This window comes from Pelobates fuscus, chromosome 6 (genome assembly GCF_036172605.1).
Source record: "Pelobates fuscus isolate aPelFus1 chromosome 6, aPelFus1.pri, whole genome shotgun sequence".
NCBI lineage: Eukaryota > Metazoa > Chordata > Amphibia > Anura > Pelobatidae > Pelobates > Pelobates fuscus.
Window position 1 is genome coordinate 118,729,139 of NC_086322.1, and position 144,179 is coordinate 118,873,317.

The 144,179-nt window shown below is 40.0% G+C and overlaps 2 protein-coding genes across 2 annotated transcripts in view; one reads left to right on the forward strand and one right to left on the reverse strand.

Annotated features, from left to right (window-relative positions):
* Positions 1-8,938, forward strand: part of LOC134614424 (probable ATP-dependent RNA helicase DDX60) — a 157,556-nt gene extending 148,618 nt beyond the window's left edge. The window contains exons 32-37 of the mRNA XM_063458195.1: positions 347-456; positions 1,494-1,641; positions 2,039-2,181; positions 4,310-4,461; positions 6,942-7,004; positions 8,675-8,938. Of these exons, the coding sequence (XP_063314265.1) occupies positions 347-456; positions 1,494-1,641; positions 2,039-2,181; positions 4,310-4,461; positions 6,942-7,004; positions 8,675-8,774 (716 nt within the window). The 3' untranslated portion in view covers positions 8,775-8,938. The remainder of the gene's footprint in view (positions 1-346; positions 457-1,493; positions 1,642-2,038; positions 2,182-4,309; positions 4,462-6,941; positions 7,005-8,674) is intronic.
* A 10,733-nt stretch (positions 8,939-19,671) lies between these two features.
* On the reverse strand, positions 19,672-77,444 carry ANXA10 (annexin A10). Its single transcript, XM_063460022.1, has 12 exons — positions 77,311-77,444; positions 68,186-68,270; positions 60,298-60,392; positions 50,409-50,522; positions 43,532-43,622; positions 43,118-43,197; positions 41,576-41,629; positions 40,075-40,168; positions 36,839-36,934; positions 30,514-30,572; positions 28,993-29,115; positions 19,672-19,888 (listed from the first exon to the last, which is right to left on the reverse strand). The coding sequence occupies exons 1-12, from the start codon at positions 77,326-77,328 to the stop codon at positions 19,820-19,822; spliced, it is 978 nt and encodes a 325-aa protein (XP_063316092.1). The 5' UTR covers positions 77,329-77,444; the 3' UTR covers positions 19,672-19,819.
* Between the last annotated feature and the right edge of the window lie 66,735 nt (positions 77,445-144,179).

Consider the following 144,179-nt stretch of genomic DNA (forward strand, 5'->3'; position numbering starts at 1 on the left):
AAACAAATCTAAAGATGTTGAATTCTCACTTTAGTGATTAATCCTGCAAATGTAGTTAATTAGCTCAGTTGGTATGTAAACTGGAAATAACGAACATGCACTAAAGTCAGACTGGAATTCAAAATAAATTTCAAATTTAAGGCCAAGGCAGCTGGTGGGAATTATTATACAATTCAACTGTCCTTCCAGTTAGGCAACTCTGATGGTAACTTTGAAATTTACTTTGAATTCACTCTGAATTAATGACAATTCTTACTTTAGTATATAATCCTTATGGTTTTCTTTTTCTTTTTCTATTTTTTTTTTTTTTCATGTAGTAGTTATTTCAAATTATTTTCTCACACAGACCCAAAACAATTTCCAAGCAGCGTTATGGAAAAGCTTGTGCTGATTTTGGCAAATCTGTTTGGCAGATCATACTTTCTTCAACGTCCTGTCAAAGCTCACCATTCAAAGGTAAGAAATGGATTTTAGGGCTTTCACACTCTTCCCAGCTAATTGTTAACTTCATTGTAAAACAGAATTTACCTAAATAAATAATTACCCAATGTATTATTCAATGTGAGAAGCATGCATTCTATTATTTTATATATCTTTAAGCTCATCAGCCCTTGCAGACCATCCCTTCAGACTTTTTAATGTAAACACTACCATGTCAGAGGCATTGCTGCTTAAGAACATCTATAGTGGAAGACATTCGGCACTTGTGACAACGTATCGGGTTATACTATTCTTGAATGCGCCCATGGGCTTCCTTGCACCATAACAACTTGTTAGATGACGTTGTTATGGTGATTGGAGTGTCCCTTTAAGCCGAGAAACCACTTGACATCGCATAACTCCTTCAGGACATTTTTGAAGGACGTAATTTCATCCCAAACTTTGGGAACAAATTCGATGCAGAATATAGTCATTAAAATCTAATTTAGAGCAACTCCACACAATGCTATTATTTCAAGATTGAATAAATTATTCCTGAGACATTTTACTGAATTTTATACAACCGATAAGTAGAGTGATTTATATCCAGGTTTGTGTAATATCTGTATGCATAAACTTTTGTTTAAAATATCTTGTATCAAATTAGGATTACTGGATGAGCAGTGGCACTTATAGACACTAATGTTATTGCGATCACCCAGTATTTAAGCATATCTCCAGTGCTAGAATTTGTTGCCATTTTTTCTCTGCAATTAAAATCAAAAAAAGTGTGTCCAACAAGTTATTCTGTGGTAATACTTGAGTTAGTGCGGTATCATATCTTTGTATAAAACATTCACGTTTATTCCTGAGCTGTGGCTCACTCAATCCATCATTATGACTGGACAACCAACAGGGATCATTGACTAATAAAATATGAGGGAAAAGAGCCTGTTATGCATTGCACCTTATTTTTCTATGCATCTAGATATGATTATATAAACATGTGAATATTTGGTCTAAAACATCTATGTATTTAGGTTACTCACCCAGTATTGTTCATATTGTTACAGGTGTTTCTTGACAACCTCCCAGACACATTTTCTTTAGCCCTCGCAGAGCGCAATATGAAAGTTGCAGAAGTATTTGGATGCTGTCTTCTAGCCGCAGCAAAACTGGCTGACATGACAAAGGAATATCAGCTTCCCCTTTCCCAAATCAGTAAGTCACGTCTGGTTTGTCACCATTTTATGATTCTACAAATAGGCCTATTGAATTTCTAAAAGTGGGACTAAAAGCAATATTTGGAATGCCCCTGTTTAGGAATGAATTGACCGGGCACTTCCACGCGCCTAGAGACTGCCATCAACTTTGCCTCATGGATAATGCAGAATTTAACAATGAACTTTTAGTATTCATTTTAAAATGTTATTTCTTTCCAGCTTGGGCAGCTGTGATTGGCTTAGACTGCTTAAGCGTGTTAACTTTGTCTATCTCAGTGCTGTTCAGTTTTGACAGAATGACGGTGGTATTTCAGAAGTGCTAACATGGTGTGATACAATGATAATGTGTCAATATAATATTAATTTGTTTAATTTGTGTGTAATATATGCTTCAGACTTCTCAGGTCAAGAGTGTAAAGATTCCCACCTGCTCGATCACTTGATTGATAGCAGTGTAGAAAGAAATGGAATCTCTCCCTTTGCGTGCCTGTCCGGAAAAAGTAATCATGATTTGATTGCCATGGAAAATGCCAACAGTGTAAGTATATTTGTTTATGTTTAGAGCATGGGTATTCAATACAAAACCCCTAGCTGTTTTTGAACTGTATTGTGCACAAAACATTGCCAGATATCCACAATGCAAGTGGCTGTTATTTGCAAACCTGATTTTGACAATTCAATAAAAGTGTGATCATTTTAAAGTAACAGATGTTTATGAAAATGATCAAGACTTGTATTTTGAACCTTTCTGGAGCTTAGAATACATTTAACGGTAATAATGGGTGACTAGTAATATAGTGAGCTTATCAGTTTTAAATGATTGCACTGTATTTGTTCCTATTGAACTGTATTTAATAGTATGCTATAGCCAATCTTATTCTAGCTTTATTAATAAATTATTCTAGTATAGCTTAATTATGTTCCTGGAGAGCAAAAACAAGTCGCAATAGAGTGCTGGGAACCCGCTCAGTTCTCAAGCTGACCAAAAGGGCAGAACAGATCCAGGCCGGCTCTCTGCCCAAGAGATACAGCAACCCCAGACGATCATTTCAGTCTTGTTAAGCATAATCAGTGAGGTATAGCCAATATCAGTCTAGGCACTGTGAGAAAGGGGTCCATGTCTGGATTACCCTTTGAACTTAAGGAGAGCAAAAACAATTGGCAAGAGGGTGCTGTGAATGGACAACAGCTCAAGCGGGGGGACCCACCAAAGGGCAGGCTAATTGGGCTGTTATCCGTTCTCACCTCTCTTGCTACTTGTTTTTTCTCTCCTTAATTATGTTCCTATTCATGTCTGCAAGATTACTTGAATTATCAGATGAGTTTTCCTTCTCGCACACTCATGTAAGGGTGAGTTTTAGGCTTTACTCCTGCAATCTCACAACCAGGAAGGGGATGCTAGGAAGGAAAGTGCAAAGTCAATCAGTCAATCAAACCAGTACAGATTATGTTTTAGGTGCTATTTTATCCTGCAAACACCTGTATAGTAGAATCTAACAAAAATTGTATTATTGATTATGGTTATTAAGCACACATACAGATATTCCAGTTACATTGCATTTTTATGAAGTTTTATTGCTATAAATACCACCATGTTTCTTAATACTTAATGTTTAATACTTAATGTTTCTTAATAAGATAAGGCCAGGGACTAATGAAAGTATTTGGAAAATTGGGCAGACACATTTTTTTTTTTTTTTTTTTTAATATCTATGCTGTGCTAATATTTTAGTGATGTTTAGTAGTGAAGAGGTCCATGTGCTTACTGATGTGCAAACCCTAATACATGTAAAGTGTCTCGGATAAGGGTGCTATAATACAAATGTAAAAAAATATAGAATTACAAATTTTATAAATTTATTCTAAAAGATCACTCCAAACACAATAACCACTAATTGTGAAAAGTAATTGTGTAAATAGGCAAAACATTTTATAATGATTTAGATTCTTACCTGGGGTCCACCAGGCTCTGATCCCAGCCTCAACCTCGACCCATCCTGTGTAGAGCTGGAAACTGAGTTAGTCCTTCACTGCCAGGCTCAGATTAAAAGTACCCTGCAGTCACCAGAACCACTACAGCTTAATGTGGTTCTGGTGTCTACAGTCTGTCCCTTCAGACTTCTTAATGTAAACTCTGCCATTTCAGAGGAATTTCGGCTTAAGAACATCTATAGTGGAAGTCTTTCAGATGGCCACTAGAGGTGCTTCTTAGCCCAATGCTGCACAGTGGGAAGCAGTGGAGTTCAGCATCTCCACACTCTGCATGAAGACGCTGTATGTTCCCCATAGGGATGCATTGACTCAATTTTGCCGCTCATGCACAATGGCCTCCCAATGCTTTCCAATACTTTCTAATAAGAGAGAACTGCGCTACTCTTCAGTTGATTCTGTAAAATCCTGATCTCAAAATTGGCTGAGATTAGGATTTTACAGAATCAACTGAAGAGTAGCGCAGTTATCTCTTATTTACTTAAGCAGATATGTCAGCCTAATTTTAACTCCTCTGCATATATGAAAATAACCCTAACACTAGCAATATATGGGGAAGATTCCTGTTGCAAAATGTAATGAATTACAAATAAGTATGATTAAAATTGTTTCATCATGCATTTAAACTCTTGCTGTGTTTTGTGAATATTATGTGATATTAAAATGTATTCCTACAGCTTATGTTGCAAACCGCTCAAATTCCTGACAAGTACATTCCAATACTAAATCTGGAGAAAACAGATGGTTCTGGGAGAAAAATGTTACTCAATGCCTATGCACTAGATTTCTTCAAACATGGTTCCCTAATGGCAATTGTAAAAGACAATGGGTATGTTTAATTTCCTAAGTGTCCCAATAATATTGCAATACAGTGCGGTCTTCATGCTAGATAAAAATGTTTTAATGACAATAGTGGTAAGCGACTCGTAGTTGACTGATTAACAAAAAAATAAAGAAATAGCATAAGCAAATGGTATTTATTACATAGACTAAGAAACATTACATGTGGAAACTCGGTACATTTAGGCCAATATTTCTACGCCTGTCCAAGGCAGGTGAAGAAATGGCGTATCTCAATATGTCATTATTTTTTACCCGCCAGCCATTATTTGCTAAAATACCGGTCACTACTTTTAGCAAGTAGATGTTTGATGGTCAATTTCAGAAACGGTGACAGAGTTACAGGCATCTGCTTATAAAAAGTCACTATCAATTCCCATTATTCTCGAAGAAAAGAACCTATTGATTTATTCCAACTATATTGCTTTTATTAGGTGTCACTAAGCCTTCAAATTGATTATTTGATGAAGTGTGCAATCTCGCTGTTAGTTAAGAAGCTATGGGGGACTTTCAGTTTCCCATTGATGAAGGGTTAAGAGAGGAGTTAAGAGGCACACAAGGGGGACGAGAGGGATTAAGAGATGCAGAAAGGTGTAGGGAGTAATATACACACAAGAGGTAAGGGGATTTGGGGAGAGACTCAATAGAGTAAGAGGGATTAGGAGGACAACACAAAAGGTGCAGACACACAACACTCCCGAAATTGTAAAAACAAAAAATTTGAGGGGTGCTGCAAAAAGCTTATTAAGCAGTTTATCAACAGATTATCATGCTTGAGAAACAAGAAATGTAATTGTATTGAGTGGAGGGAATAAATGGACATTATGGAGGTGAGACATGAGATGGCAGTGGTAAAAAAATACAGTTTGTAGCAGATTGCTTTAAGGCTGTTTTAAGACCGACATGGAAAAATGATTCGTGAGCAACCCCGGACATCCTCAAGCCGATCCGTGGAGGATCAGACTTTGTATGCGAGCTTGTGGGCAAGGGGGAGCAGTGTAGTGGATTGCATTAAGGCTGTCCTCAAAATGTGTGTGTTTTAATATGCTTTAGTGTATTGCTTATTCTATGTATTCACATTGTATGCAGCATTCGTCTGATTGTTCGGTAAATCACTCAGTTTATTGTACAAGTGAAACTACCGAGCACTCAGACCACTCCAGGGATAAGTGTGCCTCTCATTACCGTTCGCAACAATGTTGAAAACTGATCATTGGCAATTGGTACTTTGTTCTATGGGTGGCCGCCATTCGGGATACGAACATGTGGTGGCGGCCATCTTAACTCCCGAACAGCGGTGTTTGGTCGCCAAGTGGTCGTCCGAACCAAAATCGGACACTTGACTAAGCAAACACCGCTGAGACATCCAGACTTCCATATCTTCGTGCTGAAACAACCGAACGAGCCGCCGTTCAGTAAAAACTCATCCGAACAAGGGTATTCACATGCAGGCAAGCAACAGCCATTTAATTCGGTATTTTCATCCATTTATACCCACGAGCTGAGACCGACCGCAAGGCCAAAATTTATGGAACTATTTTCGACTACTGTTACCTGTGCGGTCGGTCAAAACTTTACTCTTCCATAACTCCCGAACCCCTGGTCCGATCTGGGGCTATGAGGGGATCCACTATTTAGGAGTGTACCCTATGTATTTGGGGTACATCCAGGAACTGGGGGAATAATGTACATGGATTATGTGTCATGCTGTGGGGAGGAGATGTGTGGGAGGTAACATGTATTTTATTGGTTACTGTAATAATTACTGTGGGTGACTCCCTTGCATGGGAGAATTGCTTAAAAGCAGGGATGTGAAATTAAACCTCAGTTCAGTTCTGCTCCTAATTCTGTGTGTCGTCCAGTCATTGGGAAACGTGTGGGATACTTTTGGATTACTTTACTAGTCGTGGATATTATCCTCTTTGGTTTTATTACTTGTTCCTGAGCCTTATTTGGATTACCAGCAGGGATAATCTGTGAAAGACCAGAACTCCGCTTCAGTTGTATATAAAACTCAGAAATGTACCCTGCATTCAAACATTTCCAGTGTCAGAACTAATTTAGAAGGGGCCTTAGTGGAAGATTTTTTTATTTTTATTTTTTGTGCTCCTACTTTCGCAAGGGTAGCCAAAAAGTAGGTCCCCCATCTGTACAACTCCCACAGTGCTTTTCCAGCTGGGGATCTAACAATTTTCCTATTCTTGCAGGGACCACAGCATCTGAGCGGCCCCTGCTGACTCGTGCCTACTGGGTGGCCTTAAGTGCAGGGGCCTCCAGATGGACTCCTTTAGTGAATGGGTCCAGGTGCAGCAGCACTGCATATCCAACACTTATGTTGCCTACAAGCTGATTCAGGGCATCCTGGGATCACGGTTTGATCTTTTCATGAGAGAGCAGAAGCGAGAGATATAGAGATGTACAGATGGACGATTTAGGAGAAACTAATTATGTATTTATTTCTTGCTGTAGGTTTAATGAAGGTGATGCCTACTACAAATTAAAAGATTTTACACTTTCTATTTCTGCTATAAGGTGGGTATAACATGATGAAGAAATACAATTATTAAATTTTTAGTTGCAGTGGTCATTTTCAATAAACACATCGAAGGTTTAGATGTTACTTGAAAGCTCCACCAAATAGATCCAAAATATAAAGGTCAATTCTCCATTTCTTCTCCCTGCTTTTATTTAAATGTCATAGTTTTTATATCTTATTTTATTTTTCTGCCTTTTTTTGTACATTTAATTGTTTATTAACACTAATAAATCCAATTTACTTACATGAATGTCAGATTGAGGTAGAGTACAGAGTATAATTCTTCATTATTTTTTTCTTCATCTTTTTCTTGCTATGTAGGCTATTCTATTTATCTATATGTGCATTCAAATCCAGACACCAGACCGCGTTATCACAGCCTGTCATTATATAAATGAGACCCTTGTCGTACAGCTTAGCCTTCTGGCAGACATCCTAACATTGATTGACTACCGCAGATAATCTGTATAACCTAAAGTGTTACTCACAATCTCCACCTTTGCCTGGCCTTGTAGAGCTCCACTGTGTGTGATATGGAATGTTGGTGACCCAGTCTTTGACAAAATCTATTCAGTTAACAATTTTTTTTTTTTTGTTTGGCACAACTGTCATTTGACTATATATTCCTATATTTTTATGGATTTGTTATGATTTTATGGAGCACAATCCCATTTAAGTAAAATTATGTGCATTTGTAGTTACGTTAAATGTCGTGAATAAAAAAGCTCACACAAATGGGGTATGCAATACTCTGTCTACAGTGTATTGTCATAAATATATTTATGTAAACATTTTGTCACTTTTAGGTTTTCTCTGTGCTGTTACAAGATTATGGAAACATGTTATTGTCTGCAAAATTTTGGAATGCATATCCTGTTTCTTTTTGCATCACAACTTCTATAGTGTAGTTAGATCAGTGACCAACTAAAGCAGCAGAGTTATTCATCTTAATTTCTTTGCACCCTCCTCTGCATTAAAGAGAGGAGATATGCCCAACCAAATGAGAAGCACTGCAGTTTCAGATACTCACAGAATCGGAGCATGGGAGTTGGCTCTGGCCAAAAAGATGCTATCTACTCAGGCTACTCAGGGAGAAGAGGCAATGACATTTCTGTCCGTAGTCAGGACACAGGATATAAGTAACTTAACTCTGTGCTTAGCCTGGTAGGCTGCCTTAATTTAGTTTTTCTAGTTGGTTTGTGAATACCTATTCTTATTGTGAAACTTGGCAACTGGTCTGTAAGAGGAATAAAAGGAATGTGCACATGGGTTCTGCTGTTTACTTATTCTAAATTATTCTAGTTTTGAATTTATTTTGAATTATTTTTTAATAATACTCTTAGACAAATGATTATGTTCAACCCCTTTTTTCCTCCTAGATGTATCTGTATTTTTTAATTGTTGTTAACCACAACTTTCTCCATTAATTTACTATTACCCTCCTCTCAACTATAAAACTATAGAAGTGACCGCCTGGTGAAGACCCTTAAAAGAACTACTGATTACATAACTGTTTTTTTTTTTTTTTTGTCTTCTGATAGTTTGCCCAATCACAAGTATGTTGTACTATTTCATGAAATGTTTTGCGTTTACTTTTTGAAACGGACACATGTGTTAAAAATTAAAAAAACAATAGGTGCATTTTAATGACTTTATTTTTTTTCAGTGTTTCCTTGAGAGAAATGTGTAAAGATGAAAATGACCCGGTTGTCTTGGCTTTTGAACAACTTCAAAGAGAATACAGGGAAAAACTAGATGCCGTCTAAGAAAGGTGCATGGAGTGCATCCAGCACAATTCATTTTGGATAAAGCTTTCCAATCCTTCAAAAATGTATTTTTCTAATGAATGTATGATCGGGTACCAGCTTTTTTTCTGTGTATAAGAACATGTCTAATCTGAGCACATTAAAGCAGTAAATATCTGTTAATACTTGTCTTTGTGTCTATTTTTCTGAAATATGCTTATGTTGTTATATTTAAACTTTTCAGGTTGCCTAAAGTTTTTACATGATTGCTAGTATTTTAGATTTATATTATACTTGTATTTGTTGCATGACAAAAATATCAATGTAATTTAAAAAAAATCACAAAGCGTTTTTTTCCCCATTAAAATGAATAAGAATAAATGTCGTTTTTTTTTTGTTTTTTTGTTTTATTCATGGGGTGTTTCAGTGTATAAATAGCATCTCAACCATTGATCTATGTGCTGTATGTATGTTATTGTGTATTTAAATAGTTTTAATAATAAAGATGATATAATAATGGTACTTGGATTTGCACATGCTTAATCGTTTTATTATTTTTTTAAATTAAAATGACTTATTATTTTATTTATATAGCACCATCAAATTTCATAGCGCTGTAAAATGGGTGGACTAACAGACACGTAATTGTAACCAGAGAAGTTGGACGCATAGAAATAGAGGAGTTGAGGGCTTTGCTCAATGCTTACATGCTAGTGGGAGTGGGATATAGTGACACAAAGGGTAAAAATTAGAGTTAGTGAAGTACACAAGAAGGGTGAAGAGTCAGCGCTAGATAACAAACTGAGGGGCAGCAACCCCAAAAAGGAATCTCTCAAGACCCTTAATAAAACATGATAAAAAAAAAACGAGGATGTAAGGGTTGCACCCAGGACTAGTAACAGTAGTATACAACAATAAGTAGACCAAATGGTCTAGATAGTAGTACAACAACAAGTAGGCCTATGCAAATAAAGAAAATGGTAGAGGATAAAAAGTCTCACTAAAATAACAGAATAAAATAGGGGTGTGATCCTCAATTTATGCATAGGTGTAGGAATTGGCTTTTCGGAGCACTATCAAGCTAGGGCTTATAGTGGCAACTTGATTAATCAATAGCTGTATTGACAGACTTTTTTGAAAAACATTGTGTGTAGTTGCCAATTTTTAATAAATGTTTAGATCTAAAAAATGGATTTTGTACTAAATTTGTATGCTAAAATGATACCTCTGTTATTGGTGTTAAGATTATTAATAAAATAAATTAGGCTTTCTTCAGATCATCCCAAATAAAAAAGAGGTCATCAATATATCTAAAATATGAGAGCAGGTTTGCCCTCCAAGCATGAGCATAAAAAATAGCTTTGGACTCAACCATGAATAAACTGGTATAACTGGGGGCAAACCTAGTACCCATAGCATTCCCTATTTTCTGAAGATAAAAAGAATTGAGGAACCAAAAGTAGTTATTTTAAAAATATTTAAACCCTCTAATATAAAATCTATCTGTGCATTGGAGATTCTATTTTCTTTAGTTAAAATATCTTGAATTGCTTTGCATCCTATGTCATGAGGTATAATGGTGTAGAGGGATTGTATGTCACAGGTAACCAGTATAAAATTTGGATTCCAATTAAAATTATTAAAAAAAATTAAAAATGACTTGTAGGTACGACTTCATTTGTTTGACAGAGGGTTGGAGAAGGGAATCTATATATTGGGAAAGATTATAGAGAAGGAGCCTATGCCTGACACTATTGGTCTACCTGTGGGTTTATTTTTGTTTTTATGTATTTTGGGAAGAAAATAAATAACTGGGATGATGGAGAATTTCTTATTCAGGAAGTTAAACTCATGTTTATTTAAAATTTGTAAATCTAAACCCCAAGTTATTAAGTTGCCGGTGTGCTTCTTTTATATACATAGTGCTGGGTAACATAACCAACCCTCCCCCTTTGTCAGCTGGTTTTATCACTATGTCAGTATCGTCTTGCAGTTCTTTAAGTGCTTTTTTTCTGCATTAGTAAGGTTATGTGGGTCATATTTATTGGTCTGTATTTTATCAAGGTCTTTTGTGGCTAGTCTTTCGAACACTGTGAGTGGAGCTGATTTCATATAAGAAGGATAAAATTTAGATTTTTCTTTTAATGTGTATTACTGATATGATTGTCAGAAAGTAAGGAAGGGGGCAGAGTGGGGGTTTCTTTTTTTTTTTTTTATAAAAAATCACTTAGGAGTGGCTTTGCGTACAAATTTATTATCAATAAAAGCTTCAAAAGATTTAAAAGGGTTGGGGCAAATTTAAGACCTTTTCTTTAAAACTAATATTTGTGCAATAGTTAAGTTTTCTTTTTTTTGCTAAATATTAAAAATGGCACTGCATTGGTCATTTAGGGTAGTTATTGTCTTTCTAATCTTTCTCTCTTGCTCATGTCTGCCACTTCTTCTTCCTCAAAACTTAAAATTCGTTTTTGTGATCGTGATGCATGACGGGTTTGGACTAGTGTTTGGGTGGGTGTGGATCTCTAAAAAATTATCATCTTTTTCAAATTCGGAATCGATTTGATAGTAGTTAACTATTGTGGTGATGAGCAATATTATGTGATTTGGGGTATTTATGGTCATTTATATATCGTGATCTTTGTGGTTTGGGTGAAAAGTGTTTATTATTGGTACTGATTGGGTGGGGAAATGTTCTAGGTTGTGGAGAGTGTGGGTTTCTGTGATTGTGTTATGATGGTGCATGGTATGAGTGAGTATTGGATTGGCAGGATTTATGTGATCTACAGCAATATAGATTGTCTTGGACTCTATGTGGTCGCATAGTTGGTGGTGAATGGTGGGGTTTCCTTGTTACATAATTTGTGTCTCATTATTGGTGTATCTTCTTGGTTCGGGATGTGTCTGTTCTTACATAGTTGTTTTTGTTGTAAGAGTGATCATTTTGAGTATGATTGTGTGCAGTGTATCTTTTGTTTAAATGATGGGTTCTAACTTGTTTGTTTGAGTAGTCTGTTTTATCTCTGATGTATTTCCTAATTTTGATGTTTCATGTCTATTTCTACTTTCTCAATCTTACTTTGGATCAATATAGATTTTTGTTTATATGCTTTGGTCTCAGTGAAGGGTAGTAGTTTTTCTCTGAGTTTGATTTCTGAGTCCAAAATTGCTCGTTTTTTACTCTTTAACTATTAACGTTTCCATTAGGCCAAAGTTACAGACTATCAAACCCCAAGGTTTAAATGAAGACTTTGACCTTTAATTTCTTGTAAAAATGTAGACACTTATACTTCTATACCTTTCTATTAAGTGTTATTTCATGTTTGTTCTATTCTGCATTTACAATTACATATATTTATATAGATTAGATACCTATACTTTTATATTGATTTTGTTTTATTCCATGTATATTCTGTAAGTATTATAATACTTATTTATATATTGTTACATCTTTACATGTACATGTTCCTCTAATTTTATGTTTGCATAAATGGTCCCTATCACCCCTTCCCCCTATATATCTTCTTGGTTCTTAGGTCTAATTTTCCCTTCCCCTCCCAATATGGTCACAGTATCTTTCAGGATATTCTCTATTTTCTTTATCTCCTTATTTTCGTTTACCTCCCAATATGGTCTCCATTGCTACCTAGCAGGCACGAATATCACTGTGCCGCCATAATTTTTAACTCTGTGGCTAAAGCACTTTGCTCTCCACAACCCACCTCCCTCATAACCCCTCCCTCCTTATGACGTGCCGCCGTCAATCACTCGACCGTCAATCACACGGCTTAAGCAACATGCTCTCCACAACTTACTCTCCTCACAACTCCTCCTTCTATACGTTGCCCAATCACGTCCCTCTCACGCCGGCAGACGCTTATGCGCAAAACTAAATTTCCCATGGAGCTTAGCTCCAAATCATGCCAGTCATGTGATTTTATCTTTTCACTTATTTCTTCCTCATTAACCCTCGTTTTGAATATATATTTATGACTATGCTTACAAATGTCCACTTTATTGAGCAATGTTGGTTTTATGTAATTTTAACATGTCACATTATGTTTTTGCAGTATGTCTTTTGATAGACTGACTGGATTTTTTGGTGCCAATTTAAATTTTACCTATCTTTATTTAAACTTCCTATGCCACGTATGATGTTCTTTACCATTTTGAAGAAGCCTTGTTAGGTGAAACGCGTTAATGGTTTTTAATTGTGCATTTTAGCAATGAAAGTTTTTTGGTTAAAGGAACACTATAGTCACCTAAATTATTAAATTAGTAATTACTAAATTACTAATTAGCTAAATAAAGCAGTTCTAGTGTATAGATCATTCCCCTGCAATTTCACTGCTCAATTCACTGTCATTTAGGAGTTAAATCACTTTGTTTCTGTTTATGCAGCCCTAGCCACACCTCCCCTGGCTTTGATTGACAGAGCCTGCATGAAAAAAAAAAACTAGTTTAACTTTCAAACAGATGTAATTTACCTTAAATAATTGTATCTCAATCTCTAAATTGAACTTTAATCACATACAGGAGGCTCTTGCAGGGTCTAGTAAGCTATTAACATAGCAGGGGATACGAAAATCTTAATTAAACAGAACTTGCAATAAAAGCCTAAATAGGGCCATCTTTACAGGAAGTGTTTATGGAAGGCTGTGCAAGTCACATGCAGGGAGGTGTGACTAGGGTTCATAAACAAAGGGATTTAACTCCTAAATGGCAGAGGATTTAGCAGTGAGGCTGCAGGGGCATGTTCTATACACCAAAACTGCTTCATTAAGCTAAAGTTGTTCAGGTGACTATAGTGTCCCTTTAATTTTAACTGTACAGCACTATTGCTATTTTTTTTATATATATCTTGGCGTATTGAAAATTCATACCGGATTGACGGATGCACCTTTCCACTATATTATCTAGGGGGGATTATACAGCTATACACCCTTCACTCCAGAGCTGGTTAGAGCTCTCACAAATGTGAGTTTATTACCTTCTTATCTATTTTACCCTTGGATTTTCGCTTTATTACACTATCGGCTGTCTGTCGTATTTCACCTTAATCTCTCCACATATACGGATATTTTAACCATCTGGACGGATCAACTCCTGAGGGTCATACTCCTACCTTATCCTGGTATATTAATGAGACTTTTATATGAATATTTTATAATCCGGACGGATCAACTCCTGAGAATCACACCCCTATTTTATTCTGTTGTTTTAGTGAGACTTTTTAACCTTTACCATTTTCTTTATTTGCGTAGGCCTACTTGTTGTTGTACTACTATCTAGACCAGGGGTAGGCAACCTTTTAGTAGCACTGTGCCAATATAGGATTGTGATGTCCCGTAGCGTGCCGGTCCTATTTTTTTTAATTGAGGTGTGTATGCTGCCGTATTCTGCTTGTTATTTTTACTGTAATTGCTTTGTATCGTTGTATTTGTGCGTAATATGCAGGGCCGTCTTTAATATTGACTGGACCTTGAGCAAAGCATTTGTCCCCCCTCCCCATGCGTGCAATCACGTCCTCCACCTCAACGCAGTGGCAGACCTAAAGTAGAGAGGCGCAAGAATTTTATTGGGCCTCCCTGTTGCACGGGTGATTAAAAGGTAGATCCCCATCTGTCGTGCAACTCCAGAAATGCATTGACAGCTGGGGCTCTACCATTAACCCATGTTTCCAGGTCTGTATTTAGCACTAAGCAGTTTTTGTGTGTTTGAATGTAAACAGGTTTTTGTATGGAATATGTTTGTGTGTGTTGGCATGATTGCAATCATGTATTTGTGTAGTGTTGGTTTTTGAATGCAGGGGTGTATTTACATATGATTTTGGTGTGTAACACAGACCTGTTTGTACGTAGTGTTGAAATTTGAATGCAGGGGTGTATTTGTGTGTAGTGTTAGTTTGTGAATGCTGAGATGTATGCACATATACACGCACACAGAGATATATACGCACTAAAACACACACACACACACACACAGACATACTGATACACACACACACAGATTTACTGACAGACACACACACACACACACACAGACATACTGACACACATACACACAGATATACTGACACACAAACATACTGACACACACAGATATACTGACACACACACACACACACACAGACATACTAACACACACTGACAGACATACACACACACACACACACACACACACACACACAGACTAACACACACTGACAGACATACACACACACACACACAGATATACTGACACACACAAAATGTACACTTTAAAAACCTGCTGGTGGCAGAAGGTGTTGGGAGTTGGGGTCTGGCTCTCTCGGCCAGCTCCCCTCCACTCTGCCTACTCTTCTTTCCCGTGCGCTCCTCTCTTTGTGGGTGGAAGTGATGCGTGTCCGTCACTTCCTCCCAGCCTGCTGCCAAAAAGCAAGGGACCCGCTCGCGACCGGGCTCCTGCTGACAGAAGCCCACCGGGTGGCCCTTTGTGCACGGGCCATCCGGTGGGCCTCCTTAGTGTGCGGATTACCAGACAGGTGTTAGAAATGGTTGAGGCCAGCGGGGCTCACTGTGCAGCTGCCCAGTTTGCCCCGCGTTAAAGACGGCCCTGCGTATATTAGCTATTATATTGTATATGTTCATGAGTAGTTTATGGTATTGTGTATGATACATATGAATGCGAGTTGTGTATGGGGGCTGCTTGTGGAATTGTGTGTGTGAATGGATATGTCACATTGTGTGTTTGGTAGTGTGTGTGGGGGCAGTTTGAGGTGCTGCATGTGGGGTTGTGTGCATGTATGTGGATTGTTAGTGGTGTTGCATTTGTGCGGATTATGTGTATGTTTGTGTGTGGGCTGTCCGTATTATTTGTATGAGGGGAGGGTTATTCTGCATTTCTGTGTATATCTACCAGTGTGGGTGGCTTCCCTGGGGTCCAGTGGGGACCAGGCCGGCCAGGTACATGTCAAGGACAGGAGGTGCAACTGCGAGCTGCTCTACTATTGTGTGGATTCCCATTCACAAGTGCTGGGAGGATCTGAGATCACTTCCTCTATGTGCTGCAATGCATAAATTGAGGATTGTCCTTCACCACCTTTTCGGATTAGCAGATACTTGAAGTTTTACTGAGACTCCTGATAGGCCAGAGCCTGTTTGTCTCTAGCAGCCTTGAGTGCCGTGCATGGCACTAGTGCCGTAGGTTGCCTACCCCTGATCTAGACCATTTGGGCTACTTATTGTTGTATACTACTGTTACTAGTCCTGGGCGCAATGAAGTAGTCTGCTAGGAAAGTATTCACTGAGGGCTTAGGTGATTTTTGACAGTTGCAGGAGAGGAGTCATGGAATGGGCATGAACATCTATTAAAAGTCTGATTGATATGCTGAAGAAGTGAGTTTTCAATGATTTTTTTTTGAAGGAATCTAACGGAGAAGGGAAGGGAGTTCCACAGAAAAGGTGCATCTAACACAAATTTTTATTTTTCTCCAACCTTCACTTCTTACCTTGACTGCCTTTGTTTTTTAAAAGATGTAACTTTACTCCTGTTATTTCCTACAACTAGCCCAGAATAGAACTGTATGCTCTGTTTATGTTCAATATTTCTGTATATTTTATATCTAAATTATAGATCCATAAGCAACTGACATGAACTGTGTGCTTACTGATTATGCCACAAATACACAAAGGTGTACTTTAGTTAATAATCATTCGGAACTAAACTATACGTTGACACCCCCTTTACCTGGGATTGTAAAATGTTGTACGCTGTTCCACACTCTACCTCATCCCTTTGTGTGTATCCCTCCTATTCTCCTCTTAAAGGAACACTATAGTCACCTAGACCACTTTATCTCAAAGAAGTAGTCTAGTTGCAGTGTCCCTGTGCTTATAAGCCTGCAATGTAAAACATTGCAGTTTTTTTTACAAACTGTAGAGGAGCTTCCGTTGCACTGACAAAGTAAATCTCGGTCATGTAATGAAGAAGCCCCACAGGAAAGCATTGATTCAATGTTTTCTTATAGAAAAGTTTGAATGCCTGCATGGTGGTTGTTTTGCGTGCGCATTAGGTCTCCAATGGTGAGCTTCTCTATGGGGATGTCACAGACAGAAAGGATCCAATAGGCAAAAATAAGGAAAGCAAATGCTAAAAGATCAACAAGCATATTACCGGACCTTAGAATGGCTGGATTTAACACACCAAGAAGAGTACAAGACAAGCCACGGTCATGGATACAGAATAAACGTAACAAAAAGCCAAAGGTCAAGGACAATTAGAGTGAATATTAAAAGATAAAGCATGGTCAAAATGCCAGAAAATACAAGAAGTAAACACGCTCTCGGATAAACCACTAAATGGAAACCACGACAGGGCATCAAACATAAGGACAAGTGAGTTTAAATAGCCCAATTGGGGTGCTCATTTGTTACAGTGACCTGGTGACTCCAAAACCTGCATACACGCAGGGGCGTATTAGCCGCGAGGCAAACAAGGCATTTGCCTTGGGCAGCATTTTCCAGGGGGCGGCAAAAAAAAGCCGCCCCCCAAATGCCCAAGGCAAATGTCTTGTTAGCCTTGCGGCTAACAGACATGCTGGGCTGCTGCTGGGCGGTCGGGCGGCGCTGCTGGGCGGGCGGCGAGGGAGCACTTCCTCTGAGCTCTCTGCTCAGCTCCCTCGCGCGCCGCACAGTGTGGCTGGGAGCCGGAATATGACGTCATATTCCGGCTCCGCCTCCCAGCCTCACTGTGCGGCGCGCGAGGGAGCTGAGCAGACAGCTCAAAGGAAGTGCTCCCTCGCCGCCCGCCCAGCAGCGCCGCCTGACCGCCCACCAGCCACTGGACCACCAGGGAAAAAAGAAGGCTCCCCCCCCCAGCATTCCCAAAGGTAAGGAGGCTGGGGGGGTTAAAGTAAAAAAAAAAAAAAGCCACTGGACCACCAGGGAAAAAAGAAGCCCCCCCCCCCAGCATTCCCAAAGGTAAGGAGGCTGGGGGGGTTAAAGTAAAAAAAAAAAAAAGTGTTAATGTGAGTGTCTGTTAGTGAGTGTGAGTGTGTGTGTCTGTTAGTGAGTGTGAGTGTCTGTTAGTGAGTGTGAGTGTGTGTGTCTGTTAGTGAGTGTGAGTGTGTGTGTCTGTTAGTGAGTGTGAGTGTGTGTGTGAGTGTGTGTCTGTTAGTGAATGTGTGTGTGAGTGTGTGTCTGTTAGTGAATGTGTGTGTGTGTGTGTGTGTCTGTTAGTGAGTGTGTGTGTGTGTGTCTGTTAGCGAGTGTGTGTGTGTGTCTGTTAGCGAGTGTGTGTGTGTGTCTGTTAGCGAGTGTGTGTGTGTCTGTTAGCGAGTGTGTGTGTGTCTGTTAGCGAGTGTGTGTGTGTGTCTGTTAGCGTGTGTCTGTTAGTGTGTTTGTCTGTTACTGAGTGTGAGTTTGTCTATTAGTGTGTGTGTTTCTGTTAGCTAGTGTATGCGTATCTGTCAGTGAATGTGTGTGTGTGTTTAGAATGCGGGGCGGGGTAAAGGTTGGGTGGGGGTGGCGCGCAGGGGGGGGGGGTAGGGGGGAGGGCGCCTGAGTTTTGTTCTGCCTAGGGCAGCACAAAACCAGGATACACCACTGCATACACGTCGATAACGCATGCATGTCCGCGTCATAATTGGTGTCTGTCCCTTTAAATTGTGGCTGCTGGAATTGGACCGCGTCCGTCGAAATGTCAGCACAGCTTCCGGCCGTGTAGCTTGGAGAGCAGAGGGAGACACGGCAAGAGTGAAGTGTTTTACTATTTTCGTGTTCGCACCATTTGGGCACGGAGACGTGATCATGGCAGTGTGACAGAGGAGCATTGGGTAGGACCACACCAGAGGAGGTCATGCCTCCTCTGTGATGACATGTGAAGAGGAGAGATGAGCAACACAGGGGGAGCCTCAGCCCTGGAAAGAGATAAGTAAAATGTTATTTTTGCAAACTGGCATGGGGAGGCTATTTAAAGATAGGGAGTGGGACACTATAGCTTTAGGAATACAGGTTTGTTGTATTACAATCACTATACTTGGAGGATGTCATGACTTTTTCAGTAATCCTCTTTTTTTTTTTTTTTTATCCTGTGAAACACCGACTGTGGGTAACAGAACAAGCATCACTAAATAAAGAGGAAAATGTTAATCTCTTGTCTTTTGACAATGTTCCATGATGTTCCAACATAGACTCATGATTATTGAACTGTTCCCAGAAAAAAGACAATTTAATCGTTGTAATTTTTTTTAAAAGATTTCTTTATATTTTCATTATCATGCATGAGCTGAACATATCAAGCAACATACAAGCCTAGACATTAACATGGACACAAAAACTCAGCAGTAAGGATAACATTTCTGACCATGGTTATTTTCGGGGATTTTATAAACTGTCTTAGGACCTTATGGGTAGCTATTGGTCGGTATGGATTCCTGGAAGGAACACAACAAGAACCAAAGAAGTTTGAAAAAAAAAAAAAAGTATACAATGGAAATTAGAAAATATTATAGATATACAGCTCCACAGGTTAGAGTGAAATGGGTTGAGAGGATGGTAACATAGGAGCCGGGGCATTCCTGGTCTTGGCCAAGTCAGGCCTAAAAATCACAGACCATACCATGAACATGGTAGGTATTAATCTTTGTAAAATTAATGGCACTATAATGATGGCAAATGTCATTCTCTTTTATTTAAATACTGGGGCGCAAAGCAATTATAAAGAGAGGATGTGTGCATGACATCTAGGAGGATACAACTCAAACTTTATAAAAGTACCGGTTTCTCTTGAAATCCACACTTTAAGTGAGAAAGAGGAGACATTTAGCTTACACTCTTTTAGTCGGCGTGGGTTTTTTGAGTGTTCCTTTAAAATGTAATACATTTTCCATTCAAGTTATAATTTCAAATGTAAAAAAGTACTCAAACTTTAGAATTTGAAATAAATGTTCAAATTATAGTTTATTTGAAATTGCCACTCTTGCATTTACTTTTGATAATATTTCATGTGATTTATTTAAACAAGACAAAGAAATATTTTCAGCTTTTCTATGAGATCTTTATCTGCGTAGTCTTGTTTAAAACCATATTTTAGTAGTCCTCTGCGTCACCACAGCAGATGGCAAGCAAGGCCTTTTCATAATGTCCCGAAGCAAACCTCTGTAAAATGAAACAAAAATAGGATCGTTTAGTAAACACATTTTGCAGCAAACAAAAAATTAAGATAAATAGTTATTGCAGGGTCAGTCCAAATTTTTTTATATTCCTTTTTGTGGTGTTTCGGTAACTATTTTTTATTTCTGCATTAATAATGAGTGACTGCCTTTTTATGGAACACACAAAAAAAAAAAAAAAAAGTGATTCCTGTGTAATATGTTGTGCTTCCCTGGGTCAATTAAATGATGCTGAAAAGGTTGACATAAATTATTTGCATCTGGATTCTTCTATATCCCAGTGCTTATAGGCTAGCCTCTTTAAGGTGTGAGCCTGATTATAGTGTCCCTCTGAGAGCAAACTTGCTTTGCTGGTTGCCAGATCTTATTTATTTCCATCAACAATACACACATGGTTAAACAGTTTCTAAATCTATAAACATATTTTAAACAGGGACAAGGTGTACATGTTTTTTACCTTACACATTTATTTATTTATAAAATATTTTACCAGGAAAGATACATTGAGATTTCTCTCATTTTTAAGTATGTCCAGGGTCCACAAAACATTGCATTGATACAATAGGGTACAATAAAATACAAAAACAATATTAATACACAATATATACAGGTATGTAGAGAGGGATCTCTTTAAGGACTTAAGGCCTGGGGAAGATTTGAAAGTGTGCGGGAGGTCGTTCCACAATTGTGGCGCTCTGTAGGAATAGGAGGATTGGCTGCTTTCTTTTTGTATTGAGGTAGACTAAATAAAGTGCTAGTACTGGATCAGAGGTTATAGGAGGTGGGAACAGCTGGGGAGTGCATTCTCAGAATAGCTCTTAGACACAAGGCTGGACCACTTTTTCGTCCTGGAAGGACGCAGAATTGGGTAAAAACAACGTACGAACAAAGATGCATACGACTACCTTATGCCCGAATAATTATTAAAGATATTGTTCGACATTTTGAACTGCATGAAAGAGACCGGCCGCACCAGCTGAATTCATGGAACTATTCTTGGCAGGAGCCTTGCTTGCGGCCGGGCAGAAATGGAGCTTTTGAATCCCTGAACCCAGATCGGGGCTATCAGGAGATGTGCATTTTATGTTTTTTTTTTATGTGATTTTGGGGTGTTTCCAGAAATGTATAAAACATTTTTTTGTTTTTTGTTTAGAGATAATGGAGTTGATACAGTAATTAGCTCAATTATCTCCCAACCAGAGGGGAGGGATTGTATGCCATCTGTGGGAGTGTTTCAGATTACAGTGCTATTGTGATGGGTGTGTACATTTGTGTCCCTGTCCCCAACAAGGTCAATGTGGGTGTCACCCTTGCTTGGGCACTTGCATAAAAGGCCCATGTGGTTGCCATTAAAATTCAGTTCTGCTTAACCCTCAACACGTAGCCTTGTCTCGTGCTTGTAGGGAACCTGCTTCACAAGTAATCACTAGCTCTTGTAAGAGCTCTACTATCTATTCAGGTACTTGGTCAGCTGAGATGACATCGGGAGAACACTGGAGCACTGCTCCTTTAAAAGGGAAAAGGAAATCCCTAACTGCGTGAACCCCTTGATACTCAGGGTGGCTGTTACATTTGTGGCAGAAGTGGGATGGTACTTTTATGCCCAGAGCGAGTGATGACCGGATGGAGAGCCAGAAGCTGAATCGACCAACTTTAAATGACTTGCTGGAGAGCCGGGGACGCATTGCAAGTAACCGACAACAGAGAGAATTAATCGCCGATCTGCTGGAGTTAGATGAACTGGACCATACAACAGAAATGGCCAAACTAAATATCCCAAATGTAGAGGAAGATGAAACTCTACGCATTGTTCGGGCACGTTTGGCGATGTATGGGCCGAACCCGTCGGAAAAACGGATCGACCAAATGTTCCGCACTGTGGAGGCTGAAGTTCGTGAAAGGAGGGAACACCAACTGCAACTGGTAAGAACACAGCAACCTGCCATACCAGTGGAAGCTACCTCTACCCTTGCAGCGGACCGTAGAAAGGTCCCACTTGCAGCTTTCAAGGCATTCGTAGAGACAGATGGAGAAAGTGACAGTTACCTAGCAGATTTCGAGCGACAGTGTGCCTTGCATCAAGTACCCACGGAGCAATGGGTCACCATTTTATCAGGCAAATTGTCTGGGAAAGCATCTGAAGCTTTCCGAGACATTCCCAACGAGGAACCACTTGGTTAAAGAAGCCTTCCTCACCTATTATGCTGTTACCCCAGAGGCATACCGCCGCCGTTTTCGGGAATCCAAAAAGAGCGTGGGGGATTCACACATGAAATGGGCATGCCGTTTACATTGCATTGTTTCCCATTGGTTTACAGGGTGTCAAACCAGCAACGGGGAGGAAGTACTCAAACTGTTTTTGCTAGAACACTTCTTGCTTGGACTACAACCTGAACTACAAGATTGGGTACGAGATTAGTGACTCCTAACTTTGAATGACACTGCTCGATTGGCAGATAAATATGCCGTTACCAGGAGGGTGAGTCAAACCACCCCGAGACACCCTCCCCACAGCGAATCACGGGCCCCTGCTCCCGTTCATTGCCCCGAATTCCATGCTCCTGTTCCACTTGGCCCCTCTTGCTACCAATGGCAACCTAAATACTCACAGGATCAAACAATGATCCTGTGTCATTGGTGCCACGGATGGGACCACATGAGTGCTATTTGGCCGTTAGGGCCCTCTGCCCAAACCTGGAGACGCCCCACACCTGTAGCCGATACTACACCATCCCATACCCCGGCTATTCATTGTGTGGAAACTGACATCGGTGCCGAGGAATATATGGGAATCTTGCACGAGGCGGACCACATACAAGCTGCTTCCCCAGACGACAGACAACAGCATCGACAAGAGGTCCAAATAAATGAACAAGTAGCCCAAGGACTACCATCACTCTGGTCCAGCAACACTTGGTCAAGCCAGAGTATTGCTATAAGCACACAGTCGATGTACGGGTAGCTGGGGGAGCTGTGTTTCGCCTCCCTACTGCCCGTATTAACCTTGATTGGGGAGCTGGATCCGGCATGGCAACCATAGGGATTATGGACAAAATGCCTGCCGAGGTCCTCTTGGGAAATTATATAGAACCCTTAACTTCAGCATATCTACCCACTACACCTGCTACAGTATGTCCAGTGACAACCTGTTCTCAAGCTCATACAGCAGGAACCCGTTCACCAGGCCAGGAGACCCAGGAAAGAACTCAACCGACCCCTACCCTGACAGTAGCCAAAATCCCTTTAGCTTGGGACACTCACAAGGAGTTTGAGAGGGAGACAAGAGAGGACCTGTCCCTACAGAAGTAAAGGGAGAAGGCAGAGACGGGGGGGACGAGAACGAAAAATTTGTCTGGGAACAAGATTGATTGTACAGGTTGACGGAAAGCAATAAGACTGCGGAAGCCCCATCCCAGAAGCTTCAACTGGTGGTCCCTAAGGAATATCGGTTGGAGCTTCTCCGGATCGGGCACGACATCCCTTTGGCAGGACACCTGGGGGGAAATTGCACGGCCTATCAAGTCACCCAGACCTCCTACTGGCCGGTGGTCTCCAAGGATGTGTGACAATACTATAGTACTTAAGATGTCTGTCAACTAGTAGGGAAAAGGGGGGATCATCCCAAAGCTCGGCGGCTATCCATGCCTATTATTAATGAACGGTTCAGCCTGATAGCCGTTGACTTGGTAGGACCCCTGCCTACCCCCAGTCTATCCAGTAAGAAATACATTCTCACCATGGTGGACTACCCGCTACCCGGAAGCCGTTGCCCTGTCGAACATCCAGGCAGACACTGGAATATGCCCTGATCTGGGTGAGAAACATATCCAAAAATCACCCAGATTAGACCAGGGGTTCGGGAGTTATGGGAAGGTACATTTTTGACCGACCGCATGGGCAAAGTAGCCGAAAATAGTTCCATGAAATCTGGCCCTGCGGTTGGTCTCCCTTCGTGCCCCAAAAGTCCCGAATTGATGTAACATCCATAGTGCATTCGGTAACCGGATGAATTCCCTAGTTCGTGGGATTCATCCTACCGAATGCTGGGCCGTTCGTGGGGTTCCATCTGTGCCTTCTGAAGCCCTGGAGGTCTTAGCGGTGTTTGGCTAGTCGAGTGTCTGTTTTCAGTTCCAGACACTCGACGACCAAACACCGCTGTTCGCGGATTTAAGATGGCGGCCGCCACGTGTTCGGCTGCCAAAATGGCGTCGGATTCGTGCGCACAAGGGAATGAAACGCAAGCAGGGAGGTAAATTATCCATTATACACATCAGGGTGGTCCGGTTCATTCGGTAATTTGTTCGTATGGTGAATTTTAGTGGTTCACATGTCAGCTGTTATTCCCATACCGAACAAAGTATGTCCATACCTAGTTACTTAGAGTATTGTGTACTCCAGGCACAGGAAAATCTCTGCAGGGCCAACAATCAATAAAAGTAATAGGACAGCCAAAAAGGGGGTTCCGCTACACTTTTCTAATAGAGATTAATCCTATACTAGTGGATTTATTTGAATCATTTAATAAACAAACTTGCAAGCCAGAGCCACAATGTTACTAAGCAGTAGATTGGTGCCATCTAGTGTTCAAAGTAATCATGGCAACTTACAAAATTCACATTACAGGCAAAGTTCATTATACATAAATGCAAGTTATGCATCACTGTAAAGTGTTCCCATTCTATTAAAACACAACTGGTTACTTGTTAATGTTCCCCAGCATGTACTAATTCATTTAAGAAACAAAAGCAAACCAATCTTAAGAGCGTGTAGACCTCTACCAACCTTTGAAGAGGGCATATCCCGCAGTAGGCATATTACCATGTAACTTTGTATATAGTGCACTTCAAGGTAGAAAATACATTTGGGGCAAGTAAGGAAAGCTAGACAGAATAAAAGAAAAAGCAGAAAGAAAGGACCCAAAACCATTTACTCCTCATACCCTAATTACATTACTGTAAGCTCCTCACACATAGGTAGTCTAACAAAACTCACTATACCTCCCTACGGTACCTTGACCTACCATACATATACCTGAATAGCCCTTGTAGAAGGTGTGTGCCAGGATAAAGTAGTAAGAGACTCGCCAAAAACGTAGCGCATCTTAAAAAATTTGATTTTAAATTTGCTCCCTATGGGTCTGGAAAGCTGCAGATTGGTCAGAGTGCCCATGATGACCCCTATCTATCACCAAAAGTGCCTTTAATGAGGACATGAACTGGAACATGGAGCAATTGAAAAACTTGCCTCATCTGATGTATCACATTCTATTTTAGATCAGGTGGATGGTAGGGTGTGTGTGCATCATTTTCCTGTGGAAGAGATGGAAGCAGGATGCACTATGGGAAGAAGGCAGGTCGGCGGGTGCAGTGTCATGCTCTGGGCTGTGTTCTGCAGGGACACCTTGCATTCATATTGATGTTACTTTGACATGTACCACCTACCTAGAAATTGTTGCAGACCACATACACCCCCTTATAGCAATAGTGTTCACTGATGGCAGTGGCCTCTTTCAGCAGGGTAATGCACCCTGACATATTGAAAAATTGATCATGAATTGTTTGAGTAAAATAGCAAAGAGCTCAAGGTGTTGCTTTGGTCTTCATATTTCCCAGATCCCAATCCAATTGAGCATATGTGGGATGTGCTGGAACAACAAATCTGATCCATGGAGGCCCAACCTTGCAACTTGCAGAAATTAGAGGGATGCTGTTAATGTATTGGTGCCAGATACCACAAGACATGTTCAGAGGTCTTGTGGAGTCCATGCCTTGATGCATCACAGCTATTTTAGCAACATAAGAGGACATACACAATATTATACAGATAGATTTAAGTTTTAATGTTGCAGCTCATTCATGTTATACATATATATATTATCTCAGTATGCGAACAATCTACGGTACCCGCAAAAGAACTCAACGTCCAGCGGAAGACCAAAAGACCTTGCACTAGAGTTGGTTTGGCTGCAGGGTATAAGGGCATAACCCTAAAAATATTAGATGAGAAGAGAAAGAGGCTGGACAGGGATTAGAGTGGAATCCTCCCCATTCACAGTCCCTATACCCCGAAGTAATACTTGTTCATAATAGAGTGGCAAAAAAAATGCCCGTATAGAACTTGAATGAAATATAAAGAAAATAATAAATTTTTATTAATCCCTCTTAGGTCGAAAATTAAATAGAAAATAGGTGAGAAAATCCGTGAAAAGTGTGTATAAACAGTAATAAAATAAACATATATACAGGAATCGTCTATTGTTTGCTAAATGCTCCGTGCACCTTTAAGTAGTAGTACCAAGCTACTGAAATAGGTTTCTGAGACAGACAGTGTAAATGTGTATTCATATAGTTTGTAACAATGTCTCAGTGACCACAGTAGCTATTTTAGTGTGCAGGAGAGGGAAGGTGAATCGCTGTACTGACAGCCCCCTCAAGGGTTAAAGCCGTTTGAGTAAACAGCAATTCAGAAGTCAAACGAAAATTTTAAGTAAAAAATATCTCAGTATGCGAACGATCTACGGTACCCGAACATACAACAAGGAGCCATGTCTCATTTTCAAGTCAGAAAAAGGTGCATTTGCAAGACCCATCTCTAGTGTCACAGGTCTGGAGTACAGTAGGGAGTTAAAAATATCCAACTAAATTGAAGAAAGGTGATCCCACTCCTATGTATATTTCAGCTTTGAACTATTTAAGGCAATGTTTATGGACCTACATTTGGATTCTAATAAACACGTACCTGCTTTTGGGTTGAAAAAGTATTTACAATGCTGTAGTTTTGGGGGGTCTGGAATGGATTAATACATTTTACATTAGTTCTTATGGGAAATGTAGATTCGGTTCTCGAACACATCGGAACTCGAACAGCCTTCGAAAGCGAATTAAGTTTGAGTTCCGAGGTTCCACTCAATAAGCAAACCAGTAACCAACCTCATGCTGATGAGTTGCATTAACAACGAAACAGCTGTCCATGAGTGGTTCACTGGTTTTGCATCTTTTCCTAAATTGTGTTCCAAGCAGTTGTATACTGCAAACACAGATTAAAAGGAATCCATGTTCAAAATGGAATGAGGCAAAAATGTGATTCTTTGTTGAACTAATTTGCATATGCCCACCCAGAATCCTTTGCGGTTGCAACATCGCTGCAGTTTTGGGATTTCTGTGGGAAAAGCAAGTCTTATGGCTTGACTGGTGTGCAGATTTTTGTTTAACATTGTATTAAGTATCCACAGACTTCAGGTGGAAGGGGTTTTCAATCACAATTTTTCCCCACCATAACCTAATTGGATTTTGCTTCCCAAGCACTACCAAGCCTCAATAAGCAAACCAGTAACCAACCTCATGCTGATGAGTTGCATTAACAACGAAACAGCTGTCCATGAGTGGTTCACTGGTTTTGCATCTTTTCCTAAATTGTGTTCCAAGCAGTTGTATACTGCAAACACAGATTAAAAGGAATCCATGTTCAAAATGGAATGAGGCAAAAATGTGATTCTTTGTTGAACTAATTTGCATATGCCCACCCAGAATCCTTTGCGGTTGCAACATCGCTGCAGTTTTGGGATTTCTGTGGGAAAAGCAAGTCTTATGGCTTGACTGGTGTGCAGATTTTTGTTTAACATTGTATTAAGTATATATATATATATATATATATATATATATATATATATATATACACGCACACATATACATACACACACACACGCACACACACACAGGGACCATAGAATTATCTCTCAAGAAATCTTTTCATTAATAGGACTTTAAAATGCTTAAGACCATTAATTAAGACTTGAAGTGCCCTACGAAAGAGAGTTAGCAAAGGGCACAAGAAAATCAATCACTAAACCCTCATTTCAGCATAAAATGTTTAAATGTTCATACTGGAAATAAAAAGCATGGTCAGCCACAATCAAGAAAATCTAAATCCTTAATTTGTTGGATCATTAGTTGCATCAGCAAATATAGTGAGCAATAGTGCAAAAATTTGGTATATCTACAAAAACTTTAAGGGCTATCCTGGTCACATCAGAATGTTCCCATCCCAAAAGCCTATCAGTAGCTACCCATTGAGAAATAAATATGAAAAAGGTACATATCCTGAAGCCTTGCATGTGGAGTGGAAGTTCAGGGGCAGAGTGAATGGGCTTGAAGACATTGAGCTTAAACAGTTTGTTAACCCCTTAACGATGCTTGATGGAAATTTTCCTACCGTTAAGGACGCATGACGGAAAATTTCCTTAATTTACTAAAGTTAACCCCGGATCGCTGCAATTGCGATACCCAGTCCCCTTGACCAAAGTAGTAACTTCTCTGGTGGCTCGGTGCCCAACTGCAACCCCAAACCTACCCCCTGCTTCACAAAAAAAGCTAGATTCTGGACACATGGATATAAAATGTGCCTGGGGAAATAAGCAAGATTCTCCATTCAATTGTCTAGAGGATTCAATAATGAAAATATATTTAATAGTCAGCATTTACATTCTACTTTAAAGAACCTTTACTGCACTGTGATTGATTGGCTTCCAAAGCCAGCCTATCACTATACATCTCCAAGCAATTCTGACAACAGCAATGGTTTTTGGAAATGTTATTGAAAACAATACTTTTTGGGGGGTTATTTTTATATAGAAGTTGGGTTATAGTGTTTTAGTTTTTATGGCCAATTTATTTTACACTCCATGCAATATAGATTTTGCTTGACTTTCTCTGCAGTGTAATCTGTGTTAGCTTTCATGCACAAGCTTTTATCCATGTAGAGTCAGCTACCGACACTATTCAGAAAGCAGCCTGGGACCTGGGTACTGGCCACAGTTTTCCACAGGTATTTCAATATTTGCTATTTTACACTCAAATAGTATGTAGAAGGCATCCGAGTATTACCTGAGTAGTTTTCAACTCTATCTGAAGACTTACTTGAATGCTATTCGAAAATCACACGTAAAGAATTTCTGGGGAACTTCAATGGGTATGAAAATACATTGCTTAGCAGTAAATATATGATCTATGGTGAGCAAAAAATATTCCATATGGCCTTCAGCTCCATTTGATAATACATTATCATGTTAAAAACAGTATTTAATGCAATTACCTTAATGTCATGAAATAGAGATTTTCCATATCTCTCCTTGTACCTCTGTTTGATGTTCATAAGGTCTATTTCACTTCTAGCTACCAGTATCCGTATTACCGTCTTGTTATGAAAACCGAAATCCTAAATTATAACAAACATATATTAGAACATCTTTGTGCTCATGCAACAGAAATATATATGTCTAAGCTGTCTGCATGTTTATGCAGTGCACCCACATTGTCATCATTCTGCTTATGTTAAGCTCCACCTATGTCTATGTTCAGAACAGGCCCATAAAAGTGTCTAGTGCCTAGTGTCTGTGTGGCAGAATATTATATGAGGCTAAATGGTGACAGGAATTTATGACAACTGATCATCATAGTAATTTTGGCGATTACAAGATTGATCTAATTCTGCTTACTGACATAATTGCTATTGAACATGCTTACATTTCAATAAAAACCTGGGGGAGGACCTGGGGGTGTTGGAATGATTGATCTTCCTACCAGAATATGTTGGTCATAAGTTCCTTTGATGGCCAGAAAATTCTTTACTCAGGCCATATAAACGCAGCTTAAAGGGACACTATAGTCACCAGAACAAATAAAGCTTAATGTTTCCTATGGAAAAGCATTGGGTTGGCCGAGATCATCAGTTCTGATAATGTCAGCCAAGGAGGAGGATTGGGGTGGAGTGAGTGCCAGCCGACACGCATGGCGCTGGGATAAATGTAAATAAAATACCTTTTATAAGAGGGATAATGGGCGGCTGATAACCTAAATAGTTAGTTTAACACTATAGGGTCAGGAATACCTGTGTGTTCCTGACCTTATAATTTTCTTTAAAAAAACAATCTCTTACATTCTTTCTGTTCTGCTACCTCTAATTCCTAATCTGAACATTTAATCCAGTCCCCTAATACCTCATTTTACCTCATTTTGTCCTCTTCCCTCACTCTAAAACTGAAATCCTCTCATTATTCCTAACCTTAATAATTACATAACTTGTTACCTAATCCTAACATCTCACCCTAACATCGCACCCTATTCACGGAATCCTGAGGCTATTTCCTAAACTAACTCCTTGAACAATTTCTTACTCTACAAAAATATTCACCCAATCCTACTTTGTGACGATAGCAATCATTTTGTCTACACTCAAATAAGAAGCAGAAAATCATAATTATTAAAGCATTATTAGGTGAGAAATTGTAAGATATGGAGGAATGTTAATGAGAAAATATGAAGTCATATAGGTGACAGAGTTTTATTATATAAATGGAGATGGGAAAACTGCTAAATATATAGTTACGACTTTAACAGCAGATGGCAGCAAAGTCCATTAAAAAATATCTGCCAATATTTCTTTTCCCGTGCTGTTTATATAAATGGGCAATTACCTAAATATAATTCCTTACTGATATGATGACAAAAATATAAGTATTGTAATTACATATTACATAATAATACTAATTGCAGTTATAGTGTTTATTAAATTCTTGAATATCAAAGCATGATATTATGTAACTCATCAACTTACATGAATTGCACAGTGCAGTCTGTACGCAAAATATGATGGTTTGTCTCGAACACAGGAAACTGAAAAATAAAAATAAAATAAAAATGTACACTTATTTTTATATGAGATTCAAGTCTGTACAGTTCTATATTTAGTGGGAAAATCACAAAGTTTTTTTTTTATCAATCAATGGAATTATTAAATCAAGCAAACTGATATGGTTGTAAGCAGGCACCCATGGGCATCAAATGTGTATATACATGATTTACCTTTTCTCAAAGCTGCGCTACAGTATGGTAAATTCCAAACATACACACCTTATAGAAATCCAGTTCTGATTCTTGTGCAGGTATGAGATTTTAGAGACGTTGCATTGGATTTGTTCAAAAAAGTGACCTAATGCTTATATTTTATTAATACAGTAGTTTAATAGTCCATTTGGCTATGCTTGGTACTCTTCACTAACGTATCTCTTAAAACTACATTACCATGGCTCATTTATTCATCAAGAGATTAGTCTCATATGATATCTTAAAGGGGCACACCAGGCACCAGAACAACTTCATCTGAATGATCCTGTTATAGCCTCCAGTGCCAGGAGGCCCTCAGATGTGCTCTTACCTTAAAGGGAATCTCCAGTGCCAGGAAAACGATCCGTTTTCCTGGCACTGGAGGGTCCCTCTCCCTCCCACCCCCCAATCCCCGGTTACTGAAGGGGTGAAAACTCCTTCAGTCACTTACCAGAGGCAGCGGCGATGTCCCTTGCCGCTGTCTTCTCCTCCGCGCCGCTCCTCCTCTTCATTGCGTCGGCTGGTGGGCGAGACTGATCCCGCCCACCGGCCGAGGAGACCTAATGCGCATGCGCGGCAATGCCGCACATGCGCATTGCGTCTCCTCATAGGAAAGCATTGAAAAATAATTTCAATGCTTTCCTATGGGGAAATGAGCGACGCTGGAGGTCCTCACACAGCGTGAGGACGTCCAGCGACGCTCTAGCACAGAAAACCTGTGCTATGAAGGAGGAAGTGACCTCTAGTGGCTGTCTAGTAGACAGCCACTAGAGGTGGAGTTAACCCTGCAAGGTAATTATTGCAGTTTATAAAAAACTGCAAGAATTACACTTGCAGGGTTAAGGGTAGTGGGAGTTGGCACCCAGACCACTCCAATGAGCAGAAGTGGTCTGGGTGCCTGGAGTGTCCCTTTAAGGAGTTAAACCCAAAATTTGCCTCCTGCTGTGAGAATCACTGAGAGCAGTTAGCAGAGGCTCTCGGCCAATTAGAGACTCACCGTTCATTATAATGGCTTTGAAAGACATTTACCTTTTCCAAGCTAGTTTTGTGAATCGGGAATCACTGATTGGCTGAGAGCATCAGCTGACTGATCACTGATCACTGACTTGATTTTGGCAAACTCAGCTAAGCTTCTTAAATATAAAATGCATTAAACACGTTATTTCACGGTCTGATCTTGCCTTACACAACCTTATATTTAAGAACCTCAGAAGACAATACTGTAAAATCATATTGTTTTTTTTAATACAGATATAACATTAATCTCTAGTAAGGTTTCCAAATGTTTTATTTAGCATACTCCATAGTTTCCTTCATGTATTTTTATAGTATTTTTTTTTTTATAAATGTAATGTACTAACCCAGCTCAGAACTGTGATTAATTATTCATAGGACTTGTGTGTCTCTTCTTGTCAACTTGTGATTAGTTAAAGTAGATTATTTTTATGGGTAATATCCCTGCATTGCATTATTAAGCATGCGTGTCACTACCTCATTTAATAAATTACAATAAAAACCTACATCACTTGTTTTAAAGGAAATGTAGTTATGAAAGTATTCTGATGCCCTTGCATTTATAGAATATGCTTCCAGTACATTCTGTTCACTTGTTTGTTTTGCTTTTTCATGTTTGGTCATAGACTATCTGGAACCTTTATCTACATTATTCATATTGCACTATATTAGTTTGTGAATAATGAAGAAATACAATTATGCTATGTCTGTCCTAACTACCACACTTATTACCTCTGTGCTTCTATCATTTGATGGGAGGCATAATCCTGAAATGAAATGTTGGAGAATATATATATATGTGTGTTGGAACAACAAATCTGATCCATAGAGGCCCCACTTCACAACTTACAGATGCTAAAGGATCTACTGCTAAAGTCTTGGTTCCAGATATCACATGGCATGTTCAGAGATCTTGTGAAGTCTATTTCTTAATGCATCAGAGCTGTCTTGGAGGCACGAAGAGGGCCTACATGATAATAGGCATGTGGTTTTAATTTTGTGGCTGAACAGTGTAAGACTTCAAAGAAAGCGTGAAAAATTAATGATATGGGGGCTATCTGCTAAATAATTATGTCTTGCACTAACAGTATGTGCCTTTCTGCCACAGACTATGTGTAAAAATATATGAAATAACTAATATACCAGATAACACTGCTGCACATATGTTTATTGTACCAGACAATCCCATTTATGTATACTATCATCTGACTTTGTGCTAGGTTAGAAGGTCAGATGATAATAGCCAGGTTCAACAGACAGAAAGTTAATTAGTACACTTTACAGCAACTGGATTTAAGCAGGTATCTCTCAATGTGCAACACATCAAATATTGAAGTGCAATTTGCTTGGTTTCCTAGTTTAACCAAAAAAAAACTACAAAATAAACATCCTTAAGTATGTTCTATTTTCCCATAGACTAGAGATAATTAGGAATTGTTATGACAATTGACTGGATACTATGTAATCACATCAGTTAATTTACAGAATCATCACTAAAGGCTTCAACAGATGTGAGTTTAGAAAATGTATGTAACAAGCTATAAAATAGTCATAAACTTCGTTACTGGCTCCTAAACATAGCAGCCTCTAGCAGTGATTGAACTATGTGATGTTTGGCACAGTATGCAGATCACTTTTAATACATTTTGACTCAGTGGTTTCTAGAAATTAAAAATCAATACCTATTGTTGTAGCTATTGTAATGCAACTGTGCTGAATGGAGGTGGTGACAATTTTATATATACATGTATTAAAGTACCAGGTTTATTTTGGCAAAGCAGGTACTATTCTGGGTACAGCATTCTTAATGCTCTGCAACTTTCTATTGCTTTCCATGGTGATTAATCCTTATTTAGCACTTTGCCCTAGAAAGACAGCTGTTCTTACCTTAATAATTCTCCCCATAGCGTATTAAGCCTTAAGTGGCAGATTCGCTTAATATGAATTGTAGATCCTAAGGTTTACAGAAACTGGCAGCAGTGGGGAGTAAACTGCAAATTAAATAGCTTAGGGAAGATTAGAGAACCTATGGGGTAACTCTTTGATTGTATTGCTTGTAATAGCAATCTATAGGACCATCCTTCATGGGTGCTGTAACTATGGATGTTAAACTAAACTAAACTGATATAACAGTCTGTGTGAAGGCTAGACGTAATAGGCTAGACTAGTACACTGTCTATACACAAGTCGTACACAACACATCCATCTCTACGAGAAAAGTTCAGTGTCTGCATGCGGAGGGTGGAGATACTAAATGGCAGTAGTGCACAGTGTGCAGCATTGCCCCAGGAAGCACCACTAGCAGCCATCTGAGAAGTGGCCAGTGGAGGTATCCCTAGGCAGTAATGTAAACACTGCATTTTCCCTGAAAAGACAGTGTTTACTGCAAAAAGTCTGATGGGAATGATTCTACTTACCAGAACAAATACAATAAGCTGTAGTTGTTTTGGTGACTAAAGTGTCCCTTTAAGCCTGCTCTGCTATCACCAGTCCAGTATATCCCTTCATTTGTGTGCATTCCACTTGTTCTCATGATCTTTTTCATGTAATCTGTCAATTGTGACCATCTTCTATTCTTCTCGCCCTTATTTACAATTCTGTTTGTTATAACTACCACAATTTATCATTTTTCATCATTCTTTCTTAAGGTGGATGATTTCCAGTGGGACTGATAAGACCAATAGACAAATGGAAATGGAAATTATCATAATAGAACATCAACAGGGCTGGTGCAAGGATTTTTGCCTAGGCTAAAAAAAAGTGCCCCCCTTATTCGTTCCACCCACTCATACAGACTTACATACACTGACCCATACACACACACGCTGACCCATACAGATACACACACTGACCCACACACATACACTCACACTGACCCCCCTCCACATACACTGGCCCTTGCAGACACACACTGACCCACACACACACACACACTGACACATACACAGACACTGATCCATACACAGACAAATACTGACCCATACACAGACACACATCCATACACATACTCATACCCATACATACACACACACACACACTCATACATACAAACACACACACACTCATACATACACACTCATACCCATAATACACACACTAACACACTCATACCCATAATACACACACACACACACACACACACACAAAGACCTATACATGCACACACACAGACCCAAACATACACACACACAGACCCAAACATACACACACACACACACACACAGACCCAAACATACACACACACAGACCCAAACATACACACACAGACCCAAACATACACACACACACACACACAAACACTCATACCCATACATACATACACACAGTCACATACATACACACACACACAGACCTAAGCAGACTGACATACACAAACATACTGACTTAAGCACAATGTACATTATCTCTTACCTTCATTGCACTTTGCTCTTCATTCCTGTCTTCTTTACTGTGCCCGGTGGCCGATACTTTTTTTTCACAAGCCCCATTTCCTGTTATTCTCCTGCCCCCTTGTCCCCACGTACAGGGCAAGAGGCGGAAGCGAGTGAATGACGCTTGACTGGGATAGGGGGCGGCCAGACAAGCAGTAAAGCCACTGCTTACGTTCCCCCTAAGTAGGCGCCCTAGGCGGCCGCCTACTTAGCTTATAGGACGAGCTGGCCTAAACATCAACAACATGCTATCACGCTCCCATGTATGTCTGAAAAAGGTTTCTAACACCAACTGATAGAATAACTTATTAAAAGATATATTGTACTGTATCTCACATATGCTGTATTTTATTAAAACTAATGTAATTTGCACCATGCGTTCAGAATTTCTTATAATCATTTGCATTAAAAAAACAAAAACACTTGTGATGGTGTTCTAAATACAGTAATGGGATTTCAGTGTGTGATCTCACAATATTCTACCTTATAAAAGGGAAAAAATATATACTGCTTTAACTACTATTTAGATAAAGAACTGATTTACCTCTGACCTGTTGATGCTTTGTTCTAATTAAACATAATGCATTTATTTTAGAACATATCAGGGTCTCTCACCCTTAATGTATTCCATTGAAAATAATGCATTTATTTAAACAATCAAGTGAATGCTCTCCTCCTCATTTAGTTTTCATAAAAACTGCAAAATGCAAACATTCCCTTATTTCCCTTTTCCCATCAGACACATAGTTTTGTAATATATGGCATAGCTAGGATCTGGAAACACTTGGAGTTCAGAACAAAGCAAAACTCAATAACCCCCTACTCTAACAAGTATGTGGGGAGATGTTATGACATATCCCTGCTCTTTTTGTTATGTCTCATTCTCTGTATGTCTCTTATGTCTCTATGCACTGCATGCTACTTATGCTCTCCAGGATGTCAACAAAAGCATAGCAGGAAACAAGCATATATAATCAAGCTATTGCCCCCATGACCCTTCTATTACCAGTAGAGATTCAGGGCTGAAAAATCCTTCATCCAGAGTTTAAGAACCCAAAGTCACCCTCTAGCAGCAACTATGTCAATAATGCTCATAACCCCTTAAAGGAACACTGTAGGGTCAGTTCCTGACCCTATAGTCTTAAAACCAACATTTAGGTGACTTGCCCTGCCTTAGCCCACTTAGAAGGGGTTAAAACATACCTTATTCCCAGCTGGCCCCACCACCGAGCCGCCTCTTTGGTGACATCAGAATTTATGATTTTTAGTCGATCCAATGCTCTCCATAGGGAAAGCATTGGATTGTCTGAAATCGGCAAGAAGGCAGGGTGGGGGTGGGGCCAAACACCATTTTAGCCAATCAGCAACCCCTCATAGAGATGCATTGAATCAATGCATCTCTATGAGGAAAGGTCAGTGTCTCCATGCAAAGCATGGAGGTGCTGAACGGCAGTGCTGCCTACTGTGCAGCACTGCCCCAGGAAGCACCTCCAGTGGCCATCTGAGTAGTGGCCACTGAAGGTTTCCTGGAGGTGTCCCTAGGGGACAATGTAAACACTTATATATATCTATATATCTATAAATAGTTTCACACGTAAAATAATCACATACCTATTGCCAAGAGAAGCTCTTGAAAGTATCCATCAAAGCATTCAGCAATAGCTGTCGCAATGTCTTGGCCAGAAATATTTTGAAATTGTTCAAAATCTTGAAGAAAGAAAGAAAAAATAATTGAATGTACAATAGTTCTTAAAAATGAGTATACATTGACTAATCCTGACATATATGGTCCCCACTGTTTGTAGGTCTTCCTCCAACCTAATGCAAGCAACTAACATCTTCACATGCATGGCCGTGGACTACATGCCATATCAATATAAAAATAAAGTGGTTTCCACCAACAGTAATTTTTTCAAGCCTCAAAACGCTGCCCACTACCTGGGTACAATTAAGGATAATGAATGTTGGAAACATGAGGGCTAGTTTCTCTTTGACTTTTCTCTAATCTAGCAATGTCAGTATCCCAAGGTCGTCTGTGATTCAAGGTTTAATTGGACACTGTAGTCAATCATGTTTTACAAAAGAAGATTTTGGTTAAAATAATATAAATATAACCAGACTGCATGCATATATCATAATGACGTGCCAAATGCACAAAGACTATACTTTACAATTTAGCATTGCATGTAAATAATAATAACACATTATTTAACCAGGAAAGGTACATTCACATTACTTTGGTTTTCAAGTACATAGTTACATAGCTGAAAAGAGACTTGCGTCCATCATGTTCAGCCTTCCTCACATATGTTTTGGCTGTTGATCCAAAAGAAGGCAAAAAACTAGGAAAAGGTCCTTCCTGGGGATGTTACCTTAGCCAAACATCCAGGGGTTGTCATTATTACCCAATTTATTGGTACTCATTTTATCTACCTTGGAAGGATGAAGGGATGAATCAACCCTGGCAGAATTTGAACCTGCAACCCAAGGGTTGAACAGATTCTACTGATGATGCATTAGCTAACTGAGCTATCTCATTGACATGTTCCTTTTTATATTAAATTGTTATGTTATAATTCTATAAATTGTAAGACACTGAATAAGGACACTATATAATTACTATTAAATAAATGAATACATGTTGCAATGATGATCACTAGTTCTGTGCATAATATGAATCATAAATTCTCTACTCTATTCCGTTTATTTGAGATATTCATCTCTTACCTTACCATGTATTTTAAAAGCAGGATTAATTGTATGGTGACATTAGGTGGTCACCCAGGGCCCAGGAATTAGGCAGAGGCCGTGGATGTACATTTGCTTGGTAAACTTTTCCAGTTCACTGCTTCTCTTCAGATACCAGAAAAGGTATTTGCGAATGGTGCAGATGTCCATATAATGGATATCACAGACCATTACCCTGTGCTCATAAATTTGTACACATTCTGTATACCAATTGCCAGAGTTGGTATAATTTGAAGAAGTCCATACAGAGATCTTCCACCATAAGCTAATTACACCCCTGGCATGTGTGACTTTAGCACAGCTCGCTGGTGAAAGATATAGTCTGCTTCTACCCTTGCTGCCAGCACGCACAGCCCACCTGCAAGGAGAAGACTATATTTTCTCTCTCTCCCCTTCCCGGTTCAGAGTAAACACTCTCTGAGCCTGGAGATTGGTTCAATCCAAACATTTGATTCGCTTGAGGAGATCAATTGAGTGATGTGGCATGACGTCAGCACTCGTAAGGTTTATCTTTATTTTGCAGGTTTGTTACTTTAAAAAGGAGCATGGACACACTACTAATGCCAAACATGGCATTACAAAATACCATATCATTATTTAAAAAGGATTGGAGCAGACATTTAAGTGAAGTGTGTACTAAAAAGGAGCACGGCATAGAGATTTTCACTGTAAAATGATTTGCAGGTACATATACATTTTCCTCCAAAGAGACATTTTAAAGGATGTAATTTATCTTAGAGAAGTATACTCCTTGACTTCTCACCATCATGTTGTAAAACTTTAAGCAATACCCTATTTTTTTTTTCTATGACTACTATGTATCAGATAAAATTGTATATATTTACTTGTCACTCTTTAGGTAACTGCTCATAAGAGATCTCTTCTAAATGTTAAATGCCCTTAAATATTACCATATCTATTTGATTTCTTTTCTTGCACCTTTTCTTGTATCTCCTTTGATACCTTTTTTTTATAATTTCTCATAATTCTTGGTGCATCCTTCAACCTTGTTATCTCAAAGCTATTGACACCATACAGTATTTTAAAGAAAGAAATTCCAACTAATAATTTCTGGACCCACACGCGCGGTTACGTCTCTGTTAAACATATCTACTACACTGTTGCATTTGGTTTCAAACATATCTCGATTCATTCAAATTTTGTGTGTTCAGTGGTTCATCTGAATTCCAATATGGATGAATCACAAAACAAATGAAAAAGGTAAAGGGTGAGCAATTTTGTTTGTTTTGTGATCAATCAAAACAGATTATTGATGGTTTGGGGAAATGTCAATAAAAGTTGATTTTAATCACAGATTAAGACAGAAGTGACCAAGAGAGGGGAAAAAAGAAGCAGCAGTAAAATAATTATTTTAGAATTATATTTATAGATAGAGGTTTTAACTCTATTTATTCCCCCATTTTGGTTACTTCTTCTTGATCTGTGGAAGTTTCTAAAATAATATATATTATATACGTATTTTGCAATACATTAATTGACAATTTTCTGCCTTGGTTTGGGTTATCAGAATTGATTTTTTTTCCATTTGACTGAACCAAAACACCACTTGGATGAAATCTGAATCACACTAAATATTTTTTTTTGGACAAAAAGATTTGGATGAACCACATTTTTTTTTTTTTTTTTTACATTGCAAAGTCTAATATCTACTATATGTACAATTATCACTTTCTTGGAAAGGGACAGATAAACTGTCCTTAAAGTCAGTATACTGTTTCCACTGCTAGCTCCCTTTGTTTGGAGTAATTTAACACACTGCTTTAATGAAAGATAAGTTACTCTGTGGCTTTGTTGTTATATCTCGAATTCCAGATAATTTTATTTCCAAAGATAATTTAACATGCTCTGACAATCATTGGTCTGAAACTCTTGTAAGCAGTTCTTTTAAATTAATACACCATGTGTGGCTTCATAGGTAGACAGATGAAGTTCAATACAGCTATTAAAAAAAAAAAAAATATATATATATATATATATATATATATATATATCTTCTGCAAAGATAGTTTGTAAACTTTTTTAACTTAATATATTTGTCTAATACAATGTTTTTACTTATATATAAATATATATATTACCCATGAACAATTGCTGGTGGCTTTTATTACAGAGGATCATTTGCAACATGTTTTTGTGCTCTCCTGTTCGCCTTTGACATGCTTCCCATAGAACCTGGAACACAAACATTTTACATCTTATTGACAGCAAAAAATGAGTTAGGCAATTTCTATATAAAATATATTTAGACATGCACATTTTTTCAAAACAATAACTTAAATGGTACACAATGTAATTATAGATTTTCAAGCGCCAAATAAAGTATCTGGATGTGAAAATGTAACGTAAAATAAGAGTGTATAGATATATTAAAACTGGTCAACTAACCCAACATTAAAGTGAAAAAACAAACAAATAAACAAAAATAAAGCAAAATAATAAAGTATGCAGTTTAAATAATAAAGTTTCTAAGTCCAGTAAGCTTTTGTCATGTATAAATAGGGGCATAAATTCTCGTGATGAAAATATAATTTTGCCTCTTTATAAAATCACTGGTAAGACCACACCTTGAATATGTTGTGCAATTTTGGGCATCTGTTCTTAAGAAAGATATCATGGCACTAGAAAAAGTGCAGAGACGAGCTACAAAATTGATAAAAGGAATGGAGCATTTTAGTTCCGAAGAAAGGTTAAAAAAATGTAAATCTGTTTAGTTTGGAAAAATGGTGCATTAGAGGGGATATGATATCATTATACAAATATATATGGGGCCAGTACAAACCATTATATGGAAATCTATTCGTAAACAGGGCTATACATAGGACACAAGGTCACACATTTAGGCTGGAAGAAAGGAAGAAAGGAGATTTCATCTAAGGCAAAGAAAAGGTTGTTTTTTTTTTTACAGAAAGAGCAATACGGATATGGAATTCTCTGCCTGAAGAGGTGGTTTTGTCATAGTCCATACAGATGTTTAAACTGCAATTGGATAAATACTTGCAAAAACATAACATACAGGGATATCATTTCTAATTAGTGGGATAATAGTTGCTTGATCCAAGGAGACATCTGACTGCTATATTGGGGTCAAGAAGGATTTTTTTCCTAGTTTGTTGCAAAATTGGATGTGCTTCAGACTGGGTTTTTTGCCTTCTTTTGGATCAACAGCAAAAACATATGTGAGGAAGGCTGAACTTGATGGACGCAAGTTTCTTTTCAGCTATGTAACTATGTAACTATGTAACTATATGTATTGGTACAAAAGCTAATTAGTCTAGGAAAGGACACAAATATGTTAAATTATTTTATGTTAGTTCACACAGCTTAAAAAGCAATGAAAGGAAACTGTTCTGTGATATACTTTCTTGAGGATGCTGCAGAAAACATTTAAAAAATATAATCCTGCATGGCAAACATTCAAGGTTAATAAATCTAGAAAACAAAGTAACACAAAAAAATGTGATGTTGCAAACATTGGGCACAATTAGCTTAATCTTTGTTTTATTTAAGTATATTTTGCTAAAAAAACAAAAAACAAAAAAACTGATGCTAGAAAATCAGCATTTTAGTATCAATATTTACCATGGCATCCTGCATTGCGATGCCAGGATCGGTGTATCCTTCCTCTCTCATTCCCTAAAATAAAATAAATAAAATAAATAAGTGCATTCATACACAAAAAAACACTATTATCCCTATGATTTACTTTCTACTTTATTGATATTGAGATACTAACCATTTACACATTCAATACGTGGGAAAATGAAAATTAGAGTTTAGAAATAATGTGTGCTCATCCATCTTGTGTATATTATTTTTATGTGCAAATAATGTTTTAGAATCCAATACAGTGTGAATAGTAACATCAAAGGTAATAATACACGGGTCACTTTCATGATGACCCTACCCTTGCGTAAAGCTGGTACAAATATGTTCCAGTCTGTCCGTTAGTGGGAGCTACACTGCTGTTCTTTTTTGTGAGGTAGCTAGTACACCCAGTTTGTGTTCGGGGTTTGGCGGAGTATGATTGTGTGTGTAAATGGCTGAGTGTGATTGTGTGTATGGTTGGCTGACTGTGACTGTGTATGGAGTTGGCTGAGTGTTGTGTCAGTTGAATGCAATTGTACATGTAGTTGGCTGAATGAGATTGTGTGGGTGTATGGCTGAATATAATTGTGTGAATAGTTGGCTGAGTATGACAGTGTATGGGAGTGTGGCTCTTTTTTTATTACTGAACCCTGAATTATTGCAGCAAATTAGTTTTTGTCTCCATATAAGAGCCTGTATAAAGGCTCTATATCCTGTTCTTCAAATATGTTGAAACAGGGACTCCTACTCTATTTATAATAGAACCAAGCAAGACTGCCTGCTCTCCCTTACGATCAAGCCAGCCACACCCCATCTCCACTACTTCCTATGGTGACACTCTCTATCTAAGCTAAACCTGGTGGTGCAGGGCTCAGTTAATTGTCTGAGAGTGGTTAACTCACGCTCTCAGCCAATGAGCGAACTCTCCCTTGCAGAAAGTTCCGGTTCTACGTAGGATGTAGAGTCAAACCCAAGTAAAATGTCAAACCATTTTAAAACAGTTTGACTGCTTACAACGAGGATAGCCAGGGCACTCCTGGCACTATAACCACTGCATCAAATTGTTGGTGCTTGGACTGCTCTTTTATTCGGGTATGTAGACTGGGTTAAATTCAAACCCCTAAAACGGTGGAAATACATAGAATGCTTACACTAATTTCTCACTGCCCATGCTTTTGTCTCTCATACCTAGCAATTTATTAGGGCTACTCTTTCAATCTGGTACTCCTTAGCCCCCCAAAAGCCTTTCCTATTTTCCATATCCACATATGCCAACAAATGTAAATTTGCTGAACATGGTATCTTCTAAGCTTGGAACAATGATATAAATTAGCTGTCTCACAGTACACGTGTGTGTCTGTATAGTTGAACTGATTATATCTGCACAAGGCACCATTATTGACATTAAGAATTTGTAGATGACCTAGAAAATCCATATAACAAATCATTAAGCCAGAACTACATTTTATTTAATTGATGTTTTTGAGTTCATTCCATTGTATTATGCATTGATTAAGGAAAACAAGACTACTGTACCTGAACTAAGTTTATTAAAGCATCTCTGAAATGGCCTGAGGTCTCTGAATATATGTCTTGATCCAGGTTATTACCATATTCTAGAAGGAAAACAAGTGCTTTATTAGTACAGTATTTTAAATGTAACACATTCTGTAAATGATTCTCTTAACATCCATTCAAAGCAAAAAAGTGTTGAATCCGTCACCTAATGGGCTGATTAGCACATCTGTTTAGTGAATAATAAAGAGTAGTCACATTTTCACTTGCATTCATTGACATGAAAATTGGAAGAATACATTGTTTGAAAATATAGAGGAAAAAGAACATTTCTTTCGTTTATCAGGCTCAACCTTCATAACATGTTCAGCTTTACTACAATCTAGAGACATGACATTAAACTGATGTAAATAATGTAATAATTAAAACTGTTACGCATTAAGTAGACTTCTTTCATTTGAAATATATCAGAAGTTGTTCTTGATGCTAAAATATCAATGAGGCAGTTTTCTTCTGTTCCAGCTCCCTGTAATAAAAGATAAAATGGAAAATGTGAAACATTAACAGTAAATGCACTTAGATAAATTAGATACTTTAAGGAGAAGGTAACGCAGACGAGCTAACAATAAAGCAAAACTAGGTTTTTAATGAACAACTTTTTTTCTCTTAGTTTCTCTTTAGTTTCTCTTAGTCTCTGAGTTTCAGTCCTTTGCTTTAGTATATTAACATCAGCAGTGGCGGAAGTACAATGGTCACAGGGGTCGCAGATGCGACTGGGCCTGTCACTCCAAGGGACCAGCCGTTCTGCTGACACCTGCGACCGAGAGCCGATGAAGGTGGGGGCGCTGAGAGGAGCCCTCCCACAGGAGGCCCAGACGTTAGGGTACCTCATAATTGGCTGTTGCCCAGTGTGGCAGAGTAGGCACTGCTTACCTGGATGGCAGGTGCCTACTCTGTCGATATATTTTGGAAGGGGGTGGGAGGACATGATGCAGACAAGGGAGGCTGATCTGATCTCCTTCCTCGTGCACCCTATGTGATGCCAGGAGCTGGAATATGATGTCATTCTGGCCCCGGCATACTAAACAGTGCGCAGAAGGAGAGAGGAATGGACAGATTACAGCACAGTCCCACACTGAACCCCAGGGAGAGGTCCCACACCGGCTCTCCAAAAGGTAGGGAGGCTGGGTGGGTCTCAAAAAATGAAATTGTGAGTGTGCAAGAGTGTGTCTGACAGCATGTGTATGAGTGTGTCTGACAGTGTGTGTGTGTCTGTCTAACAGTGTGTGTCTGTCTGTCAGTGTGAGTGTGTCTGTCAGTGAGTGTGTGTCTGTCAGTGAGTGTGTGTGTCTGTCTTGTGATTGTCTGTCAGTGTGAGTGTGTGTCTTTCAGTGTCTGTTTGTGTTTGTCAGTGTGAGAGTGTGTCTGTCAGTGAATGTGTGTGTCTGCCTGTCAGTGTGTGTGTGTGGGCCAGTGTGTGTGTGTGTGTGTGTGCGCCAGTGTGTGTGTGTGTTTGTCTGTCTGTCATAAATGTATGGGGGTGGGAAATACATGTGAAAGGGAGTAGGTGGGGGATCTAGGGGATGGGTAAGAAACAGGGAGGGACTGGGGAAGAACGAGATGTGTGGAGGGGCTGGCGGAGGGACATGAGACTTTGTTTGATGACTAATAAATCAGAATTTGTTTAAATAGCAATGCATTTCATTGATAAACTAACAGATAAGAAAAATAAAATTCAATATGAGTAGTGCTTTATTTAGACCATATCTATTTAACTTATTTACTTACAAAATTGTACAAACATGTTTTTTCTTAAATTTTTCATTGCAAATCATTTAAATCTAAACAGAAATGTAGCTAAAATAGACCAATTTACTCTACTTGTTGGTCAAGAATTCTATTTCAGAATTCTATTTCAGGCAGAACTACAATGGTCGCAGGGGTCGCAGATTCGACTGGGCCCATCACTCCAAGGGGCCCGGCCGCTCTGCTGACACCTGTGGCAGTGGGCCGATGAAGGTGGGGGCGCTGAGAGGGGTGTTAGGGTACCTCATAATTGGCTGTTACCCAGTGTGGCAGAGTAGGCACTGCTTACCTGGATGGCAGGTGCCTACTCTGTTGATATATTTTGGAAGGGGGTGGGAGGACAAGATGCAGACGAGGGTGGGCTGATCTGATCTCCTTCCTCGTGCACCCTATGTGATGCCAGGAGCCAGAATATGATGTCATTCTGGCCCTGGCATATGGAGCCTTTGAGAAAGAGGAATCTTCCATGAGGGTCTGTCATTTGGTCTTCTAGGCTGAATGGGATGTGGTTTGCGAACAGGATTGCCACTCCTCTTGCTTTACATCCAATATAGTCGCTAAAGTACCCCAGTGGGTATCTGCGATCCCAGAGGGACGGCGCCAAACCCCGTTTAAAGTGGGTCTCCTGCAGGAAGGCCATGTCTGCTCCCATTCTTTTTAGATCTGCAAGAAACAAGCGCCACCTCTCCGGGATATTCAACCCCCTGACATTCAATGAGACTTTATGAGAACACATAATAAACAATATTGGAGATATAATTCTGGCTGCAGGAACCTTTGGGGGACCACCTTGTCCCGCCCTAATCCCATGCCTGCCATTATACAAGTATACATATACAGATTAAGGGCAGAGTACAGAATATTTGATAGAGTCCTAACCTCAACATCTGAGGAAAGGGATTTAGGGGTGATTACTCTGATGACTAAAAGGTAGGCAGAAAATGTAATAGAGCAGAAGGAAATGCTAGCAGAATTCTTGGTTGTATAGGGAGAGGTATTAGCAGTAGAAAGAGGGAAGTGCTCATGCCATTGATGAGACCTCACTTGAAGTATTGTACGCAGTACTGGAGACCGTATCTTCAGAAGGATATTGATATTTTAGAGAGAGTTCAGAGAAGGGCTACTAAACTGGTTCATAGATTGCAGGATAAAACTTACCAGGCAAAGTTAAAGGATCTTAACATGTATAGCTTGGAGGAAAGACAAGACGGGGGAATATGATGGAGTTGAAGCATGCATGGGGTAGGCATAAGGCTATCCTAAATATAAGATAAGGCCAGGAACTAATGAAAGTATTTAGAAAATTGGGCAGACTAGATGGGCCGAATGGTTCTTATCTGTACACATTCTATGTTTCTAGATTTGCACTTGCCGTACTGACCCGATAGGATTGCTTGCCATAAGTCTTTAACAATGAGAAACAATAAATTAAAAAATAAACAATTTGTGTGAATTGTAAAAGAAAGGTTTTCATATGCTCAGTGTGTGAGCAAAGGATTCCAGCTGGAATCAGGGCTATGGAGATTTGTGTCATCCTGTGTGGAGTGGGACCTGTGTCCTGTACCCCAAGGATTAAGTGCGTGCGACACGGCTCCTGGGGGGGTGGATGATAGGTTTTTAATCAGAGGTGGCAGGTATAAGGTTGTGAGAGTGATTTTTCGCAGTCGGGCGAGCTTTTAGCGGACAAGCATTGTCCTATAAGTTCTCGTCTCGCAGCTAACTTTGATTAATTGGAAGGGCAATCGATCTATTAGTTCTGAAGGCTCCATGAATGCTCATGTCAATTATGAGCAGGGATACATTATTAGGCGAACTGGTGATGCTTGGTCATTTAAATTACACAGTATCCATTCTCATAAGGGAGTGGGCCCTAATCGGAAAGTCAGAAGATACATGGTATAGTTGCTTGGCTTATATCGTAACTTCAAACCGATTGTGTGTGTGGGTATTAGCAAAGTTATTGGATCGTCTAATAGTGTGGGTTCAAACGAGAGAAAGTAGGGCATAGATAACATTGGCAATATCATGGGTCATACATTACATGTCCCGGTTTGGAATTGCAGTCTGGTTATGTCGTGACCGCTTATCAGAACCGGTTTGTGTTTAGGTCCATTCTACTTGTCTGGAGGTCTGGAGGTCTGTCCGCTTAGTGACCCAGAGGAGCATGCGGGTGAGGGCTTGCGTTTCCTGGGGCCTGTGGCTCTGTGGTTGTGGAGGCTTTGGCAAATGACCTGGGTCTTCGTACCAGTCTGGGACTTGTGCTTCTTGTAATCTGAGAGCTTGGATAAAGTTGGGTACATTGTCCGCTGTTTGGACTGTAGCAGGGATTCCGTTGTTGGTAGCCGTGAGGCTAAGAGGAAACCCTCACCTGTATCTGAGCTGTTTCTCTCATAGCTGGTTGGTGATTGACATCAGGGCCCTCCAGCCTTGTATAGTGATCCATGATTAATCCTGGAATAGCTGAATTGGATGTTCCACGTAGTGTTATGCAGGTGCTGTTCTTGCCTGTTTCATAATGGCTTATTTAAGTGTGAAGTCTTGGAAGCAACAAATTATATCTCGAGGGGCATCGTCTGGCCAGCCCTTAGGCCTTAGGGCTCTGTGCGCTCTGTCGTATTTAATTGTCCAGTATTGAGTTGAAAAGTCCCATTAGGAACTTCATTAAATATTTAGGACCCGCGTTAGATTCCAGGAGACCTCGGCTTCATTCCGTCTCCCCCTGTTATCCAGATCCTCCAGGTATCTGTGCATAGATGTTAGTTTTGGGTTAATCAGTTTGATTTGTGCAGTTGCTGTAGTCAAGCGGTTGACCTGAGTGTCTACAGTTGTTTCCAATTGTTGAACTCTCGTGTCTAAGGAGTTGAGGCCTGCTCCCAGTTCGGAGATTTTGGCCTGAATGGATTTGGTTCGGTTAGCATGTGTGCTATATCCTCCCGTGAGGGTAGTTTGCTCAGTATGTCCCATAGATCTGTATCAGGGAGCATCGATGCCTCTGAGATTGAGTAGCTGGCTTGTGAGGCCGTCGGTGACGGTGCTCGCGACGCCATGCTGGATATGGAGGCCCCTGGGTCTCCGACATTTTGTTCGGAAAAATATTTGCTTAAAGGCTGAAATATGGAAACCGAGGGATTCCTGGGGTCTTTGGCAGGTAAGGAGTTTCTTTTTTTGTTGCCCATTTTGTAGGATTGCTGCGATTCAAAGTGAATTGAGCTCGCCCATAGTCAGAGCCGAGGACTCACATTGCTTGCATATAATCCAAATATGTGACTATGGATCCTGTTCTAATGTGTTTTATACCCCACCTCCTATAGACTGTAAGCTCGTTTGAGCAGGGTCCTCTTCAACCTATCGTTTCTGTAAGTTTTCTTGTAATTGTCCTATTTATAGTTCCATCCCCCCTCTCATAATATTGTAAAGCGCTACGGAATCTGTTGGCGCTATATAAATGGCAATAATAATAATAAATATATTTCTAACTTGTGAAATATACTACTAACCCACATAACCTGCACAAACCTGTATCCGTACTAATAATTTCTCTTTTTATTATATCTTTCCATCTTGCAAAGTTTACCATTACAGATTTTTTTTTATTGTTTCATATGAATCTTATGCTAAAAGTGAATCAATTATGTTAGTTCATAAATATGGGCTTGAGGGAATATAAAACATGACAGGGATGTTAAACTGGCACGTTTTACTGTGAAAGGTAGAATCTTTTGAATCATGAAAGCAGCTAATGGAAAAATACATCCAATGGACTTGCATGCATAGGTAATTCCCACTAGAAGAAGCTGATAGGAGCTGAAGGCATAGCCTAACAAGAAGATGGCAAAGCCACGGTGTCACGATTCGGGAACCTAACACGCTAACAGGTCACAGAAAGAATGGCCGGGTTAAGCACACTAAGAATAGTCAGGAGACAAGCCAAGTAAAGGGCGCCAGAAAACAGGAGAACAAGAAACAAGCCGAGGTCAAAGGAATGGAGAATACAGGAAAATCGGAATAACAAGCCAAATAATCAGTAACCAGAGAGACGCACGAACAGACTGCAATACAGGTATCACAAGACCACAACAGGGCACTGAGAGACAGGAAAGGTAAGTATATAAATCCTATGGTTAATTCTGATTGGATAACTTCCAATCAGAATTAACAATCACACGTGGGAGATATTTACACCTTCCACTGTGATTATGGTACTGTGACTTTAACGCCGGGTCACGTGACCGACCCTGGTGTTTGTAAAAACGTGCGGGCTCCCAGCGTGCAGCGCTATACATGCTGCCGCTGGGAGGCGAGGAGGAGGACGCGAGTGGCGCCTGGAGCTGAGAGGACGCCGCTCGCTGACAGGTAGGGGAAGGGGAGACCGCGGGCGGCGAGGGACTGAGGGTGCCCTGACACAAGGAGAGGATCATGACACAGTCTATTTATCTCTCTCTATAAGGGGTCTGGTGCTGACCAGTACAGCAACCTCTATAAGGTGGAACACAGAATGCAAAGAAACCAACACACACACAAATCAAGGAAAAACAATTGTATTGAGATTTACAAGGAAGATAATAAAATCAAATACAAATACAGATGACTCAATGTAAGACAAGGTATTATATTTACAAGGAACACAACAGAATCAAATACCAGCACAGATAAATGAATGTAAGAGGAGGGTCTCTGGATATAGGGAAGCAGGCAGCTCGGGACCACAGGATAGACAATAGCTTAGAAACTCATGGAAGACAGCTAGCTCAGGTATACAGACTGTTACGTAGGACAAAAGGACTAGACCAACACTATTATTATTAATGAACTGGCAAACAAGAAGAGGTGAGGTTCAGCAAAACAGAGAGACGATAATTACAAAGTAAGGCCAGCTGGGAACAGAGAGAGATCTCAGTCTGGGTGCCGCAGCCTGCAATAGCACCATAGACAGGTAGTGGCACTGTGAGGTACTGCACCAGACTGAGTGTAAACCAAATCATGACATTTTCTCACTCTATCTATCCATCTATCTGCACAGTTTATAATTTTTATTGTTTTACCATCTCTAGTTTTGGTCTAACTTGTTGGTAGTACACATTTCAGTGAAGAGACACCAATATTTTTTTTTAATTTGTGTCTGCAAACATAATGTTGCTCTGGATTTTGTTTGATAATGTAATTTTCACACATGGAAAGACATGAAGATGTGATTTTTTTTTTTTTTTTTAATAAACATGGTTGTTGATTTAATTTATTTTAGTACGTTTCGCCAAGTGCGAATGATATGTACAATATGTATTTGGAAGTTTGAAGTTAATTCAATCATATTATTATGCAATGCCTTAAAAATAATAATTTAAAGAGTAGCTGTGAAAACATATTTAATATCCTAAAAAAAGAATAGCTCACTCTGTATTTCTTTGCTATATATGCCTCTGCATTTTGCTCTCTGCAGTTTTAAACTAAGGAAAAATTCTGAAATTTAATTAGAAATACATAGTTTGCTATATGGTTCAACTGTTACCTTCATAGCATGCCAGAGTTCGTGGGCATCATAGGCAGGGGGAGAATACATCAAGCCAACCATAACATCTTTAAAATGGCCATCCAGGTTCTCTTTCAGAGATTCAAGCAAATCCTTAGAATTTTAAAATAAAATGAAAACACATAAATAATACTAAATATAGTGCATAGAAAAAAAAAGTATCATAGCTCGGCATGATATTAGTTTATACCTTGAGCAACAATGGTAAACAGTACATTTTTATCCAGTGAACTGCGCGCAGAGAAGATCCCAATCCCCTCCCCCCCCTATATTCTTCAAATAAGGATGGTTGATAAGGCCAAGCAAATCAATGGTTCCAGGGTACCTAGCTGAACCCTGGATCCTGGGCGGTTGTCTAGGTATTCCCTATGGTTAATTCTTCTCTGACCGCACATGTAAAAGTTTAAATAAAAAGGTAGTTGTACATTTTGTCAATAAATCAGAACAGGAGAAATAGCTCAGTTGGATGGTTTTGACCTGAAATACATCAATTCTTCACAACTCTCTATTTAGTGAGCAATTATTAATAATTAAAAACATAATTATATGTATATAAATAAAACGTGTGGGCTATAAAAGTTCACTTTTAACTGATATGTGTTCCTCAATCTTTATATCAAGTAAGAGAGGCAGGATTACTTTAATGCATCCACTGAGAGACTTTCCCTCTTGACAAGACATTGTTTTTTTGTATTTCTAGTGCAAACTCACCTATTATATGAAATATAGAAGCACACATGAAAATGTACAGTTTAAAATCTGCTACACACACTGCTACCCCTACAGACACTAATAAACACACCTCTACACTTATTGCTACACTATCCCATACTGCCACACATGCTGCTACCCACATCCACAATAGAACACACACTATTACAGAAACTACTACCCACACTGTTACAAACATGCACTGCCACACACACACACACACACTGACATACACATACTGTACTTGTATCCACTATACATGCGCAAAAATTGTTTGTACCAGTTAGTCCAAATCAAATGTCTTTTAATCCACACTTAAGCAAATTGCTTTGTCTGGATATACCCGTGGAGTCTTATTCATGGACGAGAACTTTACAGGCACATTCTGAAAGGATTAATTAGTTTGGGTGTGGATTAAAAATAGTTAAATCTGGACAAACTGGTCCAAACAAGGTTTTTCACAAATCTAATACATACTCACTCGTACACATTGTTTGTGATATAAATCTATCCCTATTAGTGCACCCATTTTTAACCCCTTCAGGACCGGACTGTTTTTGCGATGTTTGTACGTTAAGGACCAGAGCTATTTTAACCCCTTAATGACCGGACTGTTTTTGCGATGTTTGTACGTTAAGGACCAGAGCTATTTTAACCCCTTAATGACCGGACTGTTTTTGCAATGTTTGTACGTTAAGGACCAGAGCTATTTTAACCCCTTAAGGACCAAACTTCTGGAATAAAAGGGAATCATGACATGTCACACATGTCATGTGTCCTTAAGGGGTTAACACTTTTGTGGTGTTTGTGTTTAGCTGTAATTTTCCGCTCTCATTTACTGTTCCAATACAAATTATATATTGTTTTTTTCAGGATAAAAATGGCTTTCTTTACATACTATTATTTTTATCATGTCATATAATTTAATTAAAAAATAATAAAATATGGTGAAAAATTAAAAAAAAACTAACAACATTTTTTTACTTTTACTTCAAAAATCTTTTACTGATCTACAAAACCGAATGAAACAAACTGCTAAATAGATTCAAAATGTTGTCCTGAGTTTAAAAACACCCAATGTTTACGTGTTTTTTTGCTTTTATTTGCAAGTTATAGGGCTATAAGTACAAGTAGGAAATTGCCGTTTCAAAATGTACATTTTTCAAATGTATTAGTGACATTGTAACACTTATGTCATAAATCTCCAAAAGACACCCCACATGTATATATTTTTCTTAAACTAGATAGCCCAGGGTATTCATCTAAGAATATTTTGATACTTCCTATGCAAAGTTTGGCAAAGGTTTGTGGTAAAATGGCTGCATAGATTGTTTGTTTTATTTTTTTTTCACATAAACTGCAATTCAGGTATAAATTCACAGATCCTGTTATGTGTCACTGTCAAACACTGCCCAATATGTTCAGCAACATATCCTGAGTACAGTGATATCCCCCATGTATAGGGTTGCTGGGTTGTTTGGGGGCCAAAAGGCAACAATCAGAACTTGTACATGTCAGTTTTTCAACTTGATATATAGGTATGCTTGGTCTATCTTCAGTTTGACATATTTTTGCACCCTCCAGTTAATGTTACCATCATGAAAGTATATATTTTTATAAAGTAGACATCAAAGGTTATAGAGGATGGGGTGTTTTGACTTCTTTCCCCCAACCATTTTGCTCCCCAAAGAAAGTGTAGTGGTAATTTTTTTTATTCTGGTTTTTATGCACACGTCATCTGGTTTTGGCCAGCTGGTTATGTGTCACTGCCAGAAAACTTGTTAGGCCAAATGTGCAGGTAGCAAATGTACATTTAGCAGCAATATTTAAACTGACTCCTGCAAATAGTATCTAACTGGAGATTTTGGGGAAGGAAACTGACTATCAAAAAATGGCTGCTTTCCAAAAAAAAACAAAAAATAAAATAAAAATTCAGGAACACTTCTTACAACTGTTCTGTGTGGTACAGCTTGAAACATGTTCCTACACACAGTCCTGGTTTCGAAGGGCAATTAGGACAGTGAAAAGGGGTGTCTGTCCTTTTCCCGTTTTTAAAACAGACCCGGCAACGTTTCTGTTTTTTTTTTTTTTTTCTAGCAGTTGGCGGTAACTTAAAAATAAAAAGTCTGGACTCAGCTTTCACCGTTATTGGAACTTGTCCATCTCCATAAATTGTTAAAGAAATTATTTTCAACTGAAATTGGAGAAAGGTGGTTTTCCCCGGATTATTTTTTTAAAAAAAAGCAAAAATTAGTTGTGGGTTGCTATTTGCATCAGATAGATAGCCACCTTTTTATACCATGCTTTGTTTTTTCATAAAATAAGATATGGCTGCATCAGCTGATCAGCCAAATCAACACCCCCATGTACTTATTATACGCCCTGATGCAAACCGGTTTGGACTCTACTCTGCCCCGGACAGAGACGTCTGACATGCGTTCGTCGTGGATGGTGGTTAGCATGTTGACATCCTTCCTGTCCCTAAATTTTAGTGCAAGCACTTCAGCTTTGCGAAGTGCTTTACATTTGCCTTTTTTAATTTTGCCTCTATGAGAGATCGTGGAAAGTCTTTGGAATTTTTTCTGGCAGTGCCACAGGCCAGTGTCTGTAAACCATAAAGTGTTTTAAACAGACGGACACTACTACAAAAATTATCCACATAAAAGGTGGTAACCTTTATTAAACAAGGAGTTTAGTAGGTCCCATACAAGTTTCCCACTTGTCTCCAGGAAGTCAGGACAGCCAGGAGAGTCCAGTTGACCATCTTTCCCCTCATATACATGAAACGCAAATGTGTATCCACTTACACTCTCGCACAGTTTGTACAGTTTTATGCCATACCTAGAGCGCTTTGAGGGGATGTATTGTCTGAACCCTAATCTCCCTTTGTATTTCATTAGAGATTCATCTATGGATACATTTTGTTGGGGGGTATAAACATCCGAAAATTTGTCCTGAAAATGGTCTAGCAATCGTATTGGGGGTGATCTCTAGGGTGACAGAGGGTATTGTCACTGAAATGTAAAAATCTCAGCAGTAACTCGTATCTGGCTCTAGGCATGGTTTGGGAGAATACTGGACTAGACATTATGGGGTTGGTGCTCCAGTATGAGCGAATCGATGGCTTCTTTATAATCCCCATGAGCATTGTAAGAGCCCAGAATTTTTTAAGCTTTGGGACATCTGTGGGATGCCAGTCATGCTCCCTGACTGTATAGCTACCTGGATTGTTATCAATAAATTGGGTAGCATACAATTTAGTCTGGGAAGCAATCTCCTCCCAGATGGTATCCCCTAAAAATAGTTCTACATACTGCATTGGGGAGAAGCCATCCACATTAACATTAATGCCTGCGTTGGCACTAAAAGGGGGGACGTTGGGCTCGGCTAACTGTGGAGGTACCAAGTCCTCCTCCACATTCAGCGTAGCAGAGGAAGCACAGCTTCTTTCTTCAGCCGGCTCACACACAGATGACATGTCTTCTTGACTAGACGTGTCAGAAAACTGACCTGGGTCAAAATCTGACGCAGTGTCAGTGGCTTCAGAGTCTGGCGCCAAGAAAGCATATGCCTCCTGCAAGTTATACATACGCTGCATGTTTTACACACGACTAAAACAAATTACAAAATACACACAAAAAAATTTATACTTTTTTTTTTTTTAACTAAAACAGACTAAACAGCAGGGCCGGATTAACATAGGGGCTGATGGAGCTGCAGCTCCAGGCCCAGGCCCATGGAATAGGCCCATTGGTTTAAAAAAAAAAAAAAAAAAAATTTTTTTTTTTTTACATTTTTTTTTTTTTTACACACTACTCTTAGGGTTGCCAGGTATTTCTCATGTATTTCTTAGGGTTGCCAGGTATTTCTCAGAAGTATTTCTCAGGTATTTGAGGCTGCCTAGCCGGTGCCGGTATTGCAGTAATACCGGCAATACAAATGTCTGTCTCAGTATAAACATAGTTTATTCTGCAATACCAGCGCCGGCCAGTAGGGGTCGCTGTTTGTGTGGAGAGAGGCAGTGATAAGAAGTTACGGCATCTCCCTCCCTGCCTCTCTCTACTCACTGATCCGCGGGGACCAGTTCTGCACAGAGAGTCCAGACAGCAGCTCCGAGACATGGGGACGCTGAGACATTGGGCACTGGGTAACATGGGGACCCTGAGCATGGACGTCCGCAGGAATTTTTCCGGGGGGAGGGGGGACATAATTGTAATGACATCCATGCTTGGCCCCTTTTTGACAGTGTCATGAAAGGGAAGGAGCATAGTCATTTTCACATAAAGCCAGGGTGAATAGCGTTTTCACAACTATGGTGTCAGGAATATATGTTTGTATTCCTTACACTATAGTGTTCCTTTCATCAAATTACAGGAACATTCTGGTCACCATAACAACTTTATCTAAATGAAAATGATGTGATGCAAGGAGGCCCCTGGGTGCTCTTTCTTTGAAGGGGTTAAACCGCTCTCAAATGGTTTACCCCCAAAGGCTTCCTTCAGCTCCAGATCTCCAGGTCGCTCAGTGGTATTCAACTTCTGAAACAGAGTGTCAGGAAGTGCAGATTGACGTCAGGCATGGGTGCTGCAGATTGGCTAGAGTGGTCAGCTGACCCTCTAAGCCAATCGCTAGTTCCCGATTCATAAAAATGTTTTACGTTTTTATGAATGGGGAGCTACTGATTGGCTTAGAGTGCTAGCTGACCCATCTAGCCAATCAGCGGCACCCCTACCCAGCGGCCCTCTGTGTTTCCTGACACTCAGTAAATAAAAGTGAACACATTAACACTGATATTGTTTGTTTTTACCTGGGGAGATGAGAAGGTCCAAAGTTTCCCTGCCAGGCCCAGGTACCAACGCCTAATGATGTGGTGTCCAGAATGAAGTGCTCCAATCTCATTTTCTTCTCCTTCTTGGCCTTCTGAGGCTCCTTCTGCTCCTTTACCTTTCTGCTACTTTCTGCTTATTTTGCGCCCTTCTGCTCTCTTTCTGATCCCTTTCTGCTCCTTGATGGCCCTTCCTGCTTCTTGATGGCCCTTCCTGCTTCTTGCATACCCTTCCTGCTTCTTACTGCCCTTCCTGCTTCTTTCTGCCCCTTCCAGCTTCTTGCAGCCCCTTGCTGATCCTTTCTGTTCCTTCTGATTCTTCCTGCCCCTTCCTGCTCCTTGCTGCCCCTTCCTGCTCCTTGCAGACCCTCCCTGCTCCCTCTTCCTACTCCTTGCTGCCTCTTCCTACTCCTTGCTGCCCCTTCCTGCTCCTTGCTGCCCCTTCCTGCTCCTTGCTGCCCCTTCCTGCTCCTTGCTGTCCCTTCCTGCTCCTTGCTGTCCCTTCCTGCTCCTTGCTGCCCCTTCCTGCTCCTTGCTGCCCCTTCCTGCTCCTTGCTGCCTCTTCCTACTCCTTGCTGCCTCTTCCTACTCCTTGCTGACCCCTCTTGCTCCTTGCAGACCCTTCCTACTCCTTGCAGACCGTCCCTACCCCTTCCTGCTGCCCCTTCCTATTCCTTGCTGACCCCTCCTGCCTCTTGCAGACCCTTTCTGCTCCTTGCTGACCCCTCCTGCTCCTTGCTGCTCCTTCTACTTTACCCTCCTGCTCCTTGAAAACCTTTCGACCCCTTCCTGCTTCTTGCTGCCCCTTTCTATTCCTTGCTGGCCCCTCCTGCCCCTTGCAGAACCTTTCTGCTCCTTCTACTTTACCTTCCTCTATGCGGTCTCCCCCACCCCCCATCCCTCACTTACCTGCTCTGTAGGCTGCCTCTGTGCTGCTCCCCTGCGGTTTCAGTCATGAGAGAGAGGCAGGGATAAGCTGTAGCTTCCTGCCTTTCTCCATTCACAGCGCCACCTACTGGCCAGCGCTGGTATTGCACTGTATTCTCACACTAAAACGAAAAATAGCAGCACAAGCTGAAAAATCCGGGGGGGCCAAGTACCCCCTTTACCCCCCCATTCGGATGCCAATGACCCTGAGACACTAGGGACACAGTGGCCCCATGTCTCCCAGTGGCCCCTAGTCTGTGTCCCCATGTCTCCCAGCCACTGTCCCCAGTGTCTCAGTGTCCCCATGTCTCCCAGTGTCCCCATGTCTCTAAGTGTCCCCTAGTGTCCTAGTGACATCAGGACACATGGAGACATGAGGACACAGACTCTAAGGGACACTGGGAGACATGGGGATACAAACACTAGGGGACACTGGGTGACATGGGGACACTGAGAGGCATGGAGACACAGGGAGACATGGGGACAATGGGCGACTGAGACATAGGAGACATGGCAGTGTTCCCATGTCTCCCAGCCAGTGTCCCTAGTATCTCAGTATCGCCATGTGTCCCTGGTGTCTCTCAGTGTCTGTAGTGTGCCAGTGTCCCTAGTGTCTCAGTGTTTCCTAGACTCCCAAAGTCCCCTAGTCTCCCAATGTCTCTGTGTCCCCATGTCTCCTAGTGTCTCAGTGTCCCCTAGTATAAAAGAAAAAATCTCAGGCACTCAATGTGATAGATTTAGGCAGGTTTATTGGACACCGCAACATTTCGACCTGTACCCAGGTCTTTATCAAGTCTCCAATGTCCCCTATGCATCAGTGTCCCCTATGTATCAGTGTCTCAGTGCCCCATGTCTCTCAGTGCCCATAGTGTCTCTGTGCCCGTAGTGTCTCTGTGCCCGTAGTGTCTCTGTGCCCGTAGTGTCTCAGTGTCCCCTAGTATAAAAGAAAAAAATCTCAGGCACTCACTGTGATAGCTTTAAGCAGGTTTATTGGACACCACAACATTTTGACCTGTACCCAGGTTTTTATCAAGTCTCCAGTGTCCCCTATATATCACAGTATCTCAGTGCCCCATGTCTCCCTGTGTCCCCTCGTGTCTGTCACCCAGTGTCCCCAAGAGTCTCAGATTTCCCAGGTCTCCCAGTGTTCCCTAGTATCTGTGTCCCCATGTCTCCCAGTGTCCCAATGTCTCTCAATGTCCCATAGTGACATGGGGACACTGGGAGACATGAGGACACAAACACTAAGGGACTGGGAGACATAGGGACACAGACATTCCCCCTTTTTGTGTATGTTCGCCCTTTCGGACGTTCTGGTTATGTGATTTGTGTCAGTAGCCCACCCTTTTACCGCATCCATAGACTTCCTGCTTTACTGGACACTGCTGTTAGGGGGTATGGGTTTACTTGAAAGATGAAAGCATGAGATTAGCAAAGGGTATGTGTTTTCTCATAGTTGCATCCTATGAGTTTCCCTACAGCATCATCTCCATCAGATACATGACGCTTAGGAGGTAGGACTGTTTTAGTGTTTTTGGTCAATAAGATTTTGTAATTAGGCCCATCATAATTATCAGCACCAGGCCCACTGGGCTCTTAATCCGGCCCTGCTAAACAGCAATCCCTAAACTAACTCCTGTCACAAAAATCTAATGGAGATTTGGGGGAGGGAAACTGACTGACCAAGACACAGATTTTTAAAACAAATTTAACCCTTTAAGGGCAAAAAAAAATACAGACAGTACAAATGCACTGCTGTAACAGTTCTGGCAGGGAAGGGGTTAAAACTGTTTTTTTTTTTATTCACTTTAGATACTGTATAAAGCTCTGGAACACTTCTGCTGCAACAAACTATCACGATCTCTGTCTCTCTCGCCTCACAAAACGCTACAGAGGAGAGAGGGGCACAGATCACTGTCAAAGTTAGTGTAACACCCACTTTGACAGCAGCCAATTGTGAGCGATCGCTCACACGCCGCAATTGGCTGTTACTATCTGCCTGGGATGTCTGGCAGATAGTTACAGCGTTATACTGGTGGGAGTGATATTTGATTGCTTCCCGCAGCCCGTTTTTCGCTATGACGGTTCAGGACCGTCAGCGGTCCAAACGCACGTTTTACCTGCGACGGTCCTAAACCGTCAGCGGTTCTGAAAGGGTTAAAATATAATATATATGAATGCTAAGTACTGCTTAAGCTGTTTCTACTATACATTTCTCAAATATAAACTTTAGTGTTGTGTATTCTAATGGGGCACCTGTGAGTGAAAGGGTGGATTGTCCAGACAAAGGAGTCCAAACTAAGTCTGTTCAGATATCAGTTATATCTTGGTTAAAAAACAAACAAAAAAAAACAACATTCTAATTAATTCAACATTCTAAGGTATGTAAAATAAGTATGGATGGCTACAGATTTACCAATTGTGATTTACTAGAAACATATTTAATATAGAGAGTACACCTAATGTTTGAAGGCAAACAATGAGTGATTTGATAGTTTAGAGAAGAAAACATTGTTTACGAAACCTACAAATCTTATACCTGCAGTTTCCAGGTCAGTAAATTTACAACCCGCAGTCCGATATTTTCTTTGACTATTTTGCTACACTTCATGTTTATTACAAACAGGCATCATAATATATTAATCTTCTACAGCTGGAGTATTACATTTTAGCAATTAATGCAGGCTGGTGATTGTATTACCTTATATATAACTTATTTCAACCTTATTCTCTGCATCTGTTAACCCTTTATAGCCCTCTTACTGTCAGTCCATATGTACATATCTGTGCCTACTCACATATGTGGTGGGGATTCTTGTATAGCTATAGGAGCTATAATTTCTATCAGTTTCTGTGCCCAGTGTGGACCTCCTAAAGTTCAATTTGAGATATGTAGATGATGCACAGCAGTAATTGCTCTATCCAAATGTAAATAAATTCTAATGAAAATATATGGGGGCATTCAGCTTTTCATTCTGTACATCTGAAACGTTTCTGGTTCTTGGATAAACAGCCCTCTTCCCCTCTTTCTTTTTTTTTTTTTTTTAAACTCTTGTATAATACAGCTCATAATTATTGGTCCACCTAAACAAAATATGCACAAATATTAAGAATTTATAATAATGTCCCTTTCTTCCCTTTCTTCTATTTAAAATGTTTGCAACAGCTATGGAAGCAATGCCCAAGTTCACATTTACTTGTGTGGCACTTTCTAAACAGATGTTCGAGTGCACTTGAGTGTGACAAGAGCAATGGTTGAGTGAACCTGATTGTGACTAAGGTGAGGGTATCAGGAAAAACTGCTAGATCCAGTATGATTCGGTAAAATATAAAAACTATTTGATATCCTAATTAGAGAGATTATAACATGCACAATGATTTATACCCAATTTTAATTTGTTTTACCCTGTTATATACGCTTAGATAGGTCTGTGCAATCATCTGCCTTTGCGCATTGCACCGCTGGGTTAGAATATCAATTAAAACATCCTTGTCACATCCTGTAGAGAAAAGGAAAGATATACTCAGTTATTCCATAGTTAACATTATATATATAAAAACATCCTTGTAATGTATGGATATTTAGCCCTCTTAGTTTCATATGCAAATATATTTAGTAATTAAAAGAGAAAAATATTTCACCTTTACAGGATAAAATGTAGGTGGATTGGCGCTGAAATATGGAAAATAGCAACAACTCCCAGTGTCTAACAATCCCTCAAAAGACACTACTTAGAATGAATAAAACCCAAAACACAGTGAGGGGGTGCAAATAAAACAATAAATAATACTTATAACTGTGAAACCTCTTACTCAATCTGTAAAAGATAACATAACAGCATAGACATAGCGTAATACTACATAAAAAAAACATGTTATTCTATAACAGAGGTATTGGGTCACTAACAATCTTCAGAGCCTTAGGAAGCAGGCTCTGACTGTAACTGCATTCAAATAATACGTTTATTCAGGCTTCCAGCACGATATCTCTGTCTCCTCCTTCCCAGATTAGCATAAATAAATAAATATCAATGTCAAATAAGGAAGATAAGAAGTTTTTACTTCAAAATAAAACAGTGATAAAATAACAGTGATAAAAACGTGATTAAAAATAGAATAGCAAAGTTATTCAGTGGGAGAGGAAGTTTTTAGGGAGCCCAAGATCTCACGATCTGTGGCCAAAGTCTCTCTGTTCACCCCTAAAACAAAAAAGAATCAATGGAAGAGGGAAGAGAGAAGGGAGGAAGATTAAGAGGAATGAGGGAAAACTAATGGAAAAAGTGGAACAAATAAAACATAAAAAAATGTTTAAGTTCAGATAAACAGTGCTTTAGAGAAATGTTTTAAATTTGCTCTAAGTTGTGGCTTAAACAAATTCAAAACATTTTTCTTGACCTCAACTGTTATATGAGAAAGTTGTGTCTTAAAAAATATTTTTTTAATGTAGAAAAAAGTATATATATATATATATATATATATAGTAATGAAATAGATGGTTTTAAAACACACCAATCTTAAACCAAAGTCCACTGCTAGCATAAAAACATTTGAATAAGCTTGCCTTACTGATATTAAAAAAATTAAACCTCTATCTAAATTTTGAAACAATTTATCTAATGGAGAATGAAAAGCATTGAAATAACTAAGGGTGAACAATAATATAATTAAAAAAAACTAGCCGATAAAGGTGGAGGAGTGGTGGTTATGAATAAGTCATTAAAACAAAGACCCTTTCTAAAAAAAATAAAAATAAAAAATAAATAAAAAAAGTAAACACTAATATTTATATAGACAAAATAAGCTGCCACTTCTCCCCTTGGTTAATGAATATCTCCAAGGGACAATTCACTAGATTGAGGAGAAATTGTAAAGATGACCGTATATTTATAGATCAATCAAGTAAATTACAGAAACAATTTTATCAAAAAGAATATGTGAAAGAAGAAGTGGAAGAACAGTTTCTAGAGATCTACACAAAACCTAGAGAAGAATTTTTAAAATATAGAGAAAGACAAGATACAACAATAAATTGACAAATTAGTTTTGTCTCTAACTTTAATACACAAAGTCAGGATCTTCTGGAGATATACAATACACATAGCCCAAAGGAGGACCAGGATGGCCGCTGCGTCACTTACGGCGGAAGCCACAGATGCCAAGATGAGGCAATGATGAAAAAGCTTTAAACATCCAGTGTATGGCTGATCTAGCATTTTTGGGCCAAAACCGAAAGTGACGCTACACATTTCTGGGGATACTAAGATGGCCATGATGTCTGAAAGGCAGAACCGGAAATATATCACCGTTATGCCACAAACTGGATGTGAATATGTACAACATTTGGTGTACTAAGATGGCAACCGCATTACGCCGGCGACACTGGAAGTGACATCACACATAATTAACTTACTGTTTCTAGCGCAATATTTGGGAGTTTATAAGAGAATAGGTTGCAGCATTATGTACTGAGCACCTGGGGAAGATGCAGAGTGCATTGAAACGCATTGTGCATGGACTGTGGACCCATATGAGGATAAGGAAACCTAGATATAAGATTTGTATGTGTTATTATACTAATAAATGTGATATTTTACCTTCATTAGTAACTACGATTGTAACTACGAATCTCAGCTACTTAAGTACCCTCTGACTAAATCACTAGCAGTTACCTTTTATTGCTTTCCACTTCTGAGGACAAAAGCTGCTATCAAATAACCTCCAACAACCTTGGGCAGAGGAATCTGCATATCACACTCAAGTGTATATACCTGAGCCAGTAACATATACAGGCTCTGGAAAATGTGTGTGATACTTTCTATTTTAGCCGTCTTAACCCACTACATACCAATGTGGAACTGCTGTATTACCCTATGAGATTGTTTGTTTTATATTTTTAGTCACCATACAGAAATCTCTGAAAAGGGTATATTTAGATACATTTTTATATGACACAAGTCACGATTTGTGGTACACTGTCACAGATCAATTTGTTTTTGAGTGCGTTGTTCACTTGTTTACATTTGTTTGTTTTTTATGCAGTATTACGCTATGTCTATGCTGTTATATTATCTTTTACAGATTGATCAAGAGGTGCCACAGTTATAAGTAGTATTTATTGTTTTATTTGCACCCCCCTCACTGTGTTTTGGTTATATTTAGTAAGTAAGTTAATCTTTTAAGAGCAGGCCTTAGTTTGCTAGAAAAAGACCTGCCAAAAATGGGAACATTAGCGTTGTGGCAGGCTTCTGCAATGTGTAATCATATACTGTAACTAAATCCCCATTATGTTTGCCTAAGTCAGGTGCTTAATAACAAAACATTACATTTTGTGAGCTTTGAACTACACACACACACATATATATATATATATATATATATATACACACACACACACACACACACACACACACACACACACACACATACATACGCACAGGGACGGCCTTTGGGGTGTGCGAGCTGTGCGGTCGCACAGGGCGCCATAACACAAGAGGCGCCCTGGCACCTGATACAGCTCGCAAGCTGAGTCCATCCTATTACGTGAAAAATGACTCCCTGATGGTCCAGTGGTGCACCTAGCAGGAGCTGCAGCCAGATCATCATAACTTCTCCCTCACGGTTCTGGTGCTCAGTAAGTGAGTCAGAGGCAGCCTCAGAGATTCCCAGCCTGGGCTCTGACTCCACACAGCGCCAGAACCTCGAGGGAGAAGTTATGATCAGCACTCCCTGCTATTCACCTCCAGCCCACCAGAGGCCGGCACTGGAGACCAGGGACAGAGGAGACTTGTGATCGAGCACCATAGAGAAGGGGCACTGCATGGAAGCAGAGGCAGCTTGGGACAAGGTAGGAGACTGAGTGGCTGCATTGAAACACAACCTTGAGTTCTGTGACAGGGAAAGAAGATGCTGAGTATAGGTCGTGTTACATCAGCATTAGTCTGCTGGTGTAACACTACCTTCCCATCCTGTCTGCCACATACCCTCATCTGACCCCATTTTTATTATATGCTGGTGTAACACTACCTTCCTATCCTGTATGCCACATACCCTCATCTGAACCCCATTTTTATTATATGCTGGTGTAACACTACCTTCCTATCCTGTCTGCCATATACCCTCATCTGAACCCCATTTTTATTATATGCTGGTGTAACACTACCTTCCCATCCTGTCTGCCATATACCCTCATCTGAACCCCATTTTTATTATATGCTGGTGTAACACTACCTTCCTATCCTGTCTGCCATATATAGCCTCATCTGAACCCCATTTCTATTAATTCACCCATGAACATGCTATATATAATCAGTCTGTGTATGTGTGGGACCCTGAACCCACAATTGTGAGCCTATGTATTTATGTGACTGTGTTTGTGATTTTCTGACTATGAATGTGACTTTGTGTGTCTTTTAATATATGTGACTATGCTTTTTTGTGTATATGAATGTATCTAACTGTGTTTAATGTGTGTATATCTGTGACTGCGTTTTGTGATGTCAGTGTACAGGATGATGTGTTTCTGTGTGATGATTATGATGGTGTCTTAGTTCATATCTGACAAGCTTTTTCACTAAAAGTACAATTGTCAGGAAAGTGAATTTCAAAGTCAGCTATGCTTCGAATTCAGTCATTTTGGCGCCAAATATGAAATTTGCTTAAAATTTCTGACAATCCTCATTTTGGTAAATAACCTTGTATGTATGTATGGATGTATGTATGTGTGCCAATGTATGTGATGGCATGTGTCTGTATCTGTATGTGAATGTGTGTATCTATGTATATGTGAGATGTGATCTGTGGATTTGTATGTGTATTAATGGTTAAGCACACTAATGTATTTTATAAAGGGGGTGCATACATCACAATACATATACAGCAAATTGAAATAAGGAAAATATTTTACATAGAAACTTTGAATAAAAAAATACAAAGTTTATACAAATTAGTTTGTAGAGAAAACAGTCTAGAGTTGCCCGGTGTACATGACTGTAAAAACTGTGTATGCGACTATGGGTGACTGTTATTACTTATACTGTGTAAATGTGTGATTGATATGGTATGCATATGACTGTGTGTATGTGTGAATATGTGTGTATTTGACTATCTGGCTATGCACTGTATACATAAGTGTGTGATTACTGTACGTGTGTTTGTGTCCATGTTCAGGGTGTAGTTCACGAAACAAGAAAACCAAGGCAATGAGCGTTTTAAATCTTGACAGCCTTTTCAAAGGAACATAACACAATGTTTCAGTCACAATCCGTGGAGTACAACACAACATTCCATAGGCAACATTCCATTAGAAAGGATATCAAGATTTAGAACATTGAGTGCCTGGACTTTCTTTTGTGTACTCTTGTCTGGAGATGTGGCGGCCTCCATAGTTTGGAGCACGGCATTCTTTTTGCTTTATAGTTCATTCAAAAGAAATGTTCCTTACAGGTTTACAGGTGTTTCTGTGATTGGAGTGCAGTTTATTTGATATTGATGTGTACAGTATGACTGTGTTTGTTCTATGTCTATATATGTAACTGTTCTGGTTTGTCTTTGCATGTGACTGTGGTTATATCCATATATGTCTGTGATTGCATGTATAGGCATTTATGCATGTGAATGTGTAGTTATATGGGGGGGCAAATAGGGTTAAGACATACAAGATTTAAGTGGGATTAAGAGACACACAAGAAGTAACAGTGCGCTAAGAGACAAGACGGTAAAAGGAAATAAGAGACACACAAGGTGAAAAATGGGGATTAGGAGAGACACACAAGTAGGGTCAGGAAAAATGCACAAGTGGATGAGGAGCACCACACAAACATTGAAGCAACTTTATTGGCATAGTAAGGAGTAACCTATGGCAAATCAGCTAAACTGGAAAACCTCTCCAACTTAACTATTTTCAGATCAGATCTATTGGCCTAGATATTGCAATTCCCTTACCCTTTAACAGGGCCAGGAAAAGGGTGTGACCAGGGAGGGGCGCTGAGAGAAGTTTTCACACAGGGTGCCAAAAGGCCTAAGGCCTGACCTATATATATATATATATATATATATATATATATATCTATACACACACACACACACACACACACATATACATACACACACATCAGCCACACCATTAAAACCACCTGCCTAATATTGTGTAGGTCCCCCTCTTGATGCCAAAATAGCACTGATGGATTTAACTGATAATAAGACCTCTGAACGTGTCCTGTGGTATTAAACCAATACTTTAGCAACAGATCATTTGAGCACTGCAAGTTGCAAGGTGGGGCCTTTAAGGATCCAATTTGTTATTGCATCACATCCCACAGATGCTCAATGGAAGAGAGATCTAAGATATATGGAGGCCAAGGCAAGACCTAGAACTCTTTGACATGTTTTTCAAATCATATGTGAACAAATTTTGCAGTGTGGCAGGGTGCATTATCTTGCTGAAAGAGGCCACTGCCATCAGGGAACACTATTGCTATGAGGGGATGTACAAAGTCTGCAACAATCTCTAGGTAGGTCATGCATATTAAAGTAGCATCCACATAAATGACAATCCACATAATCCCACAGTGCATCCTGCTGCCATCTCTTCCCCAGGTAAATGACACACGCACCCGGCCATCCACTGGTCTAAAAGAAAACTTGATTCATCGGACCAGACAACCTACTTCCATTTTTTTGTGGTCCAGCGTGGTCACCTTCTCATTGAAGGTGCTCTCGGTGGTGGACAAGTATCATCATGAGCACTCTGACTCAGCCCCATACACAACAAACTGCGATGCACTAATTGTCTGATGTATCATACTGAGTAATTTTTTTTTTATCTACATTATGCATTTGTAAAACTTTGTCAGACTATGGCTATGTCAGACTTTTGGTAATTAAACATCAACACATATGTGAATCTGGCATCAAGAGTGGCTAATGAAGTTGTAGTATATGTGATCGTTAATCAACCTGCATTGATATTAAAATGTCTGCATTGATAACTGCCTATAACACTACCTAATCTTCCCACAATCCAGGGAAAATTCAATGAAAATGACTATTTTAAACTGCAAAGTAACTGTAAATCTTAAGAATGATATTTCTGCCATAAGCAGCTATTGCACTATAATTAAACTCCATTATATCCAAGGCAAATGGAGTGTTGAATGACAAAGTTGTTAAATTTCTTGAAAATATCTGTTATCAGAAAGCATGGCTCAATAAGCAGAGACAATTTGAATAAAAATAATTTTAAAGCCATTAGTGATGTGTATCTGGAGTCAGTATTTTGAAATACAAATATTATCTTTATTTAATGAAACATAGCCATTTTAATCATGTTTAATAAATGCACTACAGTAGTTTCCCCCCCCCCCCCCCCATTTATGACAGCTTTATTTTTATAAATTATGACCCACAATATCCTGCACTATATGAGTTTTTGTATTTTAGGAAAAGGCAATGCCGTGTGGATGTCTGCAAAACATTTTTAAGTATATTAAATGCTTCATTTTGAAGTGCAGAACTATTTTGGTAGTTTTGGGGGGGTTAGCAATCTTTTTTAATATGTAATAGGTGATAAAAAAAAGTTTGAAAAGACATTACTGCATTTGCTTCTAGAGGCTGTCACCCTTGTAACTACGAACCTCAGCTACTTAAGTACCCTCTGACTAAGTCACTAGCAGTTATAAACATGCCATATTTATAACAAAACAAATCAGATGGATCACATATGCAGGAAATGCAGGACCATCCTTACGGCTTCCTACATTGTTATCACAAAGTGCACCCTATCATGCTCTATACCAATAGAGAATCACTGAGATTGAATTAACTTGTTTAAAGATATATGGTCCCATTTTTACTAGTTTGCCTAAAATAACGGTGGGAATAAATAAAGTTTGAAAGATTAAACCCAGTCATTTTATTCTTGCCTCCTTTCCATTTAAACATCCAACAGATAGTGAAATTGTGCATACCATTACTATAATTACATATTGCAATGTTGATTATAGTTTTCAAAAGAAAACTACATTCAACAGTCATGACAAGAAGCAATCAAATTGTCACAATCGTGGAAGACTAGCAAGAGTCATGTGTTTTAAAACTACTTTATATATTTTAAATAAATTGTTTGATTTTCAGATTATGTTTGATTCCCAGTTTGCAATTTCACCAGGCAGCTTGTCGTGTATTTCATTGACATTAAATCATGAATGATCCACTGTACGTCTGTTGTCAATATTCCCTTTAAAAATGTGAAAACAATCTTACAACAGCAAAACGTGATTAACACCATGAAGCTTACCAAAACCTTGAAGGGCTCCTCCAATCATCTGGGCATCAATAATTGGATCAAAATTTGGATTTGGGAACACAGTCCCTTGAACTTGCTGAAATAAAAAAAATTAAAATAAATTATTGGGCATTCGATGCCTTAGTTAAGTTCAGGACTATGAAGAGTAAATTAGATAAAGTGTTTTAATGTAATACACCTTTTAAGGAGGATGTACTTGGAAAACAGAATAATCTGAATTTACCTTTGCTGTTAAATACTTTGTTGTTATTATCAATGCTAAGTGATACAAACTAGCTCCATTCTACTTTGTATAAAATGGTTCCAGAAGAGAATACATGATTAAACACCTGAGGAATGAATAATAATGGCAGAGGCCCCCCAATTCACAACATAAGGTTATTTTTTTTTCTGTCACAAAATATATTCCGACAAAAAGATTTTAAGCTGGAAAACAATTTACCATTGTCTCTTAAATATTTATAGCATAAATAGTAGCAATGGTGCTACTACTTGGTGAGATCAGATATCACCAGGTGTACAAAATACTGAAGTTGTATGTCATATAAGTAGTTTTTAATGAGAATTATATAATATTTTTTCCCAAAATTTGATAAACACTTATATACTGATATAACCCATATTTTTTTACATTTAGTGAAAATTAGTTTTGCATTAAATTAATAAGTATCGTATCATGCTATGAAAGGTTATTTCTAATGCTATGAATTCTGAGATATGTAATACCATGATGCTCAGCTTATACAGCAACCATCATGTAGAACATTTAACTGGCCCTTAGAGACAGCTTTACTGTGTATGCCTATGGATCTTTATATTCAATTATGGTGAACTTGGTGTTCAGCATATTATTATTATTACTGGTATTTAGATAGCACCAGCATATTCCATAGCACTTTACAATATTATCAAAGGGGGAGATTTAAAAATAAATGAGACAAATACAAAAAATGTACAGGAACAATAGGTTGAAGAGGGCCCTGCTCAAACTAGCTTACAGTCTACAGGAGGTGGGGCAAAAAACTCAACAAGACAGGAGGTAGCAATCAAACAAGGTGGAGTGAAGCACAGCTGGAGTAGAGAATAGAGTGCTGCCCTTTAGGAGAGAGCAAGGGACAGGTATGTGAGGCAGAAGTTACTCGGGGAGGCCATAAGCTTTCGTAAAGAGATGAGTTTTGAGGCACTTTTTAAATGATTAAAGACTAGGGGAGAGCTTGACGGTTGTAGGCAGGCTATTCGAAAGCAAAGGAGCCACCCTGCAAGTGTGAGTTGGCCCTACGGGTGCAAACAGCGGACAGGAGAAGGTCAGAGCTGAGAGACTGAGTAAGGGGCATACCTGTGGATCAGTGAAGAGATATAGGAGGGGCTAGAATTGGTCAGTGCTTTATAGGTGTGGATTAGTACTTTGAATCGACTCATATAGGATACAGGAAGCCAATGTAAGGACTGGCAGAGGGGAGAGGTGTGAGAGGAGTGACAGGAGAGGAAAATCAGTCTAGCTGCAGCATTCATTACAGACTGTAGCGGGGCAATACGCCTTGTGGGAATAATCCATGTGAGAGATTACTAAAGCATGGACAAGCTCCTTAGTAGCATCTTGCGTAAGAAAGGGCAGATGCGGGCTATGTTTTTAAGGTGGAATCTACAGGATTTGGTAACATACTGGATGTGAGGCTCAAATGTGAGGCCAGAATCAAGAATAATGCCATTTGGGTACCACTAACTTAAAGGGAGAGCGAAGGAGGAGGATCAGTATTAGACAAGGAGTTCAGTTTTAGAGAGATTGAGTTTCAAAAAGCGGGAGGACATCCAGTCAGAGATGGAAGAAAGGCAAGCAGTAGCACGTTGCAGGATGGCAGGGGAGAGGTCAGAGGAGAAGAGGTATATCTGAGTGTCATCAGCGTATAGGTGGTAGTGGAATCCAAATGATGTAATACGTTTGACAAGAGAGGCAGTATAAAGAGAAAATAGAAGGGGACCAAGCACAGAGCCTTGGGGAACTTTAACAGAGACAGGATGAAGGGAGGAGGTATTATTAGACAAGGAGACACTGAATGAGCGTTGGGAGAGATAGGAGGAAAACCAAGAAAGGACAGTGTCACAGAGACTGAGTGATTGAAGAGTTTGGAGACGGATAACATGGTCAACAGTGTCAAAGGCAGGAAAGAGGTCAAGAATAACTAGTATGGAGTAGTGCCCTTTGGATTTAGCTGTGATTAGGTAGTTAGTGACTTTAATAAGTGCAGTCTCAGTAGAGTGGAGGGGGTGGAAGCCAGACTAAAGAGCGTCAAGGAGAGAGTTGGAATTAAGGAAGCAAGTCAGATGGGTAAAGGCCAGTCTTTCCAGAAGCTTTGAGGAAAAAGGGAGCAGGGATATGGGACAATAGTTAGAATGGGAGGACGGGTCAAGAGATTTTTTTTTGTTGAGGGAGTGTTCTCATCAAGGTGCATGTTTGGAGCGGGGCTTCAGCGTCCAGGGAAGAGATGAGGGTAGTATTATATAAGCATATAGCCAGTGAGGGACAGGTGAATGCAGAGATGGATAGTAGTTGGGAATCAATATTAGCTGATAGCTACTGAAGGTCAATATAATTCAGATTTCTTCTTAGCTGATGGGGGTTAGGTTGAGGATGATGGGGTAGGGGACTATGATAAGCAAGTTATAAGAGGTGGTGAACTGAGAGAGGAAATGGAGTGTTGCAGAGATTAGAGATTGTACATCCATGAGAGAAAATAAGATCAAGGGTATTGGCAGCTACATAGGTGGGAACTTAGCCCACTGCAATAGGTCATTTAACCCCTTAAGGACACATGATATGTGTGACATGTCAAGATTACCTTTTATTCTAGAAGTTTGGTACTTAAGGGTCTCCTCTACTTTAACAGTAGTTTTGAGGCTACTGAGGACAAGAGTAGGTTAATGGGAATCTTGAAGTCCTCAAGAATTAGGGATGAAATATTAGAGGAGAGGAAGTAGGGAAGCCAAGCAGCAAAGTGGTCAAGGAAGAGGAGAGGGGAACCAGGGGGATGATAGATAACGGCAATGTTAGCAGAGATGGGTATGAAAAGGCGAATTGAATGAATTTCAAATGATGCAATGCTGTTAACTTGGCTTTTAGATATTTGTCTTTTATTTTCATTTTATCTGTTGCAAACAATATTTTGTTCATCTCCTGAGTACACTTGCTTTTTTTTTTTTGCTTTTGTACGCCATTTAAAAAAATTTCAGAGACAATTGGCTATTAAAGCCAATTGACGTATCTTGTGACTTCACTTTCTTTATGTCTTATATTTTTTTTTGTATTCTCAATTTGGATTTCTCATTAGTATACTTTATGTTGACATTTTAATTCATTAGCAGATCATTAACTCCATTTTGGCATATCAGCCATTACACAACACACAGCCGTTTTTTTGCTACTAAAGTTTAAATGCTGTGAGTTCTGGAAGACATTTTTCGTACATGAAAAAAATCTCATGTTCTGCTTGGATAGTGAATGGTTGTGCAACTGTGCAAATGGAAACCAATTATGTGGCTCAGTTCTAATGTCAAAGCAGGTTAGTAGTTTTCATCTCTGTCCTCAGAACTGCATCATAATTATCTGGTTTCTTAAAAGAAAAATTATTAAAGTTGATTCTATTAAATGTTATTAAGAATACTATAGTATTTTATATAAGTGGTTAAGTTGGAATTGACTAAATAATCCTGAAGAAAATACCTAAAATGATTTTGGAATCTCGTAATGTGTTTTAATGTAACACGTTTAGCATAATGTTACTGGATTTACATGTTTTTAATAAATAGTGTATATATGCTGTGAAGAATCACCCTCCATTCATTCGATACTTTCCCCCCCTGCTACTTTATTCATGGATTTATTACTGTGACAAAGTGCCCTTCGCCACTTGTGCCTAGAGAGGACTGCTTGCCCGCCTCTTGCCCTGTGACTATGGACCCTGGGAGATGTGGCCCATTCAATTCAGTATGATATGAGTTATGTATTTTTGTATCCTTTTGTATTTTACTGGTAACATGTGCTCAATGGAGTCTGCCTCTATCCCTGGATATAATTGGATTATTTTCCCCATTGTCTCCAGGATAGAGGGCTCTGTAAAACCGGCTTGGGCCAGATAGCCATGCTGCCAGCCAGGCCCCAAAAGATACTTTACTAACTTCTGAACCCCTGGTCTGATTCATGCCATTTTTGATATGTTGTTCCCCTGAATGGATTGATTGTGAATATATAATTTATGTGAATGTGATGTATATTTTAGAAGTTATGAATATGCTGTAAAAACTGTATTTTTCCTGCCTGTGATAATTGCATCTTCCATTGTATAAGATAATTGAATCACAGGCAGAGGGGGGGATTTTGTGTGGGCTGTAACCTCTGTTTTATTGGCTACTGTAGATAATGTGCGTGTCCCTCCCCTGCATGGGAGCAGGGCATAAAATAAACTGTAGCTTGAATACCTGTTGTTGTTCCAGCATTAAGCTTTGGCTCATGTGTGGATTATTTGGCGACACCGGCGATATTTATTCCTGTGGATTATTGGGAATATTATTTTATGGGAAGAAGGGAATGCTTGACGGAGTAACGAATTGTACCTTCACACATGCTTCATTACAAAGGTTTTACCTTTGTCGAGAGGCAGAGTTGGTTTATTTAATGTGTTTCCTTGTGATTGTTATTACCAGGATTGCAATAGCATAGTTATTCCACAGTCATTAAGTGCCAGTTGTGGAGGGTAACTGATGACATGCATGGGGATAGTCTATTAACATTTTCAAAAATAATATTTTGAAATCCAGGATCTGTAAAAAAATATATATATCCCATTAAAATATGAATGAGACGTGCTGTTGCAACATCCCATCATATGAATGGCAGCATAAAACAGTTGGAAATATAGGAAAAAATGTAAAATATGTAACTGATTTGAATTTTGAAGGTACATATCCAGTAATTTTAATCAAAAAAAAATCTCAAAATTATATGTATATTATTTTAAAAGGTTTGATTACATTGATAGGAAAATTGATTTGGCAATAGAGATGTGCCGAACAGTTTGCCAGGAACTATTCGCCGGTGAACATAGCTTGTTCGTGGTCGCCGCGGCGGGCGAACATATGCGATGTTCGGTCCGCCCCCTATTCGTCATCATTGAGTAAACTTTGACCCTGTTCCTCACAGTCAGCAGACACATTCCAGCCAATCAGCAGCAGACCCTCCCTCCCAGACCTTCCCACCTGCATGATGAATAGGGGGCGGACCGAACATCGCATATGTTCGCCCGCCGCGGCGACCGCGAACAAACTATGTTCGCCGGCGAACAGTTCCTGGCGAACTGTTCGGGACATCTCTATTTGGCAACATTACTATTATCATCAAGTATTTGACTTAAAATAAAATAAAACATGATAAAATAAAAGAATACAGCACAGGAAATCTGTCATCTAAGTAGTGAACCTGCTATATATAGACAATTCCTTATAGGGGCATATTATCTAAGTAGTGAACCTGATTTATATATATATATATATATATATATATACACATACACACACACACATATACATATACATACACACACACACACACACATATATACATATATTCATACACATATACACACAATCCCTTATAGGGGCATGTTATCTAATTAGTGAACCTGCTATAGGTAGACAATACCTTATAGGGGCATATTATCTAAAAAGTGAACCTGATATATATATATATATATATATATATATACACACATACATACACACACACACACACACACACACACACACACACACAATCCCTTATAGCTATACTGTTATCTAAGTAGTGAACTTGCTATATATATATACACACACAATCCATTATAGGGGCCTGTTATCGAAGTAGTGAACCTGCTATATATAGACAATCCCAAAAACAACAATATTAAAATACAAATGCTCTCCCCCCACCCAGTTTACACACACTACACAAACACACTCTGCATCATGAAAAACAAAAAATAGTTGGAATATTAAATTAACATATGAGATTAGTAAAAATAGTTGGAATATTAAATTAACATATGCGATTAATAAAAATAGTTGGAATATTAAATTAACATATGAGATTAGTACTCAAAAAGTTAATTTTCTAGATGTAAGCATCTATATTGAGGAAAACCAGATTAAAAGTAAGACCTTCTTTAAACTGGCAGATGTAAATAGTTTTATTAACCTGAAAAGTTGCCATTTTAGACCATGGTTAGCAAACATACCTAAAGGACAATTCCTAAGAATAAAACGCAATTGCACAGAAAATCAACAATATGAAGAACAAACACAAATTTTTATAAACCAACTAGTAGAAAGGGGATATAACCAAAACTTGTTAAAATATATAAAGGATGAAGTTGGACAAGAGACTAGAGAGAATATTTTAAAATATAAGAAAAAAGAACAAAAGGAGGATAATACTACTATACCTATTATTTTTAATTATAGCTCAAACAGCAATCAATTACAAAAAATAATTTAAAAAAAATGGCACATTTTAGAACAGGACCAAGAGATACAACAGTACTTAGGAGCAAAACCTAAAGTTATTTTTAGAGGAGCAAAACATTTTAAACAGGTCTTAACTTCGGGTTTTTTAGATAAACAAAAAAAATCCACAATTTTTAACTATGTTTAAAAGAGAGAATGTTTTTTATTATTGTGGAACATGTAGAGGCTGCACTTTAAGAAAGCATAAAAACAAAAATGTTACTAAATTCTATTAATTCCACAATAAAAAAACCTTATGATATTAAATCCTTTTTAACTTGCAATTTTAGGAATGTAATCTATATGATCACCTGCCCCTGTGGATATCAATATATTGGTAGAACATCAAGACCACTTAAAATACGAACCAGGGAGCATATCTATAATATCAATAGGAAATATACCCTACATAATGTGTCAAAACATTTTTTAGAAGTCCATGGTGGCAACACACAGGGTATTGCTTTTATGGGAATAGAAGCAGTTAAAGTACACTGGAGGGGAGGGGATATAGAGAACCTCCTCAATAAAACTGAAATGAAATGGATTTTTAATATGGAAACTTTGTCTCCATATGGTTTGAATGTGGATTTTGAGGTTAATTCATATATATGATAATATTTAAAAATTTTAAATTGGAACTTTTAATTTCTTTTTAACCATTTCTGGATATGTATTTAAATGATTGAAATTAATTTACGTTTTATATATATATATATATATATATATATATATATATATATATATATATTTATATATATTTGTTACCCATATCTTATGGCTTTTTTTCTTCTAACCCAATAACATCTTTCCTCTATTTCCCCCTTTAGAAGTTTTTATTAAGTATGTATATTCACATTTATGTCCAAACGATCGATTTTTACTAAGCACTGGCAAGTTATACAATGTAAGGACACTCCAAAATGGCGCCCGCTATACTTCCGGTATATTCCAATGATGACGAATGCGGAAGTAAAAGAACCCGGACATGGCGAAAAAGAGCGCCAAACCTTTCATAATATAAACGTAAACATTGGAGATGGACAGACAGCACCACTTGAGAAAGGCTTCCTTGCCGAAACGTGTCGTGGTTTTATGGACAATTTTTAATTTGTATTTGAGTTTTAATATTCTTTGATTTTGTATCAAATAAATAAGTTTTACTTTGATCCTGTATCCTGGAATAATTGTAAAGTCTACATCCAGGGAAGACTCATCAATATCAACTACAAAACGTCCAGTCTAAAAGGCTTTTCATCTCCATCACAAGTTCATAGTCTGAGTCAGCTTGTATAAGTGACTCAGAAGCATGTGAGTTTAACTAGTAATTTCTGGTCAATATATACATATATTTCTTTTTTATATCTTGTTCTAGATATACACTAAAGACAGTACTGGTAACATTTTAACTGCATGTATTGAGTGCTCTCACCATTATATATTTCTTGTACACTCTGCATCATATACACACACACTGCATTCACACAAATACACACACTGCATTCATTATATACACACACTCTGTAAATATTCAATTAATGTAATTTTTTTAGGATCTAATTTTATTTAGAAATTTACCAGTAGCTGCTGCATTTCCCACCCTAGGCTTATACTCAAGTCAATATGTTTTCCCAGTTTTTTGTAGTAAAATTAGGGGCCTCGGATTATATTCGGGTTGACTTATACTCGAGTATATACGGTACTGAAAAATACACTAAAATAACCTCACCCTTCCATTATAGGAAGAATTGAGAATCTCGATTATTCACTGAACATTCAGTACTATTGGATTGATTATTTGCAAAATTTGCATCCAATTAGATAGGTTCTTAAAACTGTAACTATAAGTGGTTAATTTACTAACCAACTTGTTATAATAAATTGTAGAATTTGTTTCCAACTTGCACAGTTAAAAACCTAATATTCAACTCAGCAGACTATGGGATATTCTATCACAAATGCTAGTGTGTTCTTAATTTTGCAGGGAGGTTATGGTCTCAGCACAGTACCCCAGGCATTTAAATGACTTCAAAAAATTAAGAGCAAATGTTTCACTTGAATTATACATATAACATTGCATTTCAGATACTGGTTAAAGGATGCTTTCTAATTTATTTTATTTTATTTGTTTAACCAGGTGTTGCCTGAGAGCAATACTATTTAAACATGTAAATAATGTTTTTTGTTGTAAAAATCCTCGTTCAAATGAGAGAGTTTAAGCATTTAACATAGAAATAATAACCAATAGAGAAGTGCACATTTATCTTTAGATTATTTGTTACTAAGATCAGGCTAGTAATTCACCCACACAGAATAAAGATTTTCCATTTAAATAAACTCTTATGGTGATTCATTGACGTCTGAATTTTAACAAATTCAAATTGGAATTGCAAAACTCAGGCTAAAACATAGCTATTACCATAGCTTGGCTATTATAGCTAAATTCTTAATATGGATTTCCATTTGGTATAATATGGACTTTAGTGAACTACCCTACTTAAATATCAATATTCTAATATTATTTTAGTATTGTGTATTTAGTGGCTAGAAGAGTAATTAAAAAAAAAAAAGTACAAATAACTTACATAACCGCCACAAAACATTGTATTGTAGAGTTTCACAGCTGTAAGAGAAATAGGTGACCAAATTTGTCAGCAATGTATCCTTAGCACACTCTTTGGAAACTCTGGAAGGAAATGTGCTTGCTTCACTCAATCCAATTATGACCCACACCCTGTCAGCAATGTATCCTTAGCACACTCTCTGGAAACTCTGGAAGGAACTGTGCTTGCTTCACTCAATCCAAACCTAATCAGGTTTTACGACAAAGAAAATCACTTCTTGGTACCAGGCATGTGTGTTAATCCATTAATCATGTATTAAGAAGCATACTCATTTTTTTTAAACAAACAAAAACTTAATCTGTATTTTCCCCTGTTGCAGATATGAAAACAACCAATCAGGGTCTGGACCTCAATGAAAAGACTTTAGTTAATAATTAATATTGTGACACATTATAAGGTCACTATGTGGGTTTATTCTGAACATGTTTGCTCTCTCTTTTTTATTCTTTTTAGCAATGTATGTGGTTTTTTTTTTAGCTGTTTATTACTAAATCTTTGGTTCTGAATAAAACATGGATGAGTGTTACTAAGAAATTATAAAGTAACAATCTACAATTAAAAATGGGTTGCCAGCAACAATGAACGGATTGGCCTTTTGTTAGAATTCAAGGTGATTTAAAGTGCAATTTGTATTTGTTTCTATATATTTTTTTTTTTGTTATTAACGTGACTTCTTATGGTTAGAAACATATGACACCTTGAATTTATTCAAATAGAATATAGGGTGATTTCATATTGTAGCAATCTGTTTGAAAATCTGAAAATATAACTCAGTTATACCATCACTTCTTTATAACGGTAGCAGATCCTTTTCAGCATCCCCTCTAAAATAATTTTTAGACATACTAGCAAGTGGTTTTATGTTCTAGAACTAATTTGCTGAATTTACTTCCAAAACCTGTTTCAGAGAATGCACCTGTCCTAACTTTGTAATTTGTATTTCTGTCCTGTTAATTTGTTTTTGGTCAAAGCTATTTAATCTTAATTAACAAAGTGATAGGGACTTTCCATACTTACATTCCTTCTAGGCACTATTATTTTTCTTTCCTAATCAACATAATCATGCTGCGGGTCCAATCGTGCCATTCAGCTTCTTTGGGTAGAACTCTTATCTTAATTACCATAGCCTTAATGACTATCCATGAAACAGATAAATGGGTGACACTATTAAATATTTCTCCTATCAATCTAAATTTAGCAAACATTTTAAAATGTATATTTTGTCTCGGCAATGTTACAAGGATGGCTATTGCCAAACATATTACATGTTCTCTCATTGGAGATACTAATAGCCATCCTCTGGACATCCATGGAAAGTTTCAGCACCCTCCTATACAATTCATTTACCTTAGCATCCTGGATTCTCTTATCAGAGTCAAGGTTTACTCTGCTTACTGAATAAAACTTTTCCCATAGACTTCAATTATGAAATTGCTGTCCAGTGTCTATAATTGGTTTATACAAACTATACCTACTCTAGACTCATGCATGATATAATTGATTGAAAAAGGTGAATAATGTGTCAGTATAGGCAGGGTTCACTTGTACTGAGAGTAATTTTTAAATATTTTTTTTTTTAATTCTTTATTTTTGTAGTGCAGATATAAAGTACAGACTGACGAGAGGTACCCCAAAGGCAATCCTCCGGTCTTTCCCTCGCGTAACAAGCGGGGCATATGAATAACATGCACAGTTTTTTTTTTTTTTTACTCAGGCTTATACATTTGGGTTTAAACACAGTTTTAAAGTATAATGCATTGAAGTCGGTATGAGAACTAGTCTATGAACTTTCTAAATAATGTAATTATGCGTCATTGATGATAGAAACATGCCGGGTCTTTAACTGGTAAAACACTACATTTGGTATCCTCGAGTACAGTGAGAAACGTATATGTATAACAAGTAAGCTAACTTAGCTGGGTGCATTAAATTCCGTCGCATTAAGACTGTTTATGGTAAATTCGATTTCAAATGTTGGACAGCTGCAGAGTATGAGGCATGGTAAGGTGCCTGGAGGTGAAAGCAATTAGTATGTGGTAAAGTTACTGTTTGGGTTACATGCTAGTCTAAGCCAATTAACGTTACTGTGGTTAAAACTCAGAGTCTAATTTAGATGCACATTTTAGAGGGTCATTTAATAATCGTGATAGCCCTTTGTGATAGGTTTCTATCAAAGCCTCTGGATCCTGGCTAGCATAGGGAGTTATTACAAGCTGAGTGCCAGTAATCCAGATAAAACAAACCTATCCACAACAGTGGTCATGACATGGCTTCGCTACAGAGAAACATGCTAGACCTAGCTAAATAAAACTCTGTTTTATTTAAACTATGTTTATATTTGATTGTGCTTATTTGAGAGACATGCATTTTGTCTATCCAGAACAAAAATCAGACAGTTAAACCTTAATAACTTCGACTTTGACGGTGGCAGGGCTAGAGAGCGTCCATCATCTGGAGACTCTGTCTATCCTCATCCTATGCCCCTCTGAGGGAGGGTCACAGGCAAGGAGAAAAAAACCAAAAAACAAATAATATAGAGAAAATGTTAAACAGTGGGGCTGCATGATACTGGGAGTCCATGGTGCTGCGCAGGGCCTTCTCCAGTGCTTGGGTGAGGTGTCTCGGCCTCAGTCCACTGAGTTGACGGTAGTCAGCCAGCGCCTACTCTGTATATCCATTGGGGTTGTGCGGAGGCCTCTTGGGCATGGAAGGTGTTGCTGACGCGCTGGTCGTTATGTAGATCGCCGGTGATATCGTGTGCGTGGGGGCCTTCGCTTATGCCTGTGTGGCGTGGGTTTCCGGGCCTCGACCCAGCTCCGGCCCAGTTCTGAGGAAACAGTGCCTGGGTATCGACGTGGCTTGCCGTTGTGGCCCTGGAGTGTTGCTTGGGGTCTTGCTGGTGTGAGAATTTGTGCTGGGTCTTAGGACGACCTGCCCGGTTGTCTTGTACCTGTGTGGGCGGAGGAGGGTGTGCACGCCCAGGTCTTGTGGCCTCTTGGCTTGCCACGCCGGTATTCGATGTCCGCGCGGCCGCCTGAAAGGCCCGAGATGGGTGCCCGTAGTGGCGTCGGTGGGTGATTGGCCTAATCCACGAGGCCACTATTTGTGCTGCTCTCTGGTGGGTCACCCCCCTGTCCTGCAGTATTGTGCAGAAGGTCAGGTCCAGTAGGTCTAGGGCTTCCAGAGGATGGGATGGGGTATGACTGACCTCATTCTTTTCCCTTGGACCTGTCAGGGTACCTGTTGTCTCTACCTCAGAGGAGGTGAGACACTTAGACGTTCATCCTCTCAGAGGGGCTGACTCACTCGTTCCTCGCAGTTCTCTCGGTCGTTTACACGCCGGCCGCGAGGGACCCGCTTCCTTTTATGACGCGGCGCTCAGTAGCCGACGTCATGATGACAATCTGTTCCGACCTGTCAATCAAGTCCTGAGCACGAATCAGGACTCGTCGGGGGCGTGATTACCTATCTAGAACCAGGGTATAAAGTAGGGCTTTCTGCATTTGTTCATTGCCCTGTCATGGTTCTAGCTTGTCTAGTCACTCAGTGCTCTTGTTATCTTTTTGTCTCTTTGGTTTTGACCCGGCTTGTTTGTTCTACCCTGCTTACCTCTATTACCCTTTGACTCGGCTTGTCTCTCGCTTATCTGCTCTCTCGTTCCCTCGACCTCGGCTTGTCTCTAGACCATTCTTTGCTTACTCCTTACGTTAGTCCGGCCATTCTAAGGTCCGGTATACGTACCTACCTCCTGTTTGTACTTTGCGTGTTGGATCCCTGTCCCGATCCTGACATTACGACAGGGCCAATGGATCCTGCAGGTACAAACACTCAGGTTGGTTCTTCCGACTCTAGATTTGAGGCCATGGATCATAGAATGGATCAGATGGCTCTAGCGCTGCAGGCTTTATTATCTCGTTCTAGTAATCAACCAGAAGAGATGCGTACTACATCCATCTCCCCTGTAAGTTCAGGTCTAGAGATAGCCACAGTAGGTGCTTCTTCCCGTATTACTCCCCCTGTACGTTATGGTGGCTCTCCGGATAAGTGTCGTGGTTTTTTAAACCAGATAGGTATTCATTTCGAATTACAACCCCGCTCCTACCCTACAGATAGGGCGAAGGTTGGATTCATTATCACACTACTCATTGATAAAGCTCTGAGAGGGGCCAATCCATTGTGGGAGAATGATAACCCGTTAGTCTATAATTATAATGCCTTTGTCGCTGCTTTTAGAAGAACTTTTGACCCTCCAGGTAGAAAGGTCATTGCAGCTAGATTACTGTTGCGCCTTAGACAAGATAACCGAACCCTTGTGGATTATGCACTAGAGTTCAGGTCCTTGGCGGCAGAAGTTAAGTGGAATGAACAGGCTTATATAGACGTATTTTTAAACGGATTATCAGATGAAATTCTAGACGAGGTTGCTACAAGAGAGCTTCCTGAAAATTTGGAGGATTTAATTTATTTTATTTCTCGTATTGATGAACGTTTAAGAGAGAGGCAGAACACTCGAGATAGAACCCGTAGACCTTCCTTTAAACTAGCTCCTTCATTTCAAAGTCCTGAATCCACAACCTCAGCTTTTCCAGAACCTATGCAGATAGGCAATACTCGCCTCTCAGAAGAAGAGAGACAGTACAGGAGAAGGGAGGGGTTGTGTATGTATTGTGGAGTAAGAGGGCACCTACGCCTAAATTGTCCTAATCGCCCGGGAAACGCTCGCACCTAAGTTTCTCTAGAGGACAGGCCTTGGGTGTTTCTATTTTGTCCTCTATACACAATTATAAAGATCACAGGCTTCTGCTACCTGTTTCTTTAGCTTGGGAGAAGGGAGTACTAAAAACTATGGCGTTGGTAGATTCCGGAGCTGCTGAGAGCTTTATTGACCAAGTTTTTGTTACTAAACACTCTATTCCATCCCAGCTAAGGGATACACCATAGATGGTAGACCATTATCTGAACCTGTTATTTTTCGTGAGACCATACCTGTTAACTCAACTGTTGGTATCCTACACGAGGAAGGTATATCTCTTATGCTTATTTCGTCTCCTTCTGTTCCTATAGTCCTGGGGTATCCGTGGTTAAAGAAACATAACCTTATTATTGATTGGGAACTAGGGGAGATAGTCTCATGGGGTCAGGGTTGCCAGAGCAGGTGCTTACAGAAAGTCTCACCGGTTTGCGTAGTTAACGCACCGGCTAATTCTACCCAGTCTACAGACGTACAAATACCGCCTCTGTACCTGGATTTAAAGGCAGTCTTTGACAAAAAGAATGCTGACACTTTACCTTCACACAGGCCCTTTGACTGCAAGATCAGACTCCTGCCTGGGACCATGCCTCCGAGGGGTACGGTATACCCTTTATCCACTAAGGAGAACTTAGTCTTAGAGGAGTATATTCGTGAGAACCTAGACAAAGGATTCATTAGGAGATCCTCCTCTCCTGCCGGGGCCGTTTTTTTTTTTGTGAATAAGAAGGATGGTACGTTAAGGCCTTGCATTGATTATCGAGGCTTGAATAAAATAACTATTAGAAATGCCTACCCGATTCCTTTGATTACTGAGCTCTTTGATCGTCTAAAAGGCTCCAAGATTTTCACCAAGTTAGATCTCAGAGGGGCGTATAACTTGGTGAGAATTCAGCAGGGAGACGAGTGGAAAACAGCGTTCAATACCCGTTATGGGCACTATGAGTACACGGTAATGCCTTTTGGGCTCTGTAATGCACCGGCAGTATTTCAGGACCTGATCAATGAAGTTCTTAGGGAATTTCAACATGATTGCGTTATTGTATATTTGGATGATATACTAATACACTCTAGAGAAATTGAGACCCACCACAGACAAGTCAGAAGGGTATTGCGCAAACTTCTACAACATGGGTTGTACTGCAAATTGGAGAAATGTAGTTTTGACCAATCTCAGATAAACTTTCTTGGTTACGTGATTTCTGGGGACGGGTTTAAAATGGATCCGGATAAACTCCAGTCTATTTTAGATTGGCCATTACCCAGGGGTCTCAAGGCCATTCAGAGGTTTATTGGATTCTCCAATTATTATAGGCGTTTCATTAAAGGATACTCTTCTATTATTGCTCCTATTACCAATATGACCAGACAGGGGGCTGACACTAAGACTTGTTCTACTGAAGCTCTCGTTGCTTTCAAGACACTCAAGGAACTTTTTGCTTCTGCTTCTGATTTTAGTTCACCCTGATACGACTTTGCCTTTTCTACTCGAGGTAGACGCCTCAGAGACAGGTATAGGCGCTATCTTGTCTCAAAGGTTAGGTGTGGATAAACCGTTACATCCATGTGGTTTTTTTTCCAAGAAATTATCTGGGCCTGAAAGCAGATATGACATTGGTGACAGGGAACTACTAGCGGTTATCATGGCTTTAAAGGAGTGGAGACATTTATTGGAAGGGACCTTGCATCCTGTTACTATTTTGACGGATCACGAGAACTTGTCCTATATTGGGGAGGCCAAGCGCTTGTCCGCCAGGCAAGCTCGTTGGTCCTTGTTCCTCACTCATTTCAATTACGTGCTCACTTATAGACCTGGTTCTAAGAACTCTAAAGCCGATGCTTTGTCTCGCCAACATGAACCTTCTACTATATCTGAGGCGGTTTTGTCTTCTATAGTTCCCAAGTGCAATATTATCGCCAACACGAGTCTCAGGATTCATTCTCCGTTGCTTGCCGAGATCATGAAGTTACAGCATCTGGCTCCTAGACAGGGTCCTGGGGCACGGTATTTCGTTCCTCCTGAACTCCAACTGGAACTGTTACAGTGCTTTCACAACAGTAAGGTGGCTGGGCATCCTGGCATTCGCAAGACGTGTGCCTTGATTTCTAAAGATTTCTGGTGGCCTTCACTACGTAAGGATATTAGGGATTTCGTCGGAGCATGTGAGGTCTGTATGAAGACTAAACAACCTCATACGCTTCCATGTGGGTTTTTGCATCCCTTGGAAATTCCCGAGAGACCGTGGTCCTGTCTGGCTATGGACTTCATTGTCGATTTGCCTGTTTCTAAAAAACAGACTGTTATTCTCACGGTGGTTGACAGGTTTACTAAGATGGCTCATTTCGTGCCCTTACCTAAACTTCCATCTTCTCCCGAATTGGCTGAGATATTCGCGAGAGAGATTTTTCGTTTACATGGGATACCCTCCGAAATTGTTTCTGATAGAGGTTCCCAATTTGTTTCCCGTTTTTGGAAATCCTTCTGTTCTCAACTGGGCATCAAATTGAATTTCTATTCTGCCTATCATCCCCAGTCTAACGGAGCTGCTGAACGCACCAACCAAAAGATTGAACAATATTTGCGTTGTTTTGTTTCCGAACACCAGGACGATTGGGTCGGTCTGATTCCTTGGGCGGAGTTTGCACACAACAATCTCGTTTGTGATTCTACTCGTTCTAGCCCCTTTTTCATGAATTATGGCTTTCATCCTTCCATTCTTCCCTCGGTTTCTCCTTCCCAAGGGGTACCGTCGGTTGATGTTCATGTTGCCAATTTGAGGAAGTTGTGGGATCAAACTCGACTAATTCTCCTGCATAATTCCGCGTTGTTCAAGAAACACGCTGATAAGCGTAGAAGGGCGGCTCCGGTTTTTGTTCCAGGTGATAGGGTATGGCTGAGTACCAGAAACATTCGCTTGAAGGTTCCTTCTATGAAATTCGCCCCTCGTTACATTGGTCCTTACAGGGTTCTGACTCGAATTAACCCAGTTGCGTATCGTCTGGTCCTTCCATCTGCCTTACGCATTCCTAACTCCTTTCATGTTTCCTTGTTGAAGCCTCTAGTATGTAACAAGTTTTCCTCCACTGTATCCTCTCCTCGCGCTGTTCAGGTTGAGGGTCAGGAGGAGTATGAGATCAACTCCATCCTCGATTCTCGAATCTCTCGGGGGAGGTTACAATATCTTGTTGACTGGAAGGGATATGGTCCTGAGGAGAGGACTTGGGTACCTCAGGAGGATGTGCATGCTCCTCGCCTCCGCAGGGCTTTTCACTCTCGTTTTCCATCTCGCCCCGGTTCCTTCCGCCTGGTGGGCGTTTCTGAGAGGGGGGTACTGTCAGGGTACCTGTTGTCTCTACCTCAGAGGAGGTGAGACACTTAGACGTTCATCCTCTCAGAGAGGCTGACTCACTCGTTCCTCGCAGTTCTCTCGGTCGTTTACACGCCGGCCGCGAGGGACCCGCTTCCTTTTATGACGCGGCGCTCAGTAGCCGACGTCATGACGACAATCCGTTCCGACCTGTCAATCAAGTCCCGAGCACGAATCAGGACTCGTCGGGGGCGTGATTACCTATCTAGAACCAGGGTATAAAGTAGGGCTTTCTGCATTTGTTCATTGCCCTGTCGTGGTTCTAGCTTGTCTAGTCACTCAGTGCTCTTGTTATCTTTTTGTCTCTTTGGTTTTGACCCGGCTTGTTTGTTCTACCCTGCTTACCTCTATTACCCTTTGACTCGGCTTGTCTCTCGCTTATCTGCTCTCTCGTTCCCTCGACCTCGGCTTGTCTCTAGACCATTCTTTGCTTACTCCTTACGTTAGTCCGGCCATTCTAAGGTCCGGTATACGTACCTACCTCCTGTTTGTACTTTGCGTGTTGGATCCCTGTCCCTGACAGGACCTTGCTGGACGGCCATTTTGGCTAGACTTCAGGTGCGTGGGATTGCGCGATGTGTAGTTGGTACAGCTCGTTCACAGTGTCAGTGTGCTTGGCAGGTAGGTATTGCTTGTATCAGACGCTTGCTTATGCCGGGATATCCCTCTCCGGCCAGGGGAGGTTGAACGGGGTCTTGGGGGTTGCAGCGTTTTCCCGCTGAGCCGCTGGCGGGGAGGTCATGCGCCTCTCCCGCGCCTGCACTCGTTGGTAGGCCGCAGCCCTATCTCCGCTTCCGATCGCCTCTTCAAGTCCGGCAATCCGGTTAACAGAGCCTCGGGGGTCACACCGCTTCTCAGCTGTGTCTTTGTGGTAGGTTTGGTGTGGTAATTTTAGGTCTGCATCGTTTATTTGCCGTTCTCGCACGGAGCTCTGGCGTGGTACGACCAGTCTGCTCGGCGGTCAGGCCCCGCCCCCCATTTTTAAATATTTTTTAAATTGGACGGGGTGGGGAACGTGATGATGTAGACGCACACACGCTACATCTCGCAGGATTTTGCCGGTTGCAATGACTCCAAGCAACGAGGTACTGATAATATTAGAAGACTGGTTGATATCCTAAATTATGTTCAGAATTCAGGGACTCCCTTGTTGACCTTGTCCCTCGATGCCCAAAAAGCATTTGATAGGGTCAACTGGGAGTTCCTGAATCAAACTCTGAGGGCATTTGGGCTATCACACCATCGGCCAGAGTTATGGGAAATGGCTTTACGTCAGATTGGTTCTCCATAGGCAATGGGACTAAACAAGGGTGCCCCTTGTCCCCTTTACTTTACATTATGTCACTAGAACCTCTGGCTTTAGCCATAAGGCAAGATGATAAAATAGTGGGTTTTGACCACCACCAGGAATATATAAAAATAAATTTATACGCAGATGACATTATCTTGATTTTACAGAATCCCTTACAATCATTATTACAACTTACAAAAGTCATTGAGAAATGTTCAACTATTTTGGGGTACAAACTGAACACGGACAAATCAATTATTCTGGCTAGCAATATCATTAAAGAAGAAAAGTATGAGCTTAAAAAGAGGTTTGATTTTATCTTGGCTGAAAATTCATTCAGTTATTTAGGAATCAAAGGGACACTCCAGGCACTCAGACCACTTCTGCCCATTGGAGTGGTCTGGGTGCCAACTCCCACTACTCTTAACCCTGCAAGTGTAATTATTGCAGTTTTTTATAAACTGCAATAATTACCTTGCAGGGTTAACTCCACCTCTAGTGGCTGTCTATTAGACAGCCACTAGAGGGCACTTCCTGGTTTTTAGCACAGGAAACCTGTGCTAGAGCGTCGCTGGACCTCCTCACGCTGTGTGAGGACCTCCAGCGTCACTCATTTCCCCATAGGAAAGCATTGAAAAACATTTTCAATGTTTTCCTATGGGGAGCGCTAATGCTCATGCCGCGCATGCGCATTAGGTCTCCCCGGCCGGTGGGCGGGATCAGTCTCACCCACCGGCCGACGCAGTCAGAAGGAGGAGTGGAGGGAGAAGCAGTGACGTGGGACATCGTTGCTGCCTCTGGTAAGTCACTGGAGTGGTTTTCACCCCTTCAGCAACCGGGGATTGGGGGTTGGGAGGGAGAGGGAACCTGCAGTGCCAGGAAAACAGATTGTTTTCCTGGCACTGGAGATTCCCTTTAACATCAGTTCAGACCCCACAAAAATAATAAAAATTAATTTCCTCCCATTAGTTATTAAAATGAATTGATTACTAAAGGAGTGGAAATTCTTACAATTTTCTTGGTGGGGGTGAATCAACATTATAAAATCATATATTTTGCCAACTGTCCCAGACAGTTGGCTGACAATGATTCAGCATTCCTTTTCCAAGTTAATATGGCAAGGAAAGAAGCCTAGAATGGCAAGCAAATTCCTTTCTATCAGCAAATGCCAAGGAGGAGTAGGTCTTCCAGTAATCCATCAATACCATAAAGTTAGTGTTCTTTTCCACAGCATCATGCTGTGGAGAAGAAACTTACTGACAGCAAAGATGTAATAATGCAATTTTGGAGGACCCGAGAAAGTTACACAGTTATACGTTTTTTAGTAATAAAATCAATCCTTAAAATTTGGGAAAAAACAAAGGGAAACTCAGAACTTAGAAGCCGTATTATTAGTGCCTTGTCGATTTCAATCCTCGAATATAATATAGTTACATAGTTACATGGTTACATAGCTGAAAAGAGACTTGCGTCCATCAAGTTCAGCCTTCCTCACATATGTTATTGTTGTTGATCCTAAGAAGGCAGAAAACCTAGTCTGAAGCACTTCCAATTTTGCAACAAGCTAGGAAAAAAATTCCTTCTGGACCCCAGAAAGGCAGACAGATTTATCCTTGGATCAAGCAGTTATTACCATTACATTGAAAAATTATATCCTTTAATATTCTGTTTTTGCAAGTATGCATCTAGTAGCTGTTTGAACATCTGCATGGCCACTGATAAAACCACTTCTTCGGGCAGAGAATTCCACATCCTTATTGTTCTTATAGTAAAAAACCCTTTCCTTTGCCTTAGACGAAATCTTCTTCCTTCCAGTCTAAACACATGACCTCGTGTCCTATGTAAAGTCCGGTTTGTGAATAGATTTCCACACAATGGTTTGTATTGGCCCCGAATATATTTGTATAATGTTATCATATCCCCTCTCAGGCAACATTTTTCTAAACTATAGAGGTTTAAATTTGTTAGCTTTTTCTTCATAGCTGATATGTTCCATTCCTTTTATTAATTCTGTAGCCCTCCTCTGCATTTTTTAAGTGCCATAATATCCCTCTTTAGAACAGGTGCCCAAAATTGCACAGGATATGCAATGTGTGGTCTTACCAGTGATTTATAAAGAGGCAAAATTATATTCTCATCCTGAGAATGAATGCCCTTTTTCATGCATGACAATACATTACTGGCCTTTGCCACTGCTGATTGACATTGCACATTGTTGAATTGTTTGTTGTCTATAACAATTCCCAAGTCCTTTTCGTGTGTTGTTATCCCTAATTCGCTTCCATTAACGGTATACGTTGCTTGTGCATTCTTTACACCGAAGTGCATAACTTTGCATTTTTCAACATTAAATTTCCTCTGCCATTTGAGTGCCCAGTCCCTCAGTCTATCTAAATCCCTCTGCAGCAAAGGAATATCTTTCTCACATATTTTGCAGAGTTTTGTGACATCTGCAAACAATGATACATGACTTTCAATGCTTTTTTCAAGATCATTTATAAACATGTTAAAGAGAAGGGATCCCAAAACAGAACCATGAGGGACACCACTTGCCACCTCTGTCCAGCTTGAAATTTTACCATTAATGACAACTCTTTGTACTCTATTTTTAAGCCAATGTTCTACCCAAAACAAGCATTTTCATCTAGACCGATTTCCTTGAGTTTGAACAGTAATCTATTGTGTGGAACTGTATCAAACTGTATCAAATGTAGCAAAATCCAGATAGATCACATCCACTGCAACACCCTGATCTATACTTCTACTTACTTCTTCGTAGAACGCAATCAAGTTAGTTTGACATGACTTGTGCTTCATAAAACCATGCTGATTTTTGCTGATAACCATGTTCTTCTCAAGGAATTCTTGAATATTACCCCCTAATAACCTTTCAAATATTTTCCCAGCCATAGAAGTTAAGCTCACAGGTCTATAATTTCCAGGCAATGATTTTGAAACCTTTTTGAATATAGGAACCACATCTGCCTTCCTCCAATCCTCCGGAACACTTCCTGAAAGAAAAGAATCTTGAAAGATTAAAAACAGAGGTTCACTTATTTCTACACTTAGTTCCTTAAGTACTCATGGATGGATACCGTCAGGCCCTGGAGCTTTGTTTATATTAACTTTCTTTAGTTGCTGCAGCACCTTGTCTTGATTTAACCAATTACAATTATTCAAGTTTTTAGCAGCAATCATTTGCACATCTATTGCCATGGGTTCTTCCTTAATAGATACGGAGGAGAAATAGTTTTTAGTGTACCTACACTTTCATTTTTTTTTTTTTTTTATTTATTTACTTAAATAATGCTTTTGGGTTGATTTTGCTCTCTTTGGCTATCATTTTTTCATTTTGAAGTTTATTGAATCTAATCGCCTTTTGGCACGCATTATTGGCTTCTTTATATCTTTTAACCCCTTAAGGACACATGACATGTGTGACATGTCATGATTCCCTTTTATTCCAGAAGTTTGGTCCTTAAGGGGTTAAAGGATGCATCTGATTTGTCCGATTTACATGGTTTAAAGGCCCTTTTCTTATTTTTAATCTCTTGTTTTACTTCTCTACTAAGCCACATTGGTTTCAATTTGTTTATTTTATATGTTTTAGCCAATGGAACATACTGAGAAATGTACCTTTCTAATATTTGTTGGAAGATGATCCATTTATCCTCAGTGTTCTTTTCACTAAAGAGTTTATGCCAGTCAATATATTGTAAAGCTACCCTTAACTTATAGAAATTGCCTTTTGTAAATTATATGTTGTAGTATACCCCATGTGCTTTTGTTTTTTGAGTTTATTTCAAAGGACACTATATTGTGATCACTATTTTCCAAGTGCTCACCTACTTGAATGTTGGTCAAAAGATCAACGTTGTTTGTTAAAACCAGGTTTAGACAAGCGTCCTTTCTAATTTGTGCTTGTACAAGTTGTGACATGAAGTTGTCATTTAACAAATTCAAAAACCTAATTCCCTTTGCTGAGCTACTAGTCCCTCTGTCCCGATTTATGTCCGGGTAATTCAAATCTCCAATAATTAAAGTGTTACCCAGATTTGCACCTTTCTCAATTTGCTCAAACAGCTGTTGTTCCTCGTCAATATTAACATTACGTGGTTTATAACATATCCCAACCAATAGTTGATTTCCCTTCTTTTGCCCCAAGCAGAGATTTACCCATACAGCTTCTACATTTTCCTCATCACATTCAACTTGCTTAAGATTTGGCTTTAGCTCATGGTTAACATACAAACATACCCCACCACCCTTCTTGTTTTTCCTATCATTCCTAAATAACAGGAAGGATAGGAAAAACAAGAAGGGTGGTGCAAGATTTAAATCTGAGCAAATAGAGCAATGTAGGCATAAAAAGAATCAAGGATATAACGATGGGGCCTAATATTAAACCGTTTAAACAAATATGTACTAAATTTGGCCTGCCAGAGACAGAACCATATAATTACATGAGAATTAAAAGCTTTTTGAAAAAATCTTTACCTAATGAAAATTTAGAATTTCATAACATCGTGGGAAGCTTAATAAAGGTAAAATATATGAGGAATTTGCTAAACAAATGTAACTCGTTATTGAAATACTCTGATGCCAAACTTATTTTTCCTGCTTTGGGAAAATGGGAAAAGGAGCTAAACAAAAAGATCTCTCTACAAGATTGGAAATGGTCTTGGACAACAGTTTATAAATTCATCAACTGTTTAAACTTAACAGAATTACATTTTAAGATCCTTAACCGATATATCTGGTCCCTAGTCGACTTATTAAAAAAAAAAATCAGAGTCTATCTGACTCGTGTTGAAGATGCAATAGTAGGGAACGTTGAGAGTGGGAAGAGAAAGATAACTTTGAGAAAGAAAGAATTTATTTTTTTAAATTTATCTACCTATTTATTTATTTTTTTATTCTCATCATCTTTTGTCTCCTTTCACCTCTCGATAAAATCCAAACGTTTATTTTTTCATAAATAAAAAAAAAATATACTATGCTAATGAAGGCTGGAAGGGCTAAGAAGGAGTAACTCACCGTTTTTTTTTTAAATATATTAATGTTTTGTATAGTAGTGTTTGTATGAATGTTGTAAAATTCTGTACAAATTTTTTTAAATAATTAAATTACATTAAATGTACTAGAGAATAGAGAGGTCGGATTGTTCCTGCGCACCCTGTTTCTTTCAACTACTGGCATTATCCTTATCATCCCCCCTCCACTGCTTAATATTGTTGGTAATAGAGGCGTAGGTACTTTTAGAAACACATCTATATAGTTGCCCAGCACTCTTCAAATCTCAGTGGGCATTTTCAACTAACCAGTATCAAGGCAGCGGGTGTCCACAAACGCGAGCCACACCAGTGTAAAGAGCCAAGTAAAATTAAAAGGCCTTGTAGCAAGGATGGATGATAATTTGGGGCTAGGGAAGAGAGATAAACAGTTACTTAAAATTAATTTCTGAAAGGATTCTCTAAATGTGTTGTGTATGGGGCTTGTGTGTTTGCATGTAATATTAACAACATAATAAAAGGTTGGGGGCTGCTGCTGTGGTAGTGTGTCAAAGTTCCTCCGGTCATTGATTGAGTCAAACCATTACCATGGTAACCCAGCAGCAGCACTCTGACATATTCTCTGAATTATAAGACCATGAGGGGGCACCTATCAATCACTCATTTTTGAACAGTTCTCTTATATATTACTCTAATATATAATGGCAATGTATTAAATAATGATTTTGTAAGAGGAAGGGGAGGGGCTGACTGGCACAAGCCCTCTTTGACAGATGGAACTCCAAGGCCCAGTTGCAATAGTGACCATTGTAAGCTTGTTCGTTCCATCAACGATCACTGCATTATCTTACCTTAGTGAAACATCACTGTTGAAAAGATTGCCTACTACTGGTCTAGAAGGAAGCTCAGTTACATTACTTTTTGCAAATAGATATGTATTGAAATTAAGGATTTTTTTTTTATTATCAGAATAGTGCTCCAAATGAAGAAATGTAAAAGATAAAGTGGAGATTTTTCTTCTGTTACTAACAGTAGTAGTAATGAGATGAATAATGCAAGCTAAATATTTAATAAGTTTACTCTGACTCAGTAAGTTAGATAAGAAAGTGCAAACTTAAGGTGTGGTGAAGGGAGTTGCCATGAATCAACATTCTGCAAAAGCATTTTTGATAACACTGGAATTTTGTACAAAAAAAAAATAGAACCAGATTTGAAAAGGATGAACGGTGTATATATGTATATGTTATTTAAAAGTAAATTGTAAGGCTGCACTCAAATAAAATGCCCTTATTTATTATCAAGTATTAAAAATACAACGTTTCAGTCCTCTCAGGGACTTTCTTCAGAAAAAAAAATAGCAATGTTCAATATTTAATACTTGCTAATAAATATTGGAATTTTATTTAAGATCGAGAATGCAGCCTTACAATTAACTTTTTTTTAGCTATGCGAGCCCTGGCTTTGGCACCTGGCAGTACAAGGGATTTTCAGCTCGAGTGCAAGGAACCTCTTCAAACTGTATATATATACTATATATATATATATATATATATATATATATATATATATATATATATATATATATATATATATATATATACTGATCAGCCATAACATTAAAATCACCTGTCTAATATTGTGTATGTCCCTCTTGTGTTGCCAAAACAGCTCTGATGCATCCAAGCATGGACTCCACAAAACCTCTGAACGTGTCCTGTGGTATCTAGCACCGAGCAGACCTGTGGTATTAGCAGTAGATCCTTCAAATCATGCAAGTTGTGAGGTTGTGCTTCCATGGTTTGGAGTTGTTGTTCAGGCACATTTCACAGATGCTCAATTGGATTGAGATCTGGGGAATTTGGGGGCTAAGGCAACACCTTGAACTCTTTGTAATGTTCCATTCCTGAGCATTGTTTTATGTGGCAAGGTGCCTTACACTGCTGAAAGAAGCCATTGTCATCAGGGAACACCATTTCCATGAAGAGGTGTACATGCTCTGTAACAATCTCTAGGTAGGTGGAATGCCATCATACATTATAATACATAACTCTATATATGCAGCACAATGAGTATGCATTGGAATACATGTCAAGTTCATCCCTATATTGTCCTTAAATATAGCTAAATATATTAAGAAGGCCTATTCACTATATAGCATTTTGGATCAGAGATTAAAAATAAAGAAAATAACAAACTAATAAATAAATAAATAACAATCAGCCAGCGGGCACTGCTCACTCATCATTATGTAATAATTGATTTGTAGGGTTCATGCCAGTAAATAATTCACAGCTATATGGTGCCATTTTGAAATTTTTCAGTGTAAGCCTTGAAAGGAATCCTTCCAGTAAACAAGGTATTGGGTGATGCAGGGGCCTCAGAGAAATGCAGGCATATCTTCATAATAAATGTTAGCCATGGACCCCACACTATTTGATAGTCAATGCTGTGGGCCAACATAGAATATGCAGTGTCATAATATGTTCCCTCCTGGATATCCACTCTGCAACAGAAGGGGGATTCATCTGTTTTCAAATTTAGGTATTAGCTCCTTTGCTGCATTGAGTAAATGTAATTCCAATGAATAGGCATATGTTTTTTAGTGGTTTGGGAGATAAATGAAAAAAGATTTCCTGAAAAAGAGTGGGAGAAGTGTTTTACACCTCAACTGTATTATTTATTACCTATTTCTAGTAGAACCGGTGAACTTCACCACAGATGGTGATAGGACCCTTTCGCCAATGGACATCTCTAAAATAAAACTGACACTTTGAGTTTACACAATGGAAATATTCATAGAGCTCCTATGTGCAAAGGGGAAGATTGTTTTCCACTCCTTGGTAGTGAAGAGGTGAAATAGCTCCATGGACCACACTGTGATATATTTAGATAGGTCTGATAAGTGTATATTATGTATGAATGAGTACACAGAAGAAAGTGTTTATTTTCATGAAGGACGATTAGACATACCAGATCTCGATCCTGGTATAGATCAAGGGCGTCTGCGCGAGGGGTAAAGAAATAAATCATGAAATTTGGAAATAAAACAGTTTGTCAAGAAAAGTCAGTGCACAATCAGTGCATATCTCTAAAAGAAGTTGCCATCGGAGCTATATCCCTTAAGGTCATGAATTGATATTGTGTAGTGAGGCTAGCTCCCAGACGCTGCAGTAAAACTTGTATTGTGTGATATCAGGAGGAGTGGTGATGATCGGCTTACCAGCTGAAATGAACTAGCATGCTGTCTCCATAACATCAATATTAGAGCGATAATAGGCACAAAGATTTTAGTGGACTCCCTGTCACGTTAGGGAAAGAGAGAAGTATTCCAACCCAATCCAGTTTTAAGAGAATCATGTGTTTCTTATGTGAGTCCCCAAACCACCCAATACCCTAGAGAACATGGCTGCTAGGTAATACTTGAAATGATCAGGTAGTCCCAGGCCACCTAATTCTTTATGTTTTATTAGCATGTTATATTATAGTCTGTGCCTCCTACACACTTTATATAGTTGGTGAACAGTAAAGATGTTGTCAGGATGTATATAAGGGCTTTGGGATGTGAATGGGTAGTAGACATGTGCAATTTGTTTCGGGCCGAATATGTATTCGGACGAATTTCGGGCAATTCGGACATTCGGGTACTTCTTAATGTCCAAATAGCCGAAGTGCCGAATTGCCGAATTACCGAGATCCCGAAGTTCCGAAATTACCGAATTTCCGAAGTTCCGAAGTTCCGAAGTTGCCGAAGTTCTGAAGTGCCGAATTGCCGAAGTTCCGAAGCACAGTTTTGCCCAAGTACTAATATACTTAACCAGTGGAAGAAGAAGAATGTTACACTGTATACAATTTTAAATAAAAGTCTACAAACATAGCCAGGATTCAGCTGTAAGCATTTGCAACACTTACAACAATCAAGTAACACACATTCATATAAAATGTAAGTTACTTAGCCAGTCAATATAATGACAAGAATGAATAAGTACATAACTCCCTAATTCCCACAGTATTAGGGAGCTATCTACTAAAAGGCTGAAAAACCTAAATTGGTCTTTCAGCCAAATTTACTAATACTAAGTAAAGATTACTTAGTATTAGTAAATTATGCCCCTACGCGCTATACCGCGAGTATGGGGCATGTCTATTAAACAGTGAGCAGCCTGTGGCTGCACACTGTAAAAAAACAAAACAAAAAAACACGTCCCCCCTCCCCCTCCTAACCTGAAGGGGGGACCTATTGCCCCACCCAGGCCCCCACCCGCCGTTCAGTAAAATAAGGGGGGGGGACCTATTGTCCTCCCCCCAGGCCCCCACCCATTAATGGTGGGTGGGGGCCCTTAATTAGAATGGGGGGGACCTAATGTCCCCCCCCCTGGCCCCCACCCCTGAGCGGTGGGGGCCTTAAAAACTAATTAGAGGGGGACCTAATGTCACCCCCCTTGGCCCCCACCCCTGAGCGTCAGGTGGGGGCCCTAAATAAAAAAAATACCCCTCCCGCAGGTGACTAGGGGTCCCCAAGCCCCTAGTCATCACCCTCCCCCCAAAAATTAACCCCTACCTACCCCCCTCACCCTAAAGTACCTGTAAAAAAATTAAAATAAACTTACCCCAAAAAAGGCCAAATAAAAAGCCATAATAACCGATGCAATTAAAAAAAAACAACAAGTGCAAAAAATAATAATCCATCTTCACCCATGGAGGGCTCCGCGCAGACTGAGCTCTGCAGAGTGGGGGAAGGCTTATAAAGCGTTGCCGGGCCCTGCAATTAGGCTCAGAGCACTCTGATTGATGGGTTTAAGCCATCCAATCAAAGTGCTCTGACAGGTAAATGAAGAGACTGACAGGTAAGTCTCTCAATTCCTCTGTCACAGCACTCTGATTGGTTGGTTTGAAATCCACCAATCAGAGTGCTCTGTGTCATTTTACACAGCGTGGGAAAGTTCTTTGGAATTTTCTACGCTGTGTAATTTGACTCATAACTCTCTGATTGGTTACTCCACCAATCAGAGAGCTATGAGTCAAATTACACAGCGTCAGACCCACCAATCAGAGAGCTCTGAGCCTAATTGCAGGGCGGGGCAAGGCTTTATAAGCCTTCCCCCACCCTGCAGAGCTCAGTCTGCGCAGAGCCCTCCATAGGTGAAGATGGAGGCTCCATAGGTGAAAAGGGGCCCCCCCCCCCTTTTTTTTTTTTTTTATTGCGTCGGTTATTATGGCTTTTTATTTGGCCTTTTTTGGGGGCTGAAAAAAACAAGATTTTAGAAGAAAGAAAACATTGAATGGTAAGTTTTTTTTTTTTTTTTACATCTACTTAGTTAAAGGTTCCCCCCTCATTATTTCTAGGGTGAGGGGGGTAGGTAGGGGGTTAATTTTTTTTTAGTGGGGAGGGGGTGACTAGGGGTTTGGGGACCCCTAGTCACCTGGGGGGGAACATTCTTTTTTAGGGCCCCCACCCGCCGCTCAGGGGTGGGAGCCAGGGGGGAGGACATTAGTTCCCCCCCTTATTAGTATTTAGGGCCCCCACCCGCCGCTCAGGGGTGGGGCCAGGGGGGAGGACATTAGGTCCCCCCCTTATTAGTATTTAGGGCCCCCACCCGCCGCTCAGGGGTGGGGGCCAGGGTGGAGGACATTAGGTCCCCCCTTATTCCAATTTAGGGCCCCCACCCGCCGCTCAGGGGTGGGGGCCAGGGGGGAGGACATTAGGTCCCCCCCTTATTACAATTTAGGGCCCCCACCCGCCGCTCAGGGGTGGGGGCCAGGGGAGAGGACATTAGGTCCCCCCCCTTATTAGTATTTAGGGCGTCGGAAATATGGTAAAACCCTTTTCACATTCCTATGCAATTTACATTACCCCTACTGTCATCTGACCTTTCATACAATTATTATTATTATTATTATTATTATTATTATTATTTTTTTTTTTTTATTTTTTTTTTGCAGTGCAGAAAATGATAACAACAGACGTGTGGTACCCCAAAAGTAATCCTCACGTTGATTTTCAGCTAATAAAACATTGGGGTAACCGAGGTTACTTGCACATTTTTAAATTAAGTTTGGATAACGTCAGTATATAGCATTCGATTAGAAAGACATATAGGAGTTAAGGTACATTTAGATGCATCAAACTTGTTACATGTTAGCAGATCAGCTTAACGTAGTGTTATTTACCACTTGAACTGCACTTGTTTAGTAGGAGATATAGTTGAGGCTGTAACCTGTAACCACCTGGCTTATGACAGATGAGGTGTAATGCTTACTCTTTTAAGCAGAGTAGGTGGTAGGGTTTGGCTAATGTCTAAGGGGGGGTACAAGTATTTGCACGTGGGGCTGCTGTGGAGCCTGTCTTAGTGGGGAAGTCTCTAGTATGTTCGTATTTAGAAATTGCGTGGTGTGCTAGATATCAGGATATTAGTACATAAGTTAAAACTAGGAGAATGAGATGAAAGGTACAAACTAAAATACAAAGATAAACTGAAATACAAAGACAACCAGACTATATGTGGTAGAGAAATTAAAGGCTGACTGAGTGTCCATAACGTATAGCCGGGGCCTTCTTCGGTGCTAGGGCGAAGTATCGTGGCTATGGTCCACTGTGTAACCCGGGTTCAACCGACTCCAGCTCTGCGCTTGACTTGTAAGTAGGCCGCTCGGGCCTCACAGGTGATCTGGTAGCGGGCGTCTCGTGGGCTGCCCTCTCGCTCTATGTCCTGTTCTCGGTTTGCTGCTCTGGTTGTAGGGGTGGTTACGAAGGCGGCTGGTCGCCGGGTGCGAGGTATATCCACCCTCCAGCCCCGGGCCGGGATGAAGGCCGGCATCCTGAAACCACGGACCCGGGCGCTTCCATGGGCCGGGTCCTTCCCGTGTTGGGAATAGCGGAGGGGTCTGATGGTCTGCTGCCTTCTGTGGCGGCCATCCCTCCGTCCATGTGGGTGATGCCTCCGGGTCCTGCCCTTGGTGGCCCTCGGCCCAGGTGGGCCAGTAGTAGGAGGTGCAAGCTTGTTACGGTAGGTTAGGCCCGAGGGGGTCCTCCACTCACTCCGTCGCCTGCCGCCTTGTCCAATAATTCGAGGCTGGATCGGTGCAGGGAGCATGTGGGTCTCCAATTTGATCCATAGCTGGTGAAAATGCTCATTCATCCGCTGTAGCATGCGGTCCACAGAGCAAAGGGCTGGTTCGCTTCGTTTATACGCCGTCTCTGCCCGCCATGTGTTAGTCGCCATTTTAGGTAGGGCCTCCTCAGGCACCTGGACCCCGTGCAGGGTTCGCCTCTCGGGTCGAGTGGGTAAGGCAGTCGAGTGGGGACCACCGGTCCAAAGGGGGGGGGGGGTAGGAGATCTTGTGTTCTCGCTTGTGACCGGGAAACAGGGAGATCGGCCGCCTCTCCCCAGCTCCGGTTTAGTAGGCCGCAGCGGTGCTCCTCTGGTCTCCCATGACTTGGCAGTTTGGGAATGTCTTGGGGTGTATCGCTGTGTCCCCTCTGGGATCTGTATTGCCCGTCAGTGGGGTTAATCTTCGTTTTTCCTGGGGTAAAATCAGCTTTATTTGCGTTCATAGCAGGAGCTCAGGGCACACACGTCTGCTCCCCTTGCTAGTCAGGCTCCGCCCCCTATTATTATTATTATATTTATAGAGTGCCTGTCAAATTCTGCAGCGCTTTACAATGGGTGGACGAACAGACATGTAGTTGTAACCAGACAAGTTGGACACACAGGAACAGAGGGGTTGAGGGCCCTGCTCAATGAGCTTACATGCTAGAGGGAGTGGGGTAAAATTACACAAAAAGGTAAGGATAGTATTAGACTAGTGACACTTGCAGAAGAGGAATCAGTCGGGAGCTATTAACAGTTTAATTGATACGCTTTTATGAAGAAGTGGTTTTTTAATGATTTTTTGAAGGAGTGGAGACTGGGTGAGCATCTAATGGAGGAGGGAAGCGAGTTCCACAGGAACAGTGCAGCCCTCGAGAAATCTTGAAGGCGAGCATCAGAGGTGGGAGTACAGACAGAAGATAGACATAAGTCTTCAGCAGATCGTAAGGGCCTAGACGGGACATACTTGTGTATAAGGGAGGATAGATAGGTGGGAGCAGCATTATGTAGAGATTTGAAAGCAAGAACCAGAATTTTAAATTGAGCTCTATATTTTATAGGAAGCCAATGTAGGGACTGACAGAAGGGTGAGGCATGGGAGGTGCGGGCGGACAGGAAGATGAGCCTCGCTGCCACATTCATTATGGAATGTAACGGCACAAGTTAGGAGCACGTAAGACCACTGAGAAGCGGATTACAGTAGTCATGGTGAGAAAGGACAGTGGAATGGACCAACACATTAGTCGCGTCTGGCATTAAGTAGGGGCGCATGCGCGCAATGTTTTTGAGATGGAAATGACAGGATTTGGCGATAGATTGAACATGAGGCTTGAAGGAGAGGTCGGAGTCAAAGAGAACACCTAGGCAGCGAGCCTGCGTGGTGGAGCTGATGGTAGCACCGATGATTTGGAGGGAGACAGACGCAGGGGAAACAACACTTGTGGGAGGAAAGACCAGAATTTCAGTTTTGGTCAAGTTTAGTTTAAGGAAGTGGGCAGCCATCCAGTTAGAAACAGCAGAGAGGCAGTCAGAGACACTAGTCAAGAGGGACGGGGAGAGATCAGGAGAGGACAGGTAGATTTGCGTGTCATCTGCATATAAATGATATTGGAAGCTAAAGGAGCTAATGAGTTTACCAAAGGAGGCAGTATAGATGGAGAACAGTAGGGGACCAAGGACTGAACCTTGGGGGACACCAATAGAGAGGAGTTAGGGGGAAGAAGCAGAGCCAGAGAAAGAAACACTGAAAGAGTGCTGGGAGAGGTAGGAGGAGCACCAGGAGAGAGCAATATCTTGTAGACTAATATTGCGGAGGATGAGAAGAAGCTGTTGATGATCAACAGTGTCAATAGCCGCAGACAGGTCAAGGAGAATTAGGATAGAGTCAGTGATAGAGTAGTGTCAAATTAACCCCTTTTGACATTGACAACATTCCATCTCTACCAGGCAGGCACTACACAAATTATATTAAAGTATGATATTCCATAGTGCAATAATGAGTTATGCACCCTTGCCGTGACAGTATCTGATCTGCTTCTCAAGTAATTGCGTGGTGATTTGTGCCAGTGCTCTCCTGACCTTTAGTGAACTGAACTGTGTCGTCATGTGCTTGTAGTATCAGAGAATCCCTGGCTTTTCTCAATATTGATTTATTAATGGTATAGTCATGTAAACAACATATCACATCTCGGGGTGAATCTCTCACCTTGACTTGGTTTCAGAGCTCAGTGCGCTCAATTAAACTTAATGACTTAATTTCCCCCACATGTGAAATAGGTCTGCAGCTTGTTCATCACATTTCCAGCAGTTTGATGATGAATGTGGATATATATTCTTTTAATGTTAATGGTGTGTAATGCCATCTATTAAGAAGCTTGTAATGGAGTTTATTTAATCCCAAACAGTGAATATTTCTATTTAATAAAATCATTGAGTTATACCAGTCTCTGGGAGAGATAGTAATTCTCAAATCTTGTTCCCATTTATGTAATGTGATTGGGATAAATTGTTTTTAAATTGTTTTAAGAAGGCAATTATTAACAGAGATTATTTTTGTATCTATCTTGTTAATTATTTTATCAAAGACTTTCTGATTCAATACTAAATATTAGATTTTTTTGATAAATATGCATGAGTTTTAAGATAGTTTAGATATTCTTTGTTTGTTATTCCATAATTAGAAATCAGCTCTTGAAATGGTTTGATTTTTACTATTGTTCACTAATTGGAGACCCTCTTAGACAGATCAGCATCACTCAAACGATCTCTATAGTAATAAGTATGTCATCCACCTATAGTTTCAATTTAATCTCTACGTTGTCTTTAAACCCTTTTATTTTGTTGTTATTTCTAATGTCTATGGCTATTAATTCAATTGTCAAACGTAGAGAAGCAGTGACAGAGGGCATCCTTGCCTAGTACCGTTTGTGAGGATAAAACCAATTGGAAGAGAAACCATAGTTTTGTTATTTTGTCTGTTGGATTTGAATATAAGGCCATTATGGCATTAACAAATCTACCTGTAAAACCAAAGAATTTGAGAGTGTTTGACAAAAAGTTCCAGCCGACCCTGTCAAAGGCTTTCTAAGCGTCCAGTGACAGGGTCAGCAAAGGAGAGTCTCTTTCACGCGCAATCTCATACATGTTTAATAATGTACTAGTATGGCTGGACTATGATCTATCCTGCATAAATCCTGTTTGTTCTATATGTATCAGGTCATATATCACTGTTTTCATCCTATCCGCTAGCACTGAGGCTTTATATGTTCATTAAGAAGTGAAATCGGTCTATAACTCCTAACATCTTCAGGATTTTTATCAGGTTTTAGAATAGTTATAATGTTGCCTCTCAGGATATCCATGGGTAGTAAACCATTATCAGGAAATTAGTTAAAGGAAATCTTTAAGTTTGGCAGGGTCCTCTATAGTAATAAGTATAAGTATGTCATCCACCTATAGTTTCAATTTAATCTCTACGTTGTCTTTAAACCCTTTTATTTTGTTGTTATTTCTAATGTCTATGGCTAATAATTCAATTGTCAAAACGTAGAGAAGCAGTGACAGAGGGCATCCTTGCCTAGTACCGTTTGTGAGGATAAACCAATTGGAAGAGAAACCATAGTTTTGTAATAAGTATGTCATCCACCTATAGTTTCAATTTAATCTCTACGTTGTCTTTAAACCCTTTTATTTTGTTGTTATTTCTAATGTCTATGGCTAATAATCCAATAGTCAAAACGTAGAGAAGCAGTGACAGAGGGCATCCTTGCCTAGTACCGTTTGTGAGGATAAAACCAATTGGAAGAGAAACCATAGTTTTGCTATTTTGCCTGTTGGATTTGAATATAAGGCCATTATGGCATTAAAAAATCAACCTGTAAAACCAAAGAATTTGAGAGTGTTTGACAAAACGTTCCAGCCGACCCTGTCAAAGGCTTTCTAAGCGTCCAGTGACAGGGTCAGCAAAGGAGAGTCTCTTTCACGCGCAATCTCATACATGTTTAATAATGTACTAGTATGGCTGGACTATGATCTATCCTGCATAAATCCTGTTTGGTCTATATGTATCAGGTCGGATATGACTGTTTTCATCCTATCCGCTAGCACTGAGGCTTTATATGTTCATTAAGAAGTGAAATCGGTCTATAACTCCTAACATCTTCAGGATTTTTATCAGGTTTTAGAATAGTTATAATGTTGCCTCTCAGGATACCCATGGGTAGTAAACCTTTATCAGGAAATTAGTTAAAGGAAATCTTTAAGTTTGGCACTATCTCTTCTTCAAAAGTTTTGTAAAACATTCCAGGCCATCTGGACTCGGGGCCTTTTTATGTGTCAACTTGTCGATTGCTTTATAAATTTCATTTCTTGAAAAGGGCATGTTTAGTTTTCTAATTTAAGAATTAGATAGTTTTCTTGAAATTTTATTTTGAAAATACATTTCTATTTGAACTGTTGGTGAATGATTTATGGAGTTATAAAGTTCTTCATAATATTTCTCCAATGCTTCAGGAATTTTGTAATTGGGATAGACAAGTTTGCCCATCTTGAACAATTTTAGATATAATTTTTGATTTATTTAAGTTTCTTAATTTAAATGATAATAATGTGTCAGCCTTGTTTCCTTTATAGTACCAACAGGCTCTCATTTTGTCCAAATTGTATTCATTTTATTAGTTGATCATTAATTTGACTTTTTATGTTTTCGATTAACTTAGATATGTTTATAGAGGGATTAGATTTATTAATTCGGGATTGTTTTTATAATTCTATATATAACTCTGCAAGATTTTTTTCTTTTTGAGTTTTGTCCTGTGCTGCCAGTTTGATAAAATGGCCCCTTATAACGCATTTAAAAGCTGCCCATGCATTTATGGATCAAGAGTCAGGAGAGATATTTTCTTTGAAATAAAGAGAGATTAAAGTTGTAATATGGTCTCTTTTCTGGGGAGAATCTAACATGAATTATTTTAGTTTCCATTCAGGTCTTATCCTATTATATTGATCTTTCAACTCCATATAGGTCATGTTGTGGTCAGACCAAGGAATTTCTGTGATTTGAATTTTCCTATCTCATGTAGTGGTGTCAGAGTCGGTCATAATATAGTCAATTCTCAAATAGGACAAATGCGTTTTAGAAAAACATGTATAATCCCTTGTATCCGGATGGTGAATTCGCCATGTATCTAATAAGGCATTACAATGGATCTAGGAGTGGAACCGAGTTGCTTCTGTTATGGAATTTTTTGCATTTGCTCTATCAGAGTGTGACTGTCTATACATATTTACATTCATGACACAATTAAAATCACCTGCCCATATTACTGAACCTTGTTTTATCTTATCTAACCTGTCCCAGAAATTTGATATAAGCTTCATTGCTATAGAATTTGGTGCATATATATTGGCTAAAGCTTAAGAAATGTGATTTTTTTTTTTTTAATTCTTTATTTTTGATGTGCAAGTGATACAAACGAGCCTGTGTTGCCACAACAGCAGTCGCAGGCGAAATAGGTTCTTACAGTGTCAAACATGGCATTAGAAAAACTGCACAAATTTTATATATTATTAGTACTTAGGCATTGTTCAGACGAGGTAACAATAATAGAAATAACGACGTTTACTGAAATAACATAAAAGTAGGTCTAGAGGTTAAAGCATTGGTCGTCCTGCTTAGAGTGCTAACATTGCTTGGGTAGGTAGTTATTATAGTATGGTATCGCATTAGATAGGCATTAAGGAATGCATAAGGTTGTAGGAATAGAATGCTTCACAACATGCTAGATATCTCATATTTTGTATGGAGCTAAGCTTGATTAAAAGGAGGGTCATACGTGTTAGGTCAGCATCAGTACAGGCTAGTATATTATTCTATGCATAAACAAACTATATATATAAATCCATTTTTTTTGTTTCTATGCACAAACAAGGTTCAACAGTTACTGCCCATAGGTCATTCAACATTTAACTGTAATGGTTTAACCGAACAAGACATAAGATTTGGTAGTTGCATGAAAAGTTACATCCTGTCTTATACACATTTATGCTTAACGATCATCATTTTTCATAGGCTGACATTGAACTGACTAAATTATTGGTCATATGGCTTGGAAGAGTTAATGTATATCGCGGATGGGCTGAGGATTGGTGTGTATGGTCTGCCATTTGATAGTAATAGGTTGGTAGGCCAAAGGTTAGGGTGTAAACAGTATGCACAGTAAGATGTGTTCTATGCCCCCATGAGGCCCCCCCATTAGGTGTGCGTGTGGTAGTTAAGCCTGGTAGATAATACTGGGGTTTCCGACAATGTATACATATGATAAGCCCCTGCGCTGCCATATTGTGATAGCGAGTGGCCAGAGGCCTTACTCACAGCTCAGTCCCGGAGCCCCGGTCAGCCTATGCCAGCCAGGGGTACAGCACAGTCCCACTTCGAGTAGTCACACTGCATGGCAAGGCCCCTGATTGCGGGCAGGTAAGTTGATTCTTTAGACGCTTTTGGGGTCCATTTCCACTTCTCTGGCTGCAGCTGTGACCTTATCTGTATTCCCGTGTGTGGCTTCTGTGGTGCCGCTTTGCGTCTGGGTGAAGTGCGGTACTTGATCCGCCGCCATGTTGGGGCTTTACCCGCTGGTGGAGCTGAGGGCTTGTGAGGGGAATGTCGCGGTATGCGGTTAGTATTAGTTGGTGGAGGGGCAGGACATCTCATCCGCCGTTCCAGTTGCCGCCAAAAAATTGTGAAGTGCCGGTCTAGCCTGGCGAGAATGTCGTCGTGGTCAGTGCTGGTTCGTGGGGGCCACGCGGCAACCGCCATGTTTGGTGAGGTGCCGCTTTCCCCTGTCGTCCCGCGCACTTCTGTGTCAGCTGGATAACCGTCCTTGGGTAGACCGGGATCACCCCCCCGGTCCATGGGGGGGAGTAACGGGGCCCCGACATGTGACTGGATTCCTTCTGGCCTCTCCGGTCCAGGGGTTCGGCCGCAACCCCCGCCCGGCGTGCATCAGGTCGCAACAGCCAAGGAGTAGCTACATGTGTCCCAACGGGTCTTTGTCCGCTTCTCCGTGTAGTCGGTGAGTTGGATGCAAAGGGCTTCGCTTGGTTTGCCCAGTCTTGAGGTATTTTAGGCTGAATCATGCTTTTAGTTGCTGGGCCATAGAGGAGCTCCTCCAAAGCACGTCTGCTCTCCCAAGAAATGTGATTTATAACGCATACTATTATTATGCATCTCCTTTCTTCATCATATTCTACATGTTTGATATTTAAATCCAAAGACTTAGAGAAAAAAAAGGCAACTCCTTGCTTTTTTTTGTCAGTCATCGAGGACTGAATAATTATAGGAAAATCTTTTAAGTTAAAAGTAAATTTATCTGCCTGTCTCCACTGGGTCTCCTGAATGACACATATATCAATTATCTGCCTTTTCAGTGTCTGGATCAAAACTGATCTCTTAAACTGGGAATTGAGTCCGGTTTAGTGTAGCAAACTTAACCATTATCGAATATGTGGTGCCACTCTCTCTTTTCCCCAGAGCATTTAACTGCACAACATTAATAATGAAAAAATGTTTTGAACTGAGTACAAAAAATAAAAAAATAAAAAAAACATAAATTTTACATGTATAGGTAGAACAACCTTCCCTAGAGAACATCTCCAGATTTAGGTACTTAAAGAGTACCATCCCTGTCAAACCCATCCCCATTTTGGACAAGGAGATGTGTCTATTCCAAGTACACATCTAAGAAAAATAAAAAATAAAAAAGGAGCCAAGTGGCAGCTGAATTATGAGCCTGTTGAAAGAGACATACAAACTCAATAAAATAAAATAAAAAGTGTCTTTCTTTATTTTTTTTATCTTTCCACCTTTAAAAAGTGCTAATTTTCTCTCTCTCTTTCATTTCCCTTCTTCCTTTCTTTTTTCCCTGTTTAGAAACTTCTAACTTTTTATATTTTCTCTTTTCTCTATCTCTCCCTTTACCATTTGTGACTATTATCCTTGATTATCTTTTGCTTTAAACCATGTGTTATCCTTATTTGTTTAAGTGCATACAAATAAGTTTATTAATTTCTAACAATACTTTATCTTGTATTAAATCCTCTTTAGTTTTCAATCATAATTTCAGGTGTACAATTTTAGTAGTATTCTCAACCTATAAAGTGTGTATCATTTGAAAAACGGTGACATATACCATTTGTAAAAAGTAAATTAGTAATAAACACATTATTTTTCTATGGGCGTTATATTTTATATTGTTTTAAACCTTTCCTTTTCCCCCCTTTGTCTTTTCCTTTCCCTTTCATCTGACTTTGTAATCTTTCAGCAATTGTCATGGAGAGCAGAGAAGGTAATAAAAAACAACAACAAAACTAAAACTGTTTCATAAGCACAATTGTTTACCCCGGGAAAACATAGCATATCATATAGGAAATGTGTTCTAATATGTCCATTAACTAAGTTAACCAATTTGCACTGTTAATCAATTATGTAACAGTATTTTTTAGAAAAAAAAAAGTTATTTAGTGCTGCAAAGTAAGTGCTTCATCGAGAGGATTCAGATGAAGTATGACAATTTAATGCAATGTTCTTTATCTGCTGTGCAATTGTTGGTAATATCTCCTTTTTAAAATACATTGATTAGAGTAATTTTTCTTCATACATTTTCTTCACATTTTCTTTAGTTATTACTCCCAGATTTATTTCTCAATCCTATTTTCTTACAGCTCGGCAAAATTTCTTCCTGTATTTTCTGCTGTTAGAAACGTTTCCTTTTCATTCACATTTCAAATTCCTCTCTCCATCTTCTTGTCTCAATGAATTATTACAAGAGTAAAAAAAAAATATATAATAATTTTATCTACTTTAGGCTTTCATTTTCCTCAAGTAAACATTTTTTTTCTTTCATCCAATGTTGTAATTTTTCAGGTGTGTTAAAAATGAAAGTATTAGCTTTGTATTTCAAAATAAGCTTCACAGGGAAACCCCATCGATAGTGTAGGTGTTTTTAGTTTGGCGAAAGTTTTCCTGTTTGATCTAGTGTAGAACAATATATCAGGGAACATTTGTACCTTCTCATTGGGCACTTGTGGAGTCCCTTACCTTAAAGATAGTAAAATTTGATCTTTTATATGAATGGACGAGCAGCATATCAAGACATCTTGGGGGGAATTTGAAGATACAGATTGTGGCTTTGGTACTGTATGTCAGCGTTCCATAAGACAGCCATGTTTTTCCTTTGTAATGTTAATGTCTAATTTTTCTTTAGTTATTTCCTCAGTCTTAGTTTTTTCTCAGTCTTGCGTCTCGTTCTATCTTCTAAATCAGCAGATTTTTGTTCTAATGAGATCACGTTAGCTTGTATTTGTTGAAATTCCATTTGAGTTTCAGATAAAGTATGTTCTACATTTTGGATTTTTTCCGAATTTTCAGAGAGCTTTATATTTATTGCTAAGAGATCTTTTTTATATTCGTCTGTAAACCGAAGAATTTAATTTTTATTTTTTTCAAATTGGATTTCCAGTGCACTGTTTAGTAATTCATCAGTGACATTTTGTTGATCAGTATTTTCTTGAGTTTATTATATTGAATCACCATCAGCACTTTTCATTGAGTTATCTGGGGAGTCATTTTGAAAAAAAGCCTTAGGAGTATGTGGAATAAGGACGAACGTTTGTCCAGTGAGTCTCCTTTATTATCAGCTTTTTTCTTTGACGGTCTTTGGGTGTGTTAGCCATTATCGAATTGCTATTCTCAATGGGAATAGTGAATTAAAGGTATAAATAAATAAATAAAATAAAAAAAGTCTCTTTAAATTTACTTTGTCGGGTTTTCTAGATCTAGTTTCAACCATGCAGAAGCACTGTGGTTATTGATACAGAGCTCCACCAGTGTCACAGTTTTTGGGTGGGGTGTAGCTAAAGAGTTCACAGTTTAGTGAATATTTTTTTTCCTTCTTTTACCTCCCTTTTTTCACCTTCCTCCTCTCTTTCTCTTTCCTTACCTCTTCTCTTGTCTTTCCTTCTTTCTTCTTCTATCCTTCCACCTTATTTACTTTATTTGAAAAACATTGCACCGTATATCTTTATAATCCTGAGAGTTTTCTGTGGTTATTGTTGCTGTACTACATCTGTGTCTTGTTAAATGTCACAACCCTGAGATGTCGATGTCTAATTATTTTCTTCTTAATCTTTAGTTTTGAATTATCTCTCGGACTTATCCCTAAGTATTGTCATTGAATGTTGCTGTTTCACTATACTTCAACATACGAAGGCTTTTGGCATTCAGGGCTGTTTAAGAGTGCCCACAGCTCCTAGTTCCCTCCACCTCTCCACCTCACCACTTGATATTGTAACTGAGCGGGTCCCTCTTGTTTCAATATAACACGTTGTAAGGGGACTCAGGTGCAAGATCTTATCGAGGGCTCCCACAGCTCTCAGTCCCCTCCACCTCACGCCTCACCGCTTAGTTTACTGCTCGAGCGGATCTCTCCATAGATGTCAGTCGTGTCACTCTGTTTCTTCGTCAGTGTTTTACTCCTGCTTCATCTCTTCCAGTGTATTATGCTGGCTTCTTCCTTGTGGCTGGTCTCTACCCGTCAGTCCGTTAGCCGGCTCTCCTTCCAGCACGCCATTCGGAACCGTGAGCGTAGCAAAACGTGCTATGTCATCGCTCCACCCCCACCTCCCCGACTTGAAATATGTTTTTTGTAACTTTTTTTATTTAAAGTCATCAGAGGAGACATTATTTCAGATCATAAATTAATTTGAACAGTATGTCACCAGTATCAAATTGACCTTAGATTATGATCCGAAGATGATCCATTTTTGATGTGAAGGTAAGGAAAATGGGTGGTAAATTGTACTTGGAATTGTAACAAAAACCCACAGACAAGGTGGCCTTTTTGAAGGCTGATACTTTCCATCCCCAACTGGTTGTTCTGTTCTTCCACAAAGCTCTGCAGATCCAGGATCCTGTCACCCAAACTCCTAATGCCTGCCTGGATTTCGTTAAGTTTATATTTTAAGGATTGATCAAGTGTCCTCAGCATCTGTGTGATGCCTTTTTTGGAGGGGAGATTATGTAGCAGCTCTTTAAGCTCTGTCTCTGGGAATGCCAATAACTCAGATGTGGAGAGGCTTATCTATGGATTTCAAGTCCTCCAAATCCTCATCCGGTTTATCCCCAAAGGGGAATAAACCAGAGGAATAAATCAGGACCACATGGATGTTTTAATAATGTTTGCTTAGAGTGTGTCCTTTTTTTGCCCATATCATATTGATGTTTCAGTTGTTATTCATCATTCATCAACTGTTCTCATGTCCATCCAGACATGCTTCTCCGCACTATCCATTTCTAGTCAGTATATCTTATGTATTGATGAAGATTTTAGGTACTATGACTGGTAAGGGTGAATGTGGGATATCGGTGTATGTTATCCTACCTATTGAGAGGCATCCACTTACACATTTAGTTCATACCATATTAATAATGATTTTTGTTATCACAATTCTTTGGGTTCTTAGGTGGAGAGTTTAGTTCATAGAAGACTTTTTGGGTGAAACCATATAATTAAAGAGTTCCTTAAAGTAGTAATGACCACCTTAAGGTCTGTTTTAGAGTCAATCATTTTTTATTTCATCTTTCTGTTTGTATTGCACAGTGCAAGCAAATTTAATGACCTGCTTGGTCTATGTTTTACTTCTCTCTGGTATCCCCTTAAGAGGAACACCAAAGGACAAAAGAAAGACATCTTTGGCAAAGGGTTTTTGAATTAATTTGCATGTTGAAGCTGCCTATGGGTTTTGAAGCTAGTTGTAAGGTTGCTTGTTTGTGGGTAGGCTGCTTGGTGGGTTGCAAATACGGGGTTCCATTTGTGGAATTGCCTATCTGTGGTGTTGTGTGTGTGCTTGTTGGGAAGCTGTATATGGGGATTGCATCTGTATGTGGTTGGGGTCTGGTGCTGCTTGTAGAGTTGGATATAATGCCAGAGGCAGCTTTGGGAATTTGTTTGTGGGGTGAGACTGCTTCTGCAGATTTGTGGGGCTGTTTTCAGTGTTGTATGTGTGTGTTTTTAGAGGTATGTTAAATGTGTGTAAATGTTTATGTATATGGGATGTGGTGTATAGATAGGGGCTGTAGTGCATGTTGGGTTATAGGGGCTGTAGGGTGTGTTGAAGGACAGTGGTTGTAGTGTGTCTGTGTGTGGGTGCATTGGGCGTATAATATGTGGGGGGGATGGACTGTATTGTATGTGTTTGAGAGCATAGAGTCTGTAACTAAGGTTTGTGTGAGATAGGAACTGTAGCATGTGAGCGGGAAAGGGGTTGATCTCTTTGTTGATTGTAAGTATTTTGCCACCCTAAGCAAAGATTCATTAGGCTCACTCTCTACCACTTCCGGGCCACATATCCCACTTCTCTTACATCACTAGTTTGTTACTGTCTCTCCGCCATTCTTTTCCTGTTCACCCTCATTTCTAACTCTTTTATCTCTGTCTTATATTGATCTTCTATTCTTTTTCCATTTTTCCCCTGCCAATCTCTCATTTGCAACCTGCTTTCACCTTCCTCCCAAACCTAATATCTCTCTCTCTATATGTATTTTGTTGTGGTATACGTATGTATGATTTGAGGGCTGTATGTTTGAGGTGGGTGTGAATACATTGCAAATGAAGCATATGTGTGCATACCCACTGACTCAAATCCATAAACAAAATTACATATTTAAACATGCACACATATTTAAACATTGACATAATTAAACAAACAGAGACACACTAACATATGTACACACACAGATAGTTACAGTGACATATTTATGTACACACACATAAACATAAATTTACATATTTACATTTATGTGATAGGGGCTGCAAATCAGCCATATGCATGAGGGTCAGCATGTGTCAGATCCCTCCAGGCACAACAGTAAGAGAAGAGACTGACAGTAATACTCCTCAAAAGTTATGTCTTTACAGTCTGTGACTGAGTACTTTGTCCACTCCGGGATTTTTATACATTTTCCTAACCCGACTTCCACTAAGAATTTATCAGGGAATCCAAATGTATTTGTCATCTGCTCTTTCCACCAAGGGACTCAACAGACATGGTAACTACTGAAACTTACTAAGGCAATTCTGCATTACCATCATCTCTTTCTCAATGACCATATTTAATATTATGTTTTTTTGTTTTGTTTTTATAACCAGGGTATATGGATAGATGAGGGGAGGCTCTGCATCTTGTGTCATGTGACACATTAAAGTTTCTTTTTGTCACATTTCTCCCCCCAAAGAAAGTCCTGCTGCCAGGCTTGGACCCTACTGCCTGGGTCACAGGCTGCAGGAGGACAGGGCTACCCCTCTCTTCTCCTAGACAGTCCATCAGCATTGCCATGTGACAGTCCTTTGCGATATTGGATGGTAAACAGTTTTGGGGATTTCTCCATGTAATTATTTTAAGCTACTGAGCCCTGGTAATACTAACCCAAATTGCCAGCAGGGAAAAATGTCCTGTCCAGGAGCTAAAAGAGTCACTAAGAGTCAATCGGTTTTTAACTATGCCCCCGGTATTTTCGAGTATGGATTTTGCCTTGAATTATGCAGAAAGCTTCATATCATTAGTGTCACTTTGTAGGATTACATTTTGGTTTCCTTGTTCAGTCATGTTTACACAGCTATTGATGTCTGACCAGCTGGACACTGAAGACCTCTATCGCCATGTTGTTTTTTAGTCTTTGGTTTGATGGCCTTGTTGTACTGACTGATGCAGTACCATATAATATACTTAATAAGGAGGTTCTCTACAATGGTACCTGAGCATATTGCTGCAGTAGTACATCAGGAGATGGATGCGACAAGGTTTTTATTTGATAAACAATAAAAGGCACTAAGATTATTGCAGCTGTCAATAGAACAAATAGTAACAGGCCCTTCCTCGGCAAACGAGCATTTTCCACACTGACTCTTCCTGAAGAATATAAAGATTATTTGCCAGAGTGGGAGTGCCACCTTTGTGTATGGTGGGTTGAGTGAAACGGTTCTCTACCAGTGAATCATTGTCCCGGACGGCGAATGCCGGCACCCTTGGTACATCCTCAGAGTGGTGCCAGTAATGACCGGGGTGGAGCGCTTTCTGCGTCTCCTTGGTCATTGGTGAAGTGGCTAAGTAGTAGCTGTGGCTGAAGGGGGTACGCAGTCCGGGAGGAAGTTCTTTGCTTTAGCCCCTTCAGCCCGGGTTACGACCTGGACGAAGTAGCTCTCCCTGGGCCCCAGGTTGTTCACCAATAACACATCTACAGAAAGGCATGGCAACTCTCCCACCTCCCTGTATCCACAGGCAGCCCCCCAGTCCAGCCACACATGGACCATAGAAATAGCAAGTCGCCCTCCGCCAGCAACGGCAATCACTTTGGGTTGGGGCAATTGCGGGACACCTTGTAACAAATTAGGCTTAACAATAGTCAAGCCTGCCCTGGTGTCCCACAGTCCTTCTGCAGGAATGCCATTTACCAGCATTTACTGGCGGCGGCTTAGGTCATCTCGGGGCCACTGCGTGGTCAGTACCAGCGTCACTCCCAGGGACCAGGTGGGCCAGTCCGACCAGTCTTGGTACTGGTCCACCTCCGCTTTCTCTGCTGTCCCAACATATTCCTCAGGACCCCACTCTCCCACCATCTGGACCGGTGGAGCCGGGTGATTACGTCCACGGAACCGGGAGGAACAGTCTCTCCAAAAAAATGCTGGAAGCCTCTGGTTGGGGTTCAGACACTCCATTCTGCTGCTCAGCCATTCTGCGTCTCTCAGCAGCGCTCTGAGCTCTGGTGTACGTCTCCGGTCAACTTTAGCCTCTTCAGATCACTGTACTGCAAGTTATGCCACTGCTACCACCAGTTTGTGACGATACAGACTAATATCATCTGTGGGTACTTCCACTAACCTGCACAGCTGATCACTATACTAAGTGTTATGACCTGGACTTTGAGTCCCTTTATTTACCAGCATTCACATTAAAGAAGATCTTGGATAGTTAAATCAATAAAAGAGACAACCAGCTTCTATCTTGGTACAAACAGCAACAACCTTTGTTTTCAAACAGCAACTGTCTTTTTTCTTAAAACATCAACTGCCAGGCAGATATCTCAGCATGAGTGGAGACTCTGCATCTTGTGTCATGTGACACAGGCACCACTGTCTGACGGGCTCACATCCAGTGATGAGCTATTGGCCGATGGGGAGGATTATGATATTAGGGTACCTATCAGACCCACACTCCCACTGCCCAAGCAGCTGCAGAGCCTCCGGTTATGGAGGATATGCTGCGGAGTCATCTGGATGAGTTACACCGGAACATTGCAACCGATACCAGTTGGTTCCGGGAAGAAATTAATGGAGTCTCGGCACGCTTACACTATACAAAGCTGAATTCTGCTGACCACGATACCCGCATCTAGTCACTGGAAAACCAGCTGTCAACACTACAGCGCACTCAGACACAGGCCCAGGAACGCATGGCGGCTATGGAAGATAAGAGGCACTGCCTGACACCTTGGAGCCTACTGAGTTTCCACACTTGTTTATCAGGTTACTCACCGTGCTATTCTCCTCCAAACAGGCTAAGGCGATGCATCTGGATGGATTGTACATAATCCCCAAATCAACTACAGTCACTCAAGGCACAAGCAGAGACATAATAGTCTGCTTCCAGCAGAGCCAAGACCGTCTAGCTTTCATGGCGTCCGTCCGTAACAGGTCACCTATGCAATTTGAGGAACACTCCTTAGCATTTTTTTCCCGACCTGTCCAGAGCTACCCTAGAGTGGCGATTATCTCTGTGCCCACTGACAAAGGAACTTTGCCCATAAAACACCATACCACTGGGGAGCACTGAGAAATCTGATCATACCAAAGGAAACTGGCGATCTGTAAATCACCACCGCTGCCGAGATTCCTGATACTCTACAGACCCTTGGGCTCCCGCAAGGAGCCGCAGAGCCAATTCAGCCGACACCCTTGACTTCCACTCACTGGGATCCAGCGAAAGTTTGCCCATTCGTACCTGCGTCTCGACTTGGGGATTCATCAGCAACCCTGGTGTCCTGAACTGTCTGCAACTACTCACATTACTCATTATAATTTTTATTTTCAGTTACTCGTTTATTCCTGTGTTTGTATAATTTGCATAATGTGTTTAAATGCCTGTGAGGTGTTCCTTTGAACACTGTGTTAGCTCGTAACAATGCTGTCTTACACAGCTGGGAGCAGCATACTACCCACGCTACCTCCTTCATCCCCCCCCCCCCACACACACACACCCACAAGCAAATCTTGACTGCACATCTTACTGTCTCATCCTAAGAAAGCTCTAGCCTCCACCACCTACCTACAACACTAATAACAGACATTCATGGTCATGGAGTCATCCGGGAGCTTCCCACCCCTACCAGCACTCTCATTACCTCCCATACAACACACATATGGGGACAGCATACCCGATAACCTAATGTTTAGTTAGACACATAATAATATTAAAACCCACAATCCACCACATCACACGTACTATAATATATTTATGCACCGTACTTTATTACTTGAGTAAGGCATATGCCGTCTTATATTGCTGATACTGCCTATGCATGACTGTCTGATCTGCAGTGATACCTTTGTTGTGATGGCTGGATTGCGCCAGTTGTCTCACCTGTTGTTCATTTTCCTCTATAACCAAAAATGTGCAGTGTTATCGTATGCCAACATTTGCCTTTAAATGTTGATTGACAAGCAAGCAATTGCTGTTGTGGCATTGCATGTCTCTTTGTATTTTTCATGCACGATAAAATAAAGAATAAAAAAAAAATTAAAAAATCAATATGTAATATGTATAGGGGCACTTAAGAGAAATTAATTATGCAATATGTTAATGTATTATTACTGACATTGTAAATCACTATATATATATATATATATATATATATATATATATATATATTTCACTATAGTACACTGTTGTATTATAGAATATATAGTAATATAAACAAAGTAATGTTCTAGAACAGAGTCTCTAAAGACAAGACATTCAATATTCTTCCATTATTTACCCTATACAAAGTATTCTCAATTTTTTTTTTTATTTGATGAGCTAATCATAAGCAAGATGAAAAACTGGTCAGACAAGATAACTCCCAAGAGCCCCTTTAATGAATCTATTAATCTAAAAGTGCTACCTTCATTTGAAGCACAATACCGCTATTTGGATGATAGTACCTTTTTAAGAAACTAGAAACAAGAAAAGATAATTGCTCCATGGAGCTTATGTGACTAATTATAGCACATGCTGAAACTGAGTTCTCAGATTCCATAAATATTTAATCTTGCAAGAAAGGATAAGAGGTCTTGATAAGAATTTTCAATTAAGAAAAATAAATATTAATGAAATAAAATACATTGTATAAAGGAAAAGTACAAATATGACTTTAATAGAAAACATTAAAAGCCGCAGTCTTGTTCTTTATTATTTAAAGAGACTTATAGAGTGTGCAGTTTTAAGATTATAGTGTTATGGGAAGTGTGTATCAAACCGGCAAATATACATTAAATACAAATTTACTGCTACACTTAAATGTATCAATGCACGTCTTTTGAAAGTATGAAGAACTACTATCTAGCACGACCACAGAAATATCTATTAAAACCGCCCAATCGTTACTATTACATTACAGTTACTATATGCTAATTTCATAGAGCTCTTGACTGAAATAATATTTAGCTATTTATAGCAAGAGCGCCAAGTTGCCCTTGTCTGTTTTATATTCCTGCTAACAAGTGGTTTATAGTAACTCTATATATATTTGCATACGGCTATCATAATCCTTCGGAAACATCTTGGCCAATTGTGTGTCATCCGAAAACACAGTCACATGACTACCAATGCCCACTTCGCAATTACTAAGGAGAAGGGGACCCAGAACAAAATCTTGAGGCACTCCACCTACTAACTTTGACCAATTTGAATATTTAATTTTACAACTACTATCTGCAATCTATCTTTTAGCCAATATTCTATCCAAAAACAAGATTTTTCATCTAAACCACCGAATTTCAGTTTTAATTATAACCCTTTGAGTGGAACTGTATTAAACAACATAGCAAAATCAAAGTAGATCACATTCTTAATAGAGCATAATTAAGTTAGGTTGCATGACCTGTCTTTCATAAAAACTATGTTAGTTTGTGATTATGATATTGTTGTTCAGCTGCTCACTGGAATTAAAAACTATCAACTGGGCAGCTATTGATTTACATTTCCTCCTCCCATCTGAGAACCATCTATATGTGCAAACCATGGCAGGGGCAATTTGAAAGGACACTATACTCAGCAGAACAACAGCTACAGCTTAATGTAGGGGCTCTGGTGAGTACAGCATGTCCCTATAGGCATGTCCCTGCAGGCTTTTTGCTGTAAACACTGATGCAATGGAAGTCACTCAGAAGGCAACTAGAGGTGTTCCTACATTTTCCCTATGGAGATGCATTGAGTCAATGTATCACTATGAAGAGATGCTGATTAGTCAGTGGGGCATCTTGCTGCATGTGTGCATTAACTTGGAGTGGCTGAGATCATCAGTTTTGATGATCTCAGCCGAGGGGGCGAGGGGGCAGACTCACGCGGTGCTGGAATAAAATAGTTTTCTTTTGTTTTAAAAGGGACAAGTGGAGTTGGGGGGGCTAAAATGTGTTTTGAACACTACAGGGTCAGGAATACTCATTTGTAGTCCTGATCCTATAGTGTTCCCTTTGGTAACATTGTATCTTTGCCAAATTCATATCTATAATTATTGCACCTATTACATGAAAAAAAAAACTATAAAAACAACTATATCAGCACAACTGCCAGAAATATTTGTATTATTATGAGCATTTATATAAAGCCAACATATTTTGCAGCAACTAACAATTATACATTACTAACTGGTTAGGTGATCTGACTGGGATTTAAACCTGAGTTTACTACCTGATGCAAACGTTTAAAAACACTAATTCTCATCTACAATGTTTCGAGGAAGTGTGGAAAACCTGGGATTGCAAGGGCAACACAATCTCTCTCATCTTTATTCTTCAATTTCTTCCTCTTCTACTCTCCGTTTCTTCCTCCAATACTCTTTCTTCCTACTACAGTGAGGGAAAAAAGTATTTGATCCCCTGCTGATTTTGAACTTTTGCCCACTGACAAATGATCAGTCTATAATTTTAATGGTAGGTGTATTTTAACAGTGAGAGAAAGAATATAAAAAAAAAAAATCCAGAAAAACGTCATAAAAGTTTTAAATTGATTTTCATGTCAATGAGTGAAATAAGTATTTGATCCCCTATCAATCAGCAAGATTTCTCGCTCCTGGGTGTCTTTTATACAGGTAACGACCTGAACTGGAGGGAGTGCTCCTAATCTCAGCTCGTTACCTGTATAAAAGACACCTGTCCACAGAAGCAATCAATCAGATTCCAAACTCTCCACCATGGCCAAGACCAAAGAGCTGTCAAAGGATTTCAGGGACAAGATTGTAGACCTACACAAGGCTGGAATGGCCTACAAGACCATCTCCAAGCAGCTTGGTGAGAAGGTGACAACAGTTGGTGCGATTATTCGCAAATGGAAGAAACACAAAATAACTGACAGTTTCCCTCAGTCTGCTGCTCCATGCAAGATCTCACCGTGTGGAGTTTCAATGACCATAAGGTGAGGAATCAGCCCAGAACTACATGGGAGGATCTTGTTAATGATCTCAAGATTTGATTTTGTAGTCAATATTTGAATAGATGATCAAGATACAGTGTGATACTGAGAAGACTTACTGTCAATATCCAGACTTTCCTCAGTAAGCTTGGAGAGAGATTGGCGCTGCATACAATTATTCATGCATCAAGCATCTTGAAAAAAAACGATATGTGCTGGCACTCAATTAAATGTTAGGTGCCGGTATTCGAGGTATAACCCCACAAAAAACCTCCTAATCAATATCATAAACAAAATATGAATACCGCACTCAATCAATGACATCAAATGATAGTTAAACCTATGTTCAATTTCATAGTATTTATTGAAAAGCTTATAAGAATAATTGATAAAGATAATGGTATTTCATCAAAGTAGCACAAAATTCATCCTATCTATATACACCAACTATATACATATATCTATCTAGACACAGTGTCCTCCTATGTTCAATGAATAGTTCAAAGTCTGTACATCTGTATACGTTAATTGGTGATTATAAGACACTGGGGCCATCTAAGGGACTCATATGTCCCGAGCGCGCAGCCCATTCACAGGAAAGCCCTACGATTGACTTCAATCTAATTACAGCAGAGCCTTACGATAGACTTCATTTACTACCACAGGATTGACCAGCTACCAGCTGATACAGGGTGGCGATCACTTTTTCTACCATCAGGAATTCGTTCCATCCCTTCCATTCAGACCATCTTTCACAGACTACAGAATCTTCCTACAGGATACAGCATAAAGAAATAGACGACATTGGTGAGATCAACCCACAGATAGTGGGTAACATATAGTGCACTATATACTGGACTGCTACTTATCAGGACTTTAGTATTTTGCATTTTTTTCCATTTCTTTCATTTTTTCATTTTTTTTCATTTTTTTAATTTTTTCATTTTTCTCATTTCTTCAATGTTTTTCATTTTTTACACTTTTTTTCGATTTTCCTAGAGTTTTCTCTTATTTGTTTCACCGTTTTATTTTTTCATTTTCCCACACGACTTTTGCTTTATTTTTGCGCTTATAATCACCAATTAACGTATACAGATGTACAGACTTTGAACTATTCATTGAACATAGGAGGACACTGCATCAAGCATCTTGGTCCCCTAACATAAGTGGAAGCCTTTTGAATGTAGCAGAGACTTTATGGATCATTGTACAGTATATGTTTTTAATAGTCCTGATCACACAGATTGTTTAATTATAGCATTGCCAAAAATCGACAATGAAAACCTGCGTTTTCTTGAGTGTAGCGCTGAATGTGATAAAATAATACAACAGTGAATAGTGCTCTTAATTGCACTTACCCTCTTTTACACACTTGTATACATGAAAAAAAGGGAAAAAATAGACAAATAATTGTGCAGTATGTTTAAGCTGAATTAACAAAATTTTTTTTTTTTTGTGAATTCTGAAGATAGAGTCAAGTTCACTCACATTTATTAGAGCCTTTTATAGATATAGGGCTCTAAACTTCCTGGCATCTGTGTCTTTTAGGGTAGACCACACGACCCCCCTCTCACGATATACGTATACGTGTTCTCCTCCAAGTTTGGATAGAAAAAAGACACAGGTAATCTGATCTGAGCGTAGTATTTCCAAATACTATAAATATCAATAAAAAAATAAGATATAGTATTGCTCACCTTTTTTAGAGCCTTTGTTAACCGGCTCTAAGTGTATTGGCCTAGTGTCAATTTGTGGGGTGACACTCCCCCTTTCTGGAATCACTTCGACAGGATACAGCAAAGAAGGTTGAGTATAAAAATATATTTATTATAAAATGAATATTCTAAAATTATGTATACAGTTTTACTAGAAAATAATAAAATTTGAAATATCATATATAAAATACAAATATTTGTTGCCAAAACGCGTTTCGCCGTCACACGGCTTCCTCAGTCGGCTTCTGATCTTCTTCTGAATGAAATCGCTTATATGTCTTTAAATCGACCGCCAAAATCTCCTAATTTTTAGTCCGGTGTGTTTCCAGTGGCTCGGGTTGATGTCGTCGCGTCACTTCCGGTCCTCCGTACTACATCTCCCATGGTGCTGTGCGGATCTCGGCGTCACTTCCGGTGTGTGTCAGCGGTGTTATGGGGAATTGAGTCCAAAGTGGCATCGTTGAATAGTCCGTTTTTAGTCCGTGATTGTATTTCAAGCATATAAATCATATGTTCCGGGTGGAAGTAGAACGAGATAATTGTAACGTTAATATTCAAGAACAATTAACAGAAATGTGTTAATATTAAGATGACAATAAATAGAAATAAAATTATAAAAAAGAATAATACATTATAGATTTGTCTATATTTGGTTACTTTGTTTAGTGTCATATGTCCACCCCTGCAGGTTTGGCTGGGGGTTGTTTTTATCCTTTAGACAGTGAAGGTGGAATACGAAAAAGATGCCATAGAAGTAATTGGATCCCTTAATATTTCTAGCAGCATAGATTCTGAAGATTCTAAGGGTTACAAGTTATTTCTGTTTTAAAGAGTGTGAAATTTGCGATTTGTTCTGACATAAAAAGTCTCCGAGTCTTTTCCAATATGGGTTGTGATCATATAAATGTCCTTAATTGTTATTTAGTCAGGGATGGTGATGAAATGTGGATATTAGTAATGTAATATATTAGTAATGAATTTTATGGAGAATACAGTCTGTTGAAGGAATATTTGACTTTGAATTGGTCTTTGAGTTTATTTTCAAGAAATTCTTAATTTGGTTGTGGTGCAATTGCTGTAGGCATAAAATTCTTAGAAGGGTTTGATTTTAAAATTAAGATTTTAAAATTTAAAATTTAAAAAAATCTTTTGTATATAAATATGAACAGGACCTCACCTTTTTTAAAATTTAATAAAAAGTCTAAAAGGTTAAGAGGTTAAAGGAAATGGCAAAGTTCGAAATCCGCATTCAAACCATGGGGGGCTAGGGTGTTTAAATTAAAAATCCACTTTGTCTCGATTTTTCCTAGCTTCTTTATTTCATCTTCCCCTCTCCAATTTAAGGTGATTTTCTGTATAGCCGAAAAACTTAGAAATTGGGGATCGTTGTTGTGTACCTCTTTAAAATGGTTGGAAACGCTATGTTTATCATATCCTCTCTTTATGTTTCGTATATGTTCATTTATTCTCACGTATAAAGGACGCTTGGTTCTGCCCACATATAGGAGATTGCAGGAACATTGTAGTAGATATATCACTCTTTTTGAAAAACATGTAGTCATTTCTCGTATTTTGTATTTGTTTTCTTTCTTTGAATCCGAAAATTCTATAACATGTCTTTTTACACTCTTTGTGTTTTTGCAGGCTGAGCATAGGCCACAGCCGAAAAAACCTTTCTTTTGAAAGAAAGGGGTGGGTTTTTTGTCTTTTATATGGTTGTGTACCAGTTTTTGTTTCAGATTGGGTGCTCCCCTGTATATAAATCTAGGCTTCTCTGGTAGAATCGAGTACAGCATTGGGTCGTTCCTAAGCATCGGCCAGTGTTTGCTAATTATTCGTTTTATTCTGTTACTTTCTTGATTAAAATTACTAATGAAGGGTAGGATGTTGTGTTCTTTTGTGGTTTTCTGTTTATATTTCAATAGAGAGGATCTGTCCATTGTTTCTATTTGTTTAATAGTATCCACAAGGGATTTTTCTTCATAACCCTTCTCTATAAACTGTTCTTTTATTCTTATGGCTTGGGTTTCAAACGTGCTTATGTCTGTGCAGTTTCTGCGGATCCTCATTATCTGTGCTTTTGGGATATTTTTTAACCAGGGTGAAAAGTGACAGCTGTTTAAAAAAATGTAATTGTTTACATCTACTGATTTAAAAAAGGTTTTTGTCTTAATTTGGTTTTCTTCTATAAAAATTGTGAGATCTAAAAAATTTACGCTTACTTTACTGTATTCTGTGGTTAATTTAATTCCCCAGTCATTGGTGTTTAAAAAAGTTAAAAATGACTTTAAAAGATCCTCTGAGCCCTTCCAGATAAAAAATATGTCATCTATGTACCGCTTATAGGAGACCAGGTTCGTCTCCCAGTCCTTGTTGTTATTTATGAATCTCTCCTCCCAAAATGCCATGAAGAGATTTGCATAGCTAGGAGCGAACCTGGTCCCCATAGCAGTACCGACTTTTTGTAAAAAGAATTCGTTGTTAAACCAAAAATAGTTATTATTTAAAATGAGTTCTATTCCCTCTGTTATAAAATTAATTTGTTCATCTGGATATAAATCATCATTCTTCAGAAAAAATTGTGTGGCTTCTATTCCTCTAGTGTGTGAGATGATTGTGTATAGTGAGCTCCCATCTGCGGTGACTAGAATGTAGTCTGATTCCCACTGTATTTCTTGTAAAATTTGAATAATATTGAGTGTGTCTTTGAGGTAGTTTCTAGTTTTTTGTACGATTGGTTGTAGGCACTTGTCCAGGTATTCCGATAGTCTACTTGATACCGAGCCTATGCCTGAGACTATCGGTCTACCTGGAGGATTGGTGGCATTTTTGTGGATTTTTGGTAAATGATAAAAAACAGGGATTTTTGGTTTCATGATGTTGAGGTATTTATATTCTTTTTCATTTAAGAATAGGTAGACCGGTCCAGGTAGACCGATAGTCTCAGGCATAGGCTCGGTATCAAGTAGACTATAGGATGATCCGCACAGCACCATGGGAGATGTAGTACGGAGGACCGGAAGTGACGCGACGACATCAACCCGAGCCACTGGAAACACACCGGACTAAAAATTAGGAGATTTTGGCGGTCGATTTAAAGACATATAAGCGATTTCATTCAGAAGAAGATCAGAAGCCGACTGAGGAAGCCGTGTGACGGCGAAACGCGCTTTGGCAACAAATATTTGTATTTTATATATGATATTTCAAATTTTATTATTTTCTAGTAAAACTGTATACATAATTTTAGAATATTCATTTTATAATAAATATATTTTTATACTCAACCTTCTTTGCTGTATCCTGTCGAAGTGATTCCAGAAAGGGGGAGTGTCACCCCACAAATTGACACTAGGCCAATACACTTAGAGCCGGTTAACAAAGGCTCTAAAAAAGGTGAGCAATACTATATCTTATTTTTTTATTGATATTTATAGTATTTGGAAATACTACGCTCAGATCAGATTACCTGTGTCTTTTTTCTATCCAAACTTGGAGGAGAACACGTATACGTATATCGTGAGAGGGGGGTCGTGTGGTCTACCCTAAAAGACACAGATGCCAGGAAGTTTAGAGCCCTATATCTATAAAAGGCTCTAATAAATGTGAGTGAACTTGACTCTATCTTCAGAATTCACAAAAAAAAAATTTTGTTAATTCAGCTTAAACATACTGCACAATTATTTGTCTATTTTTTCCCTTTTTTTCATGTATACAAGTGTGTAAAAGAGGGTAAGTGCAATTAAGAGCACTATTCACTGTTGTATTATTTTATCACATTCAGCGCTACACTCAAGAAAACGCAGGTTTTCATTGTCGATTTTTGGTGATCTTTTATATGTGGTGGGTTTTATAGGAGTACCCACGGAGTGTTTTAGCGGCTATTTTCTCTAAACTGTACACGAATACAAAAAGCGCCACCTATTCCACATTTTTGTGCACTTTGAACTTGTTTTAATTATAGCATTGCTCTTGAAATTGTGATCAGATCGGATTACCAATATTTCCATAACAGGCAGTTGCAGAAGAATGGAATGGGGCAGAAATATATTTGAATGCTACTTCTGATTCTTCCTGTAATATGCAAAATAAAAAGAGAGCACAACTCAGAAATAGTGCACTTATTTACACTATATCATTATTAGGGGTTCCCTTACTAAGACAGAAACAATGACTTGAAAGATTGACTTGATATAGAATTGCTTCACTTAGTTGACATTAATAATTACCTCTATGTGCTCATGGCTGACAGGACCTGTCCAAGTCTTTAGACCTTATCTCAATCAGAGTTAATTATAGGAGCTTAAAAAAAGAAGAGGGATTTTAAAATAATATAGGGGATTTAAAGGACCACAATGTGTAGCAAAATTTTAGTCTGTTTAGAGAAGTGTTATGAAGAGTAGTATATATCAAGGTGGCTTGAAAAATAATAAGATGGGGCATGATTGAGGACTGTGACAGACCCATCCGTCTGGACGAAGCCTAGTGGGTTCGTCTGATTTGCCCCGTACTTATGGTCCCTGAGAGATCATACGAAGGGTTGTGACTTTGTACAAATGACATTGCAAATACAGTGGACAACTAACGAAGCGTTAAAACTACCAAAGTCCTCGAGGTGGCCGACATCGGACAAAGGACCACGTGGCGGCGGCCATTTTATCTTCGAACCCGCCGACCCGTAATCTCGACGATACTTCGACAGTTCAACGAAAGTCGAAGTACCGACCCACTTCGAACGGGACTTAGCCATTTTTAGGCCAGCCAGTGACCGACCGCACAGCCCGAATCCAGGGAACTATTTTGGGCAAGAAAAGGTACCTGCGGTCGGTCATAAAAGGACTTTCGAGTAACTTTTTATTCACTGAAGGGATTGGTGTGATTTTCGAGAATGTTTATGTTTTAAGTATACTGAATCTGAATATGTGCCTCTTATGTGAATATGATGGATGGATTTGAAGTTATGAAAGTTGTATAAAAGTATATTTCAAACTGTATGTATAATGGGATTATGTGTCACACCAAGGGGAGGGAATGTGTGGGATGTACCATCGATGCCAGTGGTTATTTTATGCCTCCCCTTGGGTGTGGCCTGTGTGTGTGAAATGCAAATAAAAGGCAGGCTGGCTGATCCAGTCCTCAGTTCATGTTTTACCCTCATAATGGAGCTTGGTCTCGTTATTGGGGGAACCGGGATTACAAGTGACTAAAGACTGTGTATGGAGCTCGGAAGGTGGTACCGTAACAACTGGTGGCAAGCGACGGGATGATCCTCAACGCACAAAGAGACCGCTACGACCAGGAATAAATGGAACTACAATACCAAAACCTGAGAAGAGACACCCTAAAAGACTTATTGGAACAAAGGGGTGGACATGCCAGTAACCTCAAGAAGAGGGACATTATTGCTTTATTGCTGGAAATGGATGGAGTACCAGCGGCAGAGGGAACCAATGGACCCAGCCTAGACGACAGAACCCCCGAGGAGGCAAGATTTGACCGGGCGGTAAGAATTAGGCTGGCCCATTATGGCCCCAACCCCTCCGCGGAGATCATCACCCAGGTTCAAGCCGCTGTGGAGGCCAGCCTGCTACGCCAAAACGGTGCTGCAGCAGCCCCAGTCACAGCAAACCCGGGGGACAAACCGAAAGTGCCATTTGCGGCCTTCAAAGCCTTCAGTGAGACAGAAGGAGAGATCGACGGGTACCTTGCGGATTTTGAGCGGCAATGTGCCCTACACAAGGTACCCCCGGAAGACTGGGTTGCTATACTGTCCGGCAAGTTATCCGGCCGGGCCAACGACGCTTTTCGGGCCATTCCGGATGAGGAGATCGGGGATTACGTGACCGTCAGGGAAGCTTTACTTGCCCGGTATGCCGTTACACCTGAGGCATACCGGAGGAGGTTCCGAGACACTGCGAAAACAACTGGGGACTCATACGTTGAATGGGCCTGCAAGGTACATCGCACAGCCGCCCACTGGATGGCAGGGTGCCAGGCGGTGTCAGGGGAAGAGGTGCTGCAGATTTTTTTATTGGAACATTGCTTTGATAAATTGCCAACAGGGGTCAGAGAGTGGGTAAGGGACCGTAAGCCTTCCACTCTACACGAGGCGGCTCGCTTGGCCGATGAGTACACCGACGCTCGCAGACTGGACAATTCCATCACCAAGGCCACCGCCAGATCGGAATACCAACCAGCCGCTACCACTTATCAGCCTCCCATGAACAGACCATCCGCACCCCCTCCGTCTGCCCAGTACCAACGTCCACCCCGGTTTAACGCCCGAGAGTACTCTGAACCCCTTCGGTGCTACCTGTGCAATCAACTAGGGCACAGGCGACAGGAGTGCCCGATGAACCGTGCCAACAGGAACCAGTCCTGGAGGAAACCCACGGGGGCCCCTCCCCGAGCACCTCTTCCAGCAGCCCACTGTGTAGAGGAAGAGGAATGCTGGGGCATCTTACATGAGGCAGACCCTGTTCAGGCTGCCCACCAAGACAATCGACAACACCACAGACAGAGTGTAAAGGTCAACGGAAGGGAAGTCAGTGGGCTACGAGACACTGGTGCAACCCTGACTTTGCTCCAAAAGCACCTAGTGTCCGAAGCTCAACATACCGGGGATACCGTGGCAGTACGAGTAGCCGGGGGTGCAGTATTTCGCCTACCCGTGGCCCGGGTACATTTGGATTGGGGAGTGGGCGCTAGACACGTGAATGTGGGGGTCATTAAGGATTTACCCGCTGATGTTATCCTTGGCAACGACTTGGCTCCCCTTGTTTCAGCCTTTGCTCCCATGGGCCCCGCTGCTTTGGACGCTGTCACAACCCGTGCCCAGACTCGTGCCGCTGAGGCCGGCCCACCTGCTGCTGAGACCTAGGTAAGACTCTCTACCCCGACTTGTACCTTAGACCAGGCCCCGTTAGGCTGGGATACCCCAGAGATGTACGGGAAGGAAACTAGGGAGGACCCGACGTTAGCCAAGTACAGGGCCAGGGCCGACGCTGGGGAAGAAGGAGTAGGTGGGGAACACTACGAGTGGGTGGGGGATAGGCTGTACAGGATCCCGAAACCTTCCCCGAAACCGAACGCCCCTCCGCAGAAACGACAACTAGTAGTACCTGCAAAGTATCGGCAGGAGATTCTGCGGATTGGGCATGACGTGCCGTTGGCAAGTCATCTAGGTTTCCACCGCACAGCTCATAGAATCACCCAAAACTTTTTCTGGCCCAATTTTAACCGAGATGTGCGGATGTATTGTAGCACGTGCGACACTTGTCAACGGGTAGGTAAGCGGGGAGATCATCCAAAAGCTAGGCTACAGCCGATGCCTATCATTGGAGAGCCCTTTTCCCGCATAGCCGTTGACATTGTGGGTCCACTGGCCAGGGCTAGTCCATCCGGTAAGAAATATATTCTTACTGTGGTAGACTACGCCACCCGTTACCCAGAGGCAGTAGCGCTGTCTAATATAGAGGCAGAGACGGTTGCTGATGCCCTGGTTAAAGTCTTTACTAGGGTCGGGTTCCCTCAGGAGATCCTCTCTGATCAGGGAACCCAGTTTACCGCTGTGCTCACCCAGCAGCTGTGGAAGGTGTGCGGCATCAACCCGCTACTTAGTTCACCATATCACCCACAGACTAACGGTCTCTGCGAGCGATTTAATGGCACCCTCAAACAGATGCTGAGGACCTTTACTGACACTTGCAGAGACTGGGAGCGATTCCTGCCTCATCTGCTATTTGCATACAGAGAGGTGCATACTGGGTTCTCCCCCTTTGAGTTACTCTATGGGAGAAGGGTTCGTGGACCCCTAGATCTCATTAGAGGACACTGGGAGGGGGAGACGGAGCAAGAAGGGACCCCCATAGTGCCATATGTTCTGGAACTCCGGGACCGCATGGAGAAACTATCCCTGATGGTAAGGGAAAATCTCCGGGCGGCCCAGGGGAGACAGAAGCGATGGTACGATCGGGGTGCTCGACAGCGGGTCTTCCAGGTTGGGCAGAAGGTTCTAGTTCTCAAACCTGTGAAGGCAAACAAGATGCAAGCATCTTGGCAGGGCCCGTACAAGGTGTTAGCTCAGGTATGTGATACTACCTATCTCATAGCCAGCTGTTCGGATGAAAGGGTACAACGATCCTTTCATGTGAACATGCTCAAGGAGTATCAGGAACGACCCGAGGATGTTGCAGCAGTTTGTGCCCCAGCTACTGACGACCCAGAGAACTTACCTTTACCTGACCTGTTAGAAAGGGATCCCCAGACCGACCTTACTAGCCTCGTACAGCTAGGTGACCGACTAAGCCCGGCCGAGAAAACCCAGGCAAGACAGCTTCTGTGGGAGAAGCAGGCGACGTTCTCCCAAGAACCCGGGTACACCACCCTAGCTATACACAAGGTCGAGACACCCGGACAGAACCCCCTACGACAACCCCCATACCGTATCCCGGAAGCAGTCCGAGAAGGAATGCGGAAGGAGATACAGGAGATGACCCGGCTGGGGGTTATTGAGCACTCAGATAGTCCGTGGGCGTCGCCCGTAGTCCTAGTACCCAAGAAAGATGGGACCACCCGGTTCTGTGTGGATTACAGGCGGCTCAACGAGCGGACTACCACTGACGCCTACCCGATGCCCCGGATAGACGAGCTATTAGACCGCATTGCCAGGGGGCGTTATCTGACCACCATTGACCTATGTAAATGGTACTGGCAGATCCCCCTGGCCGAGGATGCTATCCCCAAGTCGGCATTCGTCACCCCGTTTGGCCTATACCAGTTTAGGGTTATGCCATTCGGGATGAAGAATGCTCCGGCTACCTTCCAGCGTACGGTGGATAGGCTCCTCGATGGCTTCCAGGGATTTGCATGTGCATACCTGGACGACATCGCGGTCTACAGTGAGTCTTGGGAAGACCACCTAGTACACGTAGGGGTAGTGCTGGACAAGATTCGGGCCGCCGGCCTGACTCTGAAACCAGACAAGTGCCATTTAGGCATGGCAGAAGTGCAGTACTTGGGTCACAGGGTGGGTTGTGGGAGCCAGAGACCCGAACCTGCTAAGGTGGAAGCGGTAGCTAACTGGCCCACACCTATCACCAAGACCCAAGTGCTTGCCTTCCTAGGGACAGCGGGGTATTATCGACGTTTTGTCCCTGACTACAGCACGATTGCCAAGCCCCTGACTGACCTGACTAAAAAGAACCTACCTAGGCAGGTCCTGTAGTCTCCAGCTTGTGAAGCCGCGTTTCGGGCCCTGAAGCAGGCTCTTGTGAATGCCCCTGTCCTGGCTGCCCCAGTCCCTAACAAACGTTTTCTTGTCCACACAGACGCTTCCATGTATGGACTGGGGGCTGTGCTGAGCCAGGTCGGGGAGGATGGAGGAGAGCACCCTGTCGCATATCTCAGCAGAAAGTTACTACCTCGAGAAGTGAGCTATGCGGCAGTAGAGAAGGAGTGTTTAGCCCTGGTCTGGGCACTGAAGAAACTAAGCCCTTACTTATACGGACAAGAATTTTCTCTCGTAACAGACCACAACCCCATTGTCTGGCTTAACCGGGTCTCTGGGGACAATGGCAGACTGCTGAGGTGGAGTTTGGCATTGCAGCCTTATAATTTCACTATCAGTTACCGGCCCGGTAAGCAGAATGGGAATGCGGATGGGTTATCCCGGCAAACAGACGTCCCTATTCTCCCTAAGTCCGGTCATCCCCAAGTTGACCCGCCACAGGGTCAAGCCGGGTCTGCCGGAGTGTTCCACAAGGAGGGAGCCATGTGACAGACCCATCCGTCTGGACGAAGCCTAGTGGGTTCGTCTGATTTGCCCCGTACTTATGGTCCCTGAGAGATCATACGAAGGGTTGTGACTTTGTACAAATGACATTGCAAATACAGTGGACAACTAACGAAGCGTTAAAACTACCAAAGTCCTCGAGGTGGCCGACATCGGACAAAGGACCACGTGGCGGCGGCCATTTTATCTTCGAACTCGCCGACCCGTAATCTCGACGATACTTCGACAGTTCAACGAAAGTCGAAGTACCGACCCACTTCGAACGGGACTTAGCCATTTTTAGGCCAGCCAGTGACCGACCGCACAGCCCGAATCCAGGGAACTATTTTGGGCAAGAAAAGGTACCTGCGGTCGGTCATAAAAGGACTTTCGAGTAACTTTTTATTCACTGAAGGGATTGGTGTGATTTTCGAGAATGTTTATGTTTTAAGTATACTGAATCTGAATATGTGCCTCTTATGTGAATATGATGGATGGATTTGAAGTTATGAAAGTTGTATAAAAGTATATTTCAAACTGTATGTATAATGGGATTATGTGTCACACCAAGGGGAGGGAATGTGTGGGATGTACCATCGATGCCAGTGGTTATTTTATGCCTCCCCTTGGGTGTGGCCTGTGTGTGTGAAATGCAAATAAAAGGCAGGCTGGCTGATCCAGTCCTCAGTTCATGTTTTACCCTCATAATGGAGCTTGGTCTCGTTATTGGGGGAACCGGGATTACAAGTGACTAAAGACTGTGTATGGAGCTCGGAAGGTGGTACCGTAACAACTGGTGGCAAGCGACGGGATGATCCTCAACGCACAAAGAGACCGCTACGACCAGGAATAAATGGAACTACAATACCAAAACCTGAGAAGAGACACCCTAAAAGACTTATTGGAACAAAGGGGTGGACATGCCAGTAACCTCAAGAAGAGGGACATTATTGCTTTATTGCTGGAAATGGATGGAGTACCAGCGGCAGAGGGAACCAATGGACCCAGCCTAGACGACAGAACCCCCGAGGAGGCAAGATTTGACCGGGCGGTAAGAATTAGGCTGGCCCATTATGGCCCCAACCCCTCCGCGGAGATCATCACCCAGGTTCAAGCCGCTGTGGAGGCCAGCCTGCTACGCCAAAACGGTGCTGCAGCAGCCCCAGTCACAGCAAACCCGGGGGACAAACCGAAAGTGCCATTTGCGGCCTTCAAAGCCTTCAGTGAGACAGAAGGAGAGATCGACGGGTACCTTGCGGATTTTGAGCGGCAATGTGCCCTACACAAGGTACCCCCGGAAGACTGGGTTGCTATACTGTCCGGCAAGTTATCCGGCCGGGCCAACGACGCTTTTCGGGCCATTCCGGATGAGGAGATCGGGGATTACGTGACCGTCAGGGAAGCTTTACTTGCCCGGTATGCCGTTACACCTGAGGCATACCGGAGGAGGTTCCGAGACACTGCGAAAACAACTGGGGACTCATACGTTGAATGGGCCTGCAAGGTACATCGCACAGCCGCCCACTGGATGGCAGGGTGCCAGGCGGTGTCAGGGGAAGAGGTGCTGCAGATTTTTTTATTGGAACATTCCCCTTGGGTGTGGCCTGTGTGTGTGAAATGCAAATAAAAGGCAGGCTGGCTGATCCAGTCCTCAGTTCATGTTTTACCCTCATAATGGAGCTTGGTCTCGTTATTGGGGGAACCGGGATTACAAGTGACTAAAGACTGTGTATGGAGCTCGGAAGGTGGTACCGTAACAAGGACTAAATGGATGATCCAGTAAAGACATAAAGATAATAAAAGGGGTAGCGTGTTGAAGACATTTTGGTCTGAAAACAAAAACAGGATATGTATTGGATGAGAGAAGTGTTAACAGGCCACTTGATTTATCTTCCATAGACTATGCAACATTACCTCTTTGCACACAGAGGAACCGGTAAGCAAGAGCGATAGATTTTAATTGCCACATGGTATGTGGAGATTGTATACATATGTACATTGATAGCCATCTTTTTAGAGAAAGTTTTAATATTAACAAATGACATACATATAATAGAATCTACATGAGTAGAATGTGTAGCATGACCACTCTTGCAGCCTGTTCATGGTACTAAGCATTGAAGTAATGTTTGTTATTCAATAATAATCTAAAACTCTAAGGAAGACTAAGTGGACTTGCATGTGTTTGTTTCTGTTAGCTTGAGGTTATGTACAAACATATGCAGCAGGACCACTAATCTTTTGAGCTCTTTTACCAGTTTACCTCACTAAAGGAAAACAATTTCCATTACACAAAAATCAATAGTTATTATGTTATTTATAGTATGAACAAAATAAGCAGTAGCAATCATAAACATTAGGATATCACGGTTGTCTTGTGAAGGATCTGAGCATATACACAGTCAGTAGCTCAGAGTTCTCTTCTGTGCTACCTTCCATTCTACACTGAAGAAATTGGAATATATTCATAGCAACATACTGTAAAATGGTTCTGTCATTGTCTACTACCATATATAGCTGCACTGACATCCATCCCTTCTCCACTGGCACCAGAGACCATCACAGAGAGTCCTCATGGATACGATCTTGTCCTTTACCCAATCCTTCTTCTAGGCAAGTATCACGATTCTGATAGCTCCTGATAGTATCCTTATAAAGATGTTTTAGGCTACTTGAGCTTATGTGATAGCCCTCTGTTAGCATGTTATTCCATTCTTTCAATCCTTTATTTTTAAAATTAGACTAAACTTTCACAACTCAACATTAATCTCATGAAAATATATAAAAAAAGAATAAAAAAAAATCAAAAACATAAAATATAACAATATGAGGAAAACATAATAAAACATACATATGTCACAGGGAGGAGGAGTCAGAGGACCATAGGTAATCAAAACCTAGATTTTGGCTGCATTGTCAGTGTTATGCAAATATGAAAATTATTTTACTTAAACAATGCACATAACTACAACCAAGTAGGCTTTAACTTGTAGATGGCACTGCGCTAAAAAAGTTCCATGTAGTAACCTAGTTACAGTGCTCAGGCTGTCAACTGGATAGAGGATAATAGAACAGGGAGTTGGGGCAAAAAGTTAAAATTTGGGCAATGCCAAGGTCATATTATATTCCTATGGGTTTAGAATTCTTAGGTTGCCAAATGCATTGTAAACCTTAGGGCTAGGAGTTATAAGATGACAATAGTAAATAAAATTAGCTCATTACATGAAAAGATCATTAGCTACCAACAATACACCGCAAACAATGAGGGGGCGTTAGGAGTATAGTTTCTTTTAACCCCTTAAGGACACATGACGTGTGTGACATGTCATGATTCCCTTTTATTCCAGAAGTTTGGTCCTTAAGGGGTTAATACAACATTGCTGTATAAATATTTATAATAAACAGAATATATGGATATTACGGTATAACATGCAAGAATACAGTAATCATACATATTGGATTTTGATGTCTCTGATAAATGCTCTTTTATGTATTCATAGAAAATAAAAATAGTATCGCATAGAAGCTAAATGTGATACAATGAATCCTGTCCCACTGTGTGGATGTTCAACTATTCCGGCAAGCAGAGCACCAGTTATTTTACTGCAACATAACAGATTTTATACAATTTTCTTAATATATAATGTTAGAAGAAACAGCTGCCTTGCATTGAACACATATATTTCCCAGAGACATTTAAAGTATTAGTTTATTAAATATACTGGTAGAACATTCAAGCGCTAATTCAATAAAATTGTTATAAATGCTAGCGTCTACAAATCAAACTATTTATGTATTGCATATATGTTTAGTTACTAAAATTGTAAGTCATACAACATGACAATATTCTGTATCAATTTTTATTTTTAAATAATATAATGGTGTTGTATTGGAATTACTTTGTACAATGTATTTTTTCTAATTTATAATTTTTATTATCAGAATATTTAAAATAGTACTATTTATTTTATGATTTAGAAGATGTCAAGTTTAATTCAGTTAGGAAAAACATATACAATGCAAACTCTCTAATCTTTCATGGTAGTAAAATGGTAGAATTTAAACATAACTTATAACAAAAAGCAGAATTGTTATTAGAAACATATATTAATAAAACAGTATACAAATATTAGCAATCCCTAATGTCTATAAATTCATAAGGCAGATTAAGGAACAGCGCACACATAAAAATACATTTTTAGATTTTATAAATTACTTAAAAGAACCTATCTCAGCAAACAAATATGCGTATTGAGTTCCACCTTACGGCCATATTGTGTTAAGCCCCCCACTATGACAGAGTACCCCAATAATGGTGGGTCCTACAATAATTCCAATGTGGGAAACAAATTAAAAAGTCTTTTCAGTTAGCTCATAGCATAAGGGTCTGTGGTATCTAAAACAATAAACCACAGATCTATAGTACTCATTGTTATATGGATTGTGTTCACTCAAAAATTAAAAACACTTGCAATATACACACAGAGAGCTCATGTTCATCAGAACACATAATTCGCTATGCCACTCCTTAGTCATTGTACTGTTCTTCTTGTTGGAAAGATGATAAGTCTTTACGTGTGCTAGCTTCATCCAGGTCCTCAGTCAGGTGAGGTGCTGTCTATCTACATATACACCATGCTGGAACCAGCATGCATACCAACAAATGCCACTCAGCAACTTGCCTTCCCGTCAGATAGGAGAGTTCTAATTTAAAACATATAATTAACTGCCTTACATGTAGCTTGGACTAACTGTAGCATGGAAATTGCCCTAAAGGCTCTGGCTACTTACTACTGTGCCATTCTCACTAACACAAATTAAATTAGGCAGTAGCAGGTGATTTGGTTAAGAACCAGGCACATTGAAACTAGTATTGTTGACAAAGTCTATTCTTATAAGAAAGGCACATGTTCTCCTTTTTTAATAATCTAGTACACAGGGTTTAGTTGTTCAGTGTGTGGTGAAATACAGAAAACAATAGCTCTTACATTTCATAAATAATAAAAATAAACATTCTGTAAAATATATTATGATTTATTTTCATGATCCATACCTTAGTAGTGCAGATCTCTTTTGTGAGGTCCCATAAGTGCACTCATACTTTTCCATTGTACTCTTCAAATTGCATGCGAAGAAGGTTTTCATTTATAACTTCCAAGTGAACTTTCAGAATTCATAGCAGAAAAAATGCCATTTAAATAACGGTTTGAACTTATTTTTCTACAAAATAGCCCCAAACCTCTATTCTTCTATACAGTGGCCTACACACGACCCATGGGGCCCCTCACTGACAGCCGCTAGAGGCGCTTCCGTGATTCTCACTGTGAAAATTACAGAAAGAAGATGTTGGACGTCCATAGGAAAGCATTGAGTAATGCTTTTTTTCTATGGGCGGTTTGAATGCGCGAGCGGCTCATGCCGCGCATGCGCATTCAGAGCTGAGAGACGAATCGGGGCAGAGGGATTCCCAGCGCCAAAGGAATCCGGCGCTGGAGAAAGGTAAGTGCTGAAGGGGTTTTAAACACACACTCTCTCACGAACAGATGCATACACACTAGCACTAACAGACACAGCACTAACAGACACACTCAGTGACATACATACATACACACACACTCACTGACAGACAGACACACAGATACACTCACTTACAAAACATACACTCTCACTGACAAACACACACTCACAACAGACACCAAACAGACTCACTAACAGACACACAAACTAACACACTCAGTAACAGACACACACAGTAACACACTCACTGACACACACACACTCACTGACACACAAACTAACACACACACTGACACTCACTAGCAGACACACACTCAATAACAGACACACACAAACTAACACACACACACACAAACTAACACACTCACTGACACTCACTAGCAGATACACACACAATAACACACACACTGACACAAAAACTAACACTAACACACACACACACACACTCTAACACTAAATTACATACACGTGTTTGTTTTTTTTTTTTTTAAATGTGATCCCCCAGCCTCCCTACCTTTGGGAGTGCTGAGGGGATTCCCTGGGGTCCAGTGGTGTTGCTGGGCGGCCGGTCCTGCTTGCGCGCGAGGGATGCCTGAGGGATGCTTACTGATGCCGGAGCCTGAATGACGTCATATTCCTGCTCCGGCATCAGTGCGATGCGCGCGAGGGAGCTGGGCAGAGAGCGCTCAGGGGAGAGTGCTCCCTCGTGTGCCCACCAGCCCAGGGCCCCCCAGGAGAAGAGGCTGGCCACACTGGCATACATACTGGGTCGCAGGACGGCCGGGCCCCCTGGTGGGCCTGGCCAGGTCGCAGCCGCCACCCCTGCGACCCTGGTATGTACGCAACTGCTTCTAGATATGTGCAATAATTTGCTGTGTCATTAACGTGCATGAACTATATGAGTACGTAGTTGTGGCGAAACCAGCTTCGCCACTGTGAACTGGAGAGGCCTGGCTGCTAGCCTCCTGCCCTGCGACTACGGCCCATGGACATATTGCTCTATAAACACTATATTTGGGCATGTAATAATTTATATTGCTGCTACTGGCCCTTTAAAATCAGCGATGGACATATTGGGACTTTTGGGACTAATGTCCCTTTAAGACTTTGTAACATATCACAGTAATACTGTCTTAAATATTATGTAGGTATTTATGTGTTCAGTTAAACTGGGGATATGTAGAAATGTGTGTTTTATGTGTTAAATGTATCAGTATGTAATTTTATGTCTTTTACTGTCTTTTTGCAACCATGTGGTTAATGGAGTCTGACTCTAGTCCTAGATAATTGGATTACTTCTCCAATTATCTCCAGGGCAGAAGGGAGGAAGCCGGGATGCATTGTGGGGGATGTTTTACTTCTGTTTGGGCCAGATTGTGCCATGCTGCAAGCCAGGGCCCAAAAGATACTTTTAGTAACTTTTAAACCCCCGGTCGGATTCATGCCATTTTTTAATATGTTGTTCCCCTGAATGGATTGATTGTGGATATGTATTTTTATGTGAATGTGATGTATGGTTTTCAAGTTATGAAAGTTGTGTAAAAGTATATTTTACTCTGTATGCATAATGGGATTATGTGTCACACTAAGGGGAGGGGATGTGTGGGAGGTAACATCTATGTCATTGGTTCTTTTATGCCTCCCCCTGGGTGTGGCCTGTATGTGTGAGTTGGAAATAAAAGCCAGACTGGGTGTCCCAGTCTAGAGTTCTTGCTTAACCCTCAAAGCGATGTGTCGTCTCGGTCTTTGGGGGAATGGGATTGTATGCTGACTGCCAAGAGTGTAAGCCGATGTCTGCTTTTCTTGTTCAGCTGTTCCAGTGTTCGTGTGGTTCCAGTCCGGGAGAATGGTGTTTGCAGTAGCTGCCTGTGCATCTGGAAAGGGGATTATCGCCTAAACTGGGTTTTATCCTCTTGTAAGTGAAACGGTCCGTTACAGTAGTATAGTTAAAAAAACTAAACATCAAGAATACAAAAATACAAAATGCAATACATATTCAGACGAGGCCTCCCAACAGTCCCGCTTTCAGTGGGACAGTCCTGATTTGGGGTCTTGTCCCACATTAGTTGCCTGATTTCCCACATATGGGGAAACCAGGGAACTCTTATTAGACATGTTCAAGCTGTGCAGTAAGCATTATGGCCATTCATAGAGCACTTCAGCAGCACTCCCTGTATGGTCCTGAAGGCTATGTGCCTGCTGGTAGGCTGTCAGTGAGTGGGCCTGCGCTTTTTCTAGCTGGGCTTACCCAGTATTGGAGTCGCCAGTGATGTGGGTCATGTCATTGGTGACGTCCCCTCCTGGCCGAGTCCACCCTTTTCTGATTCCATACCTCCTATTGTATGATAGACACATGGTACATTGTAGTTTTTAAAGCAGTACTATCACTTTGCAAGTTTTGTTTTTACACTAATCATTTTTTAATCCTTAATTTCCTCTTTATTTTTTTTAAATTCAATTTACTTTTAAATAACACACAGCAAAAAGTCAGGACTATATTTTCTTATGCGGAGTGTGATTTATATTGTTGGCAATATTTGACAACACCAGAGCTTAAGCAATATTCAAAATCACTTGCTAAGCTAATTTACTGACAATTCACAGGTCAAAAGAATTCAACATCAAGGACAGTGGAGAACAAAATGTCAGCATCAGATATTGAGATCCTGAGCATTGTATAAAAGATAATAAACCTAAATAAAGATAAAAAATAGTTATTACATATATATATATATATATATATATATATATATATATATATATATATATATATACATACATACACACAAAAAAGAAACACACAGTATGGGTAACACTCACAAATGTAGAACCATCCCAGGCTCTATATTGAAAGTCTCAGGATTCCAATTCCGGCTTAAGGTGTTCACTAACAGGGACTCAATGCTTCAAGGAGGTATTTATTTGATATTAAAAAAGTATTAAAATATATACAGGACTAGTACAAGCAGTGTGTTAAACAACAATCATATACACTACTGCCACCACAGCAAGTCCTTAAAAGATACCGCAAATGTGTTTCAACTGATTCACAGTCTTCTTCAGTGCTTAAATTACGAGGAGTATATATCCCTTCTTTATACCCCTCCAGATTAGGTAAGTACTTTCTCCTGTTGCTATGCCATTTTCCTTCCGGATTGTGCTCAGGGATGGTACGTCACTTCCGAGACGCGCTTGATAGTGCACAGCTCTTAAAAGCTCCCCCCAAAGTATTTCAATCAAGTTGAGGTCTGGACTTTGACTGGGCCATTACAACAACTTCATTATTTTCTTTTTCAGCCGTTCTGTTGTAGATTTGCTGGTTTGACAGGGATCATTGTCCTGTTGCATTACCCAATTTCGGCCAAGCTTTAGCTGTCAGACAGATGGACTCACATTTGACACTAGAATACTTTGGTATACAGAGGAGTTCATGGTCAACTCAATGACTGCAAGGTTCCTATGTACTGGGGTGGCAAAACAAGCCCAAATCATCACCCTGCTACTATTGTACTTGACAGTTGGTATGAGGTGTTTGTGCTGATATGCTGTTTTTTTTTTTTTTTTTAAAACGTGGGGCTGTGTATTATGGGCAAGCATCTCCCTCTTAGATGCAAATGACATTGTTCTAGAAGTCTTGTGGTTTGTTCAGATGCAACTTTGCAAACCCAAGCCATGTTATTTTAAAAGAGAAGAGGCAACCCTTTCTCCTGGCAACCCTTCCAAACAAGCCATAATTGTTCAGTCTTTTTCCAATTGTATTTTCATGACTTTAAACCTTTAACATGCTACTTGAGGCCTGTAGAGTCTGAGATGTAATTTCTCTGAGCATTACACGGTCTGACCTTGGGGTGAATTTGCTGAGATGTCCACTCCTAGGAAGATTGGCAACTGCCTTGAATGTTTTCCACTTTTGAATATGGACTTTAAATTGTTTTGAAATGGCCCTATAACCCGTTTGATGGGCAACAACAGTTTGATGGGCAACAACAATTGTTTCTCTAAGACCATTTCTGATATCATTCCTCCAAGACATTGTATTAACACACACCTGAATGCCCCAGAACAGTAAACTGCTAAAATGTCAGCTTTTATAGAGGTCACATTTGCTAATTATCAATTAATAAAGGGCATTTAGTTACCTGTCTGCTACTTAGACTCATATTTCCTATGAAAGACGTAAGGGTGTATATAGTTTTTCACACTGTCATGATTCTTCTCAATTTTGGCTTTAATTTTGTGAAATAAATCATGACATGATGTAATATGTCTTGTGTTGTTCATATGACGTATTTGCCTAATTTTAAAACCTGCCAAGGAACAGATGATGTTATTATGTTCTGATATGTAAAACTAGAGCATGCAAAGAAGATTTTTTGTTTCCCACGACTTTAAGTATGTTTTATTATTTTTTTATTCTAGGTTTCTATAATTCACCACTTGATGCATTTTATTTACTATTAGATATAATATATCTAATCTATTCAAATCTCAAATTGTCAAATCTTACAATACTATACAGATAGGGTCAATGGGATCTAAGGCACACTCACTAGGGGTTAATTTCCAACACTTCATTTTCACTCTACAATATCTATATTTCAAGAATATCTGTATATTAATAATATTTATCTAAGCATTTATGTTTTAATGTACTGTATTGATAACCTGTATACCACAATACAAAACAGTACAATACAAACACTTGTATGATGTATACATGCTATTGTGCATGTTTGTACAGTTTAGTGAGTCAAGAATACAACAGTACCTGTATGTTCAGTAAACGTCAGTCAGTCAGAAATATGATACATTTGGTTATTCTTTTTTTGGTGTCTTAGAACTGTCTGTCATTTTGGTTGTACCTTGTTTAAATGATAAACCAGTGGAGCCATGAAATGTTTATCTCCTGTTGGATGCAATACCATCCACATCCAGATATATATACACAGTTAAATTTAAACCATCTTTTGTTTTCATCTATTGACTTTCTTTCCTTTAAATGTTAGATAGTGCTTTGAAGAGATGTGACGAGACCAACCTCACTACATTGCATTGGAGGAGCCTGGTTGCCCGCCTGCTGCCTTTGGATTATGGACCGGCAGCTAAAGGGTTTATTTTACTGTGCAGAAGGATTTATTTCTCCCTTTTTGCACAGCCGTTCGGTAGATTCTATCTACCGAACAAACAGCCTGTTTGCAACCTCCCCAGAGCCGTGGGAAGCCGGCCGGCGCTGTTAATTGGCCACCCAGAAGCTGGAGTGTGCCCTCCATTTACCTCCCTGAAGCTGCGGTTAACCGCAGCTTAATTGCTTGTTACTGGGTGGCCGCTGTTACACTTAGCGGCCGCTAGGTGGCGGTGTTCTGGAGCTCCCCGGGCAGCCAGCGCTTTTCAGCCCTGCTTTCATGCACCAAAATCGGACACTTTTACGTGCAGGCACCGCTGAACCTCCAGCCCCTGGTTCTAATTCGTATGGATTTGGTGAATGCAGGGAAATTCGGTAGTTTGTATAGGTGAATGTTTTAACCCAGATAGCCATGCCATGGAGCATATTAGTGTAATTAAAGACTCTGGCTCTATGGCAATTAAACTGTATTTGTGTGGTCTGCGTGCCATTCACCTAATAATGTGCACTCAGACCTGAGCTATCTGGGGATATGTTACATGTCTGTGTTTAATGTATAAAAAGTAACTTTATATATTTTATAGCATATTACTGTATTTGTGTCCCCACATGTGTAATGGAGTTTTGTCTTTGTCCTGGGAGATAATTAAATTACTTCTCCAATTATCTCCAGGGCAGAAGGGAGGAAGCCAGGATGCATTGTGGGGATGTTTTACTTCTGTAAGTCTGTAATGTGATACATGTCTGTCTGTGTTACAGTCTTCCATTTGGTCCCCTAGGGGAGTGTCCACCAGGTTTCCTGTTCGTCTGCTAGCAGCTATTCGTGAGGTTCCAGTTCGGGAGTTTGGAGTGCTACCTTATTCCCTTGTATGCAGTTCGGGAGTTTGGTGCATTCACTTATATCCAATTCGTGAGTTTTGGTGATTCTACAGTAGCTGTGCCTGTCTGTGAAAAGGGGATTATCGCCTAAACGATTTTAACCCCTTGTCTGCTGAAACGGTCCGTTACAGATGGTATTTCCTGTTGCCTATTTTGATTTTTTTTTTATTATTTAAATTGTCATACTGACAAGATAGCCTTCTCTGACGGACATTTTCTAATTTAGCTTGTTAAAGAAAAGATTACATTGTCTTGTAGAAAGAAGTTGGTATACCCACTGTAAATCTATTTAATAAATAGGGCAAGTATGTTTAAAATATGTCCATTATTAGGCTAAATTGCAATCTTAAATGTGATCTTATAATGTCTAGTTAAATAATATATATATATTTTTTTATCATTGCTAACATTTGGCTTTATAGTGCATAAATTATTATATTCTATTTTTTTTTCTAGATATCAACTATTACAATTTCCATATAAAAGAAACAGTTCCCAGGCAGAATTATGAAAATTACAGTTTATGTGCTGGCATATTTATCATTTCACTGACAATCTATTTCACCCAGCTAAACATTGCTAGATAGTCAAGCAGGCTATATCAGGATTTGTTCCACTGTATTAGCATAATATACTTATCATATTGTTTATTCCCCGAAGTAACGTAAAAAATAGGACACATTGTAAATCATGACACTCCATAACTATTCGTATTTCTTAAAGGGTTTTAAAATAATTTGACTATTGCACGAAACATTGTTTATTGCTTTTGCACTATCAATCACACACATAACAGTTGAAATACTTTTTTTTTTAACAAATACCATTATTGTTGTATTTAAAACTGAAATTGGGAATTAGGATGACATTAAATTAACTACATTATTATACTTAACCTTATTTAATTGCCATTGTATACTGCACGGTTGGTACATTCGTATTATATTCTCCATGAGTTATTTACAGAAAAAAGGCCCTGGGCCTATTTCTGTGTAACAGAAAAAAAGTGTTCTTTGCTTATTGGTTTTGTTTATTGCATTACACAATAAATCTAAATGTCACCTATAGAATATAATGCTAATAACTATGCAATCTTCTTGCAAACACTTGAAAACATACCTTTCATAAAAAAAATCCCTGTTTCAGTCCTTAAACTGGTTTGTCTCTGTCTACCTCATTTGACCATAATGCCTTACCAGTTATACCTAAAATCCAGCTATCACTGTATATAGAGAAATGAAGCCCCTACTGATGAAAAAAATAATTGGTTACTTAGAAATACAAATAACAATAATAACCCAAGCAATAAGGCCAAGCTAGACAACAGTTATGCACAGATTGTTATTCTGAAATATGTCCCAATGTAGCGGTTTAACCCAGGGTTATCTTAACGCATAGGGATTCTGGGTAATTGCCCAGAGGCCCCACGTGCATAGGTGCCCCATAAGCTTGCTAACCTTTCAATATATTATTCTGGGAGATTTATTCAGAACCTTCAGACCCTATTTATTAAAACATTTAGGTGGTCTATACACCTCAGTATAAGCTGTTATATCTACATGTGATCTTGCTGTTTTGAATAGATACGGAGGTCTGTCCAGAAAGTATTCAGCCATGTAATATGAAAAATAGAGACATGTATTGAAGAAGATACAAGATACAAAAAACACTATACATAGGACAATGACACCTCAGTCAAGTAGGCACCTTGGAACCTCACACAGTTCTCCCAGCATCTATTCCACTGTTCAAAACACTCTTCATATTTACCTGAATCTCATTGATGGTCTGATATGTCTACCCTTTCAGATGATATTAGTTTGGGAAAAAGCTAGAAGTTGCAGGGCACCAAATATTTCAACAGATTCTCAACCATCTTTGAAGCCTTTGTGTTCCACCATCATTTAAGTGTTCCTCTTCAAATGATCATTATAGCCACCAGTTCCACTACAAATGAATGTAGCAGTTTTTGTGCATATAGCCAGTTCCTGGCAACTTTTTAAGGTAAACGCTGCCTTTTCATTGCTGCCTAGAAACATACCTAGAGGCAGTCACTCAGGTGACCACTAGAGGTGCTTCTTAGTTCAGAGATATACAGAGTGCAACACTGGCATTCAGTGTCTCCATGCCCTACTTGGAGATGTTAAATACTCCCCATAGAAATGCATTGATTTGAAGATCTCTATGAGGAGATGCTGGTTGTCACAGTGCATAGTTTTGATGCACATTCTCAATAGCCTCACGATGCTTATCTATGGGAAAGCATAGGATGGGTTTAGTTCATCAAGATTAGGGATCTAAGCCATTTCATTGAATCTAGGCGCTTTGAGTCCGATGCGGTGGTGGGAAAAGCTAAGCAAAATTATTTCAACAGAGAGGGGGGCTGGGGACCTAAATGTGTATTCTGGCATTGTAGTGTTAGGAATACATGTTTTTACTCCTAACACTATAGTGTTCCTTTAAGTTCCCCATGCATATTATAAATTGCGTTTTTCACGGACAGAAAGGGCTTTCTTTTAATATCCTATTGGTGTTTTACATATCAAGTGCCATGAAAAAGAGCTCAAAATAGATTCAGTCCTATCAGTACTGATTGT

What these genes read in the sequence shown, in the direction of transcription:
- ANXA10 (XM_063460022.1), bottom strand. An exon ending in AACTCTGGCATGCTATGAAG is followed by an intron (nt 43,623 to 50,408) that starts GTAACAGTTGAA and finishes CTTTTATTACAG; the next exon opens with GGAGCTGGAACAGAAGAAAA. An exon ending in TCGCAATGCAGGATGCCATG is followed by an intron (nt 40,169 to 41,575) that starts GTAAATATTGAT and finishes TTTGTGTTCCAG; the next exon opens with GTTCTATGGGAAGCATGTCA.